This window comes from Carassius auratus, unplaced genomic scaffold (genome assembly GCF_003368295.1).
Source record: "Carassius auratus strain Wakin unplaced genomic scaffold, ASM336829v1 scaf_tig00216347, whole genome shotgun sequence".
In the NCBI taxonomy this organism is placed as follows: Eukaryota; Metazoa; Chordata; class Actinopteri; order Cypriniformes; family Cyprinidae; genus Carassius; species Carassius auratus.
Genome location: NW_020528521.1, coordinates 157,847 through 302,025, shown reverse-complemented (window position 1 = coordinate 302,025; position 144,179 = coordinate 157,847). Strand labels below are relative to the sequence as shown.

The 144,179-nt window shown below is 37.0% G+C and overlaps 1 protein-coding gene and 4 long non-coding RNA genes across 7 annotated transcripts; all 5 read left to right on the top strand.

Moving 5' to 3' along the window:
• Positions 1-14,197: 14,197 nt before the first annotated feature.
• On the top strand, positions 14,198-16,724 carry LOC113097655 (uncharacterized). The gene is made up of 5 exons (XR_003288908.1): positions 14,198-14,307; positions 14,392-14,523; positions 15,082-15,192; positions 16,230-16,334; positions 16,656-16,724. It is a non-coding gene; the product is annotated as an uncharacterized LOC113097655 (long non-coding RNA).
• Positions 16,725-27,023: 10,299 nt separating this feature from the next.
• On the top strand, positions 27,024-128,182 carry LOC113097662 (ribonuclease inhibitor-like). Its single transcript, XM_026262923.1, has 6 exons — positions 27,024-27,179; positions 33,505-33,678; positions 104,436-104,606; positions 106,206-106,379; positions 111,459-111,573; positions 128,156-128,182. Exons 1-6 carry the CDS (start codon positions 27,094-27,096, stop codon positions 128,180-128,182), a joined length of 747 nt encoding a protein of 248 aa, XP_026118708.1. The 5' UTR covers positions 27,024-27,093.
• Positions 80,170-98,826, top strand: LOC113097653 (uncharacterized). 3 transcript variants are annotated; one of them, XR_003288906.1, is made up of 5 exons: positions 96,968-97,083; positions 97,386-97,453; positions 97,841-97,947; positions 98,334-98,426; positions 98,778-98,826. It is a non-coding gene; the product is annotated as an uncharacterized LOC113097653 (long non-coding RNA). The 3 variants fall into 3 exon arrangements; XR_003288905.1 differs by lacking the exons at positions 96,968-97,083; positions 97,386-97,453 and adding an exon at positions 80,170-80,284 and having other exon boundaries at positions 98,778-98,808; XR_003288904.1 differs by lacking the exon at positions 97,386-97,453 and having other exon boundaries at positions 98,778-98,808.
• A 134-nt stretch (positions 128,183-128,316) lies between the features above and the next one.
• Positions 128,317-131,917, top strand: LOC113097658 (uncharacterized). The gene is made up of 3 exons (XR_003288911.1): positions 128,317-128,491; positions 131,619-131,705; positions 131,802-131,917. It is a non-coding gene; the product is annotated as an uncharacterized LOC113097658 (long non-coding RNA).
• A 4,741-nt stretch (positions 131,918-136,658) lies between these two features.
• Positions 136,659-137,597, top strand: LOC113097656 (uncharacterized). Its single transcript, XR_003288909.1, has 3 exons — positions 136,659-136,785; positions 136,870-137,001; positions 137,561-137,597. It is a non-coding gene; the product is annotated as an uncharacterized LOC113097656 (long non-coding RNA).
• Positions 137,598-144,179: the final 6,582 nt, after the last annotated feature.

Sequence of the window (144,179 nt, the reverse complement as noted above, 5' to 3'; positions counted from 1 at the left end):
TCTCATAATGAGCAGAATTATCAGTTAAATAAAACTATCCAGAGATGATTTGATCATGTTCTCTATTAGTGGATCAGAAATCCAGTGTTTGGTGAATTCTGCTACATAATAATAGAAAGAGCCGGCATCAAAAGATAATCTAAATATATCACTATGAACGCTTAGCTGTCACAAGCTAGTTATCTCTTTGTTAACTTTCCTCATCTCCTGCTTAAAAGCCAGAACGATCTTCAGATTTTTGAGAATCATAAGCTTTTGCCCCTGAGTTTCTTTTAAATTAACTTTTGACTTTTGTCTTTCTTAAAAAAAAAATTATATTTAAATGTTCAGCTGTTTAAACTTGAACTAGAGCTTTTCGTTACAAACAATGTTTGATCATCTTTAAATGTTTTGTGATGTAATGCACATTGAATTGATTCCAGCTTCATCTTCTCTTCTGCAGGTTTTTGGGTCCTGCTGCAGATGAAGGCTGTCAGTATGTGACTGGAATTGTGGGTAAAAACCCGTTACTCCTGAGAGAGCTGAATCTGACTGGACGTGAACTAGGAGACACAGGAGTGAATCAGATCTCTGCTCTACTGCAGGATAAACACTGTACACTCAACACACTGAAGTGAGTATCTTACATCATTTCACATGTTACATGACTAGTAATGTTACAGTCGTCTATTTTAATTCTCATTTGAGTCCGACCTCACGTTATAAAGCTTGGAAGAGCCAGAACATTTTTAATATAACTCTGATTATATTTGTCTCAAAGAAGAAATGAATATACATCTTGGATGACTTGAGGGTGAGTAAATCATGGGGTAATTTTCATTTTTGGGTGAACTATCCCTTTAAGTGCACAGAGATTGGAGAAAATAATGTGAACACATTAGAAATAGACAGTATTTTATTAAAGTGTTTACTGTCTTTTGTCTTTAATACAGCTTCCAACCTTCTTAGAAAAGATTAATACAACTTTTGAATAGACATCAGTTACATTTAGTCTCTAACATCAATGCAAGTGATCTACCAGCACCTCATTACATTGTCTGCTGTATATTTGCTTCTTATTTATTAAATACGGGCAACTGATTGATAAAACATTGATCTTCACCTTTTCTCTTGCACCCGCTCATTTTTGGATCAAACCGTGATAGCTTGTTTTTTGCACTATATATATGTATATTTTTATATAGGTTCATATTTTTTTGTATAGTTAATCTGTCTATATTCTGTACTGTATATTTTACTTGTAAAGTTAGTTGTTGTGTGATCTAAACATTTGAAAGTTGTAATGAGTGTTTCTTGTTGCTCATACAGCAGGTCAAATACACAACCCAATATCCAATAATTTCACTTAATAATAGCAAAAATACACAAACATTTCTCTTTCATCCAGTGGGACAGAACTGTTTTCATTGTGTTTATTAATGGGACACAACAGAATAGTTGTGTGCTGCTGTATCAGAACATATTCATAGTGTTTATTGATGCTTCATATCATCTCTCTGTCATCAAACACCAGATTAATGAATGTGTAACACAACTGAACAGAACCGGTCCAGACTGGGCTTTATTCTGTGCAGGCATTGCTTCTTCAGTCTGACCTGTTTAAGAGAAATATTACTGTACTTCACATCTACACACACAGACAAACCTAAAGTTTTATTTATATGTGCAAAGTTGAATCTGTGTAGCAAAGCTGATCAAGTCACTGGACAGAGCAGAGCGAATGCATTTACGTTGTAGTGATGTTCAGACCAGAATCAGTTTAATCACAAATACACAGCAGTCAGGACTTTTATTTTAGACAATATGCTCAGTTTTAGACAAAAGATGAAATGAGAATTACATGACAGAAATAAAAAGATGAAAGATGTTAACACCTTTCACACAAGGTTGTTGGGAATTAAAACTTCATTGTATTTCTATCAAGAATCTGGAGAAATTGTACATAAATCATGAGAAGTGTTAATTATTTGATTAAATGAACAACTTATTTGTTTTTCTGTTTTGAAGACCAAATTGTGGAAAATTATCCAAAGGTGTTCAGACACTCTTCCTCTGTTTTTTTTTGTTTTATCAAGACATTGAGAGAAAGAGAAAAGATAGAAGAAAACTATTTAATAAAGTCACAATGTAGGCTGAGATGCTGTTATTTGATGATGAATTACTCCCACATGAACATAACGTGTCTGATTCATTGTGTTTTCTCTTTCTGTCTTCAGTCTGTGTGGATGCAGTATTACAGAGAAACAGTGTTTCATCCTGACTTCAGCTCTGAAATCAAACCCATCACACCTGAGAGAACTGAACCTGAGTGAGAATGAACTACTAGGAGACTCTGGAGTGAAACACCTCAGTGATCTACTGATGAACACACAATTCAAGCTGGAGAAACTACAGTTAGTATCATTATACTCTACAGCAGTTACAGTCAGATTAAAGATTACTGTTTACCTTCATAAATCTGAATAACTTTCCTTCTCCTCAAAACTGTCATGAATCCTGTCTGTGGTCTTCCGTCCGCTCTCCACCAGAGGTCCTCCTCCTTTATATTGACTCACACTACACAGACTGTTATGTGTCACCCAGACTACATTTCCCATCATCCATTGCACTGATTAACCATAATTGAAGGCGATTCATCTGTGATTATGAACATGATATTGCATAACTTGACAGTGATATCTTGCATATCTGTGTTTTAAATGCTGCTCCATCTAAAATCACATCAAACCCCCCTCATCTGAGGGTTGCCCCCCTTAAAAATTTGATTAAGAACCATGTGTTGTATTGTAAAAAAACTATGTTTTATACTTTGAATAATAGTGTAAATATTAAAATAACAAACACAAACGGGGCAAAAATGTGTTTTATATTTATAAATATTTTGAGTCTCCCCTCCGCTGCCTCACAGTGCTTTGATCCATATGCCTTTTTTATATGCCTTTTTTTTTTACATCACCCAAACACACACACACACACACACACACACACGAGTTCGCTGAGAGAGAAGAAAGTCAATAGTTGACAAAAAAGGGTTGCCAGGTTTTCAAAACAAAATCTGCCTCCTCAAAAATAGCCCAAAATAACCGTGTTTCGAGGTGGTCCCTTGGTAAAAATCACATTCCGGGCTTAAACACACATTACTGGGGTCACTTCAATATGCTGAAACAGTGACAAAGTTGCCCATTTCCATGAGAAAACTGTGAACTTGGTAACACTGTGATGAATAGTAATGTCTACAACGTACACAAGTGCTCTCTCCCTGCTGCACAATTATTTTCTGACACAGGTTATTCGTCCAATCCAAATGCATATTGTACTCATTATTGTATTAATTTTTTTTGTTAAAATCAATTCAATCAAACATTTTTTTGAGTATCGATTCTTTCGATTCTCACATCAGTATCGATATATTGATATTTCAGATCGATACGCCCTTCCCTAGCGAGATCCAAGCGGACAGAACGGCAAAACTAACTGAATTGTAAATGCCATCATTTAGAATTAAACAAACTTGTTTTTGATGACCCATGCTGACACAAAAAAGTTAATTGTGAAATGTTTGCACTTTGTAAAGTGACGGCAGTTCAAGCATTTTCATAATCTTTCATTTGTATAAAAAGTAGTGGTGGGCCGTTATCGGCGTTAACGTGCTGCATTAACGTGAGACTCTTATCGGGCGATTAAAAAAATATCGCCGTTAATCTATTCTCAAAGTTGGGTTGAGAGCTGGGTCTATACTAGACGATCTATGATGACTTTCACTTTGATATTTTAGCACGGATGTATACCTAGCCGAATCTGTAGGGGGCGAGAACGAGTCTTTAAACCTGTGTGTTTCCCTCTTGTGAAATTACCACATCAAACGTAACGTGCTAACATGGATGCAGCTGAAGCCACCGGGTTTGCTTCAGGGAATTTTTTTTTTTTTTTTTTTAAAGCTTCCCAATGGAAACCTCGACAAGACGCACGCCTGTTTCAGATATAATCCGTCTGCAGTGTGTATGCAGTCTGTGGGCGTTACGTATGTGGTGCTGAAGCAGCACCGACGCATTGTGCTTTCAGACAGGACGTGTTTGCAGTCCGCTACTCGGTATGTACAGAATCTGAATCTGAATCAGAAAGTGCTTTATTGCCAAGTATGCTTGTGCATACAAGGAATTTGTTTTAGTGACATAAGCTGCCAGTACCCAGAGACAACAACACACAGACACATTTTTTTTTTTAATAAATAAGTGTATAAACAATTGTGCTATAAATGATAATGGAATAGGATTGAGTAAGATGCAGCGATGTACTAGGATGGAGGGGTAACAAATAAATAAGGATATTGCACATTTTTATTGCAGAAGTGGGGAACTTTTAACTGTTCATGAGGTAGATTGCCTGGGGGAAGAAACTGTTCTTGTGCCTTGCTGTTCTGGTATTTGTGGCTCTGAGGCGCCGGCCAGATGGCAAAAGTTCAAAGATGGGGTGACTTGGATGTCAGGGATCCAGAGTGATTTTCTGAGCCCTTTTCCTCACTCTGGATTTATACAGTTCTTGAAGGGTGGGCAGGGGAGCACCAATAATCCTTTCGGCAGTCCGAACAGTTCTCTGTAGTCTTCTGATGACTGATTTTGTTGCTGAACCAAACCAGACAGTTATTGAAGTACACGTGCACTGCTGCAGACGCATCGCTCCTGGAACACACTAACAGACCGCAACCGCGTGAACGCTGGAATCCGTTAACATGGGTGCGTAAAAAAAAACGCAACGCATATGCACTGCAGACGAATTATGTGTGTAATCGGCGTAAGGTTGTTTGCACCTTGTGCAATGTGGAATTCGTTTACATCTTTTTCAAGCAGTTTTTGATGCATTTTGGAAACAGGAAATGAGCCATTATTTTATTTGGGTAGCACACATATTCTGAATGCCTTCAGCAGAATTCAAATGAGCCATTTTAATCTAAATTAATCTAGATTAATTCCAAGATTACAGTGAGATAAATCTAGATAATAATAAAAAATCATCTATGCCTACCACCAATAAAAAGACTTTGATTCTTGAACTCATTCTTGTTAAGTACGGCCGCAGTTGTCACTGGAAAAAACGTTTACCCTGCAAGCGCCAATCCGAAAGCCAGAAACACGGCAGTGTGAAAAAGGCTAATCGTGCAGAACCTGTGCAAGCACGGCTCTTAATGGTATATTTGTTTGTTGTTGTCTCATACTTTTAGATATGCTATTGTTCATAAATGCTACTACTTCTGTTAGCTTGTAATATAAAGGTTTGTTCTGATGAAAGCTTTAATACAGCTCAGCAACCACACGTGTGTCCATGTGGAATGCTTCTCATTGCTATGTGGAAATAAGTGTTTAAATAGAACAGTTTGTTGGAGCTGAAAGAGAGAGAGAAAGTAATGCAGAGCTTGTGCAGAGTGACGCAAGGAACAGTATTAAGAGGCGCTGCTATAGAACATTGATTTTGAAACTTGTGAATCCATTAGAATCTTTAAAAGATAGAATCGCGATTTATATGAACATATTTTTACGTGCACCCCAAGATTTCTCTTCCTCATCTCTAAAGCAGCACAGCATGGCCTCGCCCCCTTCATCACATGTTCCCGGGGGTGGGGTTTATCTGGGTTTGTGATGTAACGGACTTGGGAAAAAGCTTGTTGTTGTCCAGGGATAGGCAACATTGGTCCCTGAGTGCCGCTGTCCTGAGTTTAGCTCTAACCCTAATCAAACACACCTGAACAAATTCATCAGGTCTTCAGGATTCAGACAAGTGAGGCTTTTTTTCAGGGTTGGAGCTAAACTCTGCAGGACTTCGGCACTCCAGGACTGCCGTTGCCTAGCCCTGTTGTAGTCCCTTGAATTGAACTTTCAGTGCTGCAACTTTGCAGATAATGTTTATGCTCAAACAGCAACATTGCACACTGTTGAATTGAATTAACGTTTTCAAATCACAATGCAAAACTGTGACATTTTATTCACTGACGCTCTTTAGACTAAACCCGGAAGCACATAGACTTACGAGCAACCCGCCAAAATAAAATCTTGCTGATTTTAAGTTTGGAAATGAAAAAAATAATAACTAAGGTTTAAATAATAATAGCACATTTTTAAGTTTACTATAAACAATTGTATTTGTATTTGACCCTGGTAGCCTAGATTTGTGCTATTAGTTTGTATACAGTACAGTCTGTCATCTAAAATGGTAATTGTGCATTAACAGCTGTCAAACATGTCGGTCCACAAACACGCGCTCTGAACTAATTTACTGCGCATTTCTTAAGGTCACGCATGCGCACCCGCAGAACACTTATGTGCACCATTGCACACTAGCTTATGTTATATTCAATCAGTTTATTATTCTTATTATTTATTATACAATTAACAAAAAACTACTGTGTATCATTTCTCTTTTGTTGATTATGATTGCTTCAGTTGTCCTCATTTGGATAAAAGTGTCTGATATATGACTAAATGTCAATGTTTTGGAAATGTTAATTATTTTACCTTTTTTATTATTACACTGTATGGTGTTAACACATGATGAATTACTCACACATGAACATAACGTGTCTGATTCATTGTGTTTTCTCTTTCTGTCTTCAGTCTGTTTTATTGCAGTATTACAGAGAAACAGTGTCTCATCCTGACTTCAGCTCTGAAATCAAACCCATCACACCTGAGAGAACTGAACCTGAGCTGGAATCAAATAAAAAACACAGGACTGAATCACTTATGTGACGTACTGAAGGATTCACGCTGTAAACTGGAGAGATTGAGGTCAGTTACATTCACATACAAGAATCAAAATGATGAAAATCACTTTGTTTAACTCTTATGTGCTGTTCAAGGTCTTTTGAGACCCCAAATGATGTTTGCTGAAATAAAAACTAATGTTCCCTTTATCTAAATGACATGAGACTTTGTACGGTTGTCAACACTTGGTGCTATTCTTAATATATAAAATTATATTCTTTTCATATAAAAACCTATTTAAAAATATATTTTTAATTAAATACATTTTATACATTTACAAAATATCATAAATCCTTCAAAAAACTACATAAATGTAGAGTAAAAACATTAATAAATGACACATTTTGTTACAAATGTCCTTGTTGGCTGTGTTCTCTGGAGAGCCCAAACAGCTCGAGTGTCGTCCCCAAACGAACAGCACATAAGAGTTCAACAAAACACTTTATACTCAATATCTCATGATGAATGTGTTCACATTATATTTGTGAAAGATTCTTCATCTTAATGATTTGTTTATAAGATGATCTCTCTTCCTCTGTTTGTCTCTTTCTAGTCTTTATGGCTGTGGCATTACAGATGTTTCTTCTTTAACTCAGTCTTTGACAAACACAAAAGCTCTGCAGTTTCTAAAAGAGCTTGATCTGAGATATAATACGATTGGAGACTCAAAGCAGAAGCTCATTGATGTGCTACGAGACTCAAACTGTGAACTGAGGTGAGTAAACTTCACTTTGTGATATTAAAGAGATTCATTTACCTCTGATATCTGAACAAATATATACTTTCAGATATTAGTGAAAAGAGTTGATCAAATGATCATCAAGCTTTATTTCAAAGGGTTTGTGTCAGAATGAAATGTAAAGTTGATAAAAATGTTGAACACAAAGGAGGAAAGAGAAGAAAAGCAGACTGTCACAGCTTTCTACAGCAACAGCTGCTTTATTAATGAGATCAGTAATAGTGAATCATTAGAGTTTGAAATAGATTTGTTCAGATTGTAGGAAAACGCTGGTAAAATCAGAGCAGATTCAGCTTCAGCTCACAGTCGTCCAGCATCACATGATCAATGTCTCTGTCTCTTGTGTGTTTTTACTTTGACAAGCAACACGTCACATTACTTTACACTTACTTTCTGTAAGAGATAATGTAGCTCCAGCCGCTTGTTATCACAGAATAAACCCGACAGGGTGATCAGGACTTGTGTCCTCCTGAAGAGACTTATTCTGTGATAACATCCGGCTGCATCTGCATTATCACACTTATTATATGCTTTCTTGACACACAAGTGAAGAATTAGACACAATTTAGATTCAGCTAAACACTTCTGCTCAGTTAGCAACAACTTTGATTACAGGATTTTAATTTAACTTTTCTAAGTTTTAGAATTTATTTTATATTTAGTAACTAATTAGTACTTTGTTTTTGATTATCTTTTCTGCTGTTCCACCAGATTGAGTTCATTCTTATTCATGTTTATGAAGTGGTCTTGAGAGGAGCAGTAAAGAAGATCCACAGAAGAGCTTCACTACTGTGTCTATGAGGAGAAATAAATGTGTGATAAATGTGTAAATGTGATCCATACAGGTGAAGAGACTCAGACTTTACAATCAAATAATGCAGCATGTGTGTTAGAAACATGATATTGAATGATTCATGTTGCTTTAGTATTCAAGCAGATGATGATTGTGTTTAATGTAAAGCTGGAACAGAGGAAGAAGCTCAGATGAGTCTGTCTGGCTCTTCAGTTTAATAATATTTCTATTAAACTCATTCATAATGATTCAGATGTTTAAATGTGATTGTCAAGTGCAGCACTTACATGAATCAAAAGATATAAAGCAAATCTACAATGTGTCAAATTAAAACATTTCCATGATACAAATATTCTAGAACTACTGTGTCAGTATTAAATAAAGTATAAATGTGAGTAAGTAGTTTGGTCAAGGCAATATCAGCGATGGTTCTGGAGCCGGAGAGCTCTTCAGGTCTGGAAGCAGCCTCTGATTTGATCATCACTTCAGTCTTTTATAGACAGCAGGTGGATCCAGTGGTGGACTGGGACAGTAAATCCGGGAATTTGACTCATCCCAGGACACGTCTGATGCTGCAGTCACCTCCACCCAATTCATGACTCCTCCAGACTGATAAACTCTTTGGCTCTTTCAGTTGTTAATAAATCAATATTCTTAGACTGTAGACGGGTAAAATAATCCAATGGAGTATCAAGGCATTCACTGTCTCTATCATCTTTCCCTGAATCCCTCTCTCTCTCACTCTGCACATCGAGTTTCTCTGCAATATGAAATAAGCACTTTCAATAATCTATATTAATTATGCAGCCATCAATTGTATATGTCCCCATGATCACAGTCCTCCTACTGATGACCTTATAAATCATAAAAGCACATATTTTTCTAAGTTATATTTTAAACTGTAGCTGAAGGTTTGTGCTCTGACTCAAAAGCTGAAGTGTCTTGTTCAACAGCAGGATCACTTACAGCACTAGTGATAATGTTGCTTCCTTCATCACCTTCAAAATAAATTAATACACATTGTACACTAGGCTACATATCATAGGCTAGAAATGGAAAATCTGGTCAAGTTTGGCACTAAAAAATACTGTATCCTCATATGTAAAACAGAGTGCTAGTTTGAACTTCTATCATTATATATGCTTGTAATATGTTTTTGAGAATAGATTTTATCTATTATAAATCACTTTGGATGAAAGCGTCCATCTGTCAAATGATTACATAAATATTAGGGTGAAACAGTTTGACTTTTTCACAGTTCGGTTTGTTTCCCGGTTTTAGAGTCACGGTATGTGCTATGTTTATGGAAAAACTGTACTTTAAAATATATATATATTATCATATTATTAAGAATAATAACTAACTAACTACAATACTCAGGGGTCAGCTACGGGTCACCAAAGAAGACTTCTACAACACAAACTAACCCTAACCTCAACAGAGCTTTCTCCACACACACACAACACAACCTGCCATGAGCCACAGCTGCAGAAACACACTGAAGCAGGCTTCGTCATCAAAGATCTGAATTCATCATTTAGGATTGGTATCATCTGAACCAGAACTGACCCATAGATGTCACCCGAGATTGAGGAGCCGATGTTAACTATGTTCATAAAGCTTTTAAAAAGAAGCACTTTTCAGTCTGCAGCAGTCGATGCTCGTGTGCAGTCATACACATATTTGTTGTTCATTTTCTGTGTGTGATGATTGTTCAGGGCTGATCTGTGATCTACACGTAATGCCTGGCATGGACATACAGTAGTGTGATCTCATCATAACATAACCAAAAAACACATGATGCAGCAATAAAAAGTCATTCTTGCGCTCTGGTGACCCTCACAAGAAATGTACGCCTGAAACGAGAAAGTAATGAGAAATGATTGTAAACCTGACATTAACCTCCTGACAGCTGTAACATGTGCATGTTCTCTTCAGCAGGGCTCCAGACTGATCATTTCTGTGAGTGTCTCGACTCATAAACTCTTCCATTTCTGTTACATCTGAGAAACAACAAACGGTAATGAAACGAAACGAAAGTGAAACTAAACCGCGCTGGGTTTATCAGATCAGACCGAGCACACACTGGACATCACAAGCTAAACAAAACTCTTCATGTTAGAGGAAATCACCCGACAGGACTTATGTTAGGCTGATCAAACGTCCTGAACTAAGAAGGGCGGTGTACAAACAAAATGAATTGAGGTGAAAGACACACCTAATGAGACAGCAGAAAAACCATTGAAAATGATTGTAACCCCAGTAACAATACCTGCTATGTTAAAGCTGGGGCCTGGGTAAGTATTTATTTCAATGCTATGTTTAACTTTACACATTCACGATCTCACTCACTCACACACCCTTCGTTGCAAACCTGAGGTTTCTCCAAGAACATCCTTTTTTCTTCCACTAACATCATACACAATTTCTCTCCTCTCTCCGCTCTTCTTCCTCATTCTCCCCTCTTCCCACGTGATGCGTGAGCACGTAAAATAAGCCATTAAACATTAAATAAAAACATATAAATTTATAATTATATGCATATACATGAAAACACTATAATGAAACAGTATAAAAATAGAATACACATTATAAATGTAAATAAGCATATTAGGATCAAACCATATACATATTTAGTTTTTGTAAGTTTGTGAGCGCTATTTTTGTTAAATTTGTATTGTAATTTGTTATTTATTATTTATTTATTTTTCTAATACAGAAGATACTTTTTTATGATTATGTCATTCGTTATTTTTGAAACTTGTCCTAATAAAACATGTTGAACCTCTGAGAAGGCCATCTGAATTTGTGTCTTTGGTTATAGATATTTTGTAATATAACAGTTTTCTATCCATACAGAGGATGCATACTATAAATGTATTGAAATTCTAAGTCATCTTTAAGTTAACTTCAAGTATCATTTGAGTTTCTCATTGCTGGGCAGAGTGTCCTGGTTTTTGGTGATCAAAATATGGTCACCCTAGTACAAACATCTGACGGACATCTTTAAGATGTCAATTTTACATATGTTATAAATCATAAACATCTTAAAGACATCTAATAAACGTCTATTTGACATCTGATAGGAAACGTCCTATAGACGTCACTGCATGAAGAGGTCAAATCTGGTCATATCTGGTCGTGGTGAACTGCTGTGTGATTTCAGGTTTGTCATGTGTGTGTGGAAATGATCTGAGCAGAGTTACACAGAACAGTAAGTTTCCAGAAATATCCACATAGTCCGGTGTACACGGACATCTTCAGGAATGGGTGAAGTTTGATGGACATACTGTATAGAGCTGAGACACTGCTGGTTGTGAGGACTGGTGTCTGTCAGACCTTTCATGTGTTCATGAGCAGCAGTAAAGAACCAGGAGAGTCTCACAAAACAGCCTCAAAACAGTCTTCATATTACTGAACTCTAATATTATATTATTAATATAATCGCCTTATTAGTTCTGAGAGACACTAGAGAACACATCTGTGTCTGTTTTATCATTCACTGAACAACAAATGTTTCATTCATCTAATTAAACATTTTAGGGTGATGATTCATATCTATATTTTTAATTTGAGCCAATGAAAAATAAATAACTTGTCCTAGACAATATTTTCTATGTCTATGAAAACAGATTTATAAAACCTGGCACTAAGTATATTTTTCTTTTAGAAGAAATACAATTCATTTAAATTCTGTTTTTGATCCAAACAACAAATATATAGATTTAATCAAAACAAAATGTCTTATTTTAGAAATGTATTGTTTTAGTTTTAGAAAATATTGTTTATGACAAGTTATTTATTTTTCATTGGCTCAAGTTAACAAATATAGATGTGAACCATTACACAAATTTTTGTTTTTAATCAGATGAATAAAACATTTGTCAGTGTTATTTCTAAGTTAAATCTGTATCAGTTGCTTTATTTTTTCCAATTTGTTAAACTAGAAAATTAAGGGAAAAAGCAAACAAAAAAGGAACATTCATGCAATTTTCTGTTTTATTTTAATTAATTCCAAATGTTAAAATTAAAAACACAAAAAAAAACATGATTTTTTTCATCTGAAAACATTTCCTCTTAAAACATGTAAAACTATCAGTTTATCTCAGAATCAAATCAAACAGCATCAAAACTATATGGTTTTATTCCTCTCTGAGTTCATAATATGGCAGAACTGAATTTTAGGAGCTAACTCCTCTTTTCTGAGGTTGAGCATTACCTGCTGAATAAAATATAAAGTGCTTTTCAAACACTTAGTCCAGGAGCAGGACATAAATCAGTGTTACAAATGGACACAGAAGGCCTGAGATGGGTCGGTTCATCATTACAGAGGTTTCTTCAGATGATTCCCGCTCTAGATGTGTTAGATGTGGACTTGATCAACACTGAGGACTCTTACTGGAGTCTGTCCTGCCAGCTGCATCCTAACAGAGGAAGAAACAGATCCATAAAGACATGATCAAGTCAGTTAGATGATGCTGTTGTCAGATCCTCAAGATCATATGCTGCGTTCACACTGTGTTGTAGCTGTCAGTAAAGTGATGCTCCTCAGAACAGCTCTCAGTTAACACACATGACATACAGCTGATCTGGAGCTCTGCTGTGAGGAGACAGAAGTCTACAGTTCAGTACATAAAGTCAGTACATAAAGTGATTAATTGGATAAAGTGTTACAGTTATCTTCATTTCCCCAATAACAATCCTGAACACTTTAATCCAAATCTGACCTTTGTTTGGTTTCAACACATCTTCTCTAAGCACCATATCTTTTATAATATCATTAATACTCTGCTTCAAAATGGTAAGGTACTGCCTAAATTTCTGCCATACTCATTGAATATCTGTCCATGTGAGAACAGATAAAGGTCGATCTCTCTCGTCTCTCACACTTTTTACAGTCTAATGATTGAGATTCGAGTCTCAAACAAGATCTTTCTTCCGTTTTCCTGGGGTTTCTCTTCATCAGATCCAGCAATGTCTCTGCATGCGTTGTCTGGAAAATACATTTTATTATTATTATTAGTTGTGGATTCTTCTGAGATGGATATATATAGCACTTATCTTATCCACTTCTCTTTTATTTTCTGATTCTGATGCAGGATTTTGAGGACAGTGGTTAAGACAGGAATATTAGATATATCAAAATATTAGAGAATAAATTACATTGAGAGTAAATAAGACAGCTGTGATATTTATTATTTAAACTTAAATTACATGAAAACAGCGTTATAAATGTTGAATAAGAGTACAGAAAGACTGTAAATAATGAAGAAGACTAAACTCATTAGTCAGTCTAATATTTCCTGAAATGTAGGATTTAAAATATATAAATTATAACTAAATGTTTGATTGTAAAATGGTAAAAATTTTAATTTCAGCTGTAAATAAGAGGTAAAGTGCTGTTTTGTCTTTTTCAAACCCATAAGTTTATGAGTTACAGTCTCAGTTTTTCTCTTTTAATAGACGTTAGATTCAAAACTATTTAAATCTTAAAAGACAGATTGTGAAAAGCACATATATCTACATCACAGCGACCTGTAAAACTGAACAGAGATGATAAATTCAGAAAAGAAGATGAAAATAACTGGCCATTTTCTATTTGTATGTAGAAACTGAAAGTATATAATTAATTGAGTTCTGAACTAATTCAATGAATCATACATTTCATATATCCTAATTATTCATCATAACCTACAGAATAACTGAATGAAATCCTTCAATCTGAATTTATAGACTGTTGCTGTAATGAAAGAAATGTAATGAAATTTCTTCAAATAAAAACAGGACTGTATATGATTCTGTTATATAGCATATAATCATTACCTTTCAGATTGATATGTTTGTCTTGGATTATTTGATATGATTTGTCATTATTCATTAACCCTTCAGAATAGTCAGATGTAGCAGAAGGAGGTGAATGGAGCAGATTGAGAGGGAGAATGTGAAGAAACAGCAGGTGGCGCTAGTGCACTGTTTTAGTTTGGGATCTGCTGTTAGAAGGAAGAAGAAGGAGAAAGCAGGTGTGTTTGTGCTTCACATTCCTGTCCAGTTGGTGGCGCTGATGCACGAGATCTGTTGTTAACTGGACTTTGATTTTCTCCAAGATGAAGTCGTGTCAGGTGACAAACATCAATCGTGAAGATCGCACAGGTGTTTAACAGCGATCACAAACCGGAAGTGTTTGAAAGACTTCTGGATTCTGTTCCTGCAGCACAAGATCGTCTGAACTACTGCAAGTAAGTCTGAATACTTTCACCATTACACTTATTTAGGAGAATGATGAACGCATTTCAGAGCTGGATGAAGCGGGATTTGTTCAGTTATAACTTATACCTGTCTGTCGACGAATAATAAACCACCGAGAAACAGAGAGATATTAATAAAACAATCCATTTCAAGACGATGAATGTTAAAATATTTTTACAAGTCTGTAAAAATATATCTGTAAAGGTATAGCAGTCAGAATAATTATAAAAGAGTTGTTATTTTCTTCCTTCTTCCATTTTAAGACGCGAAACCGAAAGTATTCTTTGATCAAATCAAACCTGTTCTTCTGGACAGAGAGGTAGATAAAAACGAGCAAACAAATCTTTTAAACTTCTTCTTAAGTAATGTGTATGTAAATAAAGACGTGTGTTTAGAGTGATCTGAAGAGATTATTACATGGCAATATATTTGTAGAATATTTTATTTGTATGTTTACTGCTTGATAACTCAGAGATTCAGCACTAGTTATTTTCTTCATCATTTGTTCCTCTGAACTCTCATGATCTTGATCTGATTGTCATGTCCAGGTCATGATGAGCATCTGATCGTCTTCAGAGACACAAAGATCTCAGTGTTGAGCTGTTGATCTGCAGTATGTCAGAGAAGAGAGGAAAGATGAGTCTCTCACAGAAACAGAGGTAAGACTGTCTCGGGTCAAAAACAGCTTGAAACTTGTTAAATGTCTAGTTTTAAAATCCTGTACAACCCCAGAATTAAAATGTTTTACATGTTTGTTTCAGGTTGCACATTCAGTGCATAGAAAAAGTAAATCATTGCAATCTGTATCTTTTGCTGTAAGTGTTAAATGAACTAAAATGAGTAATATATTTTTAATAACTATAGAGGAGTGATCTTTGCCCCATAGCATTGAATGGCTCAATATATTATGGTTAGGCCTATGAATATAATATTAAGTTTAGATAATCCCCAAACAAACAGAAGGAATCTCAGTGATTTGATTCTTTCCCTCATATAACAAGTCTGTCTGTGATCATGGGCATCATCGCATTAATAAAACATCTACTGATACTACAGCAATAAATATGATGTATAGCAGTCAGAACATTGTTTATTCTTTGGCTCCGGAAAGATATTGTTTGAATTCAGTTTCTTCACTTTAATCTGTCTTTAATCTCTCAAGTTCATTGTGTCTTTTTGTAAGGGTCCACAATTTGTCCACAAATGGTTATGCATGAGTGATGACATGAATTTGTAGCAAAAACCTCATTAAATGTAATCTGTAGATATGAAGTCAGAAGAGATGTGTTCCAGCTTTCAGTAAAGATGAACTCTTACTTGTAGAGCTTTCAAGACATGATACACTAGTGTCCCAAATCAAAAAGATCACGCTTAACTGTAAATCACTGTCATTTGTTTTAGATGACAGGTTTACATGGTCTTGTCAGTGCTAATATTGCTAGAGAAGATATAAACGAGGAAAGTGAGACGACTGAGGAGAATGAAGCTGAATGTGGCACAATGGTAGAAATGAAGCTTGTGTTACATGAGGATGATACTGATGTGACAGAAGAGAGCTTGGACTCTACTCTGATGGAAAGGGACTTATACTTTTCTCTTTTACATTGCAGTATATATTGTAGATTCTTTTAAGAATTTGTGAAATTGATTGTATTAATGCTTTAAAAAGCTCTCCCTCTCTTCTTTTTGTCATCAGTGTAAGATCAGACCCACATGTGTCCAGCTCTGTGTCTGTGAAGAGTGACTGCTCAAAACATGAACCACTGAAGTTCAGTAAAGAAACACCATCAGCTACTGAAAGGTATTTCATTATTACAACAAAGCATTAGCTAATTTCTCCACTGGGGTATCTGTGATAGAAAATAAGTAAATAATACAATAAATCACAGAGTTTCTGCTTCTTTCTTCAATGAACTGTGTCTAGAGCTTCTTTCCAGTAATACAGTTACACAGACAGACACTAGAGAGCATAAATTCAATAATGAATGTGACAATCAAACATGAATGTGTCCATCTATCTACAGAAATTACCATTTACAACATTATACCTTTTCAAATGAGACTGAAGAATCTGCTGTAGTAAAATATTCTTCCCCTCTCTCTCTGTTCTTTGTGTCATCAGTGTAAGATCAGACTCACATGTGTCCAGCTCTGTGTCTGTGAAGAGTGACTGCTCAAAAGATGAACCAATGAAGTTCAGTAAAGAAACCCCATCAGCTACTGACAGGTATTTCATGTGGTTTGTATTATGCCACTAGCTAATTTCTCCACTGGGGTATCTGTGATGGAAATTAACTGAATAAAACCGTATATCCCAGAACAATATCTGCTTTCCTTTTCATTGAAGTCTGTCTGGAGCTTCTTTCCAGTAATACAGTTACACAAGCAGCAGCAACGAGGCATAAATTCACCATAGACACATGAATATGTACTTCCATCTGTTTAATTACCATTAACATTTATTCATTTAGCTGACGCTTTTATCCAAAGCGACTTACAATTGCTATATATGTCAGAGGTCGCACGCCTCTGGAGCAACTAGGGGTTAAGTGTCTTGCTCAGGGATTGGGATCTCACAGTGGATTCGAACCCGGGTCTCTCACAACAAAGGCATGTGTCTTATCCCTTTTGCAGCATTAAACCATTTCAAACAAGACTGAAGAACTGTTTCTTTCTGTTATTTGAAGAAAATAAAAACTTAGATTTGTACTTATAACTGCAGCATTAACAGCTGATGCTTGCTCTTTGTGTTTCATTAAAAAAAAAAATAGTAGCAAGAGATTTGTCTAATATATTGCCTTAACCACATTTAATTTTATTCACCATTTTAACAGTCTGCATTATGAGACATTAGACTCAGACTCCCAGATTAACAGGAACCGCAAGAATTTCACAGACAAACTCCTAGGAACATTCCAGGTGAAAAGAATATTAAATTAATGATTATATTTATAACAAATAAATTGGTTATTGAACAATGTTTCTTCTATAAATATTATATAATTTGGACCAAATGAATGTGAATTTGGTTTAATTTTGTTCTTTTGCCTCTGTTTTTCTTCTTTGTTCATAGGATCTTGAGAAGAAAATAATCACATTTCTAAAGAAAGAACTGGAAAAGTTTAAGAAAATATTACAAAAAGAGGACATGCAATACTTTGTGAAGGACTTTAATGAGAACAGATGCAGTATGAAAGAAGCAGCTCTTGATCTCACGCTCTACTTCCTGAGAGAGATGAAGCAAGATGAAGCTGCTGATGCTCTAGAAGGTAAGAGACTTGTGATCATCTGTTAGAGTGTCACTTATAAATGTAGAGAAAAAATAAGATTAAACAATATCTGTATTTTTGTTTCTGTTTAGATGAGCTGATCTTCATTCATCAGCTAAAGCGTAGCCTAAAGAAGAAGTATCAATGTGTGTCTGAAGGAATTGCAAAGCAAGGAGACTCTACACTTCTGAAGAACATCTACACAGATCTCTATATCACTCAGGGTTGTAGTGAACAGGTCAATACTGAACATGAGGTGAGACAGATTGAAGTTGCTTCCAGACGTCATGAATCACAGGAGATACAGGTTGAGTGCAAACATTTGTTTGAAGCACCTGAACAAGACAAGCAGATCAGAACTGTACTGACAAAAGGAGTTGCTGGCATCGGAAAATCAGTCTCTGTGCAGAAGTTTGTTCTGGATTGGGCCGAAGGAAAAGAAAATCAAGAAATCAGCTTCATATTTCCTCTTCCCTTTAGAGAGATGAACTTAAAGGAGAAAGAAAAACTAAGTTTGATGGACCTTATAACTCAGTTTTTCCCAGAGACAAAAGGACTGAACCTTACAAGAAGAAATCAATTCAAAGTCTTGTTCATTCTTGATGGATTGGATGAATGTCGTCTTCCTGTAAACTTTAAGGATAATGAGATGTGGTCTGATGTTTCATCACCAGTCTCTCTGGATGTTCTCCCTGACGAACCTCATCAAGGGAAATCTGCTTCCTTCTGCTCTCATCTGGATCACCAGCAGACCAGCAGCTGCCAGTAAGATTCCTCCTGACTGTATCGACCGGCTGACAGAGATACGAGGATTCAATGATGCACAAAAGGAGGAGTACTTCAGAAAAAGATTCACGGATGAGAATCAGGCCAAAGAAATCATTGATCATGTTAAACAATCAAAGAGTCTCTTTATCATGTGCCACATCCCAGTCTTCTGCTGGATTTCAGCCACTGTTCTCCAGAACATTTTAGAGGAGAAAATAAATAATGTTGTGAAAAACAATCAGACTGATGATGTCTCCAAAACACTGCAGGAGTCAAATACTGAAGACACTCCTAAGACTCTGACACAAATGTACACACACTTCCTCAGATTTCAGATCCAGCAGAGCAGACGAAAGTATGATGGAGAATATACACCAGATGTTTCCTGGGATAAAGATGCCCTCTTTTCACTGGGGAAACTGGCATTTGATCAGCTGGAAAGAAACAATGTGATCTTCTATGACACAGATCTGGAAGCCTGTGGTATTGACGTCTATAAGGCATCAGTGTACTCAGGCATGTGTACCCAGATCTTTAAGGAGGAAACAGGGATCACTCTTGGTACCCATGTACTGCTTCGTTCACTTGAGCATTCAAGAGTTTATTGCAGCCCTTTATGCACATCTGTTTCTAGACATCAACAAGAAATATGTGTTGATCAAGACTCTACAGAACAGGAAAATAAAAGTGAAACCATGATTGATTTGCTCAAGACTGCAGTGGACAAGGCACTAGAGAGTGATAATGGACACCTGGATCTTTTTCTTCGATTCCTCCTTGGTTTTGTCACTCCAGTCCAATCAGAGACTCTTACAGCGTCTTTTGACACATGAAGAAGACAATGAGCAGAGTAAAAAGGAAATAGTTCAGTACATCAAGCAGAAATTAGAGTCTAATCTGTCTCCAGAGAGATCCATCAATCTGTTCTACTGTCTGAATGAACTGAACGACCAAACTCTGGTGGAAAGACATTCAGACCCACCTTAGCAAAGGAAGTCTCTCATCTGCTGATCTTTCACCTGCCCAGTGGTCTGCTTTGGTCTTTGTGTTGATGACATCAGAGGAGGAGCTGGAGGAGTTTGAGCTTCAGAAATTCAAGAAATCAGACGAGTGTCTCATTAGATTATCAGCAGTCATCAAAACCTGCAAAAGAGCTCTGTAAGTTATTTAATATATTTTGTCATGTTTTGTTCTCATCTTAAAATTGCATTAATCTACACTGACACTACGGGTGAAACGGTTCAACTTTTTCACGGTTCGGTTTGTATCATGGTTTTATGATAACGGTTTCAGTACAGTTCGCTATGTTTATGAAAAAACTATACTTTCAAACAAAAGTAACGAAAATAAGAATATTCTAACTACAAACAACAGCACAGATAAATACAATGGAGATATAAATAAAAGATTTTTATTAGATACAAATAAATAAAGTGATTTTCAAGGCAAGGCGAGTTTATTTATATAACAAATTTCTTACACAATGGTAATTCAAAGTGCTTTACATAAAAGAAAGTAAAATAATCATGAAGAAAAATAATAAAACAAGCAATTTTAAAACTTTGAAAATGATTTAAAAATGGACTCATTTAAAATTAATTTAAAACAGTTAGAAATAGAAAATCATTTTACATAAAATTCACTTAATATGTAAAATATAGTGCAATCAGTTCAGACATTGCACAGTGCTCATTCAATAAATGCACTGCTAAAAAGATGAGTTTTGAGTCTAGATGTAAATGTGACTAGTGTTTTAGCACATCTGATCTCTTCTGGAAGCTGATTCCAACTGCGAGCAGCATAGTAACTAAAGGCGTACTCCCCTTGTTTTGTGTGAACTCTTGGTATTTCTAACTGACTTGATCCTAAATGATCTCAGTGGTCTGTTAGGTATATTTCAGTGAAATATCTGCAAATGTATTTCAGTCCTAGGTCACTGAGTGACTTATAGGTCCTATCATACACCCGGCACACATGCGACGCAAAGGCGCAGTGCAAGTGTGTTTGCTAGTTTCAGTCCGGCGCTGTTCGCATTTTACCGTCCAGCGCCACACAGTGTGCATTGACTTTGCTTATTACACACATGGATGCGAATCCACACAAATATGCCAAATATTAAAAACAAAAGGATTACCAGTGAAAATAACTATTGTATAGGCTACATAAATATAAAAAATGTAAATGATGGATCGTCATTGAGTGTATTAGAATTAAGGCTACCTATTTGCTATTCAGCCTATTGCTACTTATAATGATGAATGAAATTGGCAAATTAATTGAACAATTGTGCCAATACACACACACATGTATGTATATATATATATATATATATATATGTATAATATATATATATATATATATATATATATATATATATTAGGGGTGTAACGGTTCACAAAATTCACGGTTCGGTTCGATACGATACATATGTCACGGTTCGGTTCGGTTCGGTTCGATACGTTTTAGATACAGCAAAAATGTAAAAACATCTCAACTTTTCAGAATTGCCGCAAGCGCACCGCGGTCATGTGACAAGAACTAACCAATCAGCTTCATCCTTTCCCGTAACAACGTTGAGAGCTCAGCCAAGATGAAGGATCAGCTGATCATAGTTGTATATGGATTGCAATTTTGAAATAAATTTTAGGCAGAGCTACTGCAAGCGATTTTTAGAGCTGCAAACCATTTATCCTTCGCTGAAATTTCCGCGTCTCATGGAGAGAGCACGTCTGTTGCTTAGCAAAGACAGACGCTCATGAGCGTTTTGCCCGAGCGCTTTGGAAAGGAGGAGAAAGACGCGCTTAGCGTTTTCCATGCGTTTTTAGGCACGATATGTGAACGGCCCTAAGGCGCTCGCTCACTCAGCACGCGCTGAAGGCTCGTTGCAAAATGTCGAATGCATTTAACAGACCAGAATATAAGATCCTAAAATAAACCAACAGGTCTGGTGTTTGGGTTGGATTCCCTGTAAGCTATAGTGTCTAAATGCTGCAGGGATAGTTCTATTTGCTATTCAGCCTATTTGCTACTTATAATGATGAATGAAATTGGCAAATTAATTGAACAATTTGTGCCAATTACACACACACATGTATGTGTATATATATATATATATATGTGTGTATATATATATATATATATATATATATATATATATATATATAACTGACTCATTGCGCGGAGCTTTGGTGGATTCCTGCTTGTCCCGTAGATGATCTGCTCGCACGCTTTAACTTCACGCATGAGCAGATCAGTTTCTTCACTTGAGAAGTGTTCAGCTTTTCCGACAACAAATTCCGCCATGTGAATAGTGACCCGCCATGGTGCGAGCGCATCTCGCTTTTTAAGGGAATGGGAGATGACACTCTGATTGGTTTGAACAAAAATTTATTTTATAAACTGAACAAAATTATAAACGCAACACTTTTGTTTTTGCCCCCATTTGTCATGAGCTGAACTCCGAGATCTAAATCTTTTTCTGTGTACACAAATTTCTCACAAATATTGTTCACAAATCTGTCTTAATCTGTGTTAGTGAGCACTTCTCCTTTGCTGAGATAATGCATTCATCACACTGTTGTGGCATATCTAGATGCTGATTAGACAGCGTGATTATTGGACAGGTTTGCCTTAAGCCCCCTTCACACTGCGATTCCAGAAAATACACGGGTAATGTCTCCCAGCAATTGTTCCCGGGTCACTAGATTTTGCCCCTTTGCCACTGCCAGTGAATACCTGGAATATGTGCGTGCGTTCACACACATCCCGTAAAGGTCCCATAAAATCATGTGACATCAGGATGTGACGTTTAATGTATGAGTCGAAAACGCTAGGCATGTTAACTTTGACTTAAGATGGTGAAAAATCTCAGCTTCAGAGTAGAAAGTGAGGAACTAACTGATCTCTACTTCATTACAATTTGCACACATTTTCAGAGGTGTAATATGCTTGAGTAATTTTACTTGATTACTGTACTTAAGTATTATTTGGGGGGATCTGTACTTTACTCGACTACAATTTAAACTGACTACTTGTACTTTTACTTGATTACATTTTTGAAGAAAAACAGTACTTTTTACTCCTTACAATTTAATTGCATCTTGAAAAGTACATTATATTTTTATTTGATCTTATGCACATTAAATATGGTAAACAGAAGCTCAAACGTGTGTGCCTGACATGAGAACTAATGATCATTGTTTTCATGCATCAAACACTTATGACTTTCATCAGGTAAATGTCTGGCTTCAAATGTTCACCACCAAATCTGAGGAAGCATATTAAGGTAGCAAAGTTGCATTTTCCTGCCCAAAAAAGTGTATTCATTATTTGTTCTGTTTTGATAGAGCCATTAGCTATGTAATATATTAGCTGAATGCACAAATTTCAGTGCAAATAAAATCAGTGAGGATAATCTAAATACAATATTTTCGTGGGATTGTTTTTTATTCAATGTTACACATCTCCAAAAAAAGTGTTTAAATATATATTATATGCTAAATTAATTGTAATTCATGTTTATTGATGTAAGTTTTGTTTGTTTAGTGATTACTTGTCCTTTTAGACAGTGAAATGCTCGTTTTCACTCAATATCCTGTTAATCTTGAGTACCTATAGATTAGTACTGCATCCTTCATAACTCCAAAAAGTCTTTAGTTTTATTATATTCATAAGAGAAAGATAGTCTGTACTGATTTTTCCCGGAAAAACAAGACCGGCTGGAGGCGTGACGTGTGGGCGGAGCTAAAGAATCACGAGCGCGATTCAGTCAGATTCAGCCGTTTATTTATGATCCAGAATCAGATCCAGAGGCTGAAATTTAACAAGAGCAGCATCAGCAACGACGTCTCTATGTGGTATGTACTGAAACTGTATATATTTGCTTAGCGGTTTTGGAAAATGACTAAGTTCCACTTTGTCGTCTTTTTTTTTTTTTTTTTTTTTTTTTTAAGCTTTACATGTGGAAAGTGCAGTTTGATGGCAACATCGCATGTTGTTTACTTGATGTGCTTACGCGCCGATAGCTAAGTTAACAACACAGAGATATTTGAAGCAGTTTTACTCACCGCCTGCGGTTCCAACACACGATCCTGACCCTTTTTCGTTGGGACTGCATTATCCTTAAGAAATAAACGATGTGCAAATCCGGCGTCAAACTGGGCCTTGTTTGTAAAACAAGCATCTTCGAAATGCAGGGAACAAACAAAAACACTTGCACAACTCCGTTGATGCTCTGTAAAAATAAACTCCATCCACTGGTCCCTTAATGCTGTTTTTTTTTTTTTTGGTAATCTGTGCAGGGTTGTCTTGCCCTGGCAACCAAAAACACACTTCTTTTGTGACATTTCGCGACGCTCTCGCTCTGATCAGTGAAATCTGTTGTGCTCTCAGTGCTCTGCTATACGGGAGCGCGCGCTCTTCCGGCAGAAGTGCCCTTAGGACCCATATAAGGAAATTCCGCTCCATCTAACGTCACACAGACCCATACTCGGAAAAAACTTTCCGAAACTTGTGACAAACCGGAAAATTAAGTTTTGTTCCAAAAATACTCCTTCAAACGTACAACTTAATTTTTGAAACTTTGTCCATGTTTAGCATGGGAATCCAACTCTTTAACAGTGTAAAAAACTCAGTATGCATGAAATAGCATTTCAGCCCCCCTTTAAGAAGACAGTGATTCATTAACGGGTTGCATGAGTTACTGTCAAATTCTCTTTGTGTATAGTTTTTGAATGTCCCAAACACTTGCATTATATAAAGAGAATTTAGTTTTTTTAACTCTTAGTTTGTGTTCATCTGATAAATGTATGGCGTCAAATCAATGCCAATGATAACAGAGCATACAGCTGATGCTTGCTATTTTTTTATATTTATTATAGAATTAACACAATGCAAAAAAGGCCTCTAACACTAGCTTGTTCTTGTTTTCTTTTTATTATATAATATATATTTTTTAAACTTGCTGTGCACTGCGTCTGCCTAACTGTGACTTGTTATAGCACTTATGTATTATTGCTCTTTTGTTGATTTTAATTTCTTCCATTGCCACTTTGGATAAGTGTCTGCTAAATGACTAAATGTAAATATACATCTTCCCAGGCATCATGAGAAGCTGCTATGTCAACATCTAAATTTAGCTCTTCAATATCTTAATGATTTAGCAGTTAAATACATAGTTAAAAATTCACTTGGACATACAGTATGTATGAACAGCAGTGTGGAGACAGAGTAAAGAAAGCAGGGTCTCCATACCTCATATCTCTCAGATTAGCACATTTGTGTGTATCAGTCCAATGTGCCACAGCTGCTCTGAGCTTCGACTGCCTTCTGAGGAGAGTGCATGAAGAGTCCAGGCTTCTCCAAATGTGTCCAAGTCTGCCTGGATGCTTGAGAGAAAAGTGTACTGTACACTAAACAGGTCCTCAATAAGTCAGCATGTCTGAGTCCTTGATTCTGACATCACACCAAATGCAGTCAATCCTATTAAAAACGGGTTTAAAAACAGATCAGTTATTTATTAATAATTGTAAGATATTTTGTTACATAAAAGTGACATTAAAAGCTACCTACAGATAACTAAAGTTACTAAATTTAGGACTAAATGAAATTTCAGACAACTGTACTTTACCTTTGATTATGGACACTTTTACCAGATATGAAACTATGTTGGTCCGTGCCTCTTGAAGAAAACATGAACCTGGCGATCTGTACATCCTCCAGTCCTTGGTCTCCCTTGACCCTGATTTAAAGAAAAAAAAATGCAATACATTTCAGAAAAAAATAAAAGAAAATTCAAATGCTTTTTTATTTACTGTACATGTGTGTGTGTGCATCATTACAGTCTGTAAAAAGGGTTCATGTGTGTATCTCTTATCACAAGACTGCAATCACTAGCAATCAGAAGACTTCCAGTTAATCAAGTATCTAGAAAAGATCTACTCTATGAACAATGCATTAAATGACATTAAATAAAGACAAAAATAAATAAAACAATGAAATGATAACTCGCATGTATCTGGTCCACTGATGAAGTCATGTGTCAAGTCAAGTGAATTATTAATAATCTTCTAACAGGCATCCAATACTGACTTCAGGAAAAGGGGAATAACCAATGACATTTGAGATAACAACTAAAACAGCAAGCCCCGCCCCACGACTGACAAAGATACAATTGTTTGCGCGAGCAGAGGTGAGAAGATCGAGCGCGAGGATATGGGGAATGACCATGCGCGTGCAAGGGCTTGAATTGTGCGCAGAGTACATGTCATGCGCGCGAGAGAATTTGAAATGAGCTCGCGGGCTCTCGAGTCCGATTTAGTTTTCCTCTTGCGGAAGTGATTTACTGCGCGCGCAAGCATCAGTTGTATGCTCGGTTATTATTGGCATTGATTTGGCGTCATATAAATGAAAGTCATATAGGATGGCATGAGGGTGGAAATGGAGTTTCCTTTGAATCCCTTTCCCTGTATTTTTTTTTTGGTGTTTTGCTGGGTTTCATTTTAATTGTTGTTGTTGAAATATAATGTAATATATGTTGTTGTACTAAATATACCTGTGCCATTGCATTTTTTGCGTTCTCTCCCTTTAACCATTCTTCTGTATTGTCTTTCAGAAAAAAGTACTTCTACTTTCTTAATACTTGAGTACAATTTAAAAGTTGTACTTTTTTACTTTTACTCAAGTATGATTTTGACCAGATACTTGTACTTTTAATTTAGTACAATTTTCACTGAGTACTTGTACTTTTTACACCTCTGCATTATTTATTTTCACGGACGTTGATCTGCCTTCAAAACAACTGGTAAAAGAGTCACGTGATAGCGTGTATCATCACTACGACACACCCTTTACAGCATTAGTTCTGGCTTTTGTTCACACATAGCTCGTTCCCATTCGGGGGGCTGTATGGGGGTGTCCGAAAACCAGTCAGTATCTGGTGTGACCACCATTTGCCTCACGCAGTGCTACACATCTCCTTCTGATAACTTTCTGCGATCCCATCATCTTTATTTTACTAACTTACTGCAAACAGAAGGTGACCCAGCTGACCTCATCAGAAAAAAAAACTCAACACTATATGCAGTTCAACTTCTTAAACTACTGCTTTAAAGAAGATATACTCTTGCATAACCTCAATGCATAAATTATTAACCTCCACATCTCCACCTCAAGAAACTCATCAAGATAGAGCACCACTTTTAAATATATAACTCATTGCCATTAATGATATAAGCCTATTATTAATTTACATATTTCATTAAGTTTTATTAAAGCATGCTAGTTTGTTTTATGTAGGAAATTTGAATCAATAAAATTCTAATATATATGCAGTGTATTTTCTGTTAATCTAAAAATAATTGGTATAAATGTATTTTTTTTTATTTAACAAATGTATTTCATGTATCGAACCTTGTGATTTGATTTTATTTATCTTTTAGGCTAAATGATTGTGGCTTAACTGACAAAAGCTGTCCAGCTCTGGCTTCAGTTCTTGGATCAGATACCAATCTGAAAGAGCTGAACATGAACTATAATAATCTGCAGGATTCAGGAGTGAAGCTGCTCTGCACTGGATTTAAGGATATAAATTGCAAACTAGAGATACTGAGGTAAGTTTTGTGACAATCATTAGTGTTTTGTTCAAATTTAGATCCATCTGTTAACATGGACCTAGATAATTTGCCACAGAATTGAGGACAAGACTGCTTCAGCTCAGTGAAGTTTACAGGCTTAAATTCCAGCATGAACTCTAACTTCCAGTGCCCTATAGTGCATACACACAGATGTGTGTGTGTAATGCGTGTGTAATAACAGTCTCATGCAAAAAGTGGGATCTACCAACTGGTACTTTAACATAGGAATGTGTGTAAATATAAGCAGGACTCTGAGCATGTTTTAAGCAGATAATCTAGTGCTAGAATGGCAATACTACAAAAAGAAAGTGCTACTGTGTGTTTCCTGTGTCCCCAAATACTAAATTTATAAATTAATAGTTCAAGTTAGATAAGATATTTCCCCCCAGGAAACAAGACTAAATATATTTTTGCTTATGTAGTAAATGCATCATGATTAATTTATCTAAAAACAAGACAAAAATAATAAGTAGCTGGGAAGTCATTTGAAATATTGCTATAGTGTCATGACTGATCTGGCTATGCTAAAAGATTAGGCAAACCATGCGCTGTACTGAGAGCATGTTTAAAAAAAGCGCGCTGATCTGTTTACTGAGCGCACAGAATGTCTTCTCAGTCAGTACTGCTTTCTTTTTCCATGATTTTGGTGAGGACATTATACATTCACATGATTTATAAAGGGAGGTGTTGTCACCATGTATGGTTAATTGGAGGCATTTCTGAATGCAAATGACCATGAACCTCGTTTTTTAAGTTTAGATCTAGGCACGATGAGTAGACAGAGATCACTGGATCTCCATGTTCTGCACGAGTGAATCAGATCGCTGTTCTACTGCAGGAAAAACACTGTTAACTCTACATATTGATGTATATTATTTTAATGTTACAAGGACATTTTTAAATTCTTGCTGCTGGTTGTTTTTTGTGTCTTGTATCTCTTATACAACCTCTTGTATAAGAGATCGCTGACTGAATTAGTTGCCATCATCATCATAATCACCAGTATTTGTCAAATGTCAGCTAAAACATACTGGTAAATATTCGGATTAAAACTGAAGTGTTTTCTCTTTATGCAGTCTGAAGAACAACTGTATCACAGAAGGAGGTTGTCATGTTCTGGCTGCAGCTCTAAATTCAAACCCTTCAAATCTGACAGAGCTGGATCTGAGTGAGAATAAACTAGGAAACCCAGGAATGAAGATCATCTTGACTCTGTTTGAAAATGTACAGTGTAGACTGGAAAAGCTGAAGTAAGTATTTTAAAAGTGTATCCCATTTAATTCAAACCTCAGAGAGCTGGATCTGAGCAGGAATCAAATAGGAGACTCTGGAGTGACAGAAATCTCCAGTCTGTTGAGAAATTCACAGACACTACAGATACTCAGGTCTGAATTTGGTTAATCAAGGTAAAGCTCCAGCTGGTCTGTAAACTGGTGCTGTGTCACAAGGAATGGGTCAGTGATGTGAAATTGGTGTGTTGGTGTAGATACGTTTATAAAATATTGACAAACAGATGGATTTTTGGAAGTTATGGGAAATGTTAATATATTGTATATTGGTGTAATGTTTTTATGTATTTATTTATTTATTCATTCAGTCATTCATTCATTTGTTCATTAGTTTGGTCTATCACTGAAGAAGGTTATAATACAGTTGCAATCAATATAATTCAGCCAATATAATTCAACCCACTTGACCTGCAAGACATTTTGCTATGGAGAACATAATTTTATGAAAACAATTTAACAAAGGTATCAGTAAAGTGTTAAAGAAAGTTTGTTAATACACTTTTGAGTGATTCTGAGAATGGAACATTGATGAATCATAATGAAATTCTAATTGGCTCTAAACATTCATGTTAAGAATTATTCAACCCCCCAAAAAGTCCAGCAATAAACGCTGCTTGTAAGTGCTAAGAAGCTTCTGTCATCTCTCTACTACAGTCTTGGTCCATTCCTCACATGAAAAAGCTTCCAGATCACTGATAATCTTTGATTTTCACTTTGCCACGGCTTTCTTCAAATTCAACCAGATATTTGAAAGGAGAATTAAGCCTGGAGACTGAACAAGCCACTCAAGTACATTCTATGACTGATCCCTGAACCAAGCAGAAGAAGATTTGGATGTGTACTTTGGGATGACTGTCCTGCAGGAAAGTCCATTGATCATCAGCTTCAATCTTTGCACTAAAGGCATCACAATTCTTGTCAAAATGGCCTGATTATTCAAATTATCCATGATGTCCTTCATACAGTCATGGTTTCCACTTCCTGCTGCAGTAAAGCAACCCCATAACAGGACTGATCCACCATCAAGTTTGACGATGGAGATGGTGTTCTTCTGCTTATGAGATTTGACTTTTTTGCAGCAGACATACCGCTGATCCATGGGTCTAAAAAGTTCCAGTTTGGTCACATCACTCCATAAAACATTCTTCCAGAGCTCCACAGGTCTACACAAATGAATTTTAGCAAGTTCAAGTCAGTCTTTTGTTATTCTTGATCAAGAGTGGTATTCTGCAAGATGTCTCAACATGAAGGCCGTACTTGTCTAGTGTTCGTCTTACACACTGCATTGAAATGGTTTTCCTTCTTTCATCGGGTCATCTTGCAAGTTTTTGGCTTTACATTGCAGGTTTTTCTCAGTTGCTCTGATTTAACATTTTATGATATTGTGGTTTTTCTTCAACACCCTAAAAAGTTTTTTTGGTACAACACACTTTTAGTTAAGGAATACGGCTGAGAGGTTTTAATGTCTTGGAAATCTTCTTACAGCCTTTACAGACTTTCTAAAGTAATACAGTTATTTATTCTCTATAACTTCTCTGTAGCGTTGTGCGATCTCTGTTGACTTCTTCCATTTTTGCTACTGAACTTCAGCACATGCATGGGTTAACTCTGTGTATGTGTAACAGCTCAAGCTAATTCTGTTTTTTATAGAGTTTCTAAAGACATAATTGTGTTTTTTTTCCCCACCATGCAAATAAGAGATACGAGATACTCCACTCCAAAATGAAAATCTACCCCCATGTCGTTCCAAAAACGTAAAAGCTTTGTTTGCCTTTGGAACACAATTTAAGAAATTTTGGATGAAAACCTGGAGGCTTAAGACTGCCAAGTAAAACGGCAATGTTGAATAAGGGTTGAATAATTGTGACATAGCTCTGTTATTAAAATCTTATAACTCCAAAATAATACATTATATAAGATTATATATTGACATTATGACTTTTAATATATGACTTTTAAAGTCAGCAAACTGTTTATCCTGGATCTTCAGAAAAGCTTGTATTTCTAAAATACTGCAGTCTCTGAGGGGTTGAGTAATTTTGATTGAAACTGTAGGTTATAATTGTGGAAAATGAAAACTGCAAAAATTAAAAATAGCATTTGTTGTAGTTTGAGTTCACCAGTATATAACTTTACCAGCTTTACTGTGAAAAGAGTCCATTCAGGTCAAAAATCCTGTAGTGCATCTTTTTATTTTCTTCATTCTAGAACATGTACTTGTGTGACAATCTGTGTTATAAGGAAGAATAACATGTTTTCTAATAGACTTTCAGACTGCAGTATCAGTGAAGAAGGTTATAAAGCTCTGTCTTCAGCTCTGAGATCAAACCCTTCACACCTGATAGAGCTGGATCTCACAGGAAATGATCCTGGAGAATCAGGAGTGAAGCAGCTCAGTGATTTACTACTGGATCCAAACTGTCAGCTCAAGACACTGAGGTGAGACCTGATGAAATAATGCTAAAAAAGTTATACACGTGGATTATATTATTTGACTAATTTAGTAAGGTATACAATTTGTTGCATCAAAAATGTTCAAAATGATCAAACATTGAAGATGAGATGCTGCACCTGCTGTTGTTTTGCTGATAAATGTCAGCACAGTTTAGTTGTGTTAAAAGTTACAGGTTAATCAGACATTTTGTGTCACTAGATGTGCTGGTGTTCAGTAGTTTAGTGCCTCGATAGTTAACACTTATGATTGTGTTATTGTGGACATTTCTCATGAAAAACATATTCAGTGTGATTTATTATCCTGATTGTTTAAATGTCACTGAATCCACTGTACATTAATTTCCATCAAGCTCAGATTCACAACACTGTATATCACTGATCTAGAATAGAGAACTAGATTGATCATGACATCATGAATGTGAAGCCACCACACCGCCATATTAGTAATCCCTAGTGTGTGTAAATATTCTATTGAATTAATAGGAAATTGTATGATTTTAACGAGAAAACATCATATATCAAGTCAGCGTTTTTAAATCTGAAGTATCCGTGTACATCCTTACAATACAAACACTCAAGGGAATTTCCCCTACTTATTAAAAAGCTACGTTTATTACAGTAGCGAACATCATGAACATGATAAACATCAGACGTACATGACCTTAACATATGACAAATGACAAAGTGCTCATTCTGAAATCTGAAGAAATATTTATGCTTCGTATACACGTATACCTTTATTCGCCTTGATCAGTTATTCATTGTTTATATAATTCTGTTATAGTGTTTTTATTTGTATAGTAGCATACAACATTTTACATGGAAACAGTAGCTAATGCTAGTAAACTTATGCGTGATCTTGGAGACTCTGAAATAGATGTTGCTCAATCAGGACATTAAAAATATACACATCATAATTTATTCAGAGAAATAACTGAATACAGACATTAAGTCAAGTCACCTTTATTTATATAGCGCTTTAAACAAAATACATTGCGTCAAAGCAAACTGAACAACATTAATTAGGAAAACGGTGTGTCAATAATGCAAAAAAAAAAAACATTACAGACATGAAGCTTTATTTCAAGATGGTAAATTAAGCTTTTCATTTCGGTATAGAGCAATTTTAAAGGGGTCATATAATTCCCATTTTCCACAAGATGATATGATTCTTTAGCCTGGTAATACCAGACTCTGCTACTTCACTTTGCTTCGTAGACAGAGTCTGGAATGGCATAATAGAGAAGTGTTTTCTCTCTCGCTAGGGGGCGCTTGTCTGAAGTTTAAAATCATTGGTTACCCGTAAGCCAATCAGATACGTTTAGTTAAGACGTATGTTATGCGCCTGTACAGCCGCATCGAAGCACAGACATCATGCATCGAACTCAAATCTATGATTGAACTTACACTGTAAACCTGTTGTAAACACATGATGATGCGAGCGAAATACCGGAGTGAACATGGCTGTAAACGACTTTTGCAGATTATGCGAAGTTAATCTGTGCATCTACGTCACGGCTCTCAGCCCGCCCTCTGTTCGTTGATTGGCCCGGCTGTTTCCAGACCGGTGGCAAACAGAAAGCTCTGACGCTGTATCAGACTGAGTACAGAAGCGAAATGAAATTGAGCGGAAGTAGGAAGTCTGACGTAGTCAGGCTAATGATTCTTTAGAGCCTTAATGAAAAGTCTGTAACATAGTTTCTTTAAAATTTCTCAATGTTAGTATAAAAAAACACCTTTTTTACCCTGTCTAAAACAGCTCTTTTCAAAACAGGCTGGTTTGTGGGATTCTCCTTTAATGCTAATGAGCTCTGCTGACTCTGCCCCTTTCTTATGATCGCTCTCTGTGAGACTGTTTGCATTAGCCACATTCATTGTGAAACTTGCTAATTAGCACACTATTAGGAAAGGTGATTTTCAATGAATCATTTAAATACATTATACTCAGTGCTGGAGGCTGGATCATGAAGGATTCGTGCGAACATAAATGCAATTAGATCAAGGGCGCATTTCTTTCATTTCTCCAACCATAAGTTAATCCTCTGCGATTTCAGTCGCTCAGATGTCGGGAGTAAGCGACTACTGCTATGTTCATTATAACATCCAACAACAAATCACCTCAATCACTTAGGAATCATGCTCGTTTGCATCTCGGGCTGATGACGGCTCACTCAGGGCTGGGTCTGAGGTAAGACAAGTCCAGTCCGTGCTGAAACGCTGCTGTCAATCAAACAATCATGGGAGGGGCCTCCGACCGTGTGACGTCACACGGTCAGAGTGCTTGATTTGAGAAAGGGGAAAACATTTAAAGATATTACAGAAAAACCACTTGGGGGATTTTTATCATTATAGGGTGGTTGTGTACACACACTGGCAACACATTTCAGTTCAAACAACTTGTAAGAGTGCCTGTAGCATTATATGACCCCATTTTATGTGACTTTTGTAATGCGATTGCCATCATCATCATCATCATCATCACTAGTATTTGTCAACTGTCATTTAAAACATACTGGTAAATATTCAGGTTAAAACTGAAGTGTTTTCTCTGTATGCAGTCTGAAGAACAACTGTATCACAGAAGGAGGTTGTCATGTTCTGGCTGCAGCTCTAAATTCAAACCCTTCAAATCTGACAGAGCTGGATCTGAGTGAGAATAAACTAGGAAACCCAGGAATGAAGATCATCTTGACTCTGTTTGAAAATGTACAGTGTAGACTGGAAAAGCTGAAGTAAGTATTTTAAAAGTTATCCCATTAATTACCCAGACTTTAGTGACCAACCACAGTTTCATAAATTTGAAAATATTCATTTTGGACTGAGCTATATTTGGAAATAAAAACTAAATAAATGCTGTTTTATAAGTTATGGAGAATTGTTTTATGTGTCTCCAAACAGTCGTAAAACTGAAAAGCATTCAATAATTAAGAATCAGATTTAATATGAAATATATTTGAATCTAAGATGTGTTTTTAGTAATCTGTTTTATTTCTGATATTTTTGTTCTGGCTAGTAGAAGTTCTGAATGACTGTTAAATGTAAAAAATAAAAAATGCCTGTGAGTGAGTTATTTTGAGCTTATTACGTGAATATGAAAGGTATACTTAGTTTAACGTTCATGTAATTTCCAACATTTTTGGGCAGATTTTACCAGATTTGTACAACAAAGTGTTTATAAGCCTGTTGTGAACTAAACACAGAAACTTAAAGGTCACTGTTGAGTTTTCCACCAAAATAAAGCCTGAGGAATTGCAAATGCAAAAATTAATAATCAAATTAAATAATTATTTTACAGTGTGATTATCATTCAAATCTAATATTGGCAGATAAAAGTAGTAGCTAAAGCAATTTCTGTAATTGTATGTGTATCTTAATTAGTTGTGTTCTCTCTTCTACAGGTTAAACTGCATCAGTATTACAGATGAAGGTTGTGCTGCTCTGGCATCAGCGTTTAATTCAAACCTCAGAGAGCTGGATCTGAGCAGGAATCAAATAGGAGACACTGGAGTGACAGAAATCTCCAGTCTGCTGAGAAATTCACAGACACTACAGATACTCAGGTTTGAATTTGGTTAATCTAAACATGAATCAATGTAAGGCTCCAGCTGCTCTGTAATCAGGTGCTGTGTCACAAGGAATGGGTCAGTAATGTGAAATTGGTGTGTTGGTGTAGATACATTTATAAAATATTGACAAACAGATTGATTTTTGGAAGTGATGGGAAATGTTAATATCCTAATGGTGTAATAAATGTTTTTGTAATTTATTTATTTATTTAGTCTTTCTGAAGACTTTCAGACTGCAGTATCACTGAAGAAGGTTATAATACAGTTGCAATCAAAAATGTCAACCCCTGTGATCTGCAAGACAAGTATTAGAGAAAGTTTGTTAATACACTTTTGAGTGATTCTGAGAACAGAACATTGATGAATCATGATGAAATTCTAATTGGAGACTGAACAGGCCACTGATCTACATTCTATGACTGATAACTGTCCTGCAGGAAAGTCCATTGATAATCAGCTTCAGTCTTTGCACCAAAGGCATCACAATTCTTGTCAAAATGGCCTGATACTTCAAAGAATCCATGATGTCCTTCATAATGTCATGGTTTCCACTTCCTGCTACAGTAAAGCAACCCCATAACCCATCGTTTCATCACAACTTCTCTATACAGCTGGGTTCATCAACCATAACTCTTTCCAGGACAGCGAGAAACCTAGGAGGATTAGACCCTTCCTGTCAGAGCAAGCCACCCAACTTCTTGTCCAAGCTCTTGTTCTCTCCAGGCTTTGGATTAATGCGTCTGTTGAATGATTCAATGTAAATGTAAATGGAGATGGTGTTCCTCTGCTTATGAGCTTTGTCTTTTTTGCACCAGACATACCGCTGATCCATGGGTCCAAAAGGTTCCAGTTTGGTCACATCACTCCATAAAACATTCTTCCAGAGCTCCACAGGTCTACAAAAATGAATTTTAGCAAGTTCAAGTTGGCCTTTTGTTCTTCTTGATCAAGAGTGGTATTCTGCAAGATGTCTCAACATGAAGGCTATACTTGTCTAATATTCTTCTTACACACTGCATTGAAATGGTTTTCCTCCTTTCATCGGGTCATCTTGCAAGTCTTTGGCTGTACATTGCAGGTTTTTCTCAGTTGCTCTGATTGAACATTTTATGATATTGTGGTTTTTCTTCAAAGGTTTTCTGGTACAACACACTTTAATCTAAGGAATAAGGCTGAGGACTCTAGGAACTTTTAATGTCTTGGAAATCTTCATATAGTCTTAAACTTTCTAAAGTAATTATTTATTCTCTATAGCTTCTCTATAGCTTTTGCAAGATCTCTGTTGACTTTGACATTTTTGCTTCAATCTCTGAGGGTTGAGTAATTTTGATTCCAACTGTAGGTTATAATTGTGGAAAATTAAAACTGCAAAAATGTAAAATTGCATTTGTTGTAGTTTACGTCCACCAATATATAACTTTACCCAGCTTTACTGTGAAAAGAGTCCATTCAGTTCAAAATCCCCGTAGTGCATCTTTATTTTCTTCATTCTAGAACATGTACTTGTGTGACAATCTGTGTTATAAGGAAGAATAACATTTTTATCTTTTCTAATAGACTTTCAGACTGCAGTATCAGTGAAGAAGGTTATAAAGCTCTGTCTTCAGCTCTGAGATCAAACCCTTCACACCTGATAGAGCTGTATCTCACAGGAAATGATCCTGGACTGTCAGGAGTGAAGGAGCTCAGTGATTTACTACAGGATCCAAACTGTCAACTCAACACACTGAGGTGAGACCTGATGAAATAATGCCAAATAAATAAGCATGCGAATTATATTATTTGACTAATTTAGTAAGGTATACAATTTGTTGCATCAAAAATGTTCAAAATGATCAAAGATGAAAGATCAGATGCTGCAGCTGCTGTTGTTTTGATGATAAATGTCTGTACAGTTAAGTTGTGTTAAAAGTTACAGGTTAATCAGACATTTTGGGTCACTAGATGTGCTGGTGTTTAGTAGTTTGGTGTCTCAATAAACATTTATGATTGTGTTATTGTGGACATCGCTCATGAAAAATATTCAGTATGATATTATCCTGATTGTTTTGATGTTACTGAATGCACTGTACATTGATTTCCATCAAGCTCAGATTCACAACACTGTAGATCTTCTACAGCAGATCTATGAAAGACCACAAACATGTGATGTGTGTCAGGAGAGGATCAGTGATCACATACACACACACACACACGTCTGAACCTGGAGTTCCTCTCATAATGAGCAGAATTACTGTTGCATCAACACAGACATCAGTTAAATAAAACTATCCAGAGTAGGGGTGGGCGATATGAGCTAAAATTCATATCACAATTCATTATGGGGTAGTAGGGATCGCTAATAGTGCGATCACCCCGTCCCTGGCCAAGTGGCTCCTCCTGGGGCCCGATCCGTTATGAGTCCTCTGCTTACGCATGATGCTTTCGGATCAGGCCATGTATGCACTGATCCCTGCCGCACTGCTCAGGTGTGTACCAATGGGCACAGGGGTTAGCTCCCCCTGTGCCGACAAACCTCTGCTACAGAACTAGAAAGAAAGCCTTGAAACAATCGGATTACCCAATGCCGACCACTGCACGGACCACAACAACGAATTAGCGAATCCGAACTGACTATCCTTGAAGTGAACATCAGAGGACTACGGTCCAATATTGGGGATCTTGCCAACTGTTGCTCAGTGAAGAAACCCTCCATAGTCATCATAGTTGAAACCTTCCTTGACTCCACCATTCCAGACGGGGATGATTCCATCCAGATCCCTGGCTACTCGCTCAACTGTCGCAGAGACCGCACTGGAAAAAACGGTGGTGGTATAGCAGTATACTGTCTAGAAGGAATATCCATCTATCATAATCCAGCTAGAGATCCTGATGACTTTGAGCTCATGTGGTTCACTGTTGCTCTGAAAACCAGGACACTCCTGATAGGTGCTATATACCGCCCCCCAAGTGCCTCCTGTGAAATCTTGGACTACCTTGACAAGTTCACATTCTCAGTGATGGACGAATATAGAGCACAGTCTGTAATGCTCATAGGCGACTTCAATGTACACCACCACGAGTGGCTGGGCAGTAATATAACAGACACTGCTGGACGGCGAGCCTTACAACTCGCCAACTGTCTGGGGCTAGATCAGATTGTCAGGGAACCAACTAGAGGAGATAATATTCTAGATCTAGTTCTCTCTGACACACCAGCAACCACTACCACCATAGCACAAATGGGATCCTCTGACCGCAACCCAGTTCTAATACAGCTACAAATCCCAGTCTTCAGAGATAAGCCATACAAGAGAACAGTATAAAGATATGACAAGGCTCAATTCTGGGAAATGAGAGGTTACCTTACTAATATTAACTGGCCCAGCATTCTCAAGGACGAAGATCCTGAAATCATCTGCACAAACTTTACCTCTATACTGTGAGATGCCATGGCATTATATATTCCCAACAAGACCATCACCAAAAAGCCCGGGGATAAAGCCTGGTTCAACACAGAGTGCAGAAGATTAGCCATGAGAAAAAGAAAGCTTTATCACAACATACGGACCTCCGATGACCCGGCTATGAAACGGAAGTTCCTCAAGGCAAGAGCAGCTTTCAATCAAGCTGAAAAGAGGGCAAAAAGGGAGTATTACACCAAATTGAGGAATGATCTTGCAGATAACTCACTAAGCTCAAAAAAAATGGTGGGGCATAGTAAATTCACTTTCAGGCAGAAGTGGTTTCACAGACATCCCTGTCATTGAACACCGGGGTACCACCTACATCAGTGCCAGTGCAAAGGCTAACATCTTCTGCCAAACCTTTGCAGAGAAGTGTACTTTGCGTGATGCATCTGCGCAATCGTTTCCTCAGTGCCAGTAACCAACATTTTTTTTTTTTTTAAACATCCTCTTTTGCCTATGTGCATTTCAAACCCAAAGACATTAGAAACATTCTTCGCAACCTTGTCCCAGCAAAGGCAATGGGACCTGATGAAATACCAACAAAAGTCCTTAGAGTATGTGCAGCAGAATTGGCCAGCCCCCTTAGTAGTCTCTTTCAACTTCTCTTTTCACATGGCGTTTTCCCCAAACAATGGAAAAACGCCAGAGTGATACCAATACATAAAAGAGACTCAAAATCAGACCCAACAAATTATCGTCCCATATCCCTCCTTTCAGTCCTTAGCAAAGTGATGGAATCCTCAGTCCATAAACAGCTCCAGGGCTACCTCTTCCGCCATAAACTAATTTCTAATAAACAGTATGGATTTAAACCGAACCACAGTACAGCAGACCTCCTTACAGTTTTGTCGCAGACGTGGAACAACATCTTAGACAAAGGAGGTGAGGTGTACATTGTTGCACTAAACATTAAAGGAGCGTTCGACCAGGTTTGGCACAACGGGCTTCTGGATAAACTTTCTGCTAAAGGCATAACTGGGCCATTACATTCTTGGCTACAGAACTACCTGGAAGGAATGTCCATCCAGGTCGTGCTCTCTGGTCAGTCCTCATCACCTCAACCAATCAACGCCTCGGTGCCCCAGGGATCCATTCTCGGCCCGCTATTATTCTCCATCTTCATAGAAGATGTTGTAGAACAGTGCGATAATAGCATTTTTCTATATGCGGATGATTCCACCATTTATGCCCCAGTAACGTCACTTAATGGTCCCAATGTGGCAGCATCCCTAAATAAAGACCTGGAGAATATTCGCAGGTGGGCTGATACCTGGAAGGTCACGTTCGAGCCTAGCAAATGCAAGGCTACGGTTCTGTCGAGAAAGAGGCTTCCATCCCGCCCGGACCTTTTTTTGGGGGCAACCAGAATTGACCTTTGTGAGCAGTTGAATATTCTGGGACTATGTATCGATAAGAAGTTGCTATGGACTAATCACCTGTCAAACATCTGCAAGCGTGCTGGACAGCGTCTTGGAGCTCTGCGTAGGTTGGCCAACAAGCTTGATGTTAAAGGTAGGGCCAATGTCTATAAGGCACAAGTCAGGAGTACCATGGAGTACTAATGCCTTGCCTGGATGAACGCATCACAGACCACCCTTGGGCAGCTTGACAACATCCAGAAAAAGGCACTGAAAATCATTGGGGAGGATGAGGACACTGCACTAAGGAAATATGCAATCAGTCAGCTCAGCCAACGTAGAACTGTTGCAGCAACAACTGTGCTTTTTAAAATGCACACTGAAAACTGTCCAGAGGATCTCAAAGCTCTGCTACCCCCACCTGATCTCCTTTGCCGAACCACTCGGAGAGCACGACCAAGTCACGCCCTAAAACTCCCCAAGTCCAACACCAAATGCTTGGGGAGGAGTTTTCTTCATTTGGCTGTAACAACTTGGAACTGCCTCCCCTGTACTGTGGTAGGTGAAATCACCTCAAAGAATGTTCAGGCCTTCAAGAAGAGACTAAACAAACACCTACTCAGCTAAAAAACTGTAATCTCCTGATGCTTAATGTCACTTATCCTATATATCTAGTCCTGAGCAGCTGCAGATCACGATAGGCTCTCGGAACATGAACTGTTAATGCCTGTATCTGCATAAGCTTAAATAAAAAAAATAAATAAATAAAAATAATAATATTTTGCACTGTCCAGGAGATATCGATGTTATATTGTGATATGAGAAAAGAAAATTACAAGTAAAATATTTTAACCTTACATAACTAGAAAAAGTGAGGGATTTCATTGTGCCATTGTTTTTCTCAAAAAGTGGGGCCTGTATGAATTAAATTAAATTAAACATTGTGTGTTAGAGATGGCCAGTGGTTCCCAAACTTTTTCTGCCAGGCCCATCTTTTGTAGAGAAAAATAGTTTAAAGCCCCCCCCCCCCCCCCACAACATTTTTTATTTTTGGAAAGTCTCTTATGCTCAACAAGGCTATATGCTTTGTGCCGCATCAACAGCAGAAAACATCACTGAGTACTATTTGCTTTTGTCAAATCGAGCTGCTCGCGTCTGGTGTAGACACTTAGAGCAGAATCATTGTTCATTTATATGTCTACATGACTCCCTGCAATACAACTCTGATTCATCAGTCACATCTAGTGGTCTGTTATTGATACAACCACAACTGCTACAACTGATAACTGAGCGTTAATGTTGAGTGAATATTTTGTGTTCAATTATTTACTTATCAGGCAAGTGGCCGCGGTGAAATTATACAGTGTAGTCTTAATCACCCTGTAGAGGTTTATTTTGTAAAATAATCTGCTGACTGTACACCATCCCTCAGTTTGGGAACCACTGGAGCAGGTTATCTGTGTTCTATTAGTTTGGTCTGTTATAATGCTCTGTGTTCGATGTAGCATGGTGTTGCACACAGAGGACAAAAACATTCAGCCTCGACTCTTTATCATAATTTGTGTTCAAATTTGCAAAGTGTATCAAATTGAACAAAACTATATAAAATGCAAAATTTGAATGCATGAATATATAATGGTATCCACGGTGTAGCAAAATCCACATCATGGAACAACATAATACCGCTGGTCACTTTCATACCCACCCCTAATCCAGAGATGGTCTGAACCCAGATCATGTTCTCTGTTAGTGGATCAGCAATCCAGTGTTTGGTGAATTCTGCTACATAATAATAGGAAGAGCCGGCATCAAAAGATCAACTAAATATATCACTGTGAATGCTTAGCTGTCACAAGCTAGTTCTCTCTTTGCTAACTTTCCTCGTCTCCTGCTTAAAAGCCAGAAAGATCTTCAGATGCTTGCGAATCATGATCTAGTGAGCTTTTGTCCCTGAGTTTCTTTTGACTTTTGTCTTTCTTAAAAATATTTGTGTATTTAAATGTTCAACTGTTTAAACTTGAACTATAGCTTTTTGTTACAAACAGTGATTGACAATCTTTAAATGCTTTGTGATGTAATGCACATTGAATTGATTCCAGCTTCATCTTCTCTTCTGCAGGTTTTTGGGTTCTGCTGCAGATGAAGGCTGTCAGTATGTGACTGGAATTGTGGGTAAAAACCCGTTACTCCTGAGAGAGCTGAATCTGAGGGAACATGAACTAGGAGACACAGGAGTGAATCAGATCTCTGCTCTACTGCAGGATAAACACTGTACACTCAACACACTGAAGTGAGTATCTTACATCATTTCACATGTTACATGACTAGTAATGTTACAGTCCTCTATTTTAATTCTCATTTGAGTCCGACCCCACGTTATAAATCTTGGAAGAGCCAGAACATTTTTAAATATAACTCTGATTATATTTGTCTGAAAGAAGAAATTCATATACATCTAGGATGTCTTGAGGGTGAGTAAATCATTGGCTAATTTTCATTTTTGGGTGAACTATCCCTTTAAGTGCACAGAGGTTGGAGAAAATAATGTGAACACATTAGAAATAGATAGTATTTTATTAATGTGTTTACCATCGTTTGTCTTTAATACAGCTTCCAACCTTCTTAGAATAGATTCATACAACTTTTGAATAGACTTCTAATAAACTTCTGCTGTGACTGCTGAATGTGATCATGTTTACTGACTACAAACTGAGGATTGAAGACTAATATAAAATAAAGTATATGTGTGTATGTGTATGCATGTTTCTATATGTAAATGTAATTTCATAAAGGCAGGGTCAGTCTGGTTTCCACTGTCACTTCTGGGTCTTCCTCTGGGACAACGGCCAGGGTTTTTTGGCCACCTGGGTCTCTGAGTTTAGGTTAGAGGAGGTTATGAATGAAGCTGGAGTTTCTCTGCGTCTGGAGAGCGTCAGTGCTGAGGATCATTTCATAAAGTTAAAGACATTAATAATAATAATAGCTCAGAACTCACTTTCAGACAGCAGCGAGTGTTTGAAATAACTTCTGTTTGAGATCTGATGTGGATTATGATCACCTTACAAGGCAGAAATATTATTAAGAGATAAAGATGATGCACACTAGCCATTAACATTACCATAGTAAACATGGAAAGACCGCTTGAAGAAATCAGAGTCAGCTTCTCATTCAGACGATCACAATAGTGTATTATTTAGTGTAGTGTATAGTAACATGTTTTATCGGTCCTAACTCATCTACACTCCATGTTAATCTTTAACAAAGCATGCAAACAAACATCTGCTTTTATCATGTTTGTTTTGTGATCGCGCTGGTTCCAGTGACTTATCTATTATTAGTTTTCTGATAACTTCTTTGTTGCTGAAATGGAGTTGTGTGCCGTTGTTCCAGAGAGGCGTGTAAAGGGTGTTTTAATGAAGCGTTGAGGAGTTTCTGACCCGACGGTGGAAACACAGCGTGATTCTGGGCTCGGTGCTACAGGTCTGAATAATTATGAGACACTGACACGTCATCAAAGTATTATAATCCTCTGATACATCACAAATTGTGTAGATTTTAAACCTGGAAGACAAAAATATTGCAAAAAAGCTCAAAATTAACTTGTCCAACAATTAAAATGAATGAATGTCAGTTCTTCCCCGAGACTGTGACACTTCTGAACTCCACAACACCAATCTAACCTGCACCTGCTCTTTTACTGCACTCCTCACAGTACTTTACATACATGTATTTGCACTATTCATATTTTGCACAGACTGCACATGGTTAAAGCCATTACACTATAAACTGTCTAAAGTTGTTACTGTACAAGCACAGTAAACTATTTCTACAGAAAATATCATTGCACTACTGTTTTTTTGCATATAATACATTGTTTAACTATACTTTTGCACACTCATCCAACTGTATTTACAGTCTTGTTCAAAATAATAGCAGTACAATGTGACTAACCAGAATAATCAAGGTTTTTAGTATATTTTTTATTGCTACGTGGCAAACAAGTTACCAGTAGGTTCAGTAGATTGTCAGAAAACAAACAAGACCCAGCATTCATGATATGCACGCTCTTAAGGCTGTGCAATTGGGCAATTAGTTGAAAGGGGTGTGTTCAAAAAAATAGCAGTGTCTACCTTTGACTGTACAAACTCAAAACTATTTTGTACAAACATTTTTTTTTCTGGGATTTAGCAATCCTGTGAATCACTAAACTAATATTTAGTTGTATGACCACAGTTTTTTAAAACTGCTTGACATCTGTGTGGCATGGAGTCAACCAACTTGTGGCACCTCTCAGCTGTTATTCCACTCCATGATTCTTTAACAACATTCCACAATTCATTCACATTTCTTGGTTTTGCTTCAGAAACAGCATTTTTGATATCACCCCACAAGTTCTCAATTGGATTAAGGTCTGGAGATTGGGCTGGCCACTCCATAACATTAATTTTGTTGGTTTGGAAGCAAGACTTTGCCCGTTTACTAGTGTGTTTTGGGTCATTGTCTTGTTGAAACAACCATTTCAAGGGCATGTCCTCTTCAGCATAGGGCAACATGACCTCTTCAAGTATTTTAACATATGCAAACTGATCCATGATCCCTGGTATGCGATAAATAGGCCCAACACCATAGTAGGAGAAACATGCCCATATCATGATGCTTGCACCTCCATGCTTCACTGTCTTCACTGTGTACTGTGGCTTGAATTCAGAGTTTGGGGGTCGTCTCACAAACTGCCTGTGGCCCTTGGACCCAAAAAGAACAATTTTACTCTCATCAGTCCACAAAATGTTCCTCCATTTCTCTTTAGGCCAGTTGATGTGTTCTTTGGCAAATTGTAACCTCTTCTGCACATGCCTTTTTTTTAACAGAGGGACTTTGCGGGGGATTCTTGAAAATAGATTAGCTTCACACAGACGTCTTCTAACTGTCACAGTACTTACAGGTAACTCCAGACTGTCTTTGATCATCCTGGAGGTGATCATTGGCTGAGCCTTTGCCATTCTGGTTATTCTTCTATCCATTTTGATGGTTGTCTTCCGTTTTTCTTCCACGTCTCTCTGGTTTTGCTCTCCATTTTAAGGCATTGGAGATCATTTTAGCTGAACAGCCTATCATTTTTTGCACCTTTTTATAGGTTTTCCCCTCTCTAATCAACTTTTTAATCAAAGTACGCTGTTCTTCTGAACAATGTCTTGAACGACCCATTTTCCTCAGCTTTCAAATGCATGTTCAACAAGTGTTGGCTTCATCCTTAAATAGGGGCCACCTGATTCACACCTGTTTCTTCACAAAATTGATGACCTCAGTGATTGAATGCCACACTGCTATTTTTTTGAACACACCCCTTTCAACTAATTCAACTAATTGCCCAATTGCACAGCCTTAAGAGCGTGCATATCATGAATGCTGGGTCTCATTTGTTTTCTGAGAATCTACTGAACCTACTGGTAACTTGTTTGCCACGTAGCAATAAAAAAATATACAAAAACCTTGATTATTCTGGTTAGTCACATTGTACTGCTATTATTTTGAACAAGACTGTATTACCACTGTTCTCACGTTCCTACTATTCATAATGTGTATATATAATCCTTCATTGCTCTGTTCATAATGTACATACAATCCCTACATTGCATTCATATTTATATTCTGTATATACTCTGATCAATATTGTATATAGCAACTCTACTGTACATTCTGTATATCATAGCTTCACTTACTCTGCACTTATATGAATATAAAACACTATATTCCTGCACTTCTGGTTAGATGCTAACTGCATTTCATTAGCTCTGTACTTGTACTCTGCATAATGACAATAAAGTTTAATCTAATCTAATCTTATTGATGCTCTCTGTCATCAAACACCAGATTAATGAATGTGTAACACAACTGAACAGAACCGGTCCAGACTGGGCTTTATTCTGTGCAGGCATTGCTTCTTCAGTCTGACCTGTTTCAGAGAAATATTACTGTACTTCACATCTACACACACAGACAAACCTACAGTTTTATTTAGATGTGCAAAGTTGAATCTGTGTAGCAAAGCTGATCAAGTCACTGGACAGAGCAGAGCGAATGCATTTACGTTGTAGTGATGTTCAGACCAGAATCAGTTTAAACACAAATACACAGCAGTCAGGACTTTTATTTTAGACAATATGATCAGTTTTAGACAAAAGATGAAATAAGAATTATATGACAGAAATAAAAAGATAGGAAAGATTTTAACACCTTTCACACAAGGTTGTTAGGAATTAAAACTTCATTGTATTTCTATCAAGAATCTGGAGAAATTGTACATAAATCATGAGAAGTGTCAATTATTTGATTAAATGAACAACTTATTTGTTTTTCTGTTTTGAAGACCAAATTGTGGAAAATTATCCAAAGGTGTTCAGACACTCTTCCTCTGTTTTTGGTTTTATCAAGACATTTTGACTTTATTAAATAGTTTTCTTCTATCTTCTATCTTTCTCTCAGTGTAGATTAAGATGCTGTTATTTGACAGATGAAGGTTGTTCTGCTGTGACTTCATGAACATAACGTGTCTGATTCATTGTGTTTTCTCTTTCTGTCTTCAGTCTGAGTTATTGCAGTATTACAGAGAAACAGTGTCTCATCCTGACTTCAGCTCTGAAATCAAACCCATCACACCTGAGAGAACTGAACCTGAGCGGGAATAAACTACTAGGAGACTCTGGAGTGAAACACCTCAGTGATCTACTGATGAACACACAATTCAAGCTGGAGAAACTACAGTTAGTATCATTATACTCTACAGCAGTTACAGTCAGATTAAAGATTACTGTTTACTTTCAGGAAAAGGAAAGAAAAGGATGTGACGTGTGGCCAAATATAGTGTCCCATACTCTGAACATGTGATATGCATTTAATACACACACACACATACACACACCGTGAACACACACACACACACACACACACACACACACCGTGAACACACTCAGTTTTAATATTATTTTTAAGTAGTTCTGTGGTTGATTCGGTATCTTAATCTACTTTAATCTTTTCTCTTCTGTTTTTGTTTATGGTCATATAATAAGGTTTTTGGCAATGTTTTATTAATTATTGCACCATATGGTGTTAACACATGATGAATTACTCACACATGAACATAACGTGTCTGATTCATTGTGTTTTCTCTTTCTGTCTTCAGTCTGAGTGGATGCAGTATTACAGAGAAACAGTGTCTCATCCTGACTTCAGCTCTGAAATCAAACCCATCACACCTGAGAGAACTGAACCTGAGCTGGAATGAACTACTAGGAGACTCTGGAGTGAAACACCTCAGTGATCTACTGATGAACACACAATTCAAGCTGGAGAAACTAGAGTTAGTATCATTATACTCTACAGCAGTTACAGTCAGATTGATTTATCAGGGTACACTATTTATTTCCAAAAATGAATGTATCCTTGTGATCTTTAATGAAAATAACTATCACTTTCCCTCATAAACACATCTCTTCTCTCGTCTGATGATGTGAAGGAGTGAAAACCTGTCAGTCACATGAGATCACAGCAATAGACAACAATTATCAGCTTTTCATCTAAAATAAATTCCTGACCGGCATTAAAAAAAAAAAAAAACTGTTTCACAAAAGAACTGAATCTGATCACAAAATGTACTTGTTGACTGTAAACTACAATCTTAAATTGTCTTGAAGTAAATTTGAATTTTCTTGATTTGTTACATTTAAACTATATATATTTTATTGTAAAGTGTTCTGTAGTTGATCTTGTATCTTAATTACATCACAAATCACAAACCTTTTTTTTTGTTTTGTCCTGACTAAAGATTCTCCAGACTTGAAATGTAACTAATATCCTCAATATCCTAGTTTTGTTTTTGTTTTAGTTTATGGCTGTGTAAATATTTATTTTGTATTCAAGGTGTAGGAACGTTTTATTAATTGCACTGTATGATGTTTACTCAAAATTAATTTAACTTCCACATGAACAAAACGTGTCTGATTCATTGAGATGAAATAAGAATTATATGATAGACATAAAAAGATATGAAAGATTTTAACACCTTTCACACAAGGTTGTTAGGAATTAAAACTTCATTCTATTTCTATCAAGAATCAGCACAAATTATACATAAATCATGAGAAGTGTCAATTATTTGATTAAATTAACAACTTATTTGTTTTTCTGTTTTGAAGACCAAATTGTGGAAAACTATCCAAAGATGTTCAGACACTCTTCCTCTGTTTTTGGTTTTATCAAGACATTGTGACTTTATGAAATAGTTTTCTTCTATCTTCTCTCTATCACAGACTGTGTTTGACAGATGAAGGTTGTTCTGCTGTGACTTCATGAACATAACGTGTCTGATTCATTGTGTTTTCTCTTTCTGTCTTCAGTCTGTGTGGATGCAGTATTACAGAGGAACAGTGTCTCATCCTGACTTCAGCTCTGAAATCAAACCCATCACACCTGAGAGAACTGAACCTGAGCTGTAATGAACTACTAGGAGACTCTGGAGTGAAACACCTCAGTGATCTACTGATGAACACACAATTCAAGCTGGAGAAACTACAGTTAGTATCATTATACTCTACAGCAGTTACAGTCAGATTAAAGATTATTTTTACTTTCAGGAAAAGGAAAGGAAAGGGTGTGACGTGTGGCCAAATATAGTGTCCCATACTCTGAACATGTGCTCTGCATTTAACACACTGTCACACACAGTGAACACACACACACCGTGAACAAGCACACACACACCGTGAAAACACACACACACACACACACATACCATGAACACACACACACACCGTGAACACACACACCGTGAACACACTCAGTTTTAATGTTATTTTTAAGTAGTTCTGTGGTTGATCTTGTTTCTTAATCTACTATGTTTATGGTCATATAATAAGTTTTTTGGCAATGTTTTATTAATTATTACACTGTATGGTGTTAACACATGATGAATTACTCACACATGAACATAACGTGTCTGATTCATTGTGTTTTCTCTTTCTGTCTTCAGTCTGTGTTATTGCAGTATTACAGAGAAACAGTGTCTCATCCTGACTTCAGCTCTGAAATCAAACCCATCACACCTGAGAGAACTGATCCTGAGCGGGAATCAAATAAAAAACCCAGGAGTGAATCACTTATGTAATGTACTGAAGGATTCACGCTGTAAACTGGAGAGATTGAGGTCAGTAACATTCACAGACAAGAATCAAAATGATGAAAATCACTTTGTTTAACTCTTATGTGCTGTTCAAGGTCTTTTGAGACCCCAAATGATGTTTGCTGAAATAAAAACAAATGTTCCCTTTATCTAAATGACATGAGACTTTGTACGGTTGTCAACACTTGGTGCTATTCTTTATATATATATATATAATTATATTATTTTTATATAAAAACCTATTTAAAAATATTTTTTTAATTAATACATTTTATACATTTACAAAATATCATAAATCCTTCAAAAAAACCTACATAAATGTAGAGTAAAAACATTAATAAATGACACATTTTGTAACAAAATGTCGTTTTGCTGGCTGTGTTCTCTGGAGAGCCCAAACAGCACGAGTGTCGTCCCCAAACGAACAGCACATAAGAGTTCAACAAAACACTTTATACTCAATATCTCATGATGAATGTGTTCACATTATATTTGTGAAAGATTCTTCATCTTAATGATTTGTTTGTAAGATGATCTCTCTTCCTCTGTTTGTCTCTTTCTAGTCTTTATAACTGTGGCATTACAGATGTTTCTTCTTTAACTCAGTCTTTGACAAACACAAAAGCTCTGCAGTTTCTAAAACAGATTGATCTGAGAGTTAATAAGATTGGAGACTCAAAGCAGAAGCTCATTGATGTGCTACGAGACTCAAACTGTTACCTGAGGTGAGTAAACTTCACTTTGTGATATTAAAGAGATTCATTTAGCTCTGATATCTGAACAAATATATACTTTCAGATATTAGTGAAAAGAGTTTATCAAATGATCATCAAGCTTTATTTCAAAGGGTTTGTGTCTGAATGAAATGTAAAGTTGATAAAAATGTTGAACACAAAGGAGGAAAGAGAAGAAAAGCAGACTGTCACAGCTTTCTACAGCAACAGCTGCTTTATTAATGAGATCAGTAATAGTGAATCATTAGAGTTTGAAATAGATTTGTTCAGATTGTAGGAAAACGCTGGTAAAATCAGAGCAGATTCAGCTTCAGCTCACAGTCGTCCAGCATCACATGATCAATGTCTCTGTCTCTTGTGTGTTTTTACTTTGACAAGCAACACGTCACATTACTTTACACTTACTTTCTGTAAGAGATAATGTACCTCCAGCCGCTTGTTATCACAGAATAAACCCGACAGGGTGATCAGGACTTGTGTCCTCCTGAAGAGACTTATTCTGTGATAACATCCGGCTGCATCTGCATTATCACACTTATTATATGCTTTCTTGACACACAAGTGAAGAATTAGACACAATTTAGATTCAGCTAAACACTTCTGCTCAGTTAGCAACAACTTGAACAACAAGACACACTTTGAACAATGTCTCCTCAAGTCTACTATTAACAGGAATCTCCTGCGGTTTGGTTTGAAGGTAAATCCAGTCAGTAACTGAGGCACAAGCTAATAGCAGTTGTGTTTGAATGAAACGAGTGAGAGTGCGGTGCTGTGATACGAGAGAAGTCAAAGAAACGCCCGACTCAAATACCGTATGACTGTGTGTTATTCTGCTGCTAATGACACACACCTAATGAATAACACACCTCCGAATGTATTTTAAAAACAAACATTGTTTTATAAATGTATATGAAATATCATGTGAATGTAAATTTAACACAAAATAAACTAATTTCTCTTCTGTTCCACCTTACAGTGTTGATGATGATGATGATGATGAAGTTTAGCTTACAAGAATCTCTGATAGAGTTCAGTCACCAGAAGCTGATAAATGCTGTGTATCATAAAGTGAAGTGATCTTGAGAGGAGCAGTAAACATCAGCTGAAGATCCACAGAAGAGCTTCACTACTGTCTATGAGGAGAAATAAATGTGTGATAAATATGTAAATGTGATCCATACAGGTGAAGAGACTCAGACTTTACAATCAAATAATGCAGCATGTGTGTAAGAAACATGATATTGAATGATTAATGTTGCTTTAGTATTCAAGCAGATGATCATTGGGTCTCATTCATGAAACACGAGCAGAACGAATTTTTGTGTAAATCGCGTGTAAAGTGGTTTTGGCGTAAATTTTCGGATTCATTAAAACGTTCGTATTTTCCAAATGTTAGTTGGTACGAAAGAAATCTACACCTGCTCCCAGCCACGTGTAAATAGTGCGTTTAACGTCTGAACGTTTTGCTCATTAATACGACTGCATTTTAATTCACCTTAATCGGGTACATATTTACACAGCATTTTGAAAAAAATATTATATATATATATTAATTACATACGGTTTTTCTTTTATTATGAGAGCCAGTAATAGGATCTGTAATATGCTGCCAAACTTCCTTTTTTAGGACCTGATACACCACTAGTAGGCTTGAAAATAAAATGTGGCGTTTTGAATGAACTTCTGATAATAAAACTTAAATTTCTGCAGCTGAGAAATGTTTCTTTTTCAGTCGCTTTTGAGAAGACATGTTGAAATCCTTCGTTTGGTGTCATAATATGATGCTCATATATAGTTGTCAGTCGGATTTAATAGGCTGGGTTTATGGTAATTGAGAGTGAGCGTGCACGCGCGTCCTATTTACGACTGATTGGAATTCATTAACACACACACACATTTCACTATCACATCTGACGTTTACGAAGTTTTTGTGAATCAGGAGAAGAGTTTTCGGGAAGTTCTCTTTACGCGCAAATCACTCAGATATTTACTCGTATATTTACGAATGTTTCATGAATGAGACCCATTGTGTTTAATGTAAAGCTGGAACAGAGGAGGAAGAAGCTCAGATGAGTCTGTCTGGCTCTTCAGTTTAATAATATTTCTATTAAACTCATTCATAATGATTCAGATGTTTAAATGTGATTGTCAAGTGCAGCACTTACATGAATCAAAAGATAGAAAGCAAATCTACAATGTGTCAAATGTCCATGTTACTTAAAACATTTCCATGATCTCTGTTACATTTTCTACACATTGTTATTCTATTTAATTCTATATTAAGTTAGCTCTGTTTCTGTCTGTTGCTAACAATCACAAATCCTCTCATTACAACAAACAAAGCAGAAACACAGTGTCAATAAAAGCTGGATTGTGCAGTTTTGACAGATGAATTGATTAAAACGGGAGTTTTCACACACAGTGAGTTTGTGCTGAACTGACTGACGCTTCAGTGTTTAGAAATGATGGGCCTTTTACTCGCTGTTTGTCTCATTTTATTCACTATTTGAAGAAAAGTTGTTTTTATCAGACTTTGTGACTTTTCCTACAGAAGAACAAAAAAGATCATATTGTGCTTCTCTTCATTTTCATGTCATTCTCAACAGTACAAACAGCACTTTTAAAATAAATTCATTAAAACAGTTGATTAAAAACAGTAGATCTGTGTGTAATATTTTCTCGGATCATTTATTTTTTTATTGTGATTTTTAAACTACTTTTCTCATCACTACTTTTGTATTTGAAATAATTATCACAAATAATAATAAATGTTTCTATATATCGTGTATATATGATTGATCTCGTATCAGACGCATTCAGTTGAGTTGCGCAGCAGTAAAGCGCTTGATTGTTCGGTGATCATCTCTTCAGATAGCGAGCAGACAAACAACTATGACTAGGACTGTCATACAGATAACATTATAATGAGGACACTATTATAATAAAACGCTGTGAATGTTAAGAGTTTAGTTGTGTTTCTGCTCGTTGTTGTGTGAAGATCGCTTCCACAAAAGGAATTCATTTCAGAGACACACAGACACGTTCACTTCTGCGTTCAGGGGATTCTGTGCAGATAGATATAAGTCCTAATATTAATGCTATGCTGTATAAATAACGAAGCGTTTAATATAAGAGATAAATGATGAGTTAAATCCCGTTTATTATAAACCTGCTATCAGATGCTTCATTAGTGGCCGGGTTTCTCGACAGCGATTGATCTGAGAGTTTAAGAGCGTTTTCTGAGGGTCATTTTACGATCTTTCGTTATTGATTCACGTGTGTTTTCCAGAAATGCACTTAACACAATCTCAGTATCTGTGCTTTAAGAGCTGCTTAGAGTCGCTGTCCGTTTGTCAAGTGCTGAAATCTCATCTTATAGAGTGACTCGTGATTGTAGCACACGCTCGTTTACTGAAATGTTCATCTAATGCTGTGTTCAGACTCTGTCAGCAGATTGTCATTTGACTGACAGCTTCTGATCTATGTGGAAGCAGCGAAATTATCTCGAAATGAAATGAAAACTCGGGTTTATCTTTGCAACAATACCCTTCACAAGGTGTTCAGATGAAGAAAAAAAGAGGATAAAGGGGCTTGGATCAGATCGACTCAACTTGTGAATTCATCAGTAGTCAAGTGATCTCGGTCGAGCTTACACTCGGGGCTTTTCCATCACTTCTGATGGGAATCACTGACTAGCTGAAGTGATTTTCTCTCAATCCAGGCCGACGAGACACCGATATTGCCACACAGTGTCCACTTGTGCTTCTGCTGCGCTACATGTTGTGCGGATGGGTTTGGGACGAACTCAGATGCAGACAGGATGTACCAAAAATGGGTTTTATTGACAAAAAAGGGGAAAACAAAACCCACGAGGGGGAAAACAACGACTAGGGTAAACACTAACTAACCTTTACAAGACACAATAAACAAGATAGACAGAGACTCTGAACACTAACTACAAATAAACACTTACTGATAGGCAAAGACTTCTTAGAGGGGTTACAAGGACACGATATCGCACGAGGCAGAACAATCAGGAACAGTCACAATAAGGAACACATATGTGGAACAATGAACCGGCAAAAGACAGAGCACACTAGGGGATCTAAATAGGGGAACTAATCAAGAGACAACAGGTGGCACAGATAAGGCAATCACGACAAGACAAGGATAACAAGGGGGGCGGGGCAAGGGAACGAGACAACACAAGCACATGGCCCTAAGACAAGGCCATGTGCTTGTACACAAAACACGGGTCTGTCATGATCCTGCCTCAAGATCAGAGAAAAGTCAAGACATGAAGGCAGCATCATGACAGAACCCCTCCCTCAAGGAGCGGCTTCCAGACGCTCCTCAAGGGAACATCAAACGCGGGACATGACCGACTGGGACAGAGACAAAAACCAACAAGACATGACAAACAACAACAAGGGCAAACATGAATACACAACGACAGGGTTAGGGTGACAAATCAAAAAAAAAAAAAACAAGGAAGGGGAGGAGGCGGGACAACAAAGTTCATGGGGGACAGACCAGGGTGGGTGGGTGGGGCAGGAGTCTTAGAAGAGCGGGACGAAGGCTGACGACGGGGGGTTCGGGCAGGTCTGGGTGGTCTAGGGTGGGGATTGGTCTCAGGACCGTTGACAGAGGACATGACAGGAGAACTCACGTGACACGGGGAAACACCTACTGGACACGGGGAAACATCAACGGGACATGGGACAACATCCACAGGGCACGGGGAAACACCTACGGGACATGGGACAACATCAACGGGACATCATCCACAGGGCACGGGGAAACACCTACGGGACATGGGACAACATCCACAGGACACGGGGGGGGAGACACCTACTGGACACGGGGAGACGTCAACGGGACACGGGGAGACGTCTACGGGACACGGGGAGACATCAACAGGACACGTGACAACATCAATGGGGACAGAAACAGGGTCAGGAATTGCACAAACTGTGGCTGGCTCGGGATCTCTGGGGACATGGTCAGGGGACAGGACAGGACTGGTGGGGATTTCCAGGATCTGGACAAGACGGGACAAATAATTAGATAGAGTCTTGGCAGCTATAATGACAGGCATCTCCTTACGAGATGACACAGTCTGTAATAAGGCTTTGGCTGCGGAGTCGGCCGCGGCTCTCTCCTCCGCCCTCACGACTGCGGACTTGGAAACAGTTCTCCTATTCGCCGGTTCGGGGTGAAGGGTCACCGCTGCTGGCTCGGGCACGCCAGCGCTCGCCGCCGCTGCTGGCACGGGCACGCCAGCGCTCTCCGCTGCTGGCTCGGGCACGCCAGCGCTCACCGCTGCTGGCTCGGGCGACCTCGCCGACTCAGGAGGAGACAGGGTCACAGGACCGGCAGGCCCCTTCTTCTTTCTCTTCCTCCTTGGCCGCGGTGCAGAGGCCACAGCTGGGTCAGAGGCGGGTTGGGGGAGTTGGGTCTCGGGCAGGGCAGACTCTGACGCCGAAGCCTCTGAAGCTGACTCCCACGACAATCGTCTCCCTCGCTTCCTGGGGAGACTGATGGCTGTGGAGGGCACCTCAGGATTCTGGGAGGGATCTGCCTGTTCCCCCAGGGTGGTAACTGCCAGGAGATGACCCTCGGGGATCACTGGCAGCTGGGTAGATGGTGGGGACCTCTGGGGGTTAACCTGCGGTGCCTCCTGGGAGAACTTCTCCCACAGCCGGGCATAATTGTGGAGAACCCACTCGTTCTCAGGAGAGTATGGTAGGGCAACCCTTTTCTTCTCGGCGGGGGACGACATCCAACATTGTTGGCGGAACTCCAATTGGGGTTGTGAAATGGAGGACATCCTGTCTGCAGAGTTCCTGTTGGGTCGGTTCATTCTGTTGTGTGGATGGGTTTGGGACGAACTCAGATGCAGACAGGATGTACCAAAAACGGGTCTTATTGACAAAAAGGGGAAAACAAAACCCACGAGGGGGAAAACAACGACTAGGGTAAACACTAACTAACCTTTACAAGACACTATAAACAAGATAGACAGAGACTCTGAACACTAACTACAAATAAACACTTACTGATAGGCAAAGACTTCTTAGAGGGGTTACAAGGACACGATACCGCACGAGGCAGAACAATCAGGAACAGTCACAATAAGGAACACATATGTGGAACAATGAACCGACAAAAGACAGAGCACACTAGGGGATCTAAATAGGGGAACTAATCAAGAGACAACAGGTGGCACAGATAAGGCAATCACGACAAGACAAGGATAACAAGGGGGGCGGGGCAAGGGAACGAGACAACACAAGCACATGGCCCAAAGACAAGGCCATGTGCTTGTACACAAAACACGGGTCTGTCATGATCCTGCCTCAAGACCAGAGAAAAGTCAAGACATGAAGGCAGCATCATGACACTACACTGATGCCAAAAGAATGGTACAGGAGAGTTTATTCCTCTGGGTTCAACCACAGCTGAGTCCATCACTACAGCACTAAAAGAGTGTCTTGCTGTCATCCTTCCAGAGGATCAGAAGAATAAACTCATCTCCCAAGCGTATGATGGAGCCAGTGATGAGGAGCGACACTGCAGGGGTTCAGAGGAAGATGAAGATGTGGACCCAAATGCCCATTACATCCACTGCTATGCACATCAGCTCAATCTGATCATGAAACAGGCCACTTCTCACAAACCCAAAGTCATCATCAAACAACATCATGCCACATGTGGACCTCCTCTATGCCAAACTCCAGAAGAAGGACACAGATTCAGTTCACATTTAGAGGAGCATCCAGCAGTTCCAGCAGGACATACAGAAGATCAGGTCACAGCTGTATTCCTCCTTTTGCATTTGTTATTATTATTATTATTATAATTATTACTCCTCCTTTGCAGAAATTCTCTCCATTCGCTGGTTGACCAAAGCAGTGAAGGTGTTTCTCAACCGAAGAGGTGGCGGTCATCAGTCCAGAGGTTCATGAACGGATCACAGCAGAGCTAAGTTTTTATTGCAGTCCATGTTAATCTGCAGGATTTCATAGAAAGCTATCAGAGGAAACGATCAGAAAGAGAAGTTCAGCTGCATTGATTCATTTACCCTCCACGGGCACTTGTCTTCTCATGTCTTTGATGATTTTATCATATTTGTGATTAAATATTGTAGTAAAGAGTAGATCTTTCAGTTAAAGACATATCTATATAATATAAATATAATAATAATAATAATAATAATAATAATAATAATAATACACATTTTCTCCCCTGCAGGGTGGCCACAGGTTCTTAAAAAGTGGTAAATGTAACTTGTTTATCCTGTTAACTGTCACTCACGTTTTTGAAGATAGACTTGAATGTGCATGATACAAACCAAAATTTTTATAATTCATGACTGAAAACATTTTGTAACATGATTTTGATGTGCCATTTACATGGTAATGCAATGTCTGATTTTAAAATGGGTTTTGAAGGATGAATTTTGAGATTTTATGTTTTCAAGTGATATATAACTTCTGATGATTTCTAAAATGTGATAGAGAAAAAGGCAACGAGGAAGTCTTTTTTTTAAACAAAGGTCAAAGCTCCTTTTGTAATGTAGATTTCTGAGGGTGCACTCTTGTCATAAATTGATCTATTACTTTTCCTACATAATTTTTAACAAAAAATATTGGTATAATATATATTTGGGAGTCTTAGACCTTTCCAACGATATATAGTTTGTCAAGATTAGATTAGATTTGATTGTAATATAGTATAGTCAACGTAGGCGTCCCGTATACGGGACGGGGTGACATTTAACAGGTTAAATCTGTAGACACGCTTTGATAGATATGTGTGGGATTAATGGGAGGAGTATATCTTAATATTACTGAAATATTGAAGAAAACAGATTGTAAAGTCATCAAAGGCGTGAGAAGATATTTAAAATTACCCATAGAAGCTAACAATTTTTTTTATCTATGTATGCATTTATTTATTTTGATAGCTCCCTCGTTTTTTTTTTTTTTTTTTTTTACAATATAGCCAAAAGTGTCAATAATAAGGATCCAAGCACAGTGGCTTTTGTTGATGATACAGTTATACAATGGCCATGTCTCTTTTCTAATAAGAATCTTTAGGTGTCTCGTTTTAGAAATATTATTCCATTTAATACATTAACTTATTCTAATTTTATATTCACTTTCCTTCAATTGGGCATATATTCAGTCATAGTTGGCAACATATGTTTTCAATATCATTTGGATATAAAAATATTAATGATAGTATGTATTTTTGTATTTTAAAGACACAGTCTTTAAATAGTGATCTAAAAGAGTTTGTTGTGTGATTTCCTCTAGTGGACAACATTAGTATTACAGCCTTCATCTCTGTTAGCTCCCCGAGCAGCAGAAATTCATCAAACTTGACTTATTTACTCAGAATGTCTTGTCCATGTGTATGAATTTCTGAGAATTTATGGATCCAAACTAGGGCTGGGACAACGCGTCGAGTTCATCGTTGACGTCGACGCAAAAAATACGTCGACGCAAAATATGCGCATCGACCTGTTTTTATTTCTCTAAAAAACGTTTGCAAAACGTTTACTTTATGTGCGCTGAATATACGCGATGGCCGGTGTCCTGACATTTTATCCTACCCTGTCAGATTTTCCTACGCAGGTTTACTGCGCACGCGCACATCAATATCGCGTCCTTTGTCTCATGCTAAACAACGATATTTAATGTATCTGCATTACTGTAAGGGTAGGTTTAGGGCTGGGGTAGGTGTAGACTTTAATAAAAACGCAATCTAATTGGTAGAAAATAATATTTATTGTTGGTTTCCTGTAACTGTATGCCTTTTAGCTACAACCGCGAATATAACACATAATTACTGTATTTGCAGTACTGTAAGGGTATGATTAGGGTTGTGGTAGGTGTAGACGTTAATAAACCATAACTTTACAGTAGAATTTTCGTTGTGGAATTGTACTACCCACTGTTTTGGTGGGAGTTAGGAAAATCTGACAGCGTAGGACAAATCGACAGAACACCGGATCAACGCACTCACAGTCTTCAAACAACACAAGCGCTTCTTGCTCTCTCTCTCCCTTGTGCATATTAATCAAAATCATTAAACACGATAGAAGAAGGGCGAAACACCAAAGTTTCACGCGCGCTCGCACACTCACAGTCTTCAAACTACACGAGCGCTGTCTTGCTCTCTCTTTCTCTCTCTCTCTCTCTCTCTCTCTCTCTCTCTCTGTCTCTGGGAGCGGAAGTGTGGTGTGGGGGGTGAGAGCGGCACGGTTTGAAGTTTGTTTTCAAGTTTAAACTTCTTTTTCTGTGTTTTTTTTTTTTGTTTTGTTTTGTTTTGGTTTATCACTTTTTTTTTTTTTTTTTTTTTTTTTTTATGGTTTTGAAAAAGGGGGAAAAATACAAAAAACTGGGGTAATTTATTGATTTAATTAAGGCCATGGCGTCTCTCCTAGGCGAGAGAACGCCGGGGTTATCAATCAAAAATGGGTGTAAAGTGTTCTCGGATCAAGGTTTTACCGTAGAAGATGTACTGTTAGCAATGGGCGAGATTGTGGGGCACGAAAATATAGCATCAGCATCCAGAATGAACAAGGCGGTAGTGGTGTTTTTAAAAGATGAAAAATTCGTAAACAGCCTTGTTGAAAAGGGAATTATTGTTGCCGATTCACTGTTGCAAGTAACGCCTTTGCGCGCACCTGCTACCAGGGTTACTATTTCAAATGCTCCGCCATTCATTTCCAACGAGCAAATTATGAAAGAACTGAGTCGCTTTGGAAAGTTTGCTGGATCCATTAAAATGTTGCCGCTCGGGTGCAAGAACGCAGCTTTAAAACATGTGCTGTCTTTTCGAAGACAAGTTTTCATGTTGTTGAACGCGCAATCTAAGGAACTGGACATCTCGTTTCGTATTCAACATGGGGACAGTTCCTATATGATTTTTGCAACAACGGATAGCTTGAGGTGTTACGAATGCGGGGATTTAGGACATAAAAAGTTCACGTGCCCGCATAAGATACAATCAGAAAATGAAAAGAACGAAATAGATAAGCAAACAGTGCAAAGCGAAAAAAGCGAAAGTCAACATAAAGAAAAAAGGCCCATAGTCGCAAAGGATGTAATGATTGCTGGGAAAAAACAAAAGATAAACGCGGTTAACGAGAACGATTCGGAGGCAACGGTATCGGCAGAGAAACCCAGCGTTATCCCTCAGCCTGGTTCTCCACCCGAGAAGAGTGCTTTAGATCCAAGCTCAAAGTCGGAGGTGAGTGAGTTTATTTCATCTATGCTAGCTGGTGATAAGGCTGTAGGCGCGATTGTTTTGGGGGATGTAGTGGATGTTGTTAAGGAGAAGGAATGTGTGTATGTAGAAGAGGCTGCGAGTGTTAGCGTGCTACAGAATAATGTGGTTATGGAGGGTGAAAACAGTGATGAAGACTTGGAGGATAGTGACAATTGTTCAGTTTTCTCGGAGATTGATTGTAGTCAAGCGGTGGAGGAGGTGTACTCTGTCGAAGAATTAAATGCTTTTCTGGATTTAACTAAAGGGAAAAAAGTTCATGTTGCAAAATATTTCCCAGATGTTAATAAGTTTATAAAATCCGTGGTGAAAGCACATAAATCGACGGGCTACGAGGTCATTTCAAAACAGAAACGATTTCGACTGAAAAAGTTTCTAACAAACGTACGTAAAACTCAGAAAGAAAACGCAAAATTGTCAAAATGGAAAAAATAAAGCACATGGGTGTGGGATATAACCTAATTGTTGTTTTTCTTTTCTGTCATTTGATTTTTTCCATCTTCCCTGCCATGCAGATTCTTAGATTAGGATCTTTGAACGTTACTGGGTTAAGGGATGGAGGAAAAAGAGTTTTAGTTTCTGAGTTTCTTAGGCTTAAAGACTCAGAAGTAATATTTTTACAAGAAACCCACAGTGATATAAAAAACGAATTCGAGTTAAATTTGTGGTGGGAAGGAAAGTTCTGTTCAAGCCATGGCACAAATGTTAGTGCAGGTGTAGCTATTTTATTTGCAACTCATCTTAATGTTAACATTTTATCAGAAACAGAAATAGAGAGAGGACGTATTTTGATGGTGAAAGCAAAAGTTGAAAATCAGATATTCGTTTTTATTAATATTTATGCTCCAAATAAAGGGGCAGATAAAATAATCATGTTTAGAAAATTAGGAGAGTTTTTAAAAAGCTACACTTTAGATGGTATGTTAATCATTGGTGGGGATTGGAATTGTTCTCTTAATTTTCTTTTAGATAGGAATAATGAAGAACCACATCCTGTATCAGCTGCTGTTTTAAAAAGTTTTATAGTTCAGAATGATTTGGTAGATGTATGGAGAGACAGGAATAAAGAGGTGAAGCACTTTACATGGACCAAAGTTTTGCAGGGAAGGATAAGTGTAGCCAGACTGGACAGGTTTTATGTCAAGGGTGCTGAAAAAAATAGAATAATGGGGTGTGATATTGTTCCATGTTGTCTATCAGATCACAATTTTATCACAGTGAATATTGTTTTGAATCAAGCTAAATTTAAAAGTCCATATTGGAAATTTAATACTGCATTGTTGAAAGAAAAAGAGTTCATTGAGAAATTTGAAATGTTTTGGAAGGAATGGGTTTCTAAAAAAAAGGATTTTGATAATTTGATACAATGGTGGGAAATAGGAAAGACACAAATAAAAATATTTTGTCAGCAGTATTCATGTTTTTCAACAAGGAAAATAAAACAGAAAATTTCTGAAATAGAAAAAGAGATTTTATACATTACATCTGGAATGATTCAGGAATCTAATGCATGTTCAGCTGGCATGTTGGGTGAAAAGAAACGTGATCTAGAAGATTTGTTGCAAGTGCGGGCAAAAGGTGCCCTTATAAGATCACGATTTATGTCTGTTCATGAGATCGACGCTCCCACTGCATATTTTTTTAATTTAGAAAAGGTGTCAAAACAACAAAATGAAATGTATTGTCTGACAAAACCCGATGGACAAAAGACTTTTGAGGCAAGAGAAATGAGAAAGATTGCGGTGGACTTTTACTCAAACTTGTATAGAAAGGAAGAAACGGATCCTGAATGTGTCTCACAGATTCTGCAGCAGTTGCCTTCTCTCACTAAAACACAGAGGGAGAGTTTGGACAGTTCTGTATTATTTGAGGAGTTGACTGATGCCGTTAAACAGATGAAGGCGGGAAGAGCCCCTGGAATCGATGGACTATCAGTCGACTTTTTTAAAGCTATGTGGAACTACATCGGAAAAGATTTGTATGAGGTGATCCAAGAGTGTTTTAAAGAAAAACGCCTTCCCACAAGTTGCCAACGGGCAGTATTACCATTATTACCCAAAAAGGGGGACTTGAGTGATCTTAAAAACTGGAGGCCTGTGTCAATTCTTACAACGGACTATAAGCTAATAGCTAAAGTGTTGGCAAATAGGCTGAAAACTGTATTAGGAGACATAATACATCAAGATCAATCCTATTGCATACCAGAAAGATCCATATATGATAACATTTTTATGATCAGGGACATGTTAGATTACACTAAACTACATGAAGTGAATGTTGGTTTACTGTTCCTAGACCAGGAAAAAGCATTCGATCGAGTGGATCATGGTTTTCTGTATGATACAATGACTGCTTTTGGGTTTGGAGAAGGTTTTATGTCATGGATCAAACTCTTATATATGAATGCCTCTTGTATTCTAAAAATAGGTGGTGGTTTAAGTAAACCAATAAGTTTGCTTAAAGGCATAAGACAAGGATGCCCACTATCCGGTCAGTTATACGCATTAGCAGCGGAACCACTCCTATGCATGTTGAGAAAAGAAATGTCTGGTCTAAAGGTAGATGGTAGCTGCAATGCGTTTAAGTTAACAGCATATGCAGACGACATAACTGTGATCGTGAAAGATCAAAGAGATATTGATGTTGTTACTTACAATATCTCTTTATATGAGAGAGCGTCTTCTGCTAAACTGAACTGGAGCAAAACCGAAGCTTTTTGGTGCACTGAAAAAGAGGAATGTGGTCATATCAATGTAAAACCTGTTATCCCTGGAAATGTTAGGTGGGAAAAAAATGGATTCAAGTTTTTAGGCATCTTTTTAGGTTCAGAAGAATACCAAAGGAAAAACTGGGAAGGCATTAATGATAAAATTTGTAAGAGGTTATCAAAATGGCATTGGATTGTACCTCAATTATCATATAGAGGGAGAGTACTGGTCATTAATAATCTTGCGGCCTCTATTTTATGGCATAAATTAATTGTTTTAAATCCACCAGATGGTTTTATTAAAGCAATTCAGAGAGTGTTGGTAAATTTTTTTTGGAATGGACAACACTGGCTAAGAGAATCAGTACTGTACCTGCAGTTAAGTGAAGGAGGTCAAGGCCTCATGGACATTAAGTCCAAGGTTGCTGCGTTCAGACTGCAGATTGTGAAAAGACTCCTATATAATCAGCCGCAGAACTGGACTGAATTAGCTTGTGCTTTATTAAGAAGAGTTGGGCGGATGAACCTGGATAGACACCTATTCTTAATGAATTTGAAGGAAGTAGATTTTAATGGACTCCCTTCTTTTTATGAATCAGTCTTAAATGTGTGGCAAAAATTTATTGTTAAAAGAGAGCTGTCCGAAGTAACCCATGAGTGGGTGCTGGAAGAACCTTTGATTTTTAATCCTCTTTTATCTAGTGGGATGTTAAAATCTAAAGGTGTATGTTCAAGCTTAGTTAAAGCAGGAATATGTAAAATCGGGCAGCTTCAGTCGGGGGGCAAATGGATTGCTGCGGAAAAACTGGCCTCGAGGATTGGTGTTCATTCTGTTAGGATAGTTGAAAAATTATTAGCTGAATTGCAGGAGTGTTTTACTGTGCCTGTGCAAGCAGAAATGGTTGAAACTGTTTTCCCCAGCATCAGGGTGGGTGTAAATGTAGGAGATTGGCAGGAGGCTGATGGAAGATTACTGTCTTTTAAAATACCTGAAATTGGTCATTTTGACACAATATCAAAGAAGGCATTTTATCTGGTATGCGTGAAATACTTAAATTTAAGAGCATTGCAAGATATTCCAGAGACCAAATGGACTAATTTACTTGAATCAGAGGCCTCTCCAAAAGGATGTTGGAGGACGTTGTATAAGAAACCAATTGAGAAAAGAAGTGGAGATTTGCAATGGAGGATTTCTCATTGGATTTTAGCAACAAACCGTTATAAAGTTCATCTCAATCCTTTGCAAGGAGAAGAGAGTTTTGTGGGCTACCAGAAACAGTGTTTCATATATTTATTGGATGTCCCAGGCTAGCAGGAATTATGGGTGTGTTAAATAACCTGAGTCATGATTTTGGTTTTATTTTTACAAATAGTTTTTTTATTTTTGGTCCAAAATATAGCACCTCAAATAAAAGAAAAATTGTCCTGATAAATGTTTTATTTGGTATGGCAAAAATGGCAATGTGGCTGACAAGAAAGAGAAAAATGCAGTCCAATAGTGAAAATGATCCTTTGGACATGTTCAAAGCTCTGGTAAAGAGTAGGCTGGTTATGGAGTTTAAGTATTATGAACTGGTGAATGATACTGATTATTTTTTTCTATTTATGGGGTGTTGAAAATGTTCTATGTAAACCCAATGAAGAGGGAGGATGTGATATATTGCTGTAAAAGATGTTTTTTAAATTATTCTTAAAGAGTTTTATAAGGTTTTGTTATTTATTTATTAAGATGTTAAAGGTGTATACATTTCTGGTATAGATTGTAATTAAAGAGATGTTAAAAGTCTTTCTCTCTCTCTCTCTCTCTCTCTCTCTCTCTCTCTCCCTCCTGCATATTAACCAAAATCATTAGAAACGATAGAAAAAGGGCGGAACGCCAAAGTTTCAAGTGGAGCATTGGGAGATTTTTTTTTCTCCATGACAGGCTGCTGGCTCCCACTGTTAATTTTAATTTATTTATTTTTTTGTAAAAGCACTCTCTGTATTAGCTTAAAGCCCTCAAGTTTACATTGGTTACTGTATTCTTTCAATTGCTCTAAACAAGACATTTTTTATTGAATGCTAGACATCAAGTTGTTGTTATTTTCATCTGAAAGAAGAACTTTTTTTCAGTAAGCTAGGCCCTATGTGTTCAGTAAGCTTGTTTCGGTAAGCTATGTGTTTTCAAGGCTTCAAGGTTATTGAATGCTATCTCTATACAAGTGCAAAGTAATGCATTCTTAGTCAGTCTTTTATTTTGTAATTTTAAGAGCAATAAACATATATTGCAATGTTAAGGAATTCATGTTTTTTTCATTCAGATATGTAAATCAACATGTATAAATTGTTAGTAGTCAATTAATGGGGAGATAATCGAAATCGAATTGGTCTGAAAAAATTAATCGTTAGATTAATCGATGCATCGAAAAAATAATCGCTAGATTAATCGTTTAAAAAATAATCGTTTATCCCAGCCCTAATCCAAACACTGACACTGATCTCTCATAATCACCTGATAAATGGATTTTTACTGTCCTGCGTTACTAACAGTTTAGTTTTTCATTTTGTGCAATGCCTCTTCAGTCCCTTCTGTTTCTTCTGCAGTGGAAAGATCAGTTTTGTAGATAGTTTTTGTTTTATAGGATTGGTAACAGCCCTATATTGTCTTATATTAAGTGAAATTATTAATAAAATGTAAATGTAATAGAATTTTATATGAAAGATGATGCATGCATTTAATTACGGTTAGGGAAAATGCCCTTTGAATAGGTTAAAAATGACATGGAAATCAATTTAAATAAATTTTTGTATGCAGTTTTAAGTCATATACTGTAAAACAATTTTCCAACAACAAAATCATGGCCAGTGAAAATGATAGCAATGCTAGTAGATTTGGAAAAATTGTTAATGTCAAGTATATATCCCAGGGAGTCGATGTACAGAAATAAAATGTAGGAATATTCTGACCCCAAACATAGTTTGAATAGTTGTGTATATTGTAACACAAAATTTCTATTTTGAATAAACCCTGTTCTTTTGAACCTTTTATATCTCAAATAATCCTGAAATAATGTTTTTCCAACATTATAAATTAGCATTTTAGAATGATTTCTGAAGGATCATGTGACACGGAATATTCAGCTTTGCTTCACAGGAATAAATTATATTTTAAAGTATATTAAAATAGAAAACTTTTATTTTAAATTGCAAAAATATTTCACAATATTATTTTGTGAAATAATATTCAGTATTATAGATACAGCCTTGATAAGCCTAAGAAACTTCTTTAAAAACTTTACTGAACTTTCTCAGGTAACTTAAAATGTAGATAATTTAGTTATATCAAGGGTCAAATCAAATATAAAGAGCACATTAGAGTTAAAAGCTACACATGTTTTTGTGCATGCACTGTTCAGGTCTGGTATAAAGAATGGTTTTGCTCAGGTGGCTGAAATGTTCGACTAATAGAGAAATGCTTCAGATGGTAGTTATCATGTCAGACAGTATTGTGGTGCATCCAAAGACATCCATCTATAAATGTCATCCCCGTGCAGAGACCTTTTGTACTTCTTGCAGATGTATTTTCTTTTATTTCTTTGACTTTGGGGACTGTGTTTCCAATAGAATTTCTAACCTCTCTTGTTTGAGTATTAATAAAATAAAATAATCAAATTATTTTGTAAAGTGTTTTTCACAATACATGCCATTTCAAAGCAGCCTTATAGAAAATGTGCATGTCTCTATTACAATTTAGTCTGATCTATAATGTAAATATACTTTTCAACTTGAATGAGGTTGTGTGATTTGATTTATATTGTGATGTTTCTTCTCTTGTAAACTCTGTTTGATTAACACGCTGGAAGCAATATTGACATTTCCTCACTGCTATTCACGATGTACTTTTATTAAGTATTTTGGGTGTAATACATTATGTTTACTGTCTGATGTAGTGGAAAGTAAAAGTTGTATGAACATGTCCTCTGACCTTCCCTATTTTACTTTGTTAACAGACTGTTTCCACACACAAGAAGAACTGAAGTTTGCTTGAGGTCTTGGAGTCTTCACTGATGAGCTGATGAGTTGAATCAGGTGTGTTTGATCCGGGACACATCTCAAATGTGCAGTGTTGGGCTTCTCCAGGACCAGGATTGGGAACCACTGCTTTATGGGACACACTTAAGAGTTTACAGAGATTATTATTTTTTACTTTCAACTTTGCATTCTAAAATAAACTTCTAAATGTCTTTTCAATATTCCCTATTAAAGATGACAATTTAATTTGTGGTGCTTCTAATTAAGTGATAAAAAGCAGTTGCAAATGATGAACAAAATAAATATACTTTTCTCTGAACCGAGAAAACTACCAAATTATTCTCAATATCTAATTATTATTATTAATATTTCACATACATTGGAAAGGTTTCTGTGAAGAACTAAGTGTTGTATAGTGATCAGAAGTAAAATGAAAAGTGTCAGTAAAATAAATGTTTAATTTTTATAAATCTATGATTGTTGCGTTATTAAATAGTTAATGTATCCCTCAAGACATCTTAGTGTAAGCTTGTATAATACAGACTAGTATCTCAGTCTGTTACAGACATTACAAGCAATATGTTGTGGTCTTTCAACCAATCTTGTGTTGAGGTCTGAAGTTAGACACATGGTATATGTGGTGGCACCCATCCAAGTACTCAATGGTCAATGTGTGGATGAACTGAAATCCCATGAGCTTTAATAGGACTATTCTCCATCACATAATTGAGTTGTTAAAAGCCAGGAATGACATGCTAATTGTCCATGCTAGAAGAACTTCATCTTGCATTATCCAGCAGATTCATCAAGGTATGATGCTATGCCTTCAGTTATGAATACAAAGCTTTTCATCACTTTTCTCAGTTTTTAAGATTGCAAAGTGAAAACCCTTGTTCATCTTTTATTTTTGACCCCAGACTCTCAAGAGGATTTGAGCAGTGAACTAGGTGTGCTTCAGTGGGTACATGATGTCAGACAGTGGGCTACTGAGGGTACAGTATTTTACAGACAGTCATCGAAGTAGTTTACTATTGCAGTCTGCTAATCATGTGTAGAACTGAGAATCTGTGCCATGCAGGAGAATTAAGGAAGGACTTGTCTTCCTGTTTTGCTTGCTATAAACTTGTGGGCTTGTAACTCCACTGAGACTGTAAACACTGATTTGGGTCTCTAGATTATCTTAAAATTGGTATTGAAACTCTTTTAAGGCCGAGTCTGAAAGACATCATAATCATTTACTTGTATTATTGTTGCTTTAGGATTCTGTAGGTACCAGATGTGATGATCAACATAACCTTCAGAAATCAACTGAACAAATGTTTCTAGCCTTTATAATCAGACTGGTGTGTTGACAACTCATCTAATGTATTTGTTATTTGTATGACTTGCAGATGGGTCATCTGTTTTTTTTTTTTTTTGGAATTAACAAATTTTCAGGTCCTTAATTTTAAAATGTCTTCCTTTTAATTTTACAGATATTAAGCCGACTATGCATTTAAATTATTCTTTATGAGGACAAGTCATTTTGAGCAGGAGGTCTTCATCAGGCTACATCACTTGTGAGATGACTGAGGTATTTAAAGCTCTTAATCAGCTGAGTAGTTCTTGAAATAAAGAACAAGGGAGACAATCTTTAGTGTGTGGGGGTCTTCCTAACGTCTTATTCCTTAATAAGCAGACTTTTTACATTTGTGCCCCCGACACCAGGTTTTGGGAGGTACATACACTACTTGTGTTTTGCCTGCTGTTCAGAATGTACAGGTCAGATTTGTATTGTAGAGATGTTATTTATGTGATTTCAGAATCCAGCAACATCCTCACCAAGAAGAAGAGTTTGATGCATACATGTCAAAAGTGTGTCTTGAAGAGGAAAGAATGATTGTGATGAGGGAGATGAGACAGCACTGCACCGAGCTCAGAAAGATGGCTGGGAACATCAGGGCAATGACATCAGAAATGAACTTTTGTTACACCTTCTTGTGTGTGAAGCTTTTGGGGAGACTGGGTTCGTACCCAACCACTGTTATATGTCCTTTTTATGAACGTAGTCATTCGATTAATGTGTATTTTTTATTTGATTTTTTCTAGGTCAGAATTTGAAAAAAAGAGAAAAAAAGGTGGCCACAAAAGTAAAAATGTCACAAAAAAAAAAAAAAAAAAAAAAAAAACGGTCAAATGGCTGGGCATAGACACTTGGAATTGTTTTTTATAATTAGGGCTACAAAAGTCTCCATTAAGCACAAGTTAGTTTCAGGATTTTTATTCGTTTCTCGAATTACTTTGTCCTTTAGTGATTAAAAAGTCATGGATCAACTGAATGATCAGAGAATAAATCAAATAAATCACAGTATCATTACAGATATGAGGAGCCTTCCAATCAGCAACAGTTAAATATGGCAGGCTACTATATATGAAATTAAAGTAATTAAAACAAGTTTTATTACAAGTGTAACTGTAACGTGTTTGCTAAGAATATAAATATAATCCTGCACATTACCTTGTTAATGGAAAGACATCTGTTTGCAGTAATCTTAGTAAAAGTGATCTACAGTAATAACAGTGTCATCTGAAGAGGAAGGGGATCCAGGGAAAGTCACAAACGCTATGCCATAATGACACAAGACACATATGTACAATATTTTATGAGTTCACTTACAACAGCTTTTAAAAACCTTTTTATTGGTATAAAGTGCACGGTGCAAATGGACAGACTTAAAAGTTACAAGTATTTTAAATGATGGCATCATTATTTGACACTGTTTAACAGTTTTATATAAATGTGAAACATTTACTCGATTATTACCCATGTAAAAAAGCTTTGTATAAAGATGTCGTAACAGGTTGTCAGTTAATTGCCAAGGCATTTCCAGAGTTTGATATAGATGAAATGTGTATCCAAAATATGTGATAAATAAAGACAAGTTAAGGATCAGCCACTATGAATATGTTTATTTATTTTATGAGACCATTCTCTGAACAAACTCCCAGATACATTTTATGTCTTACACTTTGTGTCTGAAAATAAAGAAATAAAAAAAACATTTCTAAAAAACAGTATGATGACAACTCATAAACCCACTCAAAAGTGTTAACAACTGATGTGTGAAACGAACAAACAAATTATTATTTATTATTACAACAGAGGAAAATAAATAGATAAAAAAGAGGAATCCAGCACATTGGGCACCTGTAGGAATTGGAAACGAAACAGTGTCTATCACTGTAAAAAATATCTACTTGGTTCTACTTAAAATCATGAGTTAAGCAGCTGCCTCAAAATTTCAATTAAAAACAAAATGGATTAATGAATTGATTTAACTCATTATTCTGAGTCTTGTTAAGCTGTGAATTGTCTTCTGTGAGTCAACATGACTATACAATTATAGTTGTTTCAACTTTGCTATGCAAGTTCAAAATAAAGTGAACTCAGTAGTGAGCATTCTGTTAACTTATCCCCATTAGTGGGTTCAACGTAGTAATTTCAATTAAGTTATGTCTTTGAATTAGGGTATCAAGTTAAGATGATCTAAAAGAATGTCTTGTTTTAACTTCATTATAAAAACAGACAAATTTGAGTACAAAAATTAAAACCAATGTTAAGCTAATACAAGCTATACATAAACACTTCAATCATCTCAAACTTGCAATCAATACTTTTTTTGGTACCAAACTTCAGTTGGGTGCAGGTCACATAATGAGGCTAAGTGGGTTGTGCACAATCATGGGGAAGACTGCTGGTCTGACAGTTGTCCAGAAGACAATCATTGACACCCTTCACAAGGAGGGTAAGCCCCAAACATTCATTGCCAAAGAAACTTGTTCACGCCAACCTGACTCATCTTGTCTGACGGAAAAATTAGGCACCCCCACAGCAACAACGGCAGTGTACATTGAACTCAATTTGAGTCAAATTTAACACTCTTGAAATGTATATATGACTCCCTCCGTTTTGGGAGTTAAAATAACACTTTCGAAAGTGTGAAATATGTACATTTTAACACTGAAAGAGTTTATTTGTAAATCCAGCATGGTGTTGAAATGTACTCTGTGCGTAATGTACATATTACTTGAGTTTTCCACAAGTTCATCAAACAACCGCAGTAAGAATATTTCATCAAGCACGGTGAGTAATGGCTTCTCCTACAATTGTTATTTGCACCTCTTGCCACATGTACAGTTTATCTATCTCTGTCGCTGATGAGGGATTCACATGTGATAAATGCAGGGAAACAGTTAGGCTGACAGAGAAGATTTCAGAATTAGAGACACGCATCCAAACTTTAATTGAGGACAGTAAGAATGTTAGGGCTCTAGATATGGCTTTGGATGCGTCTAGCTCAGGGACTCCTGTACATTGTCCGGTTCCAGCAGAGCCCCTGCAGCAGGGCAACTGGGTGACGGTGAGGCAGCGTAGTCGTGGGTCAAAACACCGCTCTTCTGTTCCGATCAAACATTAAACAGGTTCTCCCCACTCAGTGATGCACCCACTGAGAAACCTGATGAAAGTGCTCTAGTTATTGGTGATTCTATTGTACGGAACGTGAATATAGAGACACCAGCCACCATAGTCAAATGTTTACCGGGAGCCAGAGCGCCTGACATCTTGGCAAATTTAAAAGTGCTGGTGTAATAAACAAATCTCCATATTCATCGGGAAGAAGGAGGCGGGAACCGGCGCACAATCAAAAAGCACTTTAATATCCAAAAGTAAATACAAAACGGCGCACCAGCCCCTCACGGACGACTGGTGCGCATAAATAAAAAGCAAACACAAAATAATGTCCCAGGCCTGGTCCTCTCTCGTCCTTCACGGTCGTCACTCCAGTTTTATATCCTTCCATCTCCTACGTGGGACTCGATACTAGCGGTGGGGCTCAGGTGTAGCTCATCTCCAATCACTACACCTGGCCTCACTCCTCGTTCCCACGCCTCTCGGCCCCGCCCCACTCGCCACATACCCCCATCGCCCCTCGCAGGCCGGGGGGTACCCTCGAGACTGCGCTCTACTCCCCCCCCCCCCCTTCCCTCCGGGGGGGACCGCTCACGGGGACCTGCAGGAACCTGGGGGTAGGACAGACGAGGCGAGAGAAAAGGAGATGGAAGGAGGAGCGACAAGGACGAGAGAGGGGAGAGAGGAAAAAAAAAAAAAAAAAAAAAATCCGGTTCCCAGACGCACTGCTGCTCGGCCCTCCACCAGCTGGGTGATCTCCTCCGCGGTGCCTGGCGGTGGCACTGGACGGCCCTCGGCGGACGGCGCGACACTCCTCCGCCGCCCGATGGACGGCGACGGCTCCTCCGATTTTGGGCAGCGGCAGGAGTCCCCCGTTCCCTGCCCCTCCGGATTCCGTCACGGAGGCGGCAGGCTCCGGCCCCCTGGCGAACGGCGCCGACTCCTCCGCTCCCTCACGGACGGCAGCCGCCCCTCCTTGTCGTGGGCGGTCGGCAGCGAGCTCGCCCGTCCCCGGCAACTCGCTCCAGCCCACCGCCTCGAGCGTCCCTGGCGGCACATACCTCGCCTGCTCGAGGGCACCGCGGATTCACCACAGCGGCGAGGGATCTTCAGCAGCGCGTCCCTCCTTCTCCCGGGTTTCGGCACCACTGTAATAAACAAATCTCCATATTCATCGGGAAGAAGGAGGCGGGAACCGGCGCACAATCAAAAAGCACTTTAATATCCAAAAGTAAATACAAAACGGCGCACCAGCCCCTCACGGACGACTGGTGCGCATAAATAAAAAGCAAACACAAAATAATGTCCCAGGCCTGGTCCTCTCTCGTCCTTCACGGTCGTCACTCCAGTTTTATATCCTTCCATCTCCTACGTGGGACTCGATACTAGCGGTGGGGCTCAGGTGTAGCTCATCTCCAATCACTACACCTGGCCTCACTCCTCGTTCCCACGCCTCTCGGCCCCGCCCCACTCGCCACAGCTGGCTAATGCTAAACGTAAATACAGTAAGATTGTTATTCATGCCGGCGCTAATGATGTTCGACTTCGCCAGTCGGAGATCACTAAAAATAACTTTAAAGAGGTGTGTGAACTTGCAAGCACGATGTCAGACACTGTAATATGCTCTGGTCCCCTCCCTGCTTACCGTGGTGACGAGATGCATAGCAGATTGTCATCACTCAATGGCTGGATGTCTAAGTGGTGCCCACAGAATAACATAGGTTATATAGACAATTGGACGAGCTTTTGGGGCAGACCTGACCTGTTTAAAAGAGATGGTCTTCATCCCTCCTGGGGTGGCGCCACTCTTCTGTCTAGAAATATGGCAAATAGTCTTAGTGTTTATACTTGACTAACTGGGGCCCAGGTCAGGAAGCAGACAGACTGGCTAAACCGACCGTCTGCTAGCTGCCTCCCGTCACAGAGGTCAGTTAATTCTCAGCACATAGAGACTCTTTCACCTAGATATCACACTATAGAGACTGTGTCTGTTCCACGAACTAGAAAATACAAAAAACGTCCAAACCAAGTTAAGGTTAACAATTTAATTGAGGTTCAACAAATAAAAAACAAATGCAATATGGATAAACAAATGATAAAGATTGGCTTATTGAATATCAGATCCATTTCTACGAAAACACTTTTTGTAAATAATATGATAACTGATCATAATATAGATGTGCTCTGCTTGACAGAAACCTGGCTAAAACCTGATGATTACATTATTTTAAATGAGTCCACCCCCCAAGATTATTGTTATAAACACGAGCCGCGTCTAAAAGGCAAAGGGGGAGGAGTTGCTTCAATTTATAATAACGTTTTCAGGATTTCTCAGAGGGCAGACTTCAAGTATAACTCGTTTGAAGTAATGGTGCTTCATATAACATTATCCAGAGAAACCAATGTTAATGATAAATCCCCTGTTATGTTTGTACTGGCTACTGTATACAGGCCACCAGGGCACCATACAGACTTTATTAAAGAGTTTGGTGATTTTACATCCGAGTTAGTTCTGGCTGCAGATAAAGTCTTAATAGTTGGTGATTTTAATATCCATGTCGATAATGAAAAAGATGTATTGGGATCAGCATTTATAGACATTCTGAACTCTATTGGTGTTAGACAACACGTTTCAGGACCTACTCATTGTCGAAATCATACTCTAGATTTAATACTGTCACATGGAATTGATGTTGATAGTGTTGAAATTATTCAGCCAAGTGATGATATCTCAGATCATTATTTAGTTCTGTGTAAACTTCATATAGCCAAAATTGTAAATTCTACTTCTTGTTACAAGTATCGAAGAACCATCACTTCTACCACAAAAGACTGCTTTTTAAGTTATCTTCCTGATGTATCCGAATTCCTTAGCATATCCAAAACCTCAGAACAACTTGATTATGTAACAGAAACTATGGACTCTCTCTTTTCTAGCACTTTAAATACAGTTGCTCCTTTACGCTTAAGAAAGGTTAAGGAAAACAGTTTGACACCATGGTATAATGAGCATACTCGCACCCTAAAGAGAGCAGCCCGAAAAATGGAGCGCAGCTGGAGGAAAACAAAACTAGAGGTATTTCGTATTGCTTGGCGGGAAAGTAGCATATCCTACAGAAAAGCATTAAAAACTGCTAGATCTGATTACTTTTCTTCTCTTTTAGAAGAAAACAAACATAACCCCAGGTATTTATTCAATACAGTGGCTAAATTAACGAAAAATAAAGCCTCAACAAGTGTTGACATTTCCCAACACCACAGCAGTAATGACTTTATGAACTACTTTACTTCTAAAATCGATACTATTAGAGATAAAATTGCAACCATTCAGCCGTCAGCTACAGTTTCGCATCAGACAGTGCACTATAGACCCCCTGAGGAACAGTTCCACTCATTCTCTACTATAGGAGAGGAAGAATTGTATAAACTTGTTAAATCATCTAAACTTACAACATGTATGTTAGACCCTATACCATCTAAGCTCTTAAAAGAGATGCTTCCAGAAGTCATAGGTCCTCTTCTGACTATTATTAATTCCTCATTGTCATTAGGATATGTCCCCAAAACCTTCAAACTGGCTGTTATTAAGCCTCTCATAAAAAAGCCACAACTTGACCCCAGAGAACTAGTTAATTATAGACCAATCTCGAATCTCCCTTTTCTGTCCAAGATACTAGAAAAGGTGGTATCCTCACAATTATATTCCTTCTTAGAGAAAAATGGTATATGTGAGGATTTCCAGTCAGGATTTAGACCGTATCATAGTACTGAAACTGCTCTCCTTAGAGTTACAAATGATCTGCTCTTATCATCTGATCGTGGGTGTATCTCTCTATTAGTTTTATTGGATCTTAGTGCTGCTTTTGACACAATTGACCACAACATTCTTTTGCATAGACTTGAACACTTTGTTGGCATCAGTGGAAGTGCATTAGCATGGTTTAAATCGTACTTATATGACCGCCATCAGTTCGTAGCAGTGAATGAAGATGTATCATATCGATCACAAGTGCAGTATGGAGTACCTCAAGGCTCAGTTCTAGGGCCGCTACTCTTCACGCTTTATATGTTACCCTTGGGAGATATCATCAGGAAACATGGTGTTAGCTTTCACTGTTATGCTGATGATACGCAGCTCTATATTTCTTCGCGGCCCGGTGAAACACACCAATTTGAAAAACTAATGGAATGCATAGTCGATATAAAAAATTGGATGACGAGTAATTTCTTACTGCTAAATTCAGAAAAAACAGAGGTGTTAATCATAGGGCCTAAAAACTCTACTTGTAATAACCTAGAACACTGTCTAAGACTTGATGGTTGCTCTGTCAATTCTTCGTCATCAGTTAGGAACCTAGGTGTGCTACTTGATCGCAATCTTTCCTTAGAAAGCCACGTTTCTAGCATTTGTAAAACTGCATTTTTCCATCTCAAAAATATATCTAAATTACGGCCTATGCTCTCAATGTCAAATGCAGAAATGTTAATCCATGCATTTATGACTTCAAGGTTAGACTATTGTAATGCTTTATTGGGTGGTTGTTCTGCACGCTTGGTAAACAAACTACAGCTAGTCCAAAATGCAGCAGCAAGAGTTCTTACTAGAACCAGGAAGTATGACCATATTAGCCCGGTCCTGTCCACACTGCACTGGCTCCCTATCAAACATCGTATAGATTTTAAAATATTGCTTATTACTTATAAAGCCCTGAATGGTTTAGCACCTCAGTATTTGAATGAGCTCCTTTTACATTATACTCCTCTACGTCCGCTACGTTCTCAAAACTCAGGCAATTTGATAATACCTAGAATATCAAAATCAACTGCGGGCGGCAGATCCTTTTCCTATTTGGCGCCTAAACTCTGGAATAACCTACCTAACATTGTTCGGGAGGCAGACACACTCTTGCAGTTTAAATCTAGATTAAAGACCCATCTCTTTAACCTGGCATACACATAACATACTAATATGCTTTTAATATCCAAATCCGTTAAAGGATTTTTAGGCTGCATTAATTAGGTAAACTGGAACCGGAACACTTCACATAACACCGTACTTTCTACATCATTAGAAGAATGGCATCTACGCTAATATTTGTCTGTTTCTCTCTTGTTCCGAGGTCACCGTGGCCACCAGATCCAGTCTGTATCCAGATCAGAGGGTCACTGCAGTCGCCCGGATCCAGTACGTATCCAGACCAGATGGTGGATCAGCACCTAGAAAGGACCTCTACTGCCCTGAAAGACAGCGGAGACCAGGACAACTAGAGCCCCAGATACAGATCCCCTGTAAAGACCTTGTCTCAGAGGAGCACCAGGACAAGACCACAAGAAACAGATGATTCTTCTGCACAATCTGACTTTGCTGCAGCCTGGAATTGAACTACTGGTTCCGTCTGGTCAGAGGAGAACTGGCCCCCCAACTGAGCCTGGTTTCTCCCAAGGTTTTTTTCTCCATTCTGTCACCGATGGAGTTTCGGTTCCTTGCCGCTGTCGCCTCTGGCTTGCTTAGTTGGGGTCACTTCATCTACAGCGATATCATTGACTTGATTGCAAATTAAAACAGACACTATTTCAACTGAACAGAGATGACATAACTGAATTCAATGATGAACTGCCTTTAACTATCATTTTGCATTATTGAGACACTGTTTTCCAAATGAATGTTGTTCAGTGCTTTGGCGCAATGTATTTTGTTTAAAGCACTATATAAATAAAGGTGATTGATTGATTGATATTTCACACTTCTGAAAGTGTTATTCTAACTCCGAAACGGAGGGAGTCATATATACATTTCAGGAGTGTTAAAATTGAGTTAATTGTGTGGTGTTCAGGTTCAGGAGTTCAATGTTCAAGTAAAAAAATAAAATGCATACAGACATACATACATATATATATATAATAATCCACAAATCAATGCGTGTTTACAATTATTTATTTAAATTGAATGAGGGGTAAAAATGGGGGGGGGGGGGGGGTGAATCATTTCACATCCATTTATCAAAGCTTTTATTAACAATTGAAATGTCAGAGACAAGTATCAATTACAATACAATAATAGTTTACTCAAAACATTTACCCAAAAATGTTGTCAATCTTCATGTGGTTCCAATCCTGTATGACATACGTGTCTTACATGTCTGTGGAATGGCATTAGTATAAGTAAATAACAATTCAGGTGAACAATTTGTTTTAAGGGTTATTTCGCCCCCAAACAATAAAAATGATGTCATCTTTATTTACCTGACTGCTGGTCTCTGTGCATGAATGTGCGTTGTGACCAATCAAGATGAATAAAAACACAAAATAAAATACAATCTATGTGCTTTTTTCTCTGAGGTAAATACATCTGTTGTGCTCGTTGCAACAGGAAGTGATCACGTTCATCTGTCGGCTGTCATGACAACCGAAGCTCCAGTCCGGAGTCAGTGAAGAAATTACACATTTTTGGGATTTCCTTTAGTTTTTTATGTAATCTTTTTATTAATCTTGATGTTTTTCAGAACTTGTGTGCAATTCAGTGTGAACTGAACGAATAGTGTCTCATGAGCACACAGTCATGCACAGAGACCAACAATCAAGTCAGGATGTTTGTTAAATAATACGAAAAAGTTCAGTATGTTTCTCACCAAACCTTATTGTATACACACACAACACTTGGAATATACATCACATGAGACATAAGACCACTCTGTTATACTTTGGCTTCTATTTTAACAGCTTGATGTTATTCGCCATAGACTGACATTATATGGACAAGCATATTCGGGACATTTTATTGAAATCTCCTTTTGTGATATGACATAAGACAAACTTCAAGGGTAAGTAGATGATTATTTAAATTTTGGGGTAAACCATAACCCTTTAAGGAAAAGCATTTAACTCACTGTAAAATATTTTGTTGTAAAAAGAAGTCCGTCTTACTGGAAAATAAGTTGTGGTTCCTGAGTTCCATGTTGATCTCAATGCGCTGAGGCAGGGCTCCGTCTATCAGAATGAATGCACATAAATGGGACAGCACATAAATAAATGACAGTACAAGCATACCAAAAAAATAAAATCTAATCTGTAGTTCATGCTACCCACGTGTAACTCATGCAGTATAGAGAGTTTGAGGACCGTATATTGAAAAGTTATTTACAAATATATACAAATAAATATATATATGAAAATATATGAATATATGAAACAAACACATACACACACACATACATACATGTGTGTGTGTGTGTGTGTGAAAATCACACAAATCCAATATACAGATACATTAACATTATGAAAACTTTTTAAATGAATGCTTAATGTAATCACAAAATTTGGTCACAAGACAGACATGCAAGAAACAATGAACTTACGTAAATGATATTGCTATTTTAGATTTGGGCCGTTTACAGTGGTTTGATTTGACATCAAATTTTTTGGTTTGTTTGAACTCAGAGGGAGTGGCAGCCACATTAAAAAAGTTAAAATCTTAAGTCATTTGTGGATTAATGCGTATTGGAGACGCGAACCGTTTAAAACGATTCAGTTCGATTTGGTGAACTGGTTCAAAAAGATCCGGTTACATCGAATGATTCGGTCATGAACTGGATATCACAAACTGCTTTGATTTGAACTCTCTCACAACAGACACGGAAGAGAAGACAATGCTGAATAAAGTCATAGTTTTTGCTATTTTTGGACCAAAATGTATTTTCGATGCTTCAGAATATTCTAACGGACCCTCTGATGTCACATGAACTACTTTGATGATGTTTTTCTTACCTTTCTGGACATGGACAGTAGACCGTACACACAGCTTCAATGGAGGGACTGAGAGCTCTCGGACTAAATCTAAAATATCTTAAACTGTGTTCTGAAGATGAACGGTGGTCTCACGGGTTTGGAACGACATGAGGGTGAGTAATTAATGACATAATTTTGCTATCTGTGTGAACCAACCCTTTAAGTTACTTCTGGTCTCTCCCTTCTCACAGCAGTTCAAATCTGTGAGAGACGGTTAGGATCGTTAGGCGTGCACAGCATTTAAATATCGTCATAAAGTAAAATTATATAAAAAATACATGTAAACGAGGTAAAACACTTACTTATGGTGTTTTCCTTTGATAAGACCAAATTCCCCGTCTTCTCCCCATCGTGAGTGAAATAATATCTCTCTCTTGGAGAACAGCACATAAATATCACTATAAATCAATATAGTGTTATTAAATACATATTTTAAATGAGATGAAAACACTCACTTTCAGAATTCCCTCATAGAAAATAACTGACATCCTCGTCTGTTCTGGTTCGGAAGAGTATAATTGTTGAATTCAGTGGTTATTTTGTTGTCTTTGTGCCCAAAATACATTCTCATAGCTTCATAGAATTACAGCTGAACCACACATGGACTGTTTTACCAATCTCCTTGCAACCTTTCTGGCTCTGGGAACATTTCAGTTATGCTGCAGTCTATGGAGAGTTAGAAAGCTGTCATGTTTCATAAAAAATATCTTAATTTGTGTTCTGAAGATGAACAAAGGTCATGGAATTACACAAGGGGGAGTAATTAATGACAGAATTTTCTTTTTTAGGCCCACTATCCTTTAAAGCTGTAGAATATGATTTGTAGACCAGATCATCTTTGAAGCACCACAATATTTAATTTAAAATGCTATTTTAACACACATTTTGCCTTGCACAAATATTTGTGAATTGAATGTTACAGAAGTCTATACTGTGATTTAGATGAAATTTCAGATAATTGTTCACCTCTACTGTTAAATGAACAAATACATCTGGACATTGCCCAAACATAATAAACATCTTACAAATGGAAATACTTCCTTCATGAAGACTCACATCAATTAATGTCAATTAAAATGTATGGATGTATGGAAAGAGTTTTTAAAAGTTCACTAGAAAACACACACTGGTGTCTGTGAACTTCACTCTGACAACATCGTTGGTTTGAATCCTGAAGAAACTAAAAAGACAATGTTAAACATGATAACACTCACAGTCATCACAAATCTCTCAACAAGTATTAAACCATTTTTTCTTTCTTTTTTTAAATAGAAACACTACTTTATTGTCTTTATTGTTGGATGATTCTCTTTATACAGAATCCTTGGAAACCCTCAGCTGGACAAAGTAATGATGCAATCAAAAACCAGTTGGACATTGAGCCTATAAACATAAAGAAGCAGGAACTAGAACAAGTATTAATACTACACCTTTATATGAATAGAAATAATTTAAAGTAACAAATAAATACAAATCTCTGCATGTGGGACATTTGCAATAAACATGATATATAACAGTCCAGGAAGAGTGATAATAATAATGCAGTGTTTAAATGTATTCGGTGTAATATCCTCTCTCCAGTACAGCAGGTGGCAGTAACTGTTCAGCTCGCTCGAGACCCTCCAGTAAAACCCACGAAGAAGAAGAAAACGAAAGTAACTGCAGAAGACACACATAGCAAGAGAAAGCGTTGCTCGTTGGATTTGATGTCCTAGAAAACATTTTTCATTTTCAAGCTTAAAGCACAGAAAAAATGAGCGTTTCAAATGCTTATAGATTCTCTGCGTAGTGGACAAGACTGCAAGTAAGTTTTCAGAAAGGGGTTATTGAAAACGAATGTGTTTCTGAAGGTGTCTCCGTATTTCCTCTTCTGTTTTATGATGTTGACTTTGAGACGCAAAATCGAAAGTTTTTGTTTTTAAATCAGCCATTTCTCATTAAGATTATTTGGTTATTCTACATGGCTGTGCATTAGTTTGTAGCTCACTTTATTTTATATAGTTTTTTTGTTGCTGTTGCTGTAATTCAATTCAATTCAAGTTTATTTGTATAGCACTTTTTACAATACAAATCATTAGAAAGCAACTTTACAGAAAATTATGTTTCTACAATATTTAGCAGTAGCTAGTAGTTTGTGCACATTTGACAGGATTTTAGAAAAAATAAAAATAATAATAATAATACAAGACATAGTCAGCTAGACGATGAACTATCAATATTATTAATTAAGTTATTATATGATGCAGTCACACATTTAGCAATATTTGTTAGTTATGTTGTTGATTCAGGGTTAGCATCATCTGAGGTCCTCTGAGGGTCAGCATCATCTCTTCTCAGGTGTTCTGGATCCAGACTGGAGCTTGTGTAAATCCTAGTTAGAGAAGAGAGGAAAGATGAGTCTCTCACAGAAACAGAGGTAAGACTGAGTCTGTTTTCAGACAATCATTTTAAACACTGCTGCACTTTCAGAGGATTGCTGGAAAAACACAAAACCTTAACAAACTGTGTTTTATATTTACAAATGATGTGCAGAACGTCAGAGCTTCATAACTTACTAACTAAAAATAAAATTGATATTTAAAAAATAGCCAATAGATGTTAAATAGCTCATAATTGAAAATCAGAACGTCAGAGCTTATAGATGATGAATATCTCAGAAATGGAAATCAGAATCATCATTTACAAACATTTTACAGTCACTCTTCAGCACTGGGTCTGCACTTAATTAAAATATTCAACATCAGTGATTTTTTTCATCTAAATACACTGTACATAAAATACAATAAACCACACCTAAATACACTGTATTTGATGTTGACACTTCAGAATATAAAGTTGTTACAGTGAAGAAGAAAAATTATAACTTTATGAGTTTGTATCTGAAAGTTGATAGTTGCAAATCTCTTTAATTAGATCAGTAAAGTATTTGTAAAAATGTATTTATTCTCACATTTGAAGTACTTTAAAGAAATTGTTAAACACATGTGAGTCTGTAAGTAAGAATGACTGCTATCTTTAAAACTCTGCAGATGTTTCTGTGAAGGACTAGAGAGAATGTGTGTCAATATAAAACACAGATGAACCTCCTGTAGAAAAGTTTCTCTTCTCTCTTTGTGTCATTAGTGTAAGATCAGGCTCACATGTGTCTGTGAAGAGTGACCGGTCAAAGGGTGGTGACATGCCGAACTTCAGTGAGAAAAAAACATCTATCAAAAGGTATTTATTATCTTTGACATTATAATGTAGTGTTGGCTTATTTCTCCACTAAGATGCTTGTGATAGAAATGAATGAAATAAAACAGTAAATGACTGATTTCCTCTTTATTGAACTCAGTCTGGAGCTTCTCTCCAGCAACACAATCACACAAGCAGACACAAGGAGGTATAAATTAACCATGACAAATAGATCATGCAGCCAAACATGAATATGTCTTTCCATCTCTCCATAGTCATAGATGAACAAATGCATGTCTATACTGTGCTTCATTACCATCCTCAACAGTGAAGCTCTTTAAATGAGACTGAAGGAGCTCCTGTAGTAAAGTGTTTTGTTCTTTGTGTCATTAGTGTAAGATCAGACTCACATGTGTCCAGCTCTGTGTCTGTGAAGAGTGACCAGTCAAAGGGTAGAGTACCAAACTTCAGTGAAGAAACAACACAAACCAAATGGTATTAGATCTGTTTCTTATTTTTGTTTACACACAGACTCAGAAAGTGTGTCAGTGAATAATTATCAGAAAACTTTGTCCATAAATGTATCATTTATTTATTGTTTTTCTCTTTGCTAAAATGTTTACAAGATATTTTGGTCATTTTTTTCTTCCTAAAAATGCAGTATTTTGATTGATTTTATTTACTCTCAGGCTTCAGTATGAAACATTAGATCCAGATTTACAGTCTCACAGGAACCACAAGAATTTTACAGACAGTCTCCTGCAGATCTTCCAGGTAATAAAACACATTTTCAAGAATATTTAATAATTATAATAAACAAATATGTATTGAATAAGAGTGTGACAGAGCTTTTATTTCAACTTTTTCTTTTTAAGAACCTATAAAATAAGAATGAAAGCCTATTTTTATTAATATTTACAACAAAGTAATGTTTGTCTCAACTTTATTTTTGATGAATATTCTTAATTACTGAATAAATAATTTTGACCAATTATAGTATTTTTTTCTCTCATTCATTCTTTTCTTTCTTTGTAGGATCTTGAGAGCAAAATAATAACATTTCTGAAGAAAGAACTGGAAAAGTTTAAGAAAATATTACAAAAAGAGAACATGCAGTACTTTGTGAAGGACTTTAATGAGAACAGATGCAGTATGAAAGAAGCAGCTCTTGATCTCACGCTCTACTTCCTGAGAGAGATGAAGCAAGATGAAGCTGCTGATGCACTAGAAGGTGAGAGACTCTGTTCGCTGCTTCCAGTGCCGTGTCACTCTGTTTTCTCTTCCACAATCACTGTTATGACTCACAGGAAGATCATTTGCTGTTCATATGCCTCTCATATTATCTTCATAACCTCATCTGTCTCTTCCAATGACAGACTTCCTTTAGACTTCCACATTCTGTGCTGTACATACAGTGGGGCTCGAAAGTTTGGGCACCCCTTGCAGAATCTGTGAAAATATGAGTAATTTTCAAAAAAATGAGAGAGATTCATACTAAATGCATGTTATTTTTTATTTAGTACTGTCCTGAGTAAGATATTGTACATAAAAGATATTAACATTTAGTCCACAAGACAAAAAATTGCTGAAATTATTAAAATAACCCCACTCAAAAGTTTGGGAACCCTTGGTTCTTAGTACTGTGTTCTGTTACCTGATGATCCTCGACTGTCTTTCTGTTTTGTGATGGTTGTGCATGAGTCCCTTGTTTGTTCTGAACAGTTAAACTGAGCAGCGTTCTTCAGAAAAATCTTTAAGGTCCTGCAGATTCTTCAGTTTACCAGCATCTTTGCATATTTGAACCCTTTCCAGCAGTGACTGTATGATTTTGAGATGCATCTTATCACACTGAGGACATTTGAGGGACTCAAACACAACTATTTAAAAAGATTCAAACATTCACTGATGCTCCAGAAGGAAACAAGATGCATTAAGAGCTGGGGGGTGAAAACTTTTGGAATTTGAAGATCAAGGTAAATTGTACTTAATTTGTGTACCGGGAAACATACAAGTATCTTCTGTTGCTTACGAAGGGCAGAACTAAATGGAAAAAAAAATATTTCAACAAAATAAGACAAATTTGGCCATCTTCATCGTGTTCAAAAGTTTTCACCCCCAGCTCTTAATGCATCTTGTTTCCTTCTGGAGCATCAGTGAATGTTTGAATCTTTTTAAATAGTTGTGTTTGAGTCCCTCAAATGTCCTCAGTGTGATAAGGTGTATCTCAAAATCATAAAGTCACTGCTGGAAAGAGTTCAAATATGCAAAGATGCTGGAAAACTGAAGAATCTGCAGGAGCTTAAAGATTTTTCTGAAGAACGCTGCTCAGTTTAACTGTTCAGAACAAACAAGGGACTCATGCACAACCATCACAAAACAGAAAGACAGTCGAGGATCATCAGGTAACAGAACACAGTATTAAGAACCAAGGGTTCCCAAACTTTTGAGGGGGTTATTTTAATAATTTCAGCATTTTTTTTTTTTGTCTTGTGGACTAAATGTTAATATCTTTTATTTACAATATCTTACTCAGGACAGTACAAAATAAAATCTAACATGCATTTAGTATGATTTTTTTTTTTTTAATTACTCGCATTTTCACAGATTCTGCAAAGGGTGCCCAAACCTTCGAGCCCCACTGTAACAAACCCAGAGACTAAACAATCTGTATATTTTATTCATGCGTTTAGATGAGCTGTTCATCATTCATCAGTTAAAGTGTAGCCTAAAGAAGAAGTATCAATGTGTGTTTGAAGGAATTGCAAAGCAAGGTGACTCTACACTTCTGAAGAACATCTACACAGATCTCTATATCACTCAGGGTTGTAGTGAACAGGTCAATACTGAACATGAGGTGAGACAGATTGAAGTTGCTTCCAGACGTCATGAATCACAGGAGATACAGGTTGAGTGCAAACATTTGTTTGAAGCACCTGAACAAGACAAGCAGATCAGAACTGTACTGACAAAAGGAGTTGCTGGCATCGGAAAATCCGTCTCTGTGCAGAAGTTTGTTCTGGATTGGGCCGAAGGAAAAGAAAATCAAGATATCAGCTTCATATTTCCTCTTCCATTTAGAGAGATGAACTTAAAGGAGAAAGACAAACTAAGTTTGATGGACCTTATAACTCAGTTTTTCCCAGAGACAGAAGGACTGAACCTCACAAGAAGAAATCAATTCAAAGTCTTGTTCATTCTTGATGGATTGGATGAATGTCGTCTTCCTGTAAACTTTAAGGATAATGAGACGTGGTCTGATGTTTCATCACCAGCCTCTCTGGATGTTCTCCTGACGAACCTCATCAAGGGAAATCTGCTTCCTTCTGCTCTCATCTGGATCACCAGCAGACCAGCAGCTGCCAGTAAGATTCCTCCTGACTGTATCGACCGGCTGACAGAGATACGAGGATTCAATGATGCACAAAAGGAGGAGTACTTCAGAAAAAGATTCAGGGATGAGAATCAGGCCAAAGAAATCATTGATCATGTTAAACAATCAAAGAGTCTCTTTATCATGTGCCACATCCCAGTCTTCTGCTGGATTTCAGCCACTGTTCTCCAGAACATTTTAGAGGAGAAAAGAAATAATGTTGTGAAAAACAATCAGACTGATGATGTCTCCAAAACACTGCAGGAGTCAAATACTGAAGACACTCCTAAGACTGTGACACAAATGTACACACACTTCCTCAGATTTCAGATCCAGCAGAGCAGACGAAAGTATGATGGAGAACATACACCAGATGTTTCCTGGGATAAAGATGCCATCTTTTCACTGGGGAAACTGGCATTTGATCAGCTGGAAAGAAACAATGTGATCTTCTATGACACAGATCTGGAAGCCTGTGGTATTGACGTCTGTAAGGCATCAGTGTACTCAGGCATGTGTACCCAGATCTTTAAGGAGGAAACAGGGATCACTCTTGGTACCATGTACTGCTTCGTTCACTTGAGCATTCAAGAGTTTATTGCAGCCCTTTATGCACATCTGTTTCTAGACATAAAGAAGAAGTGTGTGTTTGATCAAGACTCTACAGGACAGGAAAACAAAAGTGAAAACATGATTGATTTGCTCAAGACTGCAGTGGACAAGGCACTAGAGAGTGATAATGGACACCTGGACCTTTTTCTTCGCTTCCTCCTTGGTTTGTCACTCCAGTCCAATCAGAGACTCTTACAGGGTCTGTTGACACATGTAGCAGACAATGAGCAGAGCAAAAAGGAAATAGTTCAGTACATCAAGCAGAAATTAGAGTCGAATCTGTCTCCAGAGAGATCCATCAATCTGTTCTACTGTCTGAATGAACTGAACGACCAAACTCTGGTGAAAGACATTCAGACCCACCTTAGCAAAGGAAGTCTCTCATCTGCTGATCTTTCACCTGCCCAGTGGTCTGCTTTGGTCTTTGTGTTGTTGACATCAGAGGAGCTGGAGGAGTTTGAGCTTCAGAAATTCAAGAAATCAGACGAGTGTCTCATTAGATTATCAGCAGTCATCAAAACCTGCAAAAGAGCTCTGTAAGTTATTTAATATATTTTGTCATGTTTTGTTCTCATCTTAAAATTGCTTTAATCTACATTGACACTACGGGTGAAACGGTTCAACTTTTTCACGGTTCGGTTTGTATCATGGTTTTATGATAACGGTTTCGGTACAGTTCGCTATGTTTATGAAAAAACTATACTTTCAAACAAAAGTAACGAAAATAAGAATATTCTAACTACAAACAACAGCACAGATAAATACAATGGAGATATAAATAAAATATTTTTATTAGATACAAATAAAATAAAGTGATTTTAAGCTGATCAAGTCTCTGGACAGAGCAGAGCGAATGCATTTACGTTGTAGTGATGTGCAGACCAGAATCAATTTAATCACAAATACACAGCAGTCAGGACTTTTATTTTAGACAATATGATCAGTTTTAGACAAAAGATGAAATAAGAATTATATGACAGAAATAAAAAGATATGAAAGATGTTAACACCTTTCACACAAGGTTGTTAGGAATTAAAACTTCATTGTATTTCTATCAAGAAACAGCAGAACTTATACATAAATCATGAGAAGTGTCAATTATTTGATTAAATGAACAACTTATTTGTTTTTCTGTTTTGAAGACCAAATTGTGGAAAATTATCCAAAGGTGTTCAGACACTCTTCCTCTGTTTTTTTTTTGTTTTATCAAGACACTGAGAGAAAGAGAAAAGATAGAAGAAAACTATTTAATAAAGTCACAATGTAGGTTAAGATGCTGTTATTTGATGATGAATTACTCACACATGAACATAACGTGTCTGATTCATTGTGTTTTCTCTTTCTGTCTTCAGTCTGAGTTATTGCAGTATTACAGAGAAACAGTGTCTCATCCTGACTTCAGCTCTGAAATCAAACCCATCACACCTGAGAGAACTGAACCTGAGTCTGAATGAACTACTAGGAGACTCTGGAGTGAAACACCTCAGTGATCTACTGATGAACACACAATTCAAGCTGGAGAAACTAGAGTTAGTATCATTATACTCTACAGCAGTTACAGTCAGATTAAAGATTACTGTTCACTTTCAGAAAGTCACCATGAAATTAAAGTTGACAGTTATTATTTTTTATGGAATATTGCAGTGCTGAAATGATTTTTCTGTGCACATAATGTATTTCTAATCCTGATCTTTCATCTGAATAACTTTCCTTCTCCTCACAACTGTCATGAATCCTGTCCGCGGTCTTCCGTCCGCTCTCCACCAGAGGTCCTCCTCCTTTATATTGACTCACACTACACAGACTGTTATGTGTCCCCCGGACTACATTTCCCATGATCCATTGCACTGATTAACCATAATTGAAGGCGATTCATCTGTGATTATTAATGTGTTATTTAATATCTTGATAGTGAACTGCGGTTCTGTGTATTAAATGCTGCTCCATCTGAAATCAATCACTTTAAATAATAGTGTAAGTATTAAAATAACAAACTCAAATGGACAAAAATGTGTTTTAAGTTTATTAATATTTTGAGTCTCTTCTCCCTCACCTCACAGTGCTTTAGTTTAGGGCCTGCTTTCTTCTTGTACATATCACACACACACACACACAGACACACAGACCCACACACACACACATTTTTGATGAGTCCACTAGTGATAATAATGTTACCTGCTTGACAGAAAGGGTTGCCAGGTTTTCAAAACAAAATCCACCTAATTGCTTCTCAAAACTAGTCCAAACTAACCACATTTCGAGGGGGTCCCTTGGTAAAAATAGCGTTCCGAAGCTAAAATACACGTCACTGGGGTCGTTTCAACCCACGGCAACATTGATAAAGTTTCAAATCCATGAGAAAACTGCAGACTTGGCAACACTGTGAGGATAGTAATGTCTACAACAGACACAAGCACTGTCTCCTGCTGCACTTATAGTAGTACGACTTTCCTCTGTGGATACACTTCCTCACAAGTGCAATTCTAGCTTTTACGCCCAATTTACGCCCCTGCATGTGATTTATTGAGCAGCCCTACATTCAGAAGAGCACATCAGTTTTTCAGCCTGGTTCTCTTCTGAGAAGCTGGTGACCCATCAAATATAACAACAAAACATACATTAATAATAGTAATAATATTATTGCAATTTATTAAGTGTTTATTTAAATAAAATAATAAACTAAATAATAAAGTTTGATAATTGTATTTTATTTTAAAATAAAATGGGACTATTAAATACAAATACAATTATTTTATAGTAAACTTAAAAATAAAGTGCTAATATTTTTATTATTATTTTAATTTGAATTTGAATTCCTTTAATTTTTCATCTTCAAACTTAAACTCAGCAAGGTTTTATTTTGGCGGGTTGCTCGTAAGTCTATGTGCTTCTGGGTTTAGTCTGAAGAGCGTCAGTGAATGAAATGTCACAGTTCTGCATTGTGCTTTGAAAACATTAACAGGAAGCCTAGATTTATTATTTCAGTTTGAATAGAAATCTTATACACTACAGTTTGTCGATCTAAAATGGTAATTGTGCATTAATAGCAGTCAACCATGTCGGTCCACAAACACACACTCTGAACTCATTTACAGCACATTTCTTATTTTGGTCGCGCATGCGATAATAATTTAATTGAATAAAATAAAATAAAAACTTAAAAAAAGCTAACTGAGACTTGTTATAGCACTTGTGTATCATTGCTCATTTGTTGATTTTGATTGCTTCAGTTGTCGTAATTTATAAGTCACTTTGAATAAAAGCATCTGCTAAATGATGAAATGTAATGGAAATATAAGGTTTTGGCAGTTTTTAATTTGTATTTCTTTTAAATTATTGCACCATATGGTGTTAACAGATGATGAATTACTCACACATGAACATAACGTGTCTGATTCATTGTGTTTTCTCTTTCTGTCTTCAGTCTGTGTGGATGCAGTATTACAGAGAAACAGTGTCTCATCCTGACTTCAGCTCTGAAATCAAACCCATCACACCTGAGAGAACTGAACCTGAGCGGGAATGAAATAAAAAACCCAGGACTGAATCACTTATGTGACGTACTGAAGGATTCACGCTGTAAACTGGAGAGATTGAGGTCAGTAACATTCACAGACAAGAATCAAAATGATGAAAATCACTTTGTTTAACTCTTGTGTGCTGTTCAAGGTCTTTTGAGACCCCAAATGATGTTTGCTGAAATAAAACAACCGTTCCCTTTATCTAGATGACATGAGACTATATAACGGTTGTCAACACTTGATAGATCTACAAATAGAAAATTTAATTGGATTGATATCTGGTTGTGTGTTAGTGTGAAAAAAGTCTCTCTCTAGAGACCCACATAGAAATGAATGAGGAACTGATCAAATCAATACTTTTTCTTCTTAATTTATCAAATAAAATCAATAAATCCACCATGATTCAGACCACAAAATACACAAAAGTGAAGTGCACAATGCAGAATGATTAAACTCACATACAAATGATGTTACATAATTAGTCAAAATGTCCGTCACAACACAGATAACACACACAGTCTGAAGAGGAGACACCAGCACATCCGCGATGGAGGAAACCACACGCCATGTTATCCACATTAATCACAATTAGGAACGAGGGTCTTAAAGCTGCAGTAGGTAACTTTTGTAAAAATATATTTTTTACATATTTGTTAAACCTGTCATTATGTCCTGACAGTAGAATATGAGACAGATAATCTGTGAAAAAAATCAAGCTCCTCTGGCTCCTCCCAGTGTCCTATTGCCATTTGCAGAAACTCCATCGCTCCCGGTAAAAAAACAACCAATCAGAGCTGCGGCCCGTAACTTTGTTTGTGTTCAAAATGTAGAAAAATGTATATAATAAGTGAGTACACCATGAATCCATTTTCCAAACTGTGTTTTTAGCCTGTCCTGAATCACTAGGGTGCAGTGTTGGTCATCGTACTTTAAAAAAGTAATTAGTTACAGTTACAAATTACTTCTCCTAAAATGTAACTGAGTTAGTAACTCAGTTACCACATTGCAAAAGTAATTAGTTACTCAGCAAGTAACTGTGACGTTATTTTTATGTTCCATAATGCTATTATGTCATATAACATCTTTAATATATAAGATGTTTATATTAACGGATTGAACAATAAAAACACTAAGTATTTTAGAATTTTTTTATTTATTTGAACTCAATAGATTGCAGCCTGCCATATGATATGCATAGAAATAAAACATATAAAAAATAAATATAGAAAATAAAATTCAACTGCAAAATTAAAACAAACAAATTTAAACTTGGGTAAAAAGAAACAAAGTGAAACCTGGCCATTAGTGCAAATCTCTGTAACTGTATATTAGGCCTATACTGCACAATAAACGGAACACTATCCAACTCTTACGCACCAGATGCAAATAGAGCGTCTGTCTGTCTACTGTTAAGTCAATGCAAAGACTAATAAGACAACTTCCGAAAATCAGCGAAACACATTCTTAAATAGACGCTGTCTTTATAAATAAACCGCATATTTGAGTTCAAAACAACTACATTCTCGCATGAAATACTTTTAAAACTAGATTTATTCACGCAAGTCGCGTCTGGTGTGTGCACAGCATTAAATATTCATTACAGTAACATATTAGCATGTGTTGATGTGAGGTGGTTCATAAGATTTGAGTTGCTTGAGGCAGACGTGGATAAAGTCTTTTTTCCTGGGCATACCGTGCATGTTACAGAAACATTCTTGCCTTTAATTCCCGGTACTTCCAGTTCGAGAACGCCATTATCGCTGATGCCGTCTTCTGTTTAGTGGTTGTCAGAGCGTGCAGTGAGACAGCGTGAGCAGGGCACCGCCCCAGCCAATCATCATCGGATTTGCAACGGTGTCAGGCAGCTAATGTGTAGCCACTAGCCAAAGCATGACACCTCGCGCTTTATTCAACCACTGTAGTAACGCGACACTTTACATTCTCAGTAATGATAATGGCGTTGCAATGATGGGAAAAGTAATTGGTTAGATTACTCCGTTACTGAAAATGTAACTCCGTTAGTAACGCCGTTATACTTAAACGGCGTTACTCCCAACACTGCTAGGGTGCACCTATAATAAGTGTTTATATTCGGACTATTTTAGATTGCTTCGGGGGTACCGCGGCGGAGTAACCCAGTACATTTGTGATTCTTCATAGACATAAACAGAGAGAAGTAGTTCCGGCTACGATGTTCCTCCGCAAGACGCAAGCAGTTCTGTTTATTAACCGCTAGAGCGTCAAAAGTTACCTACCGCAGCTTTAATGAAGTGAATTTTACATAAAAAACATTTTTATATAAAAACCTATTTAAAGGGGGGGTGAAATGCTATTTCATGCATACTGAGTTTTTTACACTGTTAAAGAGTTGGATTCCCATGCTAAACATGGACAAAGTTTCAAAAATTAAGTTGTATGTTTGAAGGAGTATTTCTGTTCCAAAAGTGTGTTTTTGGTTGCCAGGGCAAGACAACCCTGCACAGATTACCCCCAAAAAAAACAGCATTAAGGGAGCAGTTTGATGACAACATTGCATGTTGTTTACTTGATGTGCTTACGCGCCGATAGCTAAGTTAACAACACAGAGATATCTGAAGCAGTTTTACTCACCGCCTGCGGTTCCAACACACGATCGTGACCCTTTTTCGTTGGGACTGCATCATCCTTAAGAAATAAACGATGTGCAAATCCGGCGTCAAACTGGGCCTTGTTTGTAAAACAAGCATCTTCGAAATGCAGGGAACAAACACAAACACTTGCACAACTCCGTTGATGCTCTGTAAAAATAAACTCCATCCACTGGTCCCTTAATGCTGTTTTTTTGGTAATCTGTGCAGGGTTGTCTTGCCCTGGCAACCAAAAACACACTCCTTTTGTGACATTTGGCGACGCTCTCGCTCTGCTCAGTGAAGTCTGTTGTGCTCTCAGTGCTCTGCTATACGGGAGCGCGCACTCTTCCGGCAGAAGTGCCTCAGGACCCATATAAGGAAATTCCACTCCATCTAACGTCACACAGACCCATACTCAAAAAAAACTTTCCGAAACTTGTGACAAACCGGAAGGAGTATTTTTGGAACAAACGTACAACTTAATTTTTGAAACTTGATGTTTTCTAAACCCAGATTGGAAAACCTCAAAGATCAAATTTTCAGCCATAAAAGATTGTATTTGATCAAGAACTGATTTCTCAATAATTTTTTACATGAAAGACAAATTAGAGATGGGCCTAAAATTTGTCAGAATAGTAGGATCCATACCCTGTTTTTTAAGCAGAGGGCGAACAGTTGCATGTTTAAGCGACTCTGGAAAAGTACCTGTTTGTAAACAGCGATTTATCAAAGACAGAAGATTTTGAACAACCACATCTATAACTTGCTTAAAGAAGAGAGGGGGCATTACATCAGTTGGGGAACCAGATGCTTTCAGGTGATCCACTATTTCTATCAGATGGTTATCTGTAACAGGAGTAAAACAACTAAAAACAGCAGTACATCTAGAGAGAGTTGAAGGGTCAGATGAAACTGGGTTTAGCCCCATTCTTAAGTCATGTGTCTTCTGTACAAAGAAAGTCTTCACAGGAAACTAATGACACTTCTATATCAAGACCAGTGGAGGGGTTGATGGTGGAATTTATAACATTAAACAGAGTTTTTGGTTTATGACAGTTCTTGTTTATAATGTCAGTGAAATAAACTGATCTTGCCGTTTTCACTGCTTTCTGATATTGAGTTAGTGAGTCTCTGAACATTTGCATTGAAACCTGAAGTCTGTCCTTCCCCCATTTCGTTCAAATCTTCTGCAAATACGCCTAAGAGTGCGAGTTGTGTCATTAAGCCAAGGCTCAGATTTCGGTTTATGGAGATGAGTCTTTAAAGGTGATCTGAAGTGTCAGATCAAATGCATTTAGCAGATTGATAAATTCCTTTGCTAAGGAATCTGCTGCACAACAGACATGAACATTAAGTCCCCAACAATCATTAGTTTGTCATATTTTGAAATGAAATCTCCCAAAAAGTCAGCAAAATCCTTCAGAAAATTCGAATTAGGTTTTGGGGGACGATAAATCAATGCAAACAGAACAGGGTCGCATAGCTCCAGAGTAAACAACTGTAGCTCAAAGCTTTGGTATTCCTTTGAAACTACGGGACGGCAGGAAAAAATGTCTTTATAAATAGAGGCCAGACCACCACATCGTCCCGTTGTACGCGGTGAATTTAAAAACAGAGAGTTTGACGGAACCATTTCAGAAAAGGCGCTAATATCCCCCGGAGTAATCCATGTTTCAAAACTACGAACACACTACACTTTATATTTATATACACATGCACTTATTTATCTAACACACATACTCAGAGTACACTTAAATTTTTGCACATATTATACCTGTACATACATAATGCTCATTGTAATATACCTGCCATACATTGTCAATTTGTATATTTCCATTCCTTATCTACCTATTTGTATTTAAAACTAATTTTTATTCCATTTTGTGTTTTTTGTTCTGTGGCTGTCATTATGTTGCACTGTGGAGCTTCTGTCACGAAAACAAATTCCTCGTATGTGTGAACATACCTGGCAATAAAGCTCATTCTGATTCTGGTTCTTCGCAACACATTGAAGCTGTGTGTATGGTATACTGTCCATGTCCAGAAAGGTAAGAAAAACATCATCAAAGTAGTCCATGTGACATCAGAGGGTCAGTTAGAATATTCTGAAGCATCAAAAATACATTTTGGTCCAAAAATAGCAAAAACTACGACTTTATTCAGCATTGTCTTCTCTTCTGTGTCTGTTGTGAGAGAGTTCAAAGCAAAGCAGTTTGTGATATCAAACGAATCATTCGATGTAACCGGATCTTTTTGAACCAGTTCACCGAATCGAACTGAATCGTTTTAAACGGTTCGCGTCTCCAATACGCATTAATCCACAAATGACTTAAGATGTTAACTTGTTTAATGTGGCTGACACTCCCTCTGAGTTCAAACAAACCAATATCCCGGAGTAATTCATTTACTCAAACAGTACACTGACTGAACTGATGTGAAGAGAGAACTGAAGATGAACACCGAGCTGAGGCAGATAACGAACAATAGACTGACTCGTTCTGAATTGAGGCAAATCAGTCAAACAGGATTATTTTTTATGGTGCATGTATGTAAATTCATTTTTACTTCATGTTATCTGCAATGTTTATGGTCTTTTTGGGCAGGATAAAGATATATTTAAACCGTTTAGGTGTGTGTGTCTGCTGCACACTGACGACACAGGTAACTGATTCAACACAATATATGTTTTTCATGAGAAATGTCCAAAATAACACAATCATAAGTGTTAATTTAGGCACCAAACTACTGAACACCAGCACATCTAGTGACCCAAAATGTCTGATTAACCTGTAACTTTTAACACAAATAAACTGTGCAGAATGTAAAATATGTAAATTTAATTCTTAATCACTGTTATAATATCAGAGGTGAAAACTGTAAATTATGTAACTAAATTTAATTTTCACGGTATCCCATGGCAAAAAAAGAAAAGAGGCTACATGACACTCTTCATTCCTCGCTGGAAAAGGTGTCGAAGAAGACGCAGAACTCAGGGTGAGTTTTCAGTGAAGTTAAAGGCAAGTCTAACCTCACAGCTGCCGATGCAGTGTTTTTCCCTGGTTGACATCACAAAGGGAAAGGACTGTTCTGTCACCTAGTGCTCTATGGAGATACCATGTCAATGGATTATTTCTGTGCTCCCGGGCACCCGCACTGAACACAACTTTGCTCATGGCTAATAAACTTATTCCCCATGGGAAATGTACTTGCAAATCTTCGTTCCCTGCATCGCGAATCGTGTGAGCTGGAAGTTTTCACAGAGCTGAAATTTGCTCTGACTAATCTGTGGTCACCTACCAGCAAAACTTTTACCTTAAAGGATTTATTTGATTCTAAGAATTAGGACATTTTATTTTTTAACAGAGACCTGGTTAGATACATTACATTACATTTACATTACATGTAGTCATTTAGCAGATGCTTTCATCCAAAGTGACTTACAAATGAGGACAACGGAAGTAATCAAAAACAACCAAAAGAGCCATGATATATAAGTGCTGTAACAAGTCTCAGCTCAGAACACATAGCAAGGGCTTTTAAATAACATAATAAATAAAAAGAAAATAGATAATAGTAAAAGAATAGAGCAAGCTAGTGTTAGGGGTCTTTATATGTATAAAACAAATATAAAATATACATACTAGTGATCTAAGTTCAATTTCTGAGTTGCTACCGTCTGTGTTTTTTTTTTATTCCTCACGGGCCTCTGGTGGCAGAGTTGGTTTTTCAACTATTTTTAAAATGATCTTGAAATGTCAGACTCTGCACACTACACATTATTCTAGTTTTGAGTTGTTTCAGTTGAACTCCTCAGTACTGTGGTCTATCATCCTCCAAAATTCAACAAGCCAAATAAGGGATTTTACAGACTTTTTGGCCAATATATGTTTAAAATATGATAAACTTTTTATAGTGAGGGACTTCATTCATTCAAAGTTCATTTATTTCAGTGTATCAACTCAAATGACACATCTGTGTGTGTTATGTGTGTATTATTTATCAGTTTTTTTAAGAAGGCTTTGACTTCAGAACATACTGTAATGCCACCATATGAGGATTAAGTTTATAAAATTGGTATATTATTCTCTCTACACCGGCCTTCCAGGACCGAGCAAACAATTGTTCCCAGGGTGTTTTGGAGAAAAACATTTATTTTGTAATGTGATTTTCCCACCTCTTTCAATTATTTTACTTCAGTGAAAGGTTAGATTTTTGCACATTTTTAAATAAAATATCAAAAGGATTAAAAATGCTGATTTATTTTTTACAGTCATATTTGTTTATATTTACCAAAGGGGCAAACCCTTTTCACACCACTGTATATGTATAATTATATAAATGTTAAAATGGCTGTGAATGGCTAATTAATTCATGTATATTTTATGTATTTATTTATTTATTACAACATATTTGTTTGCATGGCTTAGTTATATGTATAAAATTAAATGTGAAAAATTTGGATATGTTGGACATTCCTCAAATATATATATATTCAATCACATTTATGTTTTGTTTCACTGTAATGTCACATTTTCCTTAAGAGGGGCGTTTTCCCCCACTCTACCCCAACGTTGTGAAAAAACGAATTTATAACGTCAAAAAAAAAAAAAAAAAAAAAAAAAAAAACGGAATTTTGATGCTGAGGTAGAGGATTTATATATATTTTTAACTAAATTATGTAGTGGTTTAATTTTCTATAGTATGTGTTCAAGACACATCCAATTAAGTTGTGTAATTAATCTGGGTGTGTGTGTGTGTTATAAATTAATTGAGTAAATATTTGATTTTCAAATTCAAGTCAAAGCAACTGCAAAACAAGACTTTGCCAGCTTTATCTTAACTGTCGAATAATAGTTGAACCCCCCCCCCCCCGTTATCATGTTATTTTCACAACGTGAAAAAAAAACAAAACGTTTTTACACCGTTGTTGTATTTGCTGAGTACTAACGTCTTTTATCGAGCCTGAGGAGGTGAATGGTGCTCCTCAAACAGAAAGATGCATCCTAAAATTCAGATGATCAGTACAGACTCGTTTTCTTTCCGTTTATTTTCGTGAATTTAAATGTGTGCAGTCTTTCGTTTGAGAGACACCAATTGATAAGATTTGATTTGAACTGAAAAAAAAGGCTCTGAATCAGGGGTCGATTATTCCCCTTGATGGAATCGATTCCTTTGGATTCGACTCTGATTCCCTACGCCTCCACATTCCCAGATTTCCCAGCCCAGCCCTGCAGCGAGGACACTACGCAGATAGCAAGAGAGAAAGCGTAGCTCGCTGGATTTTATCCACTTTATGTCCTAAAAAACATTTGTACAGGTAGGTTATAACTTTAGCACAGACTCTACTAATTGTAACAATCGCGAACATTGTTTTTGTATATTTAATCCAATCCGTCTCAGAGATATGCGAAATAATAGCTGAAAAGCGACAGGCCCAAAGCACAAAAAAATGAGCGTTTTAAATAGTTATAAATTCTCTTTATAGTGGACAAGACCTCGAGTGTGTTTTCAGAGAGGGGTTATTGAACACGCATCTGTTTCTGAAAGTGTTTTTCGTGTTTCTGCTTCTGTGTTATGCTGTTGTTTTTGTGATGTGAAATCGAAAGTGTTTTTAACCAGACATTTCTCAGTCCGAGTGACGTCACCGCTTCCGCGTCCAATCAGATATCACGAGAAAACAACAAAAGGTGCTAATATACACTCACAATGTGATTATAATACCACCAAAAAAATATAATCATAACCTTTAACAGCATACCGAAATCACAGATAACCAGACAATGAAAATATAAATAAATAAATATAAGATTATTTGTGTTTGGGACGCTGTGAGCACGGAGACTGTAGTGTACACCGTGAGTTTGAAAAGGGTTATCTTAAATGTTAAATATGAATAAACAGTGCTTATAAACGCCTGCTGAGGTCATATTCTCAAGTGAAGCGAGTTGACCACTTAACAACCGAATAAGACCAGTGCATTTGTTTGTAACTCACTTTATTTTATATAGTGTGTTTTGTTGCTGTTGCTGCTAACTGAACATATTTCTTCATCTCATTAACCTCTTCATCTCCAGGTCACACTGAACAGCAGATTGTTGTCTCAAGCCAGTGCTGATCAATGACAGTTTAGCTGCAGTCTGTCAGAGAAGAGAGGAAAGATGAGTCTCTCACAGAAACAGAGGTAAGACTGAGTCTGATTCAGAGAAGCATTTTAAACACTGCTGCACTTTCAGATGATTGCTGAAAAAAACAAAACCTTAACAAACTTTGTGTTATATTTACAAATGATTTGCAGAACTTCATAACTTCCTATTTAAAAAATAAATAAATACATAAAAATATTTAAAAAGTAGCCAATAGATGATAAATATCTGAGAACTGGAAACCAAAATTGTAATTTTACAATCACTCTTCAGCACTGGATATGTACTTTGTAAATTACTTAGTGATTTTGGTTTTTAGGTCCTAAATTATTTTTCAGACATTAAAAATGACTCTTAATTTAAAGGGTCATATGATGCTTTTTATTCCTGTAGAAAAGTTTCTCTTCTCTCTTTGTGTCATTAGTGTAAGATCAGGATCACATGTGTCTGTGAAGAGTGACCAGTCAAAGGATGATAACATGCCGAACTTCAGTGAGAAAAAAACATCTATCAAAAGGTATTTATTATCTTTGACATTATAATGTAGTGTTGGCTTATTTCTCCACTAAGATGCTTGTGATGGAAATGAATGAAATAAAACAATAAACCACAGATTTCCTCTTTATTGAACTCAGTCTGGAGCTTCTTTCCAGTAACACAATCACACAAGCAGACACAAGCAGGTATAAATTAACCATGAAAAATAGATCATGCAGCCAAACATGAATATGTCTTTCCATCTATCCATAGTCATAGATGAACAAATGCATGTCTATACTGTGCTTCATGACCATCCTCAACAGTGAAGCTCTTTAAATGAGACTGAAGGAGCTCCTGTAGTAAAGTGTTTTGTTCTTTGTGTCATTAGTGTAAGATCAGACTCACATGTGTCCAGCTCTGTGTCTGTGAAGAGTGACCGGTCAAAGGAAGAAGGACCAGGATTCAGTGAAGAAACAACATCACGAACCAAACGGTATTTGATCTGTTTCTTATTTTTCTTTAACGTGTATCAGTGAATAATTATCAGAAAACCTATAGTCCATACATTTATCACATTATTGTTTTTTTCTTTGCTCAAATATTTACAAGATATTTTGGTCATATTTCTTTCCCTAAAAATGCAGTATTTTGATTTATTTTATTTACTATCAGGCTTCAGTATGAAACATTAGATCCAGATTTACAGTCTCACAGGAACCACAATAATTTTACAGACAGTCTCCTGCAGATCTTCCAGGTAATAAAACACATTTTCAAGAATATTTGATAATTATAATAAACAAATATGTATTGAATAAGAGTGTGACAGAACTTTTTTATTCCTAATTGTTCTTTTTAAGAACCCATACAATAAGAATGAAAGCCTATTTTTATTAATATTTACAACAAAGTAATGTTTGTCTCAACTTGATTTTTGATGAATATTCTTAATTACTGAATAAATTATTTTGACCAAATATAGGATTTTTTTCTCTCATTCATTTTTTTCTTTCTTTGTAGGATCTTGAGAGCAAAATAATAACATTTCTGAAGAAAGAACTGGAAAAGTTTAAGAAAATATTACAAAAAGAGGACTTGCAGAACTTTGTGAAGGACTTTAATGAGAACAGATGCAGTATGAAAGAAGCAGCTCTTGATCTCACGCTCTACTTCCTGAGAGAGATGAAGCAAGATGAAGCTGCTGATACTCTAGAAGGTAAGAGACTCATAATCATCTGTCAGATTGTTTATTATAAATGTAGAGAGAAAATAAGATTAAACAATATCTGTATTTTTGTTTCTGTTTAGATGAGCTGATCTTCATTCATCAGTTAAAGTGTAGCCTAAAGAAGAAGTATCAATGTGTGTTTGAAGGAATTGCAAAGCAAGGAGACTCTACACTTCTGAAGAACATCTACACAGATCTCTATATCACTCAGGGTTGTAGTGAACAGGTCAATACTGAACATGAGGTGAGACAGATTGAAGTTGCTTCCAGACGTCATGAATCACAGGAGATACAGGTTGAGTGCAAACATTTGTTTGAAGCACCTGAACAAGACAAGCAGATCAGAACTGTACTGACAAAAGGAGTTGCTGGCATCGGAAAATCAGTCTCTGTGCAGAAGTTTGTTCTGGATTGGGCAGAAGGAAAAGAAAATCAAGATATCAGCTTCATATTTCCTCTTCCATTTAGAGAGATGAACTTAAAGGAGAAGGAAAAACTAAGTTTGATGGACCTTATAACTCAGTTTTTCCCAGAGACAAAAGGACTGAACCTTACAAGAAGAAATCAGTTCAAAGTCTTGTTCATTCTTGATGGATTGGATGAATGTCGTCTTCCTGTAAACTTTAAGGATAATGAGACGTGGTCTGATGTTTCATCACCAGTCTCTCTGGATGTTCTCCTGACGAACCTCATCAAGGGAAATCTGCTTCCTTCTGCTCTCATCTGGATCACCAGCAGACCAGCAGCTGCCAGTAAGATTCCTCCTGACTGTATCGACCGGCTGACAGAGATACGAGGATTCAATGATGCACAAAAGGAGGAGTACTTCAGAAAAAGATTCACGGATGAGAATCAGGCCAAAGAAATCATTGATCATGTTAAACAATCAAAGAGTCTCTTTATCATGTGCCACATCCCAGTCTTCTGCTGGATTTCAGCCACTGTTCTCCAGAACATTTTAGAGGATAAAAAAAATAATGTTGTGAAAAACAATCAGGCTGATGATGTCTCCAAAACACAGCAGGAGTCAAATACTGAAGACACTCCTAAGACTCTGACACAAATGTACACACACTTCCTCAGATTTCAGATCCAGCAGAGCAGAAGAAAGTATGATGGAGAACATACACCAGATGTTTCCTGGGATAAAGATGCCATCTTTTCACTGGGGAAACTGGCATTTGATCAGCTGGAAAGAAACAATGTGATCTTCTATGACACAGATCTGGAAGCCTGTGGTATTAACGTCTATAAGGCATCAGTGTACTCAGGCATGTGTACCCAGATCTTTAAGGAGGAAACAGGGATCGTTCTTGGTACCATGTACTGCTTCGTTCACTTGAGCATTCAAGAGTTTATTGCAGCCCTTTATGCACATCTGTTTCTAGACATTAACAAGAAGTGTGTGTTTGATCAAGACTCTACAGAACAAGAAAACAAAAGTGAAACCATGATTGATTTGCTCAAGACTGCAGTGGACAAGGCACTAGAGAGTGATAATGGACACCTGGATCTTTTTCTTCGATTCCTCCTTGGTTTGTCACTCCAGTCCAATCAGAGACTCTTACCGGGTCTTTTGACACATGAAGAAGACAATGAGCAGAGCAAAGAGGAAATAGTTCAGTACATCAAGCAGAAATTAGAGTCTAATCTGTCTCCAGAGAGATCCATCAATCTGTTCTACTGTCTGAATGAACTGAACGACCAAACTCTGGTGGAAGACATTCAGACCCACCTTAGCAAAGAAAGTCTCTCATCTGCTAATCTTTCACCTGCCCAGTGGTCTGCTTTGGTCTTTGTGTTGTTGACATCAGACGAGGAGCTGGATGTGTTTGAGCTTCAGAAATTCAAGAAATCAGACGAGTGTCTCATTAGATTATCAGCAGTCATCAAAACCTGCAAAAGAGCTCTGTAAGTTATTTAATATATTTTGTCATGTTTTGTTCTCATCTTAAAATTGCATTAATCTACATTGATACTAGGGGTGAAACGGTTCAGCTTTTTCATGGTTTGGATTGTTTCATGGTTTTAGGGTCATGGTTTCAGTACAGTTCGGTATGTGCTATCTCTTCTTGAAGCTGATTCCAACTGTGGGCGGCATAGAAGCTAGAGGCGGACTCCCCTTGTTTTGTGTGAACCCTTGGTATTTCTAACTCACTCGATCCTAATGATCTGAGTGGTCTGTTAGGTATATATTCAGTGAACATATCTGCAATGTATTTCGGTCCTAGGTCACTGAGTGACTTATAGGTCCCTATCATACACCCGGCACAATGCGACGCAAGGCGCAGTGCAAGTGTGTTTGCTAGTTTCAGTCCGGCGCCATTCGCATTTTCCCATCCAGCGCCACACAGTGCGCATTGACTTTGCTTATTACACACAGGGATGCGCATCACACAAATATGCCAAATATTAGAAACAAAAGGATTACAGTGAAAATAATATTATTGTGAAGGCTACATAAGTATAACATATTAATGATGGATAGTCATTGCGTGTATTAGAATTAGGCTACCTATTTGCAATTCAGCCTATTACTACTTATAATGAAGAATGAAATTGGCAAATTAATTGAACAAAAGTGCCAAAACACATGCACATTTATGAACTGACTCCTCGCGTGGAGCTTTGGTGGATTCCTGCTTGTCCCATAGATGATCTGCTCGCGCGCTTTAACTTCGTGCACGAGCAGATTGGTTTCTTCGCTTGAGAAGCGTTCAGCTTTTCCGACAACAAATTCCGCCATGTAAATAGCGACCCGCCATGTTGTGAGCGCTTCTCGATCTTAAAGGGAATGGGAGATGACACTCTGATTGGATTATTGAACGTTACACCCATTACTTATAAAGAGAATAGGGACAACCCATTCCAAAAATGCGCCCCGGCACACAGACCGTTTTCCGTCTTTAAAATAGCAAAAGTGGATTTGGACACACCCTGAGTGCACCTGCGCTGTGCGCTTTACACTTTGCATTTAGATAATTAAAATGGGGCCCAAAGATGAGTAAATGTACTTTAAAATCAATCCTAAATGTAACTGGAAGCCAGTGTAAGGACCTGAGCACTGGTGTGATATGCTCAGATTTTCAGAGCGGAATATTGAGAGGAGTGTCAAACCACGCAGACGAAGAGAGTGAAACATGCGTGCTGAACACTGCTATTTTTATTATTATTATTATTATATGTAGCCTGTCTTTTTTGCTCGCATTTTTGGCCATTTTTCTCTTCGGTAATTTGCAGATGTCGGTGCATACCTAAACTGAACAAATTATAAATGCAACACTTTTGTTTTTGCTCCCATTTGTCATGAACTGAACTCCGAGATCTCAGACTTTTTCTGTGTACACAAAAGTCCTATTTTTTGCAAATATTGTTCACAAATCTGTCTTAATCTGTGTTAGTGAGCACTTCTCCTTTGCTGATATAATTCATCCACCTCACAGTTGTGGCATATCTATATGTGGCATATCAGGATGTGTTTGCCTTCACACAGAAGGGGAACTGGCAATTTACTGGGTCCAACGTTCAGTGTGAAAGGGGCTTTAGGCTGGCCACAATAAAAGGCCACTATGAAATGTGCAGTTTTACTGTATTGATTATTGGGGGGTATCCCGTCATCTTTATTTTACTAACTTACTGCATGCAGAACGTGTCCCAGCTGACCTCATCAGAAAAAAAACTCAACACTATATGCAGTTCAACTTCTTAAACTGCTTTAAAGAAGATATACTCTTGCATAACCTCAATGCATAAATTATTAACCTCCACATCTCCACCTCAAGAAACTCATCAAGATAGAGCAGCACTTTTAAATATATAACTCATTGCCATTAATGATATAAGCCTATTATTAATTTACATATTTTATTAAGTTTTATTCAAGCATGCTAGTTTGTTTCATGTAGGAAATTTTATCAATACAATTCTAATATATATGCAGTGTATTTTCTGTTAATCTAAAAATAATTGGTATAAATTAAATTTTTGTATTTAACAAATGTATTTTCATGTATCGAACCCTGTGATTTAATTTATTTCTCTTTTAGGCTAAATGATTGTGGCTTAACTGAAAAAATCTGTCCAGCTTTGGCTTCAGTTCTTGGATCAGATACCAATCTGAAAGAGCTGAACATGAACAATAATAATCTGCAGGATTCAGGAGTGAAGCTGCTATGCACTGGACTTAAGGATATAAATTGCAAACTAGAGATACTGAGGTAAGTTTTGTGACAATCATTAGTGTTTTGTTAAAATTTAGATCCATCTGTATGACTGATCTGGCTATGCTGGAAGATTAGGCAAAGCATGTGCTGTACCGAGAGCATGTTTAAAAAAAGTGCGCTGATCAGTTTAGTGAGAGCACAGAATGGCTTCTCAGTCAGTACTGCTTTCTTTTTCCATGATTTTGGTGAGGACATTATACATTCACATGATTTATAAAGGGAGGTGTTGTCACCATGTATGGTTTATTGGAGGCATTTCTGAATGCAAATGACCAGGAACCTCCTTTTTTTAAGTTTAGATCTTGGCACGATGAGTAGACCGAGATCACTGGATCTCAATGTTCTGCACGAGTGAATCAGATCGCTGCTCTACTGCAGGATAAACACTGTACACTCAACACATTGACGTACAATATTTCAATGTTACAAGGACATTTTCAAATTATTGCTGCTGGGTGTTTTTTTGTGTGTCTTGTATAAGAGATTGCTGACTGAATGAGTTGCCATCATCATCACCACCAGTATTTGTCAAATGTCAGCTAAAACATACTGGTAAATATTAAGATTATAACTGAAGTGTTTTCTCTTTATGCAGTCTGAAGAACAACTGTATCACAGAAGGAGGTTGTCATGTTCTGGCTGCAGCTCTAAAATCAAATACTTCAAATCTGACAGAGCTGGATTTGAGTGAAAATAAACAAGGAGACTCTGGAGTGACAGAAATCTCCAGTCTGCTGAGAAATTCACAGATACTACAGATACTCAGGTCTGAATTTGGTTAATCTAAACATGAATCAATGAAAAGCTCCAGCTGGTCTGTAAACTAGTGCTCTGTCACAAGGAATGGCTCAGTAATGTGAAATTGTTTTGTTGGTGTAGATACATTTTTAAAATATTCACAAACAGATTGATTTTTGAGGTGATGGGAAATTATAATATCATAGTGTATTAAATGTTTTTAATGTGATTTTATTTATTTAGTATTTCTGAAGACTTTCAGACTGCAGTATCACTGAAGAAGGTTATAATACAGTTGCAATCAATATAATTCAACCCCCTTGACCTGCATGCCATTTTGCTTTGGATAACATAATTTTATGAAAACAATTTAACAAAGGCACCAGTAAAGTGTTAAAGAAAGTTTGTTAATATACTTTTGAGTGATTCTCAGAATGGAACATTGATGAATCATGATGAAATTCTAATTGGCTCTAAACGTCCATGCTCAAAATTATTCAACCCCCCAAAAAGTCCAGCAATAAACGCTGCCTGTAAGTACTAAGAAGCTTCTGTCAACTCTCTACTACAGTCTTGGTCCATTCCTCACCTGAAAAAGCTTCCAGATCACTGATAATCTTTGGTTTCCACTTTGTCACAGCTTTCTTCAAATTTGACCAGATATTTTCAATAGGAATTAAATCTGGAGACTGAACAGGCCACTCATCTATATTCTATGACTGATCCCTGAACCACGCAGAAGTAGATTTGGATGTGTACTTTGGGATAACTGTCCTGAAGGAAAGTCCATTGATCCTCAGCTTCAATCTTTGCACTAGGGGCATCACAATTCTTGTCAAAATGGCCTGATACTTCAAATTATACATGATGTCCTTCATACAGTCATGGTTTCCACTTCCTGCTGCAGTAAAGCAAGCCCATAACTGGATTGTTTGATGATGGAGATGGTGTTCTTCTGCTTATGAGCTTTGCATGGGTTAACTCTGTGTATGTGTAACAGCTCAAGCTAATTATGTTTTTAATAGAGTTTCTAAAAATATAATTGTTTTATTCCCCACCATGCAAATAAGAGATACTCCACTCCAAAATGAAAATTTACCCCCATGTCCTTCCAAACCCGTAAAAGCTTTGTTCGCCTTTGAAACACAATTGAAGAAATTTTGGATGAAAACCTGGAGACTTTAGACTGCCAAGTAAAACAGCAATGTTGAATAAGGGTTGAATAATTGTGACATAGCAGTACTTTACAAATATAAGCTTTTCTCAAGATCCTGGATAAAATAAAAATTGCATATATAATTGCATATATAGAAGTCATAATGTCAATATACAATCTTATATAATGTATTATTTTGGAGTTTTAAGATTTTAATAACAGAGCAGTCTCTGAATGGTTGAGTAATTTTGATTGCAACTGTAGTTTATAATTGTGGAAAATTAAAACTACAAATATTAAAAATAGCATTTGTTGTAGTTTGAGTTCTCCAGTATATAACTTTACCAGCTTTACTGTGAAAAGAGTCCATTGAGGCCAAAATCCCTGTAGTGCATCTTTTTATTTTCTTCATTCTAGAACATGTACTTGTGACAATGTGTTATAATGAAGAATAAAATATTTTTCTAATAGACTTTCAGACTGCAGTATCAGTGAAGAAGGTTATAAAGCTCTGTCTTCAGCTCTGAGATCAAACCCTTCACACCTGATAGAGCTGGATCTCACAGGAAATGATCCTGGAGAATCAGGAGTGAAGCAGCTCAGTGATTTACTACAGGATCCAAACTATCAACTCAAGACTCTGAGGTGAGACCTGATAAAATAATACACAATCAATTATACACATTTTACATATATGGGTGTGTGTGTTTGTGTGTGTGTGTATATGTATATATAAAATATTTCACTAATTCAGCAAGGTACACAATTTGTTGTTGAAAATGATCAAACATGAATGATCAGATGCTTCAGCTGCTGTTTTTTTATGATAAATGTCTGCACACTTTAGTTGTGTTAAAAGTTACAGGTTAATCAGACATTTTGAGTCACTAGATGTGCTGGTGTTCAGTAGTTTGGTGCCTCAATAGTTAACATTTATGATTGTGTTATTGTGTACATTTCTCATGAAACATATTCAGTGTGATTTTATTATCCTGATTGTATAAATGTTACTGAATGCTAGGGGTGTAAGAAAATATTGATACACATGAGTATCACAATATTTTGTTTGGCGATACTGTATCGGTTTTCTAAAACATATCGATATTAAAAAAAAAATCCTACAAGATTCATGGCAGTGGTTCGTTTTTAGTTTATTACTAATGTTAGTGTTAATGTAGTTCGCTTCTAATAATGGAGGGTTAAAGGTCCCATTTTTCAAGCTTTTTTGAAGCTTTAATTGTGTTTACAGTGTGCAATATAACATGTGTTCATGTTTCGCGTGTAAAAAAACAGTATTTTTCGCACAATTTACTTATCTGTATACCACTGTTTTCACTGTCATAAAAACGGGCTGATGACTTCCTTGTTCTATGAAGCCTCTCCTTCAGAAATACGTAACGAGTTTTGATTGTGCCAGCGGTTCCAGTGTTGTGATTCGACAGCAGCTGAGCGCACGCTGCCCTCCTGGAAACGTGATTGGGCGAGTTTTGGACTAGTTTTGAGAAGCAAGTGGGCAGAATTTGTTTTGAAAACATGGCAATCCTGATCTGAATGCACGTGCTGGAGATGTACTTATAATCACAGAATGCCTTTACTGACGAGATGCGCATGAAAATCGCATTAAATTTTTTTGCACAGCCCTACCATCTAGTTAACAAAGCTAAACAGCGTTGCCCTTTGTGTAATAAGTTACAGAAACTCTTAAACGCACCAACTTAATAAAATACACTTGTAAAATATACAACAACGCCTTCTCCAGACAAAGAGGGAACTGCTCCATCTTTCAAGAATAATCTTTGTGTGAATCCGGCATTAAACTGATTGAGATTGAGGAAGCTGTCCTCAGCAAAATGTGCTGCACATAGTTTTACATGTGGATTCTAATTTTCGGGAACCGAGTTGACCTGTTATCCAGCACCCCCCATTATGGGACTCACAGGTGAAAGTGCTCTACCAAACTTATAATTGTAACAGTTTCCTACTTCGGTGTGATACAAACATAATTTTGGTGTCTTTGGAAAGAATACCCTTTGGGCTTTACTTTTTATCAACCAGATTTGATAATGCTCAAAAATATTAAAAGTTATAGTCACTGAAGTGCCTTAATTTTTTTTTTAACCAGACTTAAATATTTTTTTATTTGATATAAAAATACATGAAATTAGTCCTGGAGCAATCTAGAAAAGTAATGGGTTGAAAGTCACATGTCTCATGAGTTTCTGTTTCAAATCTGAATAAGATATCATGAAAAATGAGACTCCTGCAATATTTTTATGAGACTATGTCTACACCCCCCACCCCCAAATATATTTAAAAAAATGACCAACAGTATTGAAGGTTTCTACAAACTATTTAGTCATTAAACATACCACTGCAGTTTTTTTCCATTATAAAACACTAGACAGAAACTTAAACATCATATAAGTGATTTATTTGAGCACTAGAAAAATACAATAAGAATATTTGAGCAAGAAAAAAAAGATTTAACTTTGTTTGCCAATTACAGAAAATCCTGAGATTGCTAGAAATGAAGTAATTACAATGAATTACGATGCAAATAACTTTGATAGTTCATTTTGGTAGGCGTGATCATACAGTAATAGCGAGCTGATTTGGGCTGATTTGCACTCAAACAGATGGTAATCATGCAGATACATTCACATTCAACATAAAACACACTCCCACATATATAAAAACTGTTGAAAAATAAAAGAAACAAAAAAAAGGTGATCGCTATAAGTTCCGCCTCCATCAAGTGACAGGTGCGTCAGAGCCCGTCACGAGCCCTCAGGACGAAGCGCCAAAATTCAAATATACTATCTTTCACCTATCTTTCATTCATTCTTTTTTCCGGTGGATCGTCTCATTCTGTTTGTGACAATGTACGCTGCAAAACCATGCCATCTTTTTACTACCAAGACGCAGTTTCCGACCGTGAGTTATTCCATAACGGACACAAACAGTTCTGTCACTGAAGAACTGAAATGTAAACAAATTAATTATGATCCATATTACAATATTATTGCTTCGTTGGACGAAACGTGCTCCATGAGATGTCGTTCAGTGGACCCTTACCTTTCTAACTAAACCAGGATTTACAGCTGTGGATGTGTTTATGACTCGTTATTACGACGGATCTGGTATGTACAGCGTTTCTAATGTTCATGTTTTTATGTGTACTGCTTACACAAATGTAGCAAATACAGTCTTTATAAGCCTTCCATTGAAAAACAGCGATCTGTCGTCGATGCTTGAGGCTTAGATCTTTATGATGATACATAGTTTGTCAAGATTAAATTTGTCCCGTTTCATTTAATCTATGCGAAAACACTGACACGTGCGAGTTTAGGGGCTTTCAGGACGAGGGCGTCGGGGTGCTGGCTAACAGGTTAAACATAAATTGTAACCATTGATCTCGAAGTACAGCGTCCCTGGGAAGGCCAAACAGAGGTGATTGGACTCTGAGATGAAAATAACAGCGTTGGTGACTAACGTGGTGACTAACACACTCTTCAAACGCAGCTCTTCCTCTTCTCCGTGAGAGCACAACAAGTCCGCGCCCCCTTTTTTGTGTATTCCTGTGGGCAGAGGTTAGTCAAAAAATGGTTCTAGTGACGACATTAATGAAGGAAGTAGAGGGATGTAGTCCAAACTGGCCGTTCGATGTAGGGGGCTTCTGTTAGAAATAAAATATCTCGCTTGGCATTGAACTTTGAGCTTTATAATTCTACAGATATTATTTATACTCTAACAACAACATTACACACTAACTAAAGTTTGAAACATGGGATCACGAAGAATGGGACCTTTTAAAGATTTTTCCCAGTTCATGTTTCGGTGTACAAAGTGGGGGAGCGGATAGCATGTTTCATTGTCTCGCCACCATGCTAGTGGATCTGCCGTAGAGTCAATTGGTTGTTCTTGGAGATAGCGGGTTAACTCCGTGTCAGCGCGCGCTCTGATCGGTAAAGGGGCAGAGATTTCAGACCTCCGTTTATTAAGGAGATCTGTCATAAAACTCATCATCCGTGCCAACGTTTTTTGGCCCGCCATCCGCTGATTCTTTTGTGGTCTATGGACGATACAATGCTTTGCTGATGCGAGCCGCAAAAAAAAAAAAGCCATTGTCTGTTCTAGAAAGGATGCAACAAAGATATTTAATACTAATGTATGAGGCATAGGCCTACGCTGAGTTTCATTTACGATGAGATGCGCTCTAGTTCACAGTGCAGTGCAAGTGAACGCGGCGCGCTGGTGCTTCCATGTCACGGTTATCATTGTCTGCTATATTTGCCTTTTATTTATTAAAATACATGCAATTGGTTGATGAAACATTTATTAAAATGAAGATAAAATTTGTACAAAACAAAATTCGTTTTTAAGAAAGGTTTTCTACAAAGCAAAATTTAATGTAAAGTGGTAAATATCATGTCTGACGATTTACAAAACTTCATTAAGTGGTAAAAACCATGTCTCCCGATATATTGCGCATCTTATGATCCTATCTAAAAAAATGAAAATAATTTTTGATAAAAAATGTTTGTAAAAAATATTTTAATGACACGGTTTTGCCGGTTATAGAGTTTTAATGACGGTGTTCAACTATAACCGCCGGTCTCACGGTTATATACTAACCGTCACACCCCTACCGTTTTGTGTGTTTCATAATAACTTTACAACTTTTTAAGTATGGAATAATATAAATCCATTAAACGACAACACTATTTGATAAAGGTATTTCAGACAGGAACCACTTTGGCATGTTTACTTGAGTCTATTGAACACAATTTATCTTTGGCGGTATGGTTCTCAGAGTCTCATTTTCCATTCCCTTAAATAGCCAGTTGCGCTCGTGCTATGATGGATTTGCTATTTACACAGGGGAATTTGACAAACGCAAAGACAAGAATGTGTCTCTGAGATTAAACAGCGCTGCTCTAGTGCGAGTAAATAGATAGCCTAATTCTGAGACATGCAATGGCTATCCATTATGACATTTAGGCATTTATATTTATCTGTAAATATATCACGACCTGTATCGTGATATGTATCATAACTAGATTCTTGGCAATACACAAGCCCTACTGAATGCACTGTACATAAATTTCAATCAAGCTCAGATTCACAACACTGTAGATCTACTACAGCAGATCTATTACAGACCGCAAACATGTGATGTGTGTCAGAGAGGATCAGTGATAACAGACACACACACACACACACACACACACACATCTGAACCTGCAGTTCCTCTCATAATGAGCAGAATTACTGTTGCATCAACACAGACATCAGTTTAATAAAACTATCCAGAGATGGTCTGAACCCAGATCATGTTCTCTGTTAGTGGATCAGCAATCCAGTGTTTGGTGAAATCTGCTACATAATAATAGGAAGAGCCTGCATCAAAAGATCAACTAAATATATCACTGTGAATGCTTAGCTGTCACAAGCTAGTTCTCTCTTTGCTATTTTTTTTTCATCTCCTGCTTAAAAGCCAGAAAGATCTTCAGATTTTTGATAATCATGATCTGATGAGCTTTTGCCCCCAAGTTTATTTTAAATAATTTACTTTTGACTTTTTTGAAATATTTGTATATTTAAATGTTCAACTGTTTAAACTTGATACTGAAACTTTCGTTACAAACAATGTTTGATAATCTTTAAAAGTTTTGTGATGTGATGCACATTGAATTGATTCCAGCTTCATCTTCTCTTCTGCAGGTTTTTGGGTCCTGCTGCAGATGAAGGCTGTCAGTATGTGACTGGAATTGTGGGTAAAAACCCGTTACTCCTGAGAGAGCTGAATCTGAGGGGACATAAACTAGGAGACACAGGAGTGAATCAGATCTCTGCTCTACTGCAGGATAAACACTGTAGACTCAACACACTGAAGTGAGTATCTTACATCATTTCACATGTTACATGACTAGTAATGTTACCGTCGTCTATTTTAATTCTCATTTGAGTCCGACCCCACGTTATAAAGCTTGGAAGAGCCAGGACATTTTTTAACATAACTCTGAATGTGTTCATGTTTACTGACCACAAACTGAGGATTGAAGTCTAATTAAAAATAAAAAGTATATGTGTGGATGTGCTTGCATGTTTCTATATTTAAATGTAATTTCATAAAGGCAGGGTCAGTCTGGTTTCTGTCACTTCTGGGGCTTGATCGTCCAGGCTTCCTCTGGGACAACGGCCAGGGTTTTTTGGTCAACTGGGTCTCTGAGTTTAGGTTAGAGGAGGTTATGAATGATGGTGGGGTTTCTTTGCATCTGGAGAGCATCAGTGGCGTGGATTATTTCATAAATTTAACCTCTTAGCCAGCACCCCGACGCCCTCGTCCTGAAAGCCTTTCAACTCGCACGTGTCAGTGTTTATGAATAGATTAAATGAAACGGGACAAATTTAATCTTGACAAACTATGTATCATTATAAAGATCTAAGCCTCAAGCATCGATGACAGATGCTGTTTTTCAATGGAAAGCTTATAAAGACTGTATTTGCTACATTTGTGTAAGCAGTACACATAAAAACGTGCAATGGAAACGCTGTACATACCAGATCCATCGTAATAACGAGTCATAAACACATCCACAGCTGTAAATCCCGGTTTAGTTAGAAAGGTAAGGGTCCACTGAACGACATCTCATGGAGCACGTTTGGTCCAACGAAGCAATAACGTTGTAATGTGGATCATAATTCCTTTGTTTACGTTTCAGTTCTTCAGTGACAGAACTGTTTGTGTCCGTTATGGAGACACCAAAATTATGTTTGTAACACACTGAAGTAGGAAACTGTTACAATTATAAGTTAGGTAGAGCACTTTCAGCTTTGAGTCCCATAATGGGGGGTGCTGGATAACAGGTTAAAGACATTAATAATAATAATAGCTCAGAACTCACTTTCAGACAGCAGGGAGTGTTTGAAATAACTTCTGTTTGAGATCTGATGTGTATTATGACTTGTCACCTTATAAGTCTGAAATATTTTTAAGAAATAAAGACTATGCACACTAGCCATTAACATTACCATAGTAAACATGGTAAGACCACTTGAAGAAATCAGTTGTCAGCTTCTCATTCAGACGATCACAATAGTGTATTAGGTCCCACTTTATATTAGGTGGCCTTAACTACTATGTACTTACATAAAAAAATAAGTACAATGTACTTACTGTGAGCATATTGAATTGTAAAACACTTTTGCTGCTATTGAGGTGGGATAGGGGTAAGGTTAGGGAGAGGGTTGGAGGTATGGGTAAGTTTAAGGGTGGGTTAAGGTGTAAAGTATGGGTCAACAGTGTAATTATAAATGTAATTATAGAAATTAAATACAGATGTAATTACATGTCGGTTTTTTTTTAAATATAAGTACAATGTAAAAACATGTATGTAAACAATAAGTACATTGTACTTACATTTTAATTAATAATTTTGTACATAGTAGTTAAGGCCACTTAATATAAAGTGGGTCCGTGTATTATTTAGTGTAGTGTATAGTAACATGTTTTATCAGTCCTAACTCGTCTACACTCCATGTAAATCTTTAACAAAACATGCAAACAAACATCTGCTTTTATCATGTTTAGGGGTGCTCCGATCACGATCGGCCGATCGTTATGCGCATCTCATCAGTAAAGCTGGTTCTCTAATCAGCCGTTAACTCCATCAGGTGCGTGATTTCACATAGAGCAGCTGTTACTACACAGAGCTGTTGTTAACTGAGAAGATGCACAAATCCACTTCATTTTCACCGTTTTTTGGTGCATCTTCTCAGTTAACAATGGCTCTGTGTAGTAACAGCTGCTCTATTTGAAATCACGCACCTGATGGAATTAACCGCTGATTAGAGAACCGGCTTTACTGACGAGATGCGCATTAACGATCGGCCGATCGTGATCGGAGCACCCCTAATCATGTTTGTTTTGTGATCGCGCTGCTTTCAGTGACTTATCTATTATTAGTTTTCTGATAACTTCTTTGTCAGTGAAATGATGGAGTTGTGTGACGTTGTTCCAGAGAGGCGTGTAAAGGGTGTTTTAATGAAGTGCTGAGGAGTTTCTGACCCGACGGTGGAAACACAGCATGATTATGGTCTCGGTGCTACAGGTCTGAATAATTATGAGACACTGACACGTCATCGAAGTATTATAAGTCCTTTACCACATCACAAAACTGTGTTTAAAACAATTAAAATTAATGAATGCTAACATTTTCTTCTATAAAGTGCAATACACACACCTCTGATACAATCTCAGAAAAAGTAGTCTGAGGGTTTCATGACCCTTTAAAAACTATCTTCCCATCACCCTCACTGACTGTTACCAGTGATGCGCGGGTGAATGTATAAACAACCCACAGCCGACCGATGTTTTAAACTAACCTGCCCGCAACTCAGAACGCAAAAACACACAAAAAAACATAATATATCCTAATTTTGTCAAGAATTATATCTAAAAAAAAAATTCAATAAGCTCATAATTTGTACTAAAATATTCTAGTCTGGCTATGTCTATTTGTATGTTTCTGCAAGTTCAGCAGACCGGAGGTTCGGGTTTGTTCTGATCAGAGCTCGTGAGCGGAGAGCACATTTCTGAATATTCACTCCGGTCACTCATTCCGTGGAGTCGCTCGCTCCACTATTGTTCATTTAAGCCATTCGTGGACAAATCGCCCCTTTATATTAATTAAATTACTTAAATAGGCTATAGCCTACAGGATAATAAGTGTTATGACCACACACATAAGGCTTATCACAAAGAACCAGTTAAAGTAATGATTATGAATGTGTCTAAATTAGCAAGGAGACATTTAATTGTTTAGTAATAAACTGGTGTTTTCTGTGTCGATGAAGTTGACGATGCAGACTCGCCATGAACGCCAGAGAGAAATGCAAATTTCATATGGATTACATAATCCGAGAGTAGCCTATTAATTTTGGTTTGAATATTTTCATTTTAAAGTTGTCATTTCAAGCTTTCTGTAATATAAAGCCTATATTTCTCAAATCTGTGAGGCACATCAATGCAAGTGATCGTGCCGGCGCTTCATTACGTTGTCTGCTATATATATGCTTCTTATTTATTAAATACGGGCAATTGATTGATAAAACATTCATCAAAATTAAGATACAATTCATGCAAAATGAAAATCTTTTTAAAAGAGTTTTCTATAAAACAAAACTTTAATGAAGTCATCAAAATCATGTTTGTCCAAAAACAGTGCCGTTGCTCCCCAATCTTCACCTTTTCTCTTGCTGCCTCTATCTCTACCTGCAGACTGAGCTCTGCGTCATCTTCACCAGTTATTCAGCCAATAGGCCTATGTATTTCAAAATTGTGTCTAGTACTATATAACTTACAAATGTTTAATTGCCATCTTTATTTCAAACGACCCGACCGACCACGACCCGAATATCATTACAAATATTTTTGGATGACTCGTAACCGCAGGCACCGGCTCATTTTGGATCAGCCTGTGCATCACTGACTGTTACCTTGTTTGTTGCACTATATATTTGTATATTTTTTTTATGTTCATATATTTTTATAGTTAATCTGTCTATATTCTGTACTGTATATTTTACTTGTAAAGTTAGTTGTTGTGTGATCTAAAAATTTGAAAGTTGTAATGAGTGTTTCTTGTTGCTCATACAGCAGGTCAAAAACACAACCCAATATCCAATCATTTCAGTTAATAATAGCAAAAATACACAAACATTTCTCTTTTATCCAGTGGGACAGAACTGTTTTCATTGTGTTTATTAATGGGACACAACAGAATAGTTGTGTGCTGCTGTATCAGAACATATTCATAGTGTTTATTGATGCTTCATATCATCTCTCTGTCATCAAACACCAGATTAATGAATGTGTAACACAACTGAACAGAACCGGTCCAGACTGGGCTTTATTCTGTGCAGGCATTGCTTCTTCAGTCTGACCTGTTTCAGAGAAATATTACTGTACTTCACATCTACACACACAGACAAACCTACAGTTTTATTTAGATGTGCAAAGTTGAATCTGTGGAGCAAAGCTGATCAAGTCACTGGACAGAGCAGAGCGAATGCATTTACGTTGTAGTGATGTTCAGACCAGAATCAGTTTAAACACAAATACACAGCAGTCAGGACTTTTATTTTAGACAATATGATCAGTTTTAGACAAAAGATGAAATCAGAATTATATGACCAGAAATAAAAAGATATGAAAGATTTTAACACCTTTCACACAAGGTTGTCAGGATTTTCAGCACAAATTGTACACGAATTATGAGAAGTGTCAATTATTTGATTAAATGAACAAGTTTCGAAGACCAAATTGTGGAAAATTATCCAAAGGTGTTGAGATACTCTTCTTCTGTTTTTTTGTTTTATCAAGACATTGTGACTTTATTAAATAGTTTTCTTCTATCTTCTCTCTTTCTCTCAGTGTAGATTAAGATGCTGTGATTTGACAGATGAAGGTTGTTCTGCTGTGACTTCATGAACATAGCGTGTCTGATTCATTGTGTTTTCTCTTTCTGTCTTCAGTCTGTGTGGATGCAGTATTACAGAGAAACAGTGTCTCATCCTGACTTCAGCTCTGAAATCAAACCCATCACACCTGAGAGAACTGAACCTGAGCTGTAATGAACTACTAGGAGACTCTGGAGTTTTTATGGCTGTGTAATTATTTATTTGTATTGTTTTCAGGTTTCAGCAACATTTTATTTATTGCACTGTATGTTGTTAACACATGATGAATTACTCACACATGAACATAACGTGTCTGATTCATTGTGTTTTCTCTTTCTGTCTTCAGTCTGTGTAGATGCAGTATTACAGAGAAACAGTGTCTCATCCTGACTTCAGCTCTGAAATCAAACCCATCACACCTGAGAGAACTGAACCTGAGCTGGAATCAAATAAAAAACACAGGAGTGAATCACTTATGTGACGTACTGAAGGATTCACGCTGTAAACTGGAGAGATTGAGGTCAGTAACATTCACAGACAAGAATCAAAATGATGAAAATCACTTTGTTTAACTCTTATGTGCTGTTCAAGGTCTTTTGAGACCCCAAATGATGTTTGCTGAAATAAAAACAAATGTTCCCTTTATCTAAATGACATGAGACTTTGTACGGTTGTCTACACTTGGTAGCTCTACAAAGAGAAAATTAAACTGGATTGATATCTGGATGTGTGTTAGTGTGAAAAAAAGTCTCTCTCTGGAGACCCACATAGAAATGAATGAGGAAATGATCAAATCAATACTTTCTCTTCTTAATTTATCAGATAAAATCAATAAATCCACCACAATTCAGACCACAAAATACACGGAGGAAAAACACACACGCCATGTTATCCCCATTAATCAAAATTAGGAATGTGAGACTTTTATAAAGTGAATTTTTACATAAAAAAGTTATTTTTATATAAGAACCTATTTAAATATATTTTTAATTTATTTTATACATTTAAAAATATAATAAATCCTTAAAAACTACATAAATGTGGAGTAAAAACATTAATGAACTGAGTAAAATTACATAAAAAAAATATAGCCCAAACAGCACGAGTGTCGTCCCCAAACGAACAGCACATAAGAGTTCAACAAAACACTTTATACTCAATATCTCATGATGAATGTGTTCACATTATATTTGTGAAAGATTCTTCATCTTAATGATTTGTTTGTAAGATGATCTCTCTTCCTCTGTTTGTCTCTTTCTAGTCTTCGTCGCTGTGACATTACAGATGTTTCTTCTTTAACTCAGTCTTTGACAAACACAAAAGCTCTGCAGTTTCTAAAAGAGCTTGATCTGAGAGTTAATACGATTGAAGACTCAAAGCAGAAGCTCATTGATGTGCTACGAGACTCAAACTGTAAACTGAGGTGAGTAAACTTCACTTTGTGATATTAAAGGGATTCATTTACCTCTGATATGTGAACAAATATATACTTTCAGATATTAGTTAAAAGAGTTGATAAAAATGTTGGACACAAAGGAGGAAAGAGAAGAAAAGCAGACTGTCACAGCTTTCTACAGCAACAGCTGCTTTATTAATGAGATCAGTAATAGTGAATCATTAGAGTTTGAAATAGATTTGTTCAGATTGTAGGAAAACGCTGGTAAAATCAGAGCAGATTCAGCTTCAGCTCACAGTCGTCCAGCATCACATGATCAATGTCTCTGTCTCTTGTGTGTTTTTACTTTGACAAGCAACACGTCACATTACTTTACACTTACTTTCTGTAAGAGATAATGTAGCTCCAGCCGCTTGTTATCACAGAATAAACCTGACAGGGTGATCAGGACTTGTGTCCTCCTGAAGAGACTTATTCTGTGATAACATCCGGCTGCATCTGCATTATCACACTTATTATATGCTTTCTTGACACACAAGTGAAGAATTAGACACAATTTAGATTCAGCTAAACACTTCTGGTCAGTTAGCAACAACTTGAACAACAAGACACACTTTGAACAATGTCTCCTCAAGTCTACTATTAACAGGAATCTCCTGCGGTTTGGTTTGAGGGTAAATCCAGTCAGTAACTGAGGCACAAGCTAATAGCAGTTGTGTTTGAATGAAACGAGTGAGAGTGCGGTGCTGTGATACGAGAGAAGTCAAAGAAACGGCCGACTCAAATACCGTATGACTGTGTGTTATTCTGCTGCTAATGACACACACCTAATGAATAACACACCTCCGAAAGTCACGACTGACCAATCAGAATCCAGTATTCCAGCGAGCTGTGCAATCATTTCACTTATTTACTGAGACCAATACAAACATGTTTAAACTAGAGACAAACAGCTTTAACTAGTGACACATTTAACTGAAAATTTGTGTTTTAAGACTAAATCACATTTGTGTTTGTTCTTGTCATTTATTATATTTGGTGTACACTCGTTAGTGTGTGTTTCTCTTTATATTGACTCAATAGGAGTCACACAAACAGACTAATGTTCAAAAGTATTTAAAATACAAATATAGTTTTAGAAATATCTATGTAAATCTAACATTTTAAACTCTGAAGAAACTGTAATTAAAAATTCAATAGAGACACAAACTGAATGGAATACATACTGTTTTATTTATACATATTCAAAATCAAGTATAGTCAGTAATTAATCTGATTACAGGATTTTAATGAAACTTTTTACTCAAAATAAAAACAAAACCGGTGATTGAAATACTTTAACTAATTAGTACTTTATTCCACTGAACTCTGATTATCTTCTCATTTCACCTTACAGTGTAGATCCATCACCAAAATATGATAATTGCTGTATCTCATAAAGTGAAGTGATCTTGAGAGGAGCAGTAAACATCAGCTGAAGATCCACAGAAGAGCTTCACTACTGTGTCTATGAGGAGAAATAAATGTGTGATAAATGTGTAAATGTGATCCATACAGGTGAAGAGACTCAGACTTTACAATCAAATAATGCAGCATGTGTGTTAGAAACATGATATTGAATGATTAATGTTGCTTTAGTATTCAAGCAGATGATCATTGTGTTTAATGTAAAGCTGGAACAGAGGAAGAAGAAGCTCAGATGAGTCTGTCTGGCTCTTCAGTTTAATAATATTTCTATTAAACTCATTCATAATGATTCAGATGTTTAAATGTGATTGTCAAGTGCAGCACTTACATGTGTCAAAAGATATAAAGCAAATCTACAATGTTTGCAACTTATCTCATGTTTTCTACACATTGTTATTCTATTTGACTTTATATTTAGTTGTGTGTCTGTTGTTAATGTACAGATATCCAGTATGTAGTCTTTGTTCTGTGGATGGAGTCTCCTTCATCAAATCAACTAAACATTTTCACAAGTTAACAGCATTTGTGTCTTTCACTCTCCTCTAAATACTCAAACACATTTAGTCTTTTTAACACTTTTATATTTTCATGTAAATAAAATGCCACATACAGTTAAAAACAAGTGAAAAGTTTACTTGTCTGTTTTAAGTATTATTAAACTGTTTTAAATATAGGCTAACTTGTAGACATGAAACATAAAGCATAAATAGCTAATGCATAATAACAGAAATGTTCCCATTATATGTACAGCAGGTAAAATAAGTCAGCATTTTTATTTATTTTATTTTATTTTTATTTTTCTCAGTTCATATATTTCTAAAGGTGCTGTACTTTCTTAATTGCGCCGCATGAGTAGTTGTTGGTCAGAGATGTTTTGGAGCAGAAGATCTACAGGATTCTGGAGGTTCATCATTTGTTTAGTCAAGTTTAAGACAACGAAATGTATGAGCATTTTAGTCAGGTTGTATAATGACTAAACCGATCAGAATTATTTTTTCTCTAAATTATAATAGTAATGTTTGTTGTTCTTTGAGAAATGTACTTTTGTGTTTCAGGTATTGCTCTTTCACCAGTAAACACAAAGCAACAGAATGTGGACTCATACACATGGTTTATTTAATCTCATGTAATGTGCTGATTTATTAGGCTTTCTATTATATAAAATAACACCAAAGACTTATGCACTCAGTCTGTCTATAATATGAAAACTGGTGAAACAAAGAAAAATATTATAACAGTGAAATTCCTAATAGTTATTCCACTATTTCCAAATTGGCAATAACACTGGGCAGAAAATGTGTGCTTGTAACAGTGAAGCTCTGATTCAGGGATTTGAACTCTTGATATCTGGCAACCACACTCATGAAAGCTCGAGTATTAGACAGAGCTGTAGTAATTGATTATATGTAATTTGGATTATGTTATCAGATTAAAAAAAATAAGTACTTGTAATTAGATTAAATTATATTTTAAAATACTTGCAATCAGACTGCAGTTACTTTTTTATGGATTACATGATTACATATTATTTACAAGATATCAATAAGTTATTCATAATTTATTGATCCTCCCTTATCCCTATTTTCCATCTTTTAAATGTTCTTTTCCAGCTGATGTTCACTCAGAAAGCCTCAGTTTTGTGGACATTCACACAGAGATCAGTCATTAGTCAGCGACAGCATTTGACGACTGATTTATAAAAATCATGTCAGGTTTAAGAAGTGTTTCAACATTGCATCAACTACTGATGAACACATTGATTTTTATTTGAATCATCACTCTGTAGTTTATTTAACCATGTGTTACTTTGTATTTGGAAGGCGTTTGTCTTTCAAACACATTAAAACACACAAATTCACAAACTTTTGTCATCTGATCCTCTTTCACCAAATATATTTACTTGAAGTACCCCTGAGTTTGAACTTTATTTAGTAAGATTTTATTTTATTTTGATTGGTTTTAAAATTATTTATTTTAATGTATTATTCTTTTATGATTTAATTAATTAGCTTTTTATTAAAGTCACAAACCCTAGTTTGGGAAACCTTGATGTAATGTAATGTTTAATGCACTTCATGTTAATAACAAAAAATGGAATATATATATTTATTAGTCATGGGCCGGTATGCGATTTTGATGGTATGCTAACCTTAAGCAAACATATCATGGTTTCACAGTATTGTTGTTACAGCTTTAAAATGATTGCGAATCATTTGAGTCAGTTCGGGAGTTCGGAGCGGGTTCGCGAATCATTTGAGTCAGTTTGGGAGTTCGGAGCGGGTTCGCGAATCATTTGAGTCAGTTTGGGGAACGCGAATCATTTGAGTCAGTTTGGGAGTTCGAAGCGGGATCGCGAATCATTTGAGTCAGTTCGGGAGTTCGGAGCGGGTTCGCGAATCATTTGAGTCAGTTTGGGGAACGCGAATCATTTGAGTCAGTTTGGGAGTTCGGGGTGGGATCGCGAATCATTTGAGTCAGTTTGGGGATCGCGAATCATTTGAGTCAGTTCGGGAGTTCGGAGCGGGATCGCGAATCATTTGAGTCAGTTTGGGGATCGCGAATCATTTGAGTCATTTTGGGAGTTCAAAGCGGGTTCGCGAATCATTTGAGTCAGTTTGGGGATCGCGAATCATTTGAATCAGTTCGGGAGTTCGTAGCGGGATCACGAATCATTTGAGTCAGTCTGGAGATCGGGAATCATTTGAGTCGGTTCGGGAGTTCGGAGCGGGTTCGCAAATCATTTGAGTCAGTTTTAGGTTCGCGATCATAGCTGTATATGGTTAGGCATTTTTAACTTATTTAGTATCTAGTTCTAATTATGTTTTCCACGTGTTTAGGTGCGATATGTGAACTCGTATTTTTTGTTTAAATGTGTTATTTTTAAATGACTGGGTAAAATAAAAAATAAAAATAAAAAACTGGACACAATATATATTTTGTTTTTGAGCAACATACAGAATATTAGAAACAGAATTAGTTAATTTTTTTTCTTTGATTTGTTTCCTAAAAATAAAAAAATAAATACTGACATCTTTATTTAACCTAAATCTTTTATTACAGTTATTAAATTTTTTGTTATATAATTCATATACATATAATTTATATAATTTCATATCATTTAGTTATATAATAATAATCATACAAATAATTTGATAACCTAATTTGAAGCAAAAACTTAATGTTCTGACAAGCTTTGTGAAATTATATATATATATATATATATATATATATATATATATATATATATATATATATATGTATATATTACTCTTTGTATTTTTAGGTCAATATGGTAGAATATTATCCTATTTAAATCAAGTTAGGTCAAAAGTAATCTAAAGTAGTCTGATTAGATTATCTAAAATGTGTAATGTAATGGATTATGTTACTAACTATAATTTTTGTCATGTAATTTGGAATCAGTACCGGATTACAGTTTACATAGCTAGGTTATTTTAGTTCCCCTCACTCCACAACAATCCTTTCAATTAACAGTATTTAGAAAAGAACAAGAATTAAAAATATAAGAAGCTATAGCAATACAGACGACAAGCCAAAACAAATTAATTTAAGCCAAAACGAAACTGAAACCAACATTGGGTCTCTCATTCGACACAAAATCACATGTTTCCGTATTTGCGATGTATTTGTATTTATTATGTACTTCACTCACGTTCAAATATCTACGTAAAACAAAATGTTTTGCATAACATCACGTGGTACAGTGATAACACTTAATGGCACAGATTTTACTACATATTTAAACTGCACAGTGTTTTTGTATTTTATTATGATTATGAAGAGACTGCATTGTCAAAGTAACTGTCTGCATGCTGCCCCAGCACAATCACTTGATTTTTTTTTTTTTAGTGGAACTGTGGAAACAACTTCTCATTTTAGTCAAAAAAGATCACAATTCACAATAAAAACAAATCTTTATGCTTAAAATAAACCTAAAGAAAAATAGGATGCCGCTTTCTGGAGTCTGGTTTTCTTTTGCGCAGCACATACTAGGCTACTTGTTGCACAGTTTGTTGTTCATTTTCTTAATTTATTAAGTAAAAATGTATTTCTCGTATAGGCCTATTTATTCATTATATATATATATATATATATATATATATATATATAAAATGTCAAATATGTCAGTCTTTTGTTCATTATCTGGATCATCTCGGTGTTCATCAGTTCTCTCTTCACAGCAGTTCAGTCAGTGTACTGTTTGAGTTCATGAATTACTCCGGGATATTGGTTTGTTTGAACTCAGAGGGAGTGTCAGCCACATTAAAAAAGTTAACAGCTTAAGTCATTTGTGGATTAATGCGTATTGGAGACGCGAACCATTTAAAACGATTCAGTTCGATTTGGTGAACTGTTTCAAAAAGATCCGGTTACATCGAATGATTCGTTCACGAACCAGATATCACAAACTGCTTTGTTTTGAACTCTCTCTCAACAGACACGGAAGAGAAGACAATGCTGAATAAAGTCGTAGTTTTTGCTATTTTTGGACCAAAATATGTTTATATTCTAACGGACCCTCTGATGTCACATGGACTACTTTGATGATGTTTTTCTTACCTTTCTGGACATGGACAGTATACCATACACACAGCTTCAATGGAGGGACTGAGAGCTCTCAGACTAAATCTAAAATATCTTAAACTGTGTTCTGAAGATAAACTGAGGTCTTATGGGTTTGGAACGACATGAGGGTAAGTTATTAATGACATAATTTAGTTTTTTGGATGAACTAACCCTTTAAGGAAATGTTGTACAAAGATTAGATTAGATTCAACTTTATTGTCATCGTGCAGAGTACAGCACAGAGCTAATGAAATGCAGTTAGCATCTAACCAGAAGTGCAGGAATATAGTGTTTTATATACATATAAGTTCAGAGTAAGTGAAGCTATGATATACAGAATATACAGTAGAGTTGCTATATACAGCATTGAGCAGAGTATATACAGAATATAAATATGAATGCAATGTAGGGATTATATGTACATTATGAACAGAGCAATGAAGGATTATATATACATTATGAACAGCAGCAACGTGAGAGCTGTGGTAATAAATACAGTTGGATTGAGTGTGCAAACGTATTGTTAAACAATGTATTCTATGCAAAATAACAGTAATGCAATGATATTTTTATAGAAATAGTTTACTGTGCTTTGTACAGAAGTACTGTGAGGAGTGCAGTAAAAGAGCAGGTGCAGGTTAGATTGGTGTTGTGGAGTTCAGAAGTGTCACAGTCTCGGGGAAGAAGCTCTTCTGAGTCTACTAGTGCGAGAGCGTAGTCTCCTGTAACTCCTGCCGGATGGAAGGAGGATGAAGAGTTCATAGTGAAGATGAGAGGCATCCTTGATCATGTTTCTTGCCCTGTCCAGACAGCGCTTCTGATAAATGTTCTCAGTGGAAGTTAACTGGGTGTCAGTGATCCATTGAGCAGTTTAAGGCTCCGTAAGAAGTAAAGGTGCTGCTGTGCCTTTTTGACCAGGGTGGAGGTGTTTTAGTTTTCTCCACCCGCTGGAGTGCTTTGTGGTCAGATGCAGAGCAACTGCTGTGTCATACTGAGATGCAGTTTGTGAGTATGCTCTCAATGATACAGCGGTAGATTTCCACAAGTTCTTCAGTAATTCTGTTTGTTAACAGCAGTTGTTCATCACTAATGCTCAATTATCACTCAATTAATCACTTCATTATTTAATTGCAACGTATATCTTCTTTCAGCGAACTCAACTGAATTAAGTACAGAGTACTCACAACTATTAGTTTTAAAACTTAAATGGTTTAAGGCAATCAGTTGCCTCAAACGGTTTGAGTTAAGTCACTTGTCAGGTTTTACAGTGAAGGGTGGTCTGATGATCTTAATGAGCTAACGCTCGTAATCTTCATCGATGTATTTTCTTTCCTTGTTTGTAGCGTCAGTGCGTAATGTTACACATCTGAGCAATTAAAAAATGTGAAATCTCTCGAGGCCCACCTGCAATTTACAAATATGGATGAGTGCAGGATCTTCAGATTTTCTGTAATGTTTTAATAATTGTCTTTCCATTTACCGTTTTTTTCTTCACTTATTGCATTATCTATGTTCTTGATACTTGAAGGTTACACTGTTGTTACAAGTTACTGTTGTATTAGCACTACAAGTGCACTATGTATAAATTAAATAATTGTTTTTCTATTTAATTTTGTACTTATTGCCTTACCTGTGGTCTTGATAGTTGTTTATCTAATTACCTTTTATGTGTTACACTGCCCCTTTACTGGTTTTATATACCTTACTGTAAACTGTACGCATTTACCTCAATGAGATACTTTAGGGTGAATTGCATTTAGTGAGATACAGTCTGTGTCAGCACACATCAGAAGAGAAGACATTGAAGCCCAGTGTAGTATGTTTTTATTTTATTTTATATAAAATAACTTTATCTTGCCAGAGTTTGGTGCTGTTTCTAAATCGTGTTACTTTCTGCCGGGTGTCTGTTATGTTAATGAGGAAACTTGCAAAGATGGGAATTCTGACACGTATGTGTGTGTTTATGAAATCATTCAAAGCCAATAAATTAGCAAACAAACAATGCACACTCCTCTCACACAGAAAAAGAGATGGCACATACAGCTCTGGTGTTTGTGTTTCAATGGCTTAAAATCAGTTTTAAAACAAAACACGTCTTAAAAATGTGTGTCCATGCTACAAATGTAGTCCCTCATTTAGGAACGAGCTCCTCGTTTTGTCCCGGCTGGTCATTGTCTCCTCTTCACACCTCGTGGTGGTGTGTAAAGATCACAGTCATCCAAATGATGAAAAACTATTACCGTAAACAATGTATTTTGTGGCACCACAAAAAATAAATGATGGAGCATAATATGAAACTATATAGACTTTTTATTTGGTCCATCCGATATATCCAGTCATATCACACAGCCCTACCCTGAAGTGATCTGACTGTGGTCTTGAGGTCTTGCCGTAATGAAGTCTGTCAAGAGTCCGGACCCGGTGTTCCTCCCTCTCACCACCAGAGGGCGCCATTTCCCATTATCCCGGACTCATTCACCTTTACTCCACACACCTGGTCACAAACTCTTCACACCTGTTAGCCCTCTCACACACACACACACACACACACACCTGGTCACAAACTCTTCACACCTGTTAGCCCTCTCACACACACACACACACACACACCTGGTCACAAACTCTTCACACCTGTTAGCACTCTCACTCACACACACACACACACACCTGGTCACAAACTCTTCACACCTGTTAGCCTTCTCTCTCTCACACACACACACACACACCTGGTCACAAACTCTTCACACCTGTTAGCCCTCTCACACACACACACACACACACACCTGGTCACAAACTCTTCACACCTGTTAGCCCTCTCACACACACACACACACACACACCTGGTCACAAACTCTTCACACCTGTTAGCACTCTCACTCACACACACACACACACACCTGGTCACAAACTCTTCACACCTGTTAGCCTTCTCTCTCTCACACACACACACACACACCTGGTCACAAACTCTTCACACCTGTTAGCCCTCTCACTCACACACACACACACACACCTGGTCACAAACTCTTCACACCTGTTAGCACTCTCACTCACACACACGCACATGCGCATGCACGCACACACACACACTCACTCACACACACACACACACCTGTTGCCCACTGTCACAGACTATATATTCTCCTCTCACTCTGTCTGTCTGGCTGAATTAATTGTGTTTTGCGTTTCGTTTGCTTCATGCATTGCTAGTGATTTCATGTTTGTCGGGTGGATGCCAGCACCTTCTGTTGTCTGATTGTGTCCTGGTCTCGTTCTTGCTGGATCTGTTTCTGTTTTGTTTTTGCCTTGATGGCTTTTTGTTTATTAAAAGAGTTTTCTAACCTGCATTCGGGCCCAGACCCTGTTCTTTCTTCGGCGGTCTCTATCGCCCCGTGACAGAATTCAGCCAGCAACATGGGTCCAGCACGAGCCTCCCGAGACGACGGCGTCCGCTCACAAACCTGCCTGAGAAAACAAACATCTCATGAGCAGAAAGTTATCACTTCCAGTCATGTGCACACACTCTCAAGTCTGCAAGTGTAGGTATTTGGACAGACCCTGACCTCCTTCTAATGTTACTGAATTCTGAGTCTTCTAAATAAACGTCCACAAAGCTATTTGCATAAAACACACCCAAACCATCTCCATTTAAGGGCTTTATGAACAAACTTGTGTTTCACGCTTATAGTCTTTGCAGCTTTAGGGATCTTATCTATTCACGAACACCTTGTAACACTCCAGAGAAAAAGAAAAGTTGAAATTGCATCATATCACCCCTTTAAGACCAAGTAGATTTCTCTGCCGTCTAGTCACAATCACTTCAGCTCACATCGAGTGGGACTTTAATTTCTGCAAATCAGTTTGGGGGAATGCAGAGATGTGATTATTGATGGAAACACAACATCCACATCTTTCACTGTTGTTAGTTATCAATTAGTTAGTTAATCAATTTGAACTTTTAGCGTATTATTGAACTTGGACCTCATTATTAGTCCAGGGCCCTGCAGGGCTTAACGTGGCACTGCAAACACACACACACACACACACACACACACACACACACACACACACACACACACGCACCTGTTTACTGTACAAACACAAAACACAATTTACTAGATCATTCCCTCAATTTACAAATTGTGCACATGATTTAGAAATTGAGATAATGAATTAGCAAATCGAGGGAACTAAATAGTAACTGTCTTCACATTTTAGTACATTGAGGGAATGAATAAGTAAATCATGCACACAATTTTTTATTTTTTTATTTGTTTTATTTTTTTGCATGTCATGTGCAGGGCTCCATAAAATTTAAAGGGGGCAAACACAAATGCATAGTCAATATGGAGCTGGTCACAATTTTTTAGGGGGGCTGAAAACTGCAGTTCAGTTTTGAAACCATCAGATTTTTCATTTGATCCTGTTTGTGGAGGATATTTGTTCATATTTACTTCAATAATAATAAAAAAAGACCTGACAAACCCTGTTTGTGTTTGTTCTTCAGGTGTGGTTGCTGATTCAGATGCAGTGAAGTCAGTGTCTGTGATGGAGGGAGATTCAGTCTCTCTACAGACTAACACTGAACTACAGGCAAAGGATGTAATATTCTGGACATTTGGGCATCAACATACTCTTATAGCTGAATTTGATAAACAAGATGGAAGATTCTCCACATGTGATGTTCTTGATGTGAGATTCAGAGACAGACTGAAGCTGGATCATCAGACTGGATCTCTGATCATCACAAACACCAGAAACACAGACTCTGAAGTGTATGACGTAACCATCAGAAGTAGGAAAGAGACCATGTACAGATTCAGTGTCTCTGTTACCGTCTCTGGTGAGTCAGATTTACAGTGCTATTTCTGCTGCTGGTCTTCATAATAATAATTCACAAATAATAATTTATTTAAAATCACATTTATTGATGCATTTTTTGTTAAGTCTATTATTTTTATTTTGATCATTATTGTGGGGCTTCCCAGCTAGAATTGTTTTGTTCTAAACATGTTCTAAGATCATTACCATGGATTGTTCTAACAATGTTTTAGGGGGTAGTTTTATTTTTGCTCCCAGAACGTTCTCTCAAAAGATTGGATAACATTCTCTAAAAACATTCTAAAAATGTTTATTAATAACATTATTAAATGTATGCATTTAGCAGATGCTTTGTTTTAGCAGAGGTTTTGATGTTTGTTTAAAAGTAATAATTTGGTTTGCTGTCACCATAATGGTGGTAAGTGTTGGCTTTAGTTGTGCAATTTAACACTTGACTTGTTAGTGTTGTTCTTCAGCTGCTGTAATCTTTATTATGGCAAAAAAGCAAGATAACGTGATTAGATGATGTTGTTTGCTTGCTGATGATTAAGACATTCATACACTTATTATTGATGTGTCTGTGTGTCTAACCCTTCTGTGGTTCATGAACAATGTAATTTTAAAAGAACAGACAAAAGTTCATATGTTAAAAATCTGCAAGATCGCATGCATTGCAACACATTTGCTATAGACACTAATACTAAATTAATAGCATAAATAAAACTCAAGATTAAATCAGTTGATCAGATCGTTTTATGGTGCAATTTTTAACATCAGCAAATAACCATCACTTGATTACATTTTTTTTCTCACTGTTTTTGCCATAACAAATATAGTTACATCAGTCAAACAATGAAAAGACTCAAACTGTATAACTACTGATCAATAGGCTACTGTAGAATTAACAATTTACTATATAAAACAGATTAACTTAACAATAATAATAATGAAGAAAAATATGTGTTTTACATGAATTTAGAAATGATTGTAGACCGGTTATTTATTATGTGGTTTTACTGTTTAGATGGTGTTACTGTCTGCAAACAATGACAAATATTTTATCCAAAATCTGTGTTCACGCCACCTTATACAATTACTAAAGTTCATTAGCAATTCATATTTTAATGAAAACATGTTTTAAGTTGTGATTTACCATCACTGGCACGTCATCGAACCTTTGGTCATCGCAGTCCCAAGGGGTGTCCCCCGAGGCGTCCCTTATTTTTCTGTATTGAAGGTGGCAACCCTAGATCTCAGTGACCTTTGAACTCAGTATGGTCGTACAATGTTATCATATAGGTTGGGGTGAGCCAATTAATTGCCTTAAAAACAAACAATAAAACTTTAAACTGAATCCTAAAAGGAACTGGGAGCTAATGCAAGGAGGCCAAAATGGGGGTGTTGTGCTCGCGCCTCATAGTGCCAGTTAAAAGATGCGCTACTGCGTTTTGTACTAACTGATGATTGTGGGAGGCCAAAGTAGAGGGAATTACAATAATCCAGCCGTTATGTAAAAAAGGCATGGATAACTTTCTCAAGTTTGTTAAAAAACTTCAGGTGGGAAATCATGTTGAGCTGATAGAAACTATTTTTAACAACAAAACTAATTTGTTGTCAAGGCAGAGTTCTGAGTCAAGAATGACACCAACATTTCAGGCATAAGGTTTGATAAATGGGGTGAAGTTCCTAAATGTTGTACCACAGTGCATCTTGCCTTGGGAGAACCAAGAATAATCACTTCTGTCTTGTCACTGTTTAACGGGAGAAAGTTGTTAACCATCCAAGTTTTGATGTCTTCGTGACAGACCAGAATAGACTGTATTGAATCCCTAGATTTTAGAGGCAAGTACAAAAGAGATGTTATGCTTACTTATGATGTCACCCAGTGGGAGCATATACAGGCTAAAAAGCATAGGACCCAAGATGGACCCCTGAGGGACCCCATATGAAACAGAAGCAGAGGATGAGGAGAACTTGCCAATAGATACTGAGAAAGTCCTATCATTGAGATAGGAACTGAACCAAAGTAATGCAGTCTCCTTATGCCCACCTGCTGATCAAGGCGAGTAAGGAGGATGTTGTGATTGATGGTGTCGAAGACAGCACTAAGATCCAACAATATCATCCAAAATTATCACCTGAATCTAGTGTAAGGAGAAGATCATTAGTTACTTCGAGCAGAGCGGTTTCAGTAGTAGGAAGTGATCTAAAACCTGACTGAAATGTTTCTAGTATATTGTGAGTGTATGTATGTTTTCCTCTCAGAGCATTCCTTGGTCTTTTCAAGGCACGAAAAGGCTTTATCCCGACTCTTAAAAAAAGTCCTTCTAGGTCAACACCAATCCAGTTTGTCCTGCCAAAAAGAAGTGTTGAACAGATCCCAAAATCCTCGGATGAGTTGATTCTTCTGCAGGCTGGACTAGGACGGAGGAATGTTGCATCCCAGAGGATGCTGATCACTTCAAGTTTTACAAATGACTTTTCATTTATCTAACAGCTGGCATAGTTGAGATTTACCCCTGGTTTAAGGCTAGTCCCAGACTAAATGCATGTTTGAGCTGTCTTGACTAAAAATAACTTGCACTGACATCTTAAAATATCTTGGTGTCATTTTGTCTCAAGGTGCACAGCAATAATGAAGCTTTCTCTGTCATTTTTATAAAACCTGCTTAAATATCCTAATTTAAGTAAGGCCTAGACTGGGCTTTAGCTAAGCCCTGTCTGTGAAACCAGGCCTTAAATAATGTATTGATTCAGCTTAATTAGGCTCACTATATATAATTTGTCTCACTATATTGAATAGTGTGATTTTCTTATCAAGCAAGTCTCGTCTTAAAAGAGTTTGGCGTGTTTAATACCAGAAGAAATCTAAACTATTGTTGGAGACATATTCAGGAATGGACTCATTGCTATATAAAGCTGTTGGTAAGATATCTTGGTTGATTTGTGATTGTTTCGTTGTGACTTCAACTTTACACATCAGTCCACTGGATTGTTCCTTTGAGAAGCATCTCCGCTTTGAAGGGTTTTTTTTTTTTCTACTTTTGAACCTGTCTTAATTTGTCTACCTTGGCTATTCATACTAATATTTTAATTGGTTGAAGACCATTATTTTGTGTTACTCATACTAATAGAGCCACAACTGACAGCTGTTTTTTAGGTAAAAGGATCCTGGAGAACCTACAGATGAAGAAGTGGCATCTACTTCGACAGAAATGAATCGGAGTAGTGGCAATGTAAGTAGTAATTCATATAATGGACGATTACATATGGAAACTATGAAACGATTTCTCAAATTTGATCATGTTTTATATTCATTTTTTTATCCACAGTTAGGGAATGAGTTGGATTCACCTTCAGCAGTTATGGATACCAAGGTAAGACCAATGCAGGACTACTTAGTATCATTTTATAGAAAGAAATGGTATCTTTTTTTAACAAATCTTTTATCCGTGCAGATTCATTTTCAGATTAATTACTTATTAAATGTAATTAATTTTACTTGTTAATGGTATATTATACAATTAAGCCAAATCATAATTGCTGATTGTTCCTTTTGAAATTGTAATTAAGATTATTTGATTTTTTTTTCTTCATTGAATGATGTTTTGAAGAGCTTTTTATCATTGTTTAAAGCTACTGCATGTCATATTCTTATATGAAAATAAATTTAGCTTCAAATGTCAATTATACATTGGTTTGGTTTCTTCTTTATATATACAGAAGCTGGTCATATAATTAGAATATCATCAAAAAATTGAGTTCACTAATTCTATTCAAAAAGTGAAACTTGTATATTATATTCATTCAACTAAGGAAAATCCCATACATGAATGTATTAACTGACATGAACTAACAATAAGCAATACATTTGTTTTAATGCATAAGTACATGCTGAAATTAACATTAACTAAAATTAATAAATGCTGTACTAGTATTGTTCATTTGTAAATGCTTAGTTCATATTAACTAATACAGTTAATTAATGTTAGCTAATGAACCTTATTTTTAAGTGTTTTATTATATATATATATATATATATATATATATATATATATATATATATATATATATATATATATATACACACACACCACATATTATTAATATAATTGCATTTTTTTTTTTTAATGTAATTACGTAATTGTGTCATCTGTAATGGTAATCACCCAAGTATCATTTTGTTTGAGGTTTTTCTGTGTTTTAAGTGTTTTTCTGCATTTGTTTGTGAGGTTTCTTGTCCTGTGTGTTCATGTATTCAGAAGACTTTATTGAAGCACATGAAACTGTGGGGAAAGGTTATTATTTTTATTTTATGTTTTGTGTTATCATGACATTTTTTGTTTAACCTACAGTCCTTACCATCAGTTGTTTGTGTGTGGCAGTAAATTTTATTTAGCTAAACTGAACTTCTCTCAGAGCTGACGATGGACCAAACCAAGATTTAGACGTAACAGGACCTTTATTACACCGGCCAAAAGCTAAAAAAGCCTTTTCTCAAGCCTTACAGACACAATCGACACACTTAAAGAGGCAATAGACCCTTCAGCCGTTTTCATCCTCTGTGTCACAAGAGAAGACATGTTCTCCCGAGGCCTGACACAGAAGAAGTCCTCTCCGAAGAATCCCCTCAGAGTCTCTTTCATTGGAGATCCTGGGATAGATCGAGCTGCTCTGATGAAACAATTCCTGACCGCTGTGTGTTTGTTCTCAGATGAAGCACCATTGCATTAATTATGCAGTTTTATCAAATGCAGTCATCATCTTCTTTACTAACTTCAGTGCATTTGTTTATTAGTTCTGACAATTCGCTTTCTTCACAGAAATGATGACTGGAATCGAGGAAAGATTCTTTGATGAAGAGAGCACTGGGAAAAATCTGAAGTATTCAGTTACAGACTTTCAGAAAGACAATTTCAGGAAGGTTTATTAGCATCACAGCTGAGTAAAAAACATTGATGTCTCAATTTTAATTGAATTAAACTTATTTGTATGTCCCAAGGATCGATCTTCTCTTTACAGCTGATGAATGAACAGAACATTATAGCACATCTCTCATCCATTAAACCACAATAGGCTTTGTGCTTTGTTACTTTTGATAAGAAACAGTCTCAGATTTCGACTTCTGTCCATCTTATCTTGAAATGTAACCAGTAAATCTGACTGTGGTGCTCTCTATCTAATGCAGTGCCGATCACGCAGTGTGCCTCAGGTCAAGTGAAGCAACAGCATGCAGCACTCTTGAAAGATCACGTCTTCCTCTGTTTTTAACACCAGTTACGGGCTACAGCGCCAAATAAACATTAGTGAATGCTAAAGGGTCTGTAAACAGATACAGGACAATTTACTGACATTAATCCTGTCACATGTAATCGCTCAATCAGTGCTTCAGCCGTACTTCACAAACAGCTCGTCAACAAGATGTCATGTTTCTCATCAAATCCATATTCAGGACCATGAACTTGGTAGTTTAAGGCTGTTATATAGTCAGTTTTGATAATCAGTGTAATTTTTGTTTTGTTTTTTATAGTTGAGCATTTTTATAGTATTTAAACACCTATGTCTGTAAAATAATTTACAAATGCTTTTTCAGTCTGACAGAGATTAATGTTCCATACTTAGCCTTTTGTTTCAAACAAGCACTTTTATTAAGTTAAAGATAATTAAACTTTTTCCTGGGTTTATTATTTGGTGTAGTGCTGTTGTTCTGCATTCGTCTGTGTGAATCCTCTCAATGCTGCAGCAAATGTGCAGAGGATTGGAAATCTGTGACCTCCATCAAATGATGAAACTAAATCAGCCTTTATTTCAGCCGTTATTTGTTCCTGCTCACTTTACAAAAGTAAGTGTTGTTGCTTGCATTTTAGTTTTGTCATGATGTCTTTTGAGTCAGAGCAGAGAGGGCTTGTGGAAAAGACTGAAGATTGGGATCACTTCACACTTTTGAATAGAAACTTGTTGTGGGAAACCTCTAAAACAATTGTAAAATAGTATATTAGGGCCACTTTAAAAATGTGAGGTATTGTCAGTCCAGGTTCAGATACTGTTAACACAAGTAAGGTTGCAGACATAGATGTGTGTGTTTTCTGCAGAAGAAGGGAGCAGCAGTAAGGAGAGCAGGGTTGAAGATGACCGCGAACAGCTGGATAAAACAAACTGCAATAAAGGAGATGCAGAACAAGACAAGATTTCATGCAGTGGATTACTGCTCAGGGACATGTCCCCATTACTTCTGCACATTTGATCCTGACTGTCAGCTTCGATATGGTCAGCAGAGTTTCTGCTTGCCTCTAGTAAATGCATGTTCCTGTACTGTAACCTACACAGCAGCGAGAGACAAGCACAGAGTTGCTCAGCATTATGAGACCGGCGGAGAGCAATAGCAGAGACTTTGGTCCTTCATGAGATCGATTCTTACTGTAGTTTAATCACTATACTGTGGACCCTCTGTTATGCCGTTAATAATGTTAAAAGAATAATGGTGCAGTAGCTTTTGGATATTTGACTGTTTCATTTTTATTTTCTTTATTATTGACATGTATTACAACAAAATAATTCATTATGCTGTTCAGTTTTTATGCTTTGTGTTTGTGCTTTGCTTTTTTTAACCTAAATTGATTTAGTTTTTTAGTTTTTTGTTTTCAATTATAAAATACAAGGCAAAAGTGAAAAGGCAGTCAAAATGCTTTTCTTATTTTAAATGTATATATGTTATGTAAATATGTTAAAATACCTTATCGATCTGTGATTCGTGTCGATGTGCACAAGAGAAAGGGGCGCTCGAACGGAGTACGTCCTCCAAAAGATGCCTTTTCAGAATTTGCTGCAGAATAAAGGGACAAAATGTGCTTAAACTGATTAACATTAGATATTAAACAATTATAAAGTAATTTGAATCATCTAACTTTTTTGTAAACATTAGAAACATTTTAAAGTAAGTAGTATAAATGAGTACACCTGACCACATCTGAACATATAAAACATGTCCTACATATAAAGATTCATTTCTAAATTGAGTTTCAGAGGGGTGTGATAATTCATGCTGTGTACTGTAATCTTTCAACAGGATGAAGTGCTGAAACCCTTTCATACTGCATTTAATGGAAAATGAATGAAACTGACAATATATTAAACTGACAAAGAGTGATAACAAAACGCTTACACAACAACTCTTTAGAATCATAGTGACAACTATTTAATGGACACTTTTCACATTTCTGTAGTTGTCAGAACTGATATAATTGTGTCTGGGTAAACAGAGATACTGTTTAGTGGAAGTATAACGTTAGTGGTAATGTAGCGGGATATAACTATGTGATATATAAAATAAAATAAAAACAAACACAAAAAATCTATTCTTTATCAAAGTAATTTTTCCATCATATGGACAACATTTAAAGCATAAGCAACTCTTTATTACCACATTCAGTGTTATAGAAAAGTACCACCATGACAACAATTTGAAACCAATGCATCATGTAACTGTAAGAGTAAATAATATTTATAATAAAAATAATAATCAGTACTATGCACCCATTTGTAAGGAAGGATGTAAATGAACTAATTACTCTAGACAATGCTTTCATGTCATGGGACAATCATGTTTGGGTCAAATTGTAATACTCTGCTTCACAATGGTAAGGTACTGCCTAAATTTCTGCCGTACTCATTGAATATCTGTCCATGTGAGAACAGATAAAGGTGGATCTCTCTCATCTCTCACACTTTTTACAGTCTAATGATTGAGATTCGAGTCTCAAACAAGATCTTTCTTCTGTGTTCCTGGGGTTTCTCTTCATCAGATCCAGAAATGTCTCTGTCTAAAAGCACATATATCTACATCACAGCAACCAGAGATGATAAATTCAGATAATAAGATGAAAATAACTGGACATTTTCTATTTGTATGTAGAAACTGAAAGTTCATTATAATTAATTGAGTTCTGAATGAATTCAATATTTCAAATATCTTAATTATTCATCATAACCTACAGAATAACTTAATAAATCCTTCAATCTGAATTAATAGACTATTGCTGAACTGAAATAAATGTAATGAACTTTCTTCAAATAAAAACAGGACTGTATATAATTCTGTTATATAGCATATAATCATTACCTTTCAGACTGATATGTTTGTCTTGGATTATTTGATATGGTTTGTCATTATTCATTAACCCTTCAGAGTAGTCAAATGTATCAGAAGGAGGTGAATGGAGCAGATTGAGAGGGAGAATGTGAAGAAACAGCAGGTGGCGCTAGTGCACTGTTTTAGTTTGGGATCTGCTGTTAGAAGGAAGAAGAAGGAGAAAGCAGGTGTGTTTGTGCTTCACATTCCTGTCCAGTTGGTGGCGCTGATGCACGAGATCTGTTGTTAACTGGACTTTGATTTTCTCCAAGATGAAGTCGTGTCAGGTGACAAACATCAATCGTGAAGATCGCACAGGTGTTTAACAGCGATCACAAACCGGAAGTGTTGGAAAGACTTCTGGATTCTGTTCCTGCAGCACAAGATCGTCTGAACTACTGCAAGTAAGTCTGAATACTTTCACCATTACACTTATTTAGGAGAATGATGAACGCGTTTCAGAGCTGGATGAAGCGGGATTTGTTCAGTTATAACTTATACCTGTCTGTCGCCGAAGAAACAAACCACCGAGATACAGAGAGATATTAATAAAACAAACCGTTTAAAGATGATGAATGTTAAAACAAGTCTGTAAAAATATCTTTAAAAAAATAGGCTAGCCGTCAGAATAATTTTAAAGATGTTGTTTTATTTCTTCCTTTTTCAATTTTAAGACGCGAAACCGAAAGTGTTCTGAGATCAAATCAAACCTGTTCTTCTGAATAGAGAGACGAGCAAAACAAAGGTTCTTTTAAACCTTTTTAATGAACCGATAGTAATGTGTTTGTATAAATAAAGACGTGTGTTGTGAGTGATCTGAAGAGATTATTACATGGCAGTATATTTGTAGCATATTTGATTTGTATATTGAATACTTGATAACTCAGAGATTCAGCACTAGTTATTTTCTTCATCATTTGTTCCTCTGAACTCTCATGATCTTGATCTCATTGTCATGTCCAGGTCATGATGAGCATCTGATCGTCTTCAGAGACACAAAGATCTCAGTGTTGAGCTGTTCATCTGCAGTATGTCAGAGAAGAGAGGAAAGATGAGTCTCTCACACAAACAGAGGTAAGACTGAGTTTGTTTTCACAGAAGGAAAAAAAAAACACTTTTCAACAAGCAGTGTTTTCTCTCACTGTTGTCAAATGATTTGCAAAACAAAGTAGAACTAAATGTGTTTAGATTGTAACAGGTTAAAAACAGCTTGAAACTTTTCTAAATGTCTGCTATAAAGGAATATTAAAATCCTCTACAACCCCAGAATTTAAATGTTTTACTTTTTTTTTTTTTTTTTTTTTTTTTTTTTTTAGGTTGTAAATTTAGTGAATAGAAAAAGTAAATAATGATTGCAAACTGAAGTGTCTTTTGCTGTAAGTGTTAAATGAAATAAAATGAGTAATAGATTTTTAAAGACTATACAGGAGTGCTCTTTGCTCCGTAGCATTGAATGGCTCAACATTTTATGGTTAGGCCTATAAATATAATATAAAGTTTAGATAATCCCCGAACAAACAGAAGAAATCTCAGAGATTTTTTTTTCTCAGAGATTTTTTTTTTCAGCTCCAGAAAGATACTGTTTGAATTCAATTTCTTCACTTTAATATCTCTTTCATTCTTTAATTTCAAATCAATGTGTAATGTGTCTTTATGGTGTTTTGAGAGGCAATATCCAGTGAATTACAAAATCTGAACCCACAGAATCTGAACTGTATCTAAGGTTTTCAGATAAACCTTTTTCTTTATTTGACAAATATTATATAGAACACCAAGTTCATTGTGTTTTTTTTTTTGTAAGGGTCCACAATTTGACCAAAAATGTTTACTCGAGTGATGAAATTAATTTGTAGCAAAAACCTCATTAAATGTTCACTTTGCTGGACAATGGGTTTGTAAACCGGCTCAAACCCAGGCATGCATTGTTACTGTGGTATATTTATTAATCACACAGACTGATTATTTTTCACAGCATGTTCAACACATGTCACACTGTACAGCCCTGGTGTGTAATCTGAATCTTGAAGTATGGTGTACTGTAGATGAATTTGATTTTGATTAGTTGGTTGATATAATGGAAGGGCTGCATCAGAAGTGTATTTGCTGAGAAAGTGAATGATGCTGAAACTGTAAATAATGAAGGATGGGTGAGTGTTAAAGCTGGGGTCTATTTTTAGAGAAGATATAAATGAGGAAGGTGAGAGAAGTGAGACGACTGATGAGGATGATACTGATGTGACAGAAGAGAGCTTGGACTCTACTGTAATGGAAGGGAAGGGGACTCATACTTTTTTTTTTTTTTTACATTACGGTGTATATATTGCAGTTTTTAAATTTAAGAAATTGATTGTATTAAAAGTTTTACAAATGTTCCCACTCTGTTCTTTGTGTCATCAGTGTAAGATCAGACTCACATGTGTCCAGCTCTGTGTCTGTGAAGAGTGACTGCTCAAAACTTGAACCACCAGACTTCAGTGAAGAAACAACATCAGCTACTGAAAGGTGTTTGATGTGTTTTGTTTTATTTGTCAGTAGCTAATATCTTTACTGTGGTTTGTGATAGTTTAACTAAATAAAACAATAAATCAAAGAACAATATCTGCTTTCCTTTTTAATGAACTCAGTCTGGAGCTTCTTTCCAGTAATACAATTACACAAGCAGCAGCGAGGCATAAATTCACCATAGAAACATGAATATGTCTTTCCAACTTTCTGTTATTAGTGTCAATAGTTTTTTTCTTATAGGACAGAAAAACTTAAATTTGTACTTGAGTAGAACCTTCTCTTTAAATGCATTAACTTATAACTGCAGCATTAACACCTGATGTTTTCTCTTTGTGTTTGATAAAAAAACAGTAGCAAGAGATTTGTCTAATATATTGCCTTAACCACATTTAATTTTATTCACCATTTTAACAGTCTGCATTATGAGACATTAGACTCAGACTTCCAGATTAACAGGAACCGCAAGAATTTCACAGACAAACTACTAGGAATCTTCCAGGTGAAAAGAATATTTAATGATTATACTTATAACAATTAAATTGGTTACTGGGCAATGTTTCTTGTTTATTTTACATTTTTTTTAATTACTGATAATATAATTTGGACCAAATATAGATGTGGATTTGGTTTAACTTTTTATTTCTTTTGTCTTTGTTTTTTGTTTTGCTTTGTTTGTAGGATCTTGAGAAGAAAATAATAAAATTTCTAAAAAATGAACTGGACATGTTTAAGAAAATATTACTGTGGCGAGTGGGGCGGGGCCGAGAGGCGTGGGAACGAGGAGTGAGGCCAGGTGTAGTGATTGGAGATGAGGTACACCTGAGCCCCACCGCTATTATCGAGTCCCACGTAGGAGATGGAAGGATATAAAACTGGAGTGACGACCGTGAAGGACGAGAGAGGACCAGGCCTGGGACGTTATTTTATGTTTTGCTTTTTATTTGCGCGCATCAGTCGTCCGTGAGGGGCTGATGCGCTGTTTTGTATTTATTTGGTAATTATTAAAGTGTTTTGATTGTGCGCCGGCTCCCGCCTCCTTCTTCCCGATGATTAGGAAGTTTATATCGTTACAGTGGTGCCGAAGCCCGGGAGAAGGAGGGACGCGCTGCTGAAGATCCCTCGCCGCTGTGGTGAATCCGCGGTGCCCTCGAGCAGGCGAGGTATGTGCCGCCATGGACGCTCGAGGCGGTGGGCTGGAGCGAGTTGCCGGGGACGGGCGAGCTCGCTGCCGACCGCCCACGATATGGAGGGGCGGCTGCCGTCCGTGAGGGAGCGGAGGAGTCGGCGCCGTTCGCCAGGGGGCCGGAGCCTGCTGCCTCCGTGATAGAATCCGGAGGGGCAGGGAACGGGGGACTCCTGCCGCTGCCCAAAATCGGAGGAGCCGTCGCCGTCCACCGGGCGGCGGAGGAGTGTCGTGCCGTCCGCCGAGGGCCGTCCAGTGCCACCGCCGGGCACCGCGGAGGAGATCACCCAGCCGGTGGAGGGCCGAGCAGCAGTGCGTCTGGGAACCGGATTTTTTTTTTTTTTCCTCTCTCCCCTCTCTCGTCCCTGTCGCTCCTCCTTCCATCTCCTTTTCTCTCGCCTCGTCTGTCCTACCCCCAGGTTCCCGCAGGTCCCCGTGAGCGGTCTCCCCCGGAGGGAAGGGGGGGGGGGGGGGGGAGTAGAGCGCAGTCTCGGGAGTACCCCCCGGCCTGCGAGGGGCGATGGGGGTATGTGGCGAGTGGGGCGGGGCCGAGAGGCGTGGGAACGAGGAGTGAGGCCAGGTGTAGTGATTGGAGATGAGCTACACCTGAGCCCCACCGCTATTATCGAGTCCCACGTAGGAGATGGAAGGATATAAAACTGGAGTGACGACCGTGAAGGACGAGAGAGGACCAGGCCTGGGACATTATTTTATGTGTTTACTTTTAATTTATGCGCGTCAGTCGCCGTGACGGGCTGACGCGCTGTTTTGTGTTTATTTTTGTAATTAAAGCTTCATTTTGATTGTGCGCCGGCTCCCGCCTCCTTCTTCCCGATGATTAGGAAGTTTATATCGTTACAATTACAAAAAGAGGACTTGCAATACTTTGTGAAGGACTTTAATGAGAACAGATGCAGTATGAAAGAAGCCGCTCTTGATCTCACGCTCTACTTCCTGAGAGAGATGAAGCAAGATGAAGCTGCTGAGACTCTAGAAGGTAAGAGACTGTGTTTGCTGCTTCCAGCGCTGTGTCACTGTTTTCTCTTCCACAATCACTGTTATGACTCACAGGAAGATCATTTGCTGTTCATATGCCTCTCATATTATGTTCATAACCTGCTCTGTCTCTTCCAATGACAGACTTCCTTTAGACTTCCACTTTCTGTTCTGTACATAACAAAACCCAGAGACTAAACCATCTGTGTATTTTATTCCTGTGTTTAGATGAGCTGTTCTTCATTCATCAGCTAAAGTGTAGCCTAAAGAAGAAGTATCAATGTGTGTTTGAAGGAATTGCAAAGCAAGGAGACTCTACACTTCTGAAGAACATCTACACAGATCTCTATATCACTCAGGGTTGTAGTGAACAGGTCAATACTGAACATGAGGTGAGACAGATTGAAGTTGCTTCCAGACGTCATGAATCACAGGAGATACAGGTTGAGTGCAAACATTTGTTTGAAGCACCTGAACAAGACAAGCAGATCAGAACTGTACTGACAAAAGGAGTTGCTGGCATCGGAAAATCAGTCTCTGTGCAGAAGTTTGTTCTGGATTGGGCCGAAGGAAAAGAAAATCAAGATATCCGCTTCATATTTCCTCTTCCATTTAGAGAGATGAACTTAAAGGAGAAGGAAAAACTAAGTTTGATGGACCTTATAAGTCAGTTTTTCACAGAGACAAAAGGACTGAACCTTATGAGAAGAAATCAATTCAAAGTCTTGCTCATTCTTGATGGATTGGATGAATGTCGACTTCCTGTAAACTTTAAGGATAATGAGACGTGGTCTGATGTTTCCTCACCAGCCTCTCTGGATGTTCTCCTGACGAACCTCATCAAGGGAAATCTGCTTCCTTCTGCTCTCATCTGGATCACCAGCAGACCAGCAGCTGCCAGTAAGATTCCTCCTGACTGTATCGACCGGCTGACAGAGATACGAGGATTCAATGATGCACAAAAGGAGGAGTACTTCAGAAAAAGATTCACGGATGAGAATCAGGCCAAAGAAATCATTGATCATGTTAAACAATCAAAGAGTCTCTTTATCATGTGCCACATCCCAGTCTTCTGCTGGATTTCAGCCACTGTTCTCCAGAACATTTTAGAGGAGAAAAGAAATAATGTTGTGAAAAACAATCAGGCTGATGATGCCTCCAGAACACTGCAGGAGTCAAATACTGAAGACACTCCTAAGACTCTGACACAAATGTACACACACTTCCTCAGATTTCAGATCCAGCAGAGCAGACGAAAGTATGATGGAGAACATACACCAGATGTTTCCTGGGATAAAGATGCCATCTTTTCACTGGGGAAACTGGCATTTGATCAGCTGGAAAGAAACAATGTGATCTTCTATGACACAGATCTGGAAGCCTGTGGTATTGACGTCTATAAGGCATCAGTGTACTCAGGCATGTGTACCCAGATCTTTAAGGAGGAAACAGGGATAACTCTTGGTACCATGTACTGCTTCGTTCACTTGAGCATTCAAGAGTTTATTGCAGCCCTTTATACACATCTGTTTCTAGACCTCAACAAGAAATATGTGTTTGATCAAGGCTCTACAGAACAGGTAAATAAAAGTGAAACCTTGATTGATTTGCTCAAGACTGCAGTGGACAAGGCACTAGAGAGTGATAATGGACACCTGGATCTTTTTCTTCGCTTCCTCCTTGGTTTGTCACTCCAGTCCAATCAGAGACTCTTACAGGGTCTTTTGACACACGTAGCAGACAATGAGCAGAGCAAAAAGGAAATCGTTCAGTACATCAAGCAGAAATTTGAGTCTAATCTGTCTCCAGAGAGATCCATCAATCTGTTCTACTGTCTGAATGAACTGAACGACCAAACTCTGGTGAAAGACATTCAGACCCACCTTAGCAAAGGAAGTCTCTCATCTGCTGATCTTTCACCTGCCCAGTGGTCTGCTTTGGTCTTTGTGTTGTTGACATCAGAGGAGGAGCTGGAGGAGTTTGAGCTTCAGAAATTCAAGAAATCAGACGAGTGTCTCATTAGATTATCAGCAGTCATCAAAACCTGCAAAAGAGCTCTGTAAGTTATTGTTCTTTGTTAATTTTTTGTAAAATTGCATTAATCTACATTGATACATAGCAGGTTTGGACAACCCTGATCTATAGTGATTATTAATCATATACCAATTATAAGTATATATCTTTGTTAGGGTTAAATAATAACACACATTGTTTAACTTTATTATATTTTTTTATATAAAGAGCAATGATATTTTATTAGATTTACATGGGATTTATGTAGAAATTTCTGTTTTCAGCAAGCTGTTTAGTTACAGAAGAAGCATGTCATGTTATTATAAACCACATTGTTCCATAGTTATTTCCACTCCAATATGCAGTTCAACTTTCATAAACTTCTGCTATAAAGAAGATATAGAAACTCATCAAGATGATAGAGCAGCACTTGTATATATATATATATATATATATGTGTATATATATCATTGCCATTAATGAGATAAGCTGCTTATTCATATACATATTTTATTAAGCTGAATACAAGCATGCTAGTGCCAATCTCTGGTTCATGTTTTGTCTTTATTGCCCTTATTTGGTCCTTCCTGTTCGTGTCCTTTTTGAGTATATTTGTCTTCAGCGGTGTGTATTAATTTATTCCCAGGTGTTTGCCATTGGTGTCCATGTATTTTATAGTGCTTTCTGTGTGTAGTTCTTTGTCAGCCATCAAACGTCATTCTTCAGTCAAGGCCGCCGGCCGTGGCTCTCTCTGGCCTGCCGGTTGCGCCAAAGACAGGCCTACCAGCCGCCCAGAAGCCAAGTCTATGGAGGAATTATTGAGTCAGATCATAAACTAAAAGTCTAAAACTAAAAGTCTTAAACCAAAACCAAAAATCTTAATTT

What these genes read in the sequence shown, in the direction of transcription:
- LOC113097662 (XM_026262923.1), top strand. Translation starts at nt 27,094, where the DNA reads ATGAACTATAATAATCTGCAGGATTCAGGAGTGAAGCTGCTCTGCACT. An exon ending in TGTAGACTGGAAAAGCTGAA is followed by an intron (nt 33,679 to 104,435) that starts GTAAGTATTTTA and finishes CTCTTTATGCAG; the next exon opens with TCTGAAGAACAACTGTATCA. An exon ending in ATAAACTAGGAGACACAGGA is followed by an intron (nt 111,574 to 128,155) that starts GTGAATCAGATC and finishes TTTGTTCTTCAG; the next exon opens with GTGTGGTTGCTGATTCAGAT.